This window comes from Rhinoraja longicauda, chromosome 3 (genome assembly GCF_053455715.1).
Source record: "Rhinoraja longicauda isolate Sanriku21f chromosome 3, sRhiLon1.1, whole genome shotgun sequence".
In the NCBI taxonomy this organism is placed as follows: domain Eukaryota; kingdom Metazoa; phylum Chordata; class Chondrichthyes; order Rajiformes; family Arhynchobatidae; genus Rhinoraja; species Rhinoraja longicauda.
Window position 1 is genome coordinate 62,105,722 of NC_135955.1, and position 106,299 is coordinate 62,212,020.

Consider the following 106,299-nt stretch of genomic DNA (forward strand, 5'->3'; position numbering starts at 1 on the left):
GACCAACAGTGAAATATATAAATGCCTAGCCTGGTGAATCCATGACACATAAAGAATACCCTCTGTATTCTACTTATGTCTCTTAAAGCCAACCCTTTAAAAATATGAAGATGTCAAGTTCCTAGTCACTGCCATGGTGGGCACTCCATCTATGGCTCTATGCCATATTGCTTTCCTTTGGTTTTCTTAGAGCACAACATAGGCTTGTTTTGAATAACCCTTCAGACAACTCCTCCCAGGTAAATGCTAGGCTTTCTTTAAATGTTTCATACCTTTATTCTCTAACTGTTAGGCTTTAGAACAGACAACAGGAAAACAAAGCAGCAGACCGCTCTGCCCATGATGACTGTGCTGATGATGATACCAATAAGTAAATTCCATCTGAATGCACATGGTCTATAATCCCTTCATCCCCTGCCTGTTCACGTTCCTGTCTAAATGCCTCTTAAACATTGCTTCCACCACCTCTCCTGACAGTGCATTCCAGGCACCTACTACTCTCTGCGTAAAACGCTTATCCACAAATCTCCTTAATTTTTTTCCCCTCTCTCACCTTAAAGCCATGCCCTCTGCTCTTTGACATTTCCTCCCAGATGGGTAGTTTGAAGTGGTGGCATTCCCACGCATTGTTGTCACTTCCTTCTACATGGTAGAGGGCGTGGGTTTGGGAAATCAGGTCAAAAAAAACCTAGCAAGTCACCGCAATACATCTTGTGAATGATACACACTGCAATTATTGTGTGCTCAAACTGGATGTGATGCCAACCATTTGTGTATCCAGGCACGCTAGATATTCTATCACACGGAAATGTCAAAGGCTGGAGGACATGGCTTTAAAGTGAGAGGGGCAAAGCTTGAAGGAGATGTGCAGGGCAAATTTTTTTTACACAGAGATTGGTGGGTGCCTGGAACACACTGGCCGGGATGGTGTCGGGCCAGGCATGATAGTTGCATTTAATTGGTTTTGGACAGGCACAATGGTATGCAGAAAATGGAGGCATATGGATTATGTGCAGACAGAGATTCGTTTAATTGGGCATCATGTTTGGCATGGTCATTGTGGGCTTTAGGGCCTGTTCACTGTTTAATATTGCATGTTGTATTCCCAGTTTTTGTTTTGTAGATGCTAAAAAAAAATGGAAAGGTGAGCCAGTTGTGACACAACCATTAGCAAAGCTACCGGAGAGATGGTCAACAGCTTCAGATTCCTAGATATCCACATTATTCTCAATGGTCAAAAGCAGAACATTTGCGATACCAGTCTGAGATGTATCCCATCAAAATACTTTCTATAGCGCACTTGTAGAAGTTTGAGAGAATGCTTCTGGACATGCTGAATCTTAATCCCTTAATGCAGGTATGGTGACCAAGAAAGTGTATCAGCATATTTACTTTGTGTAGAAAGAAGGGTCTCGACCCAAAACGTTACCTATTCCTTCTCTCCAGAAATGCTGCCTGTCCCGCTCAGTTACTCCAGCCTTTTGTGTCTATCTTCAGCATATTTCCTTTCTTACGTGTCAGAGAAGATTCAGTATGTCCACAAGGATCCTCTCAAACTTCTACAAATGCACTATAGAAAGTATTTGGATGCATCTCACACTAGTATAGCAAATGTTCTGCTCCTGACTGCCCGGTGTGAAGTGTGGGAACAGCCCAGTCCATCACAGGCTCATCATTTCCATCTTCATAGGGCATTGCAGCAGGAAAGCTGAAAGTATCATCAAGGATGACTGTCATCCTAGCCATTCCCTTTTCTCTCTTTACCTTCGAAGAGAAAATACAACAGCTTGAGAGCCTGGATTTGGGCAAGCTAAGACCTTTCCTCCTTGGAAAGTAAGAAGCTCATGGGTGATCTTAGAGAGGTGTATAAAATCATGAGGGGGAAGAGATTACGTGAATGCACAGAGACTGTCATCCATGGTAAGGGAAAATCAAAAACCAGAAGAGAGAGGCAAGATTTAATATGAACCAGAGGGGTCACTTTTCACTCAGAGGGTGGTGGGTATATGGAATGAGCTGCCAGTGGTGGCAGTTGAGGCAGGTACCAGAACAACATTTAAAATACACTTGTTCAGGTACCTGGATAGGAAAGGTTTAGAGGGATATGGGACAAACGTAGGCAAGTGGGAATAGCTGAGATGGGGCATCTTGGTCGGTATGGACATTTGGGCCGAAGGACCTGTTTCCCTGTCGTATGACTCTACGACTTATAACATAACATGGTTATGTTTTCCAATTGATAATTCACACTTCTGTCAAAATCAGTCAAAATTCTTTCTCTCCCCTCTCCCTGATCTTTTTGCATCCAAAATGGATTTTGTGGACTCAAGGAGTGAAGTTGTTATTACCTGTGAAGAAGGCCCACATCTGTTGATCATAGACAGGGTATCCAAGATGGGTAAGGTATGGTACATTCTGTCCAACATTGTGCTATAACGACCTGTGGACCAGCGAGAGGAACAAATAACAGAGCTCAGAATATTGTAGGTAATTCAGAGGAGGAAAAAGTAATGATGTTAAGCACCAACAGCAGTGAATATTGTAACCTGGATCCTCTTATTTCTGCAGCATTCATTTCAGTTTTATCAGTCCCAATCAAAGCCAATATTCTCTTGACCGTTCAACAAAACAAAGCATTCCTCCAAATATCCAAATCTTTTCACTGCCTCTGTTGCTCAATGTTGATTAATTTATTGAAATTTATCATGTGGCAAAGGAAATTTGCCAGCCACCTCCAAACAGAGGTAAAACAGGGATTAACGTCATACAGCAAACTTGAGAGACTAGAGTGGGGGAGTGGTGATGCTGCATGTACCAAACCACTGATCATTGTATTTACTTTGTATCATTGTATTTACTTTGTTTATTAAATGACCAAAACTCTCTGGCTTTGGATCTATGAACAAGGCACCAGGCTCCTGAATTGACTCTATTGGAAACCTCCAGCCAAATGCTGTTGTTTTTGCTGACAGACTTGCTCTTACCATCAGCAGATCATGCTGTAAAATCATACAAACTACCATATGATGTAGGTTATAACTATGAAACTGTTAAATTCAAACAAAATTACAATGATTTGCTTTTCCGAGAGCAAACAAAATTTGCATTTTATAAATAGAAATTCAGACTGATCTTTGACCAGATTCAAGAATCGAGAGTCATGAGTGTTTAATTGTTTTATGCACCAGGACCGGAACAATAAAATTCTTATATGCTGCAGCTTTGCAGGTATATTAATAACCATAAAAAGTACAAATACAAAGAAAGGCAGTAAATCATCATCATAACAATGTTAGCTGACTGGAAAAAAGTGTTTTAGATTACCCAAAAGCAGACATCTGCAACAGAAAATAACCATATTGCACCCATAAAATTGATCATTTTGTTCTTGGAATTGTTTTTGTTGGGAAAAGTTAGTTTTCAGAGATAAATAGAGTCCAAGTTCACATTAACTCCACTGCCTAACAACAAAGCAACTTCTATGCTTAAGATGAGGGCATCATATTAATTTCCAATGTTAAATAATTTATTCTGTTTGATTTAAGGTTTAGCACATAGAAAATACAGCACAGGAACTTTGGTCCACAATGTTTGTGCTGAATATGATGCCAAGCTAAATTGATCTCTGCTGCCTGCACATGATCCATATCCCTCTATTCCTTGAACTCCCATGTCCCTATCTAAAAGCTCCTTAAATGCCACTGTTGTATCTGCCTCCACCACCACCACCCCTGGCAATGCGTTCCGGGCCCCACCACACTCTGTGTAAAATCTTGCCCCACACATCTCCATTAAACTTTATATCTATTATCCTTATATCTATTTTCTCTAATGTTGAACATTTCCACGCTGGGAAAAATATTCTGACTGTCTGCCCTATCTATGCTTCTCATAATTTTATATACTTCGAGCAAGTCACCCCTCAACCTCCAATGCTCCAGAAGTGACAGTACCCAACTGAAATAAAAAATACATCTGAACCTAATGAGGTTTCATTAATTTACTGGAATGAAGAATATTAAGCTGCAGATGGTAAAAAATGAAGGGTCTTTGGAGATTATTTTAAATTAAAAGTATCTGGTTGAGAAGAATAATTTAAAAATTACACAAGAACTGTCCCTCTTGTGTAAAAACCTTCTTGTTTCCTTGTAACAAGGATGTCCCTGAATCTCCAATGGATCCCATAACTGATATACTGTCATTTTTAAAGAGGTGTACGATAACACTATTTCATTGCATTGTCATTTTGAATAACTTCTGCTACATGTGTGGATTAATGTCTTGCTCCCATTGTTTTTAGTGTGGGGACATGTTCACCTTACTTTGTGCGCTTTTCTTTCAATCAAGATGTGTTTGAGATCAAGTTGATCATGAAACCATTTTTAAATATTGAAAGGATACAAACAGTGCCACATTTAAATATGTTGGAACACTTCAAAAAGTTGGGATTTTTTGTTTTAATTTTCTATTATTGTTTACTGGACCCCTTCACATATGCCAGTATCTAGATCTTGCTTCAAACATTTTTCACACACTACACATATATATATAAAGAATTGTTATATATGTGTATGCCAATTCAATTAACCACAATATTCTTTGCGAAAAGGCAGTTATAAAACACAGGAATAGAGAGGTGCCAAATTGATGAAAGATTTTGCAGGGTCTGTTAAAAGATTTTTTTTAATCAATTAAAAGGAGCAAGTCCTAGACAGAGTTAAATAATATTGAGTTTGGGGAGACAGAGTGTCAGTGGGGCCTCCTTATCAAAGAATAACATCTTTACAATTACAACTTTCACCATCTTCATTGTGGAGTCAAACGCTGATTTTACCGCAAAACTCTGGTCCCTGCAATTACCGCAGGGCAAAAATGAATGAATTGAAGTGATGTGGAGGTGCTATCAGAAATGAAATGGTAGGCATGTCAAAATGACAATGTATATTACATGGTCAGAGGAATAAATGGTACGTGCGATAGCTGCGGGTGATTTCAATAGCTATCTGCAAGTTTTTTCTTAAAGTGAATCACGAGAATTGGTTCCAATTCAATGCAGATTAATTGTTTGCTCCAAGCAACCCTTTGCATGAGCCGTATGTGCATTGGGTTTTAAGGAAGGAAACGTCTATATATAGGATCTGTGTACATGTGCTGGCTTAAAACTTCACGCAGAAAGAGCGTCAAAAGTCAGCCGCAGAGGTTGAAACCAACAGATCTAGAAATGCAATGCTTGTTTGCAGTGGTAAGGACCTTTTGATTTCTTGCTGATTATTTTTAGCAACTTCGTTATTCTTTGGTTATTGTTCTTAGCATATACATTCCACTGGGTTCTCTCTAAATTTGATATGTAAGAAGTGTTTACTGATTTGTATACGCTGATATATGCTGAGCTACTAAATTAAACAATGATCTCTAACACAACCCTTGGTATTTGTTCACCGAATTGCAGATTACGTTGTGTTTTAAGCTTCCAAAATGCAAAGTTAAATTATTAAATCAAATTTATATCTTAACAGCTGCATAGGATCGAACACAGAATAGCTAAGTGGACTCATGACCGAAACATTTATATTCATGATTTGCAGTTAGAAACACTCACAAAGGCAAACAGTGAACATTTCTGCAGGAATTTACTTTTTTTTAAATAATCTATTAATTGTGATTTTGCACAACCACCCCTCCCTTGTCTAGGAACGCCTGGGCAATGGAGTGATATCGAGTCCAAATATTTAGGCTGAATCATTTTGTGAAGCTGGAGCCGAAATTAAACGTATGAAAAAAAATGAGAGCGGTTTGATCTCAATAGGCGAGGCAAAGGGAATGCAACAGGTTATATGAGTACGTTACAAATTCTTCACCAAACCCCATGTCTTAGAAGTGAATGGCCTACAATCTAATATCTAGGTTGTAAATGTATGAATATTTTCATTTACCGTGCTAGTTACCTTACAAACTAAGCTAAACCACATATTGTGTTCCTTAGATATACGCATTAATATTGTTTGATATTTGTAAATAGCAAGGTAATAAGGATCAGACAAGGGTCTCGACCAGAAACGTCTCCTATTCCTTCTCTCCAGAGATGCTGCCTGTCCCGCTGAGTTACTCCAGAGATAAGAATCAATCCTCCTGTTGTGTTATGCAGAAACGTGCAACTTTATATCAGCGATTGCGAAAGTGTAATCCAATAGATCAGTCCTCTTTGCTTTACGCTATTCCATCGTGTTCCTATTCCATGGTTTGCCTTTTCGTGACTTTTTTTCAAAGATCTCTATTTTCATTATGTTTTTAGGTGTGGACCGGGACTTAATATTATGCGTTTGACAGGATAGGCTGATTATTCCAGGCCCCGAGACCACTGAAAGAAAACGGTGTCAGTTAGGACTTTAAAAAAAGACACAATGTGCTGGAGTAACTCAGCGGGTCAGGCAGCATCCCAGGAGAACATGGATAGGTGACGTTTCGGGTCGGGATTGTGGGGTTTTTTTTGTAAACCAGCAACTACAGTTTCTTGTTTCTTCTTCTTAGTTTAGGATTGTGGGTGGAAAGATTATCTTTAAGAAAAACAATATTTTCATGTTAACAATAGGAAGGGCGTTTGAGCTTCTGTTGGTAACGTTGTCTTCGGTGTACTTGTACATACTTAGAAGAGTTGGCGAGGTTACAAAACAAATTATTACAATAGTGGGGAACCAACGTTGAAAACGCGTAAGGTCCAGCATCTGTGAATAAAAGAGTCAATGCTTCAGGACCTGAAGGTTAGACGACTATCATAGTAAGCTTGTCTGATGACGGGAGAGTCCTCTACTATCAAAGAGAGTATTCTACTCTCACACTCCTATTTACCACAGCCCAAAGTAAAATGCACGGAAACCATGGTGTGATGTGTAGCACCGCTGTATGGTTTTTAAGCTACACACACGATACTCATCGCTAACCTGAGGACATGAATCTGAAGAAGGGTTTCGACCCGAAGCGCCACCTATTCCTTTCCTCCAGAGATGCTGCTTGACCCACAGATTTCTCCAGCATTTTGTGTCTATCTTCGTTGGTAAACTATTGAATACAAAGACTAAAGCACCCATTTCTGTTAAAATTATTTGTTCCCTGTGATATTTAAATCGGCGTGAGGATCTGAACGAACTTAATTAATAAGCATATCCAGTATATACAGGGCGTTCACGCTAAAAATGGTTTGCTATTCCACTGAACTATTCAGAGGGAAAATATCCCTCTTTTTTATCGTACTATTGTACTGTGTCATCTTTATTATCGTACGATGTCATCTATTGTATAATCGTTGCTGCAATTTCGGATGAAATTTAGTTTTTGTATTCGAGTCTCCATGCCCAATAATCCAACACCTCGATCATTCAATGTACCGATTTTGAAATACGGACATAATAAATAGAGTTTTCTTATAGAACTACGGTTGACAGAACACAAACTGTAAAGACATTTCAATTCTTAAATATTCCTTCATTACTCTTGGGGTTTTTTTTCGATTCCAATAAAGTGGAAATGGAGCAACTTCTTCAGTGGAGCACCATAGGCTAATGATAGTAAATTATGCCTTCATGCTTCCATTCCTTTCAGTCGACTTTACTAAATGTACAGAATCCACATAAAATATGACCTGTAGAAGGACACAACGAAGGCTTACACTGATACTGAAATAAAAGATCACGCCTAAAATGAATGATTTGGGGCGTTTATTTTCCGTTCTACTATCTGAACCACCAAGTTTTGGAATCGCCTGAGGTCATTGGAAAAAAATCTTGTCCGCTTTAAAATTAGGCTTAATCAGTCTTGCAAGCGTAATAATGTTTTAACTGGGAAAGGTGATGTGCTATAATTAAACTACTTGAACCATGTTCAATACTTGCTCCAATTTAACGGCGAGTGTGTGCTCCCAGACGCATTAGATTATCCACACCTTGTAAGATTCCGCAACTTTGTGCGTTTTGGGGCCATTTTTAAAATGATCAATTTTACCCTAGTGAGTGCATTTGTAAATCCTCTCATTTTCTAATAAGGTGGAAAGTTATGACAAAGTTTTGTCATCAGATCTAAAAGTGTAGAGGTATCTGCAAGTGAAACCTTCGCTGTTAGATTCGGCGCAAAGGACGGATCACTTGCTTTTTACGCAGAACCATGTTGCTCAATATATTAATGTTTGCATACCAAGGCCAAATAGCTACCGAATATAAAATTGGGATATGATAAGAATTTTTTCATATTTTAACGAGATTGAAATAATATGTATTTTGTCATTGTGTGTTGATTATCAAATCTGATATTTAATGGGATTACTATTCCCTATTTTCACTGATGTCCACGAAGTAAATTTCGTCCTCTATAGGCTAATTGATGCAGCTTTATTCTACAGACTTTTCTGGTTAGATTGCCTGATATTAAAAGGCGAACAAAAGTGATATGGGTGTTATGTACCAGATCAAATGTCCACGTTGGCCTAACCCGGCTTGCCGTTTACCAACAGGACAGAATGGAGTGCTGATATTACATCAGATCCCTCAATAACGTTATCCTCCATTGACTTCAATGACGAGAAATATCAACTGGTGTATAATGACTGCAACCATCCCATCACACAAGAAACAATAGCAGCAATAGACGGGACCCTTTGTTCCTGCGCTGCTGTTTGATAAGATTATGGCTGGAATTTTACCCAGAGCCATTTCTCTGCACTAACCCTGCTTCCCTTAACATCTGAATATTTCCGTCTCAGAATTGAGCTTCTTTTGCCCTCTTAGGAGGGAACTTCACAGATTCATTACCTGCTGGCTGAGGAAATTTCCTCTCATCTTTCTCCTGTTTGGCTGACCTTTTTGTTTTGATATTGTGAATCTTGATTCTGGACAGCTCAGTCAAAAGGAACCTGATCCCTGTTCTATCCTATCAAGCCACTTAAAGAATTTTATACATTTTAAAGGAATCTTATAACCTTAAAAGCATTGGCCCAATCTACCTCACCACTCCTCACACTGTAAATTTGGCATCAATCAAGTGAAACTTCACTGCGCCACAAAGTAAAATGTTGGAGGAACTCAAGTCAGCAGCATCTGTGCAGGGAATGGGCAGATGGCATATCTACCTTTTCAGGAACTATTTTCCCTCTATCGTAAGTATAGCATCCCCTTGATAGTGAGATTAGACCAGTACACAATATTTGATAGTGCTCACCAGCACCTAAACAAATGCAGAAAGTTGTCATTACTCTTGTGCAAGTTGTCTTGCAAGAACAGTCCATATGCTACTTGCCTTCCTATTTGTTCAGTTCAGGTCAGTTCAGTTTAGTTTATTGTCACGTGTACCGGGGTACAGTGAAAAGCTTTTAGTTGCGTCCTAACCAGTCTGCAGAAAGACAATACATGATTACACTCAATCCATTTACAGTGCATAGATACATGATAAGGGAATAACATTTAGTGCAAGATAAAGCCAGTAAAGTCAAGTCAAGGATAGTCCGAGGGACATCAAAAAGGTAGATAGTAGTTCAGCACTGCTCTCTTCTTGTGGTAGGATGTTATTGTTATTGACTTCCTATCTCACTCACTCTAAACTCATCTCTGGAACACTTGGACACTAAAGATTCCTGCATTAGATGCCTATTTATTGACTATAGTTCTGCCTTTAACGCGACAATCTCATCTAAACTAATCTCCAAACTCTGGCTCCTAAGAGTCAACTCCCTTCTCTGCCACTGGATCCTCAACTTTCTGATCCACTGACCTTTATCAGTGAGGATAGGTGACAACACCTCCTCCAAGATAACTTTCAACATCAGTGTCCCACAAGGATGCATTCACAGTCCCCTACTATACTCCCTTTACACACACAACCGAATGGCCAGATTAGGCTCTAATTCCATCTACAAGTATGCAGACGATGCCAAATCACAAACAATGATGAGCTGAAGTATAGGAAGGAGGTAGAGAACTTAATGATATTTTGTCAAGACAATAACATTTCCCTCAATGTCAGCAAGATGAGGGATCTAGTTATTAACTTCAGAAAGCATGGTGGAGTACATGCCTCAATAAGCATCAATTATGCAGATATGGAAATGGTTGAGAAATTCAAGTTCCTTGGTGTTAATATTACCAATGATCTTTCGTGGATATCCATGCGATTCAACAACCAAAAAGCACACTAACATCTCTATTTCCACAAGAGACTGAAATTTAGCATGTTCAAGTGTCTCTTACAAATTTCTACAGATGCACCACAGAAAGCATACTGTCGCATTGCATCACAGCTTGGTTTGGCCACAGATCTGCCCAAGACATCAAGGATTGTAGATCAAGCTCAATCCATCACACAGACCCAAATTTCCACCATTGGTCCCAACTGCACTTCATTCTACCTTGGAAAATCAGCCAACATAATCTTGTTTTCTTCTATGTGCTCCCATCCGGCAGAAGATACAGAAGCTTCTGTCTAGATGTCCACCTGTAAATTTCGCCGGTGTGGGATGAATAAAGGAATATATTATTAAAATTGCATACCGCCAGAATCAGGAACAGCTTCTTCCCCTCTGTTATCAGGCTTCTGAATGGTTCCTGCATTGCTAGGGTACTGTTCGATTCACCTCTACCCAACTGGGGACATTGAGTTTGTTTAAGGAACTAATGTGCTGCAATGTGTTACAATGCTGAGAACTATATTCTGCACTCTGTATCGTCCCTAGCTCTATCTATTTTACTTGAGTTTAAACTAATTGTATCCACGGATGGTATATCCGATTTGTTTGGATAGCATGCAAAGCAAAGCTTTTCACTGCACCTTCGTACACATGACAATAGTAAACCTAAACCTAATTCCCAAACTTAGTTATTTTGCAAACCTATCTCTGTGATAGCTATTGGATCATAGCTTTTTTAACGTCCATCTGTGCTACTAATTCACCTATCTTGTTGCCAATACTTTTAAAGTTAGGAGATTCCTTTAAAATGCTGTCATAAAAAGCATTCAGTTTTGTCTTCTTACCATTTTCTAATGCTCTGACGCTAATTAGATATGCAGTCTTGTGCTTGACCCTTCGAGCCAGCACTGCCATTCATTGTGATCATGGCTGAATGATCCACAATCAGTAACCCGTGCCTGCCATCTCCCCATATCCCTTGATCCTGCAAGCCCCAAGAGCTTTATCAACTCTCTTTTCAATTTAATTGGCCTCTACTGCCTTTTGTGGCAGAGAATTCCACAAATCCACAACTCTCTGGATGAAAAAGATTTTTCTTATCTCAGTTTTAAATTGTCTACCCTTCATTCTTAGACTGTGGCCACTGGTTCTGGACTCCCCCAACATTGGGAACATTTTTCCTGCATCCAGTTCTTTGATAATTTTACACGTTTCTATAAGATCCTCTCTCATCCTTCTAATTTCTAGTGAATACCAGCCCAGTCTTTCCAATCTTTCCTCATATGACAGTCCCGCCATTCCGAGGATTAACCTTGTGAACTTACGCTGCACTGCCTCAAATTAGACCAAAACTGCACACAATACTCCAGATGTGGTCTCGCCAGGGCCCTGTACAACTGCAGAAGGACGTCTTTACTCCTGTACTCAAATCCTCTCATTATGAAGGCCAACATGCCATTACCTTGAAGAAGGGTCTCAACCTGAAACATCATCCATTCCTTCTGTCCCGATATGCTGCCTGGCCCGATGAGTTACTCTAGCATTTTGTGTCTACTTTTGATTTAAACCAGTATCCGCAGTTTTTTTCTAACACATGCCATTAGCTTTCTTCACTGCCTGCTGTACATGTATGTTTACTTTCAGTGACTGGTGTACAAGGACACCCAGGTCTTGTTGCACTTCCCTTTTTCCTAATATGACACCATTGAGATAATAATCTGCCTCCTTGTTCTTGCCGCCAAAGTGGATAATCTCACATTTATCTACATTACACTGCATCTGCCATAGTTGTATAGGGCCCTGGTAAGACCACATCTGGAGTATTCTGTACAGTTTTGGTCTCCTAATTTGAGGAAGGACATCCTTGTAATTGAGGCAGTGCAGCGTAGGTTCACGAGGTTGATCCCTGGGATGGCGGGACTGTCATATGAGGAAAGATTGAAAAGACTAGGCTTGTATTCACTGGAGTTTAGAAGGATGAGAGGGGATCTTATAGAAACATATAAAATGATAAAAGGACTGGACAAGCTACATGCAGGAAAAATGTTCCCAATGTTGGGCGAGTCCAGAACCAGGGGCCACAGTCTTAGAATAAAGGGGGAGGGGAAGAGAGGGACAGAGGAACTATCTAAAGTTAGAGAAGTCAATGTTCATACCACTGGGCTGCAAGCTGCCCAGGCGAAATATGAGGTGCTGTCCTCCAATTTCCGGTGGGACTCACTGTGGCACTGGAGGAGGCCCATGACAGAAAGTTCAGACTGGGAATGGGAGGGGGAGTTGAAGTGCTCAGCCACCGGGAGATCCGATTGGTTAATGCGGACTGAGCGCAGGTGTTGAGCGAAGCAATCGCCGAGCCTGCATTTGGTTTCGCCGATGTAAATAAGTTGACATCTGGAGCAGCGGATGCAATAGATGAGGTTGGAGGAGGTACAGGTGAACCCCTGTCTCACCTGGAAAGACTGTTTACGTCCTTGGATGGAGTTGAGGGGGGAGGTAAAGGGAGATAAGGAAAAACTTTTTCACCCAGAATTGTGAATCTGTGGAATTACTGACTCAGAAGGCAGTGGAGGACGATTCTCTGGATGCTTTCAGGAGAGAGTTAGATGGAGCTCTTAAAGATAGCAGAGTCAAGGGATATGGGGAGAAGGCAGGAACTGGGTACTGATTGTGGATGATCAGCCATGATCACAGTGAATGGCAGTGCTGGCTCGAAGGGCAGAATGGCCTACTCCTGCACCTCTTGTCTATTGTCTATTGCCTAATAAAGTCATGGCTGATCTTCTGCTTCAAGTCTATATTCTCACCTGACCTTCAAGCCTCTTGCCTCTCAAAGTCCAATAATATGCTGATCTTAACCCTAATTGTAATCCACTACTGGGCATTCGGAAATTTTCCAAGTTATGCAATGACTGAGTAAAGAAATGTCTCACCATCTAAATGGTTGACCTCTTAATCTGAAATCTCGAGCCTTAGGATATAGTTTTACAGTATCTCATCAATACCTCTGATTTAATGTACATTTTAATTAGTTCACCTCTCATTCGGTATTGCAAAGAAGATTCTCTTGAACTTCGACAGGTGTACAATAGAGAGCATATTGACTGGTTGCATCATGGCTTGGTTCGGCAACTTAAATGTCCAGGAGCGGAAAAGACTGCAAAAACTTGTGAACACTGCCCAGTCCATCACCAGCTCTGACCTCCCCACCATCGAAGGGATTTATCAGAGTCGCTGCCTCAAAAAGGCAGCCAGCATCATCAGAGACCCACACCATCCTGGCCACGCACTCATTTCACCACTGCCATCGGGAAGAAGTGGTGGAGCCTGAAAAATGTAACTTCCAGGTTCAGGAACAGCTTCTTCCCTACAGTCATCAGGCTATTAAACACTATAACCTCAAATAAGCTCTGAACTACAATAGACTATTATTATTATTATTATTGCACTACTATTGTTTGTTTTTTGAGTATATGTGTATGTGTGTGTGTATATATATATATACATATGTGTGTGTGTACGTGAGTATGTATATACATTGATTTATTTGTTTCTCTCTTGTTTATCATAATGTTTACAGTGTACTATGTTTACATATTCTGTTGTGCTGCAGCAAGGAAGGATTTCATTGTTCTATCTGAGACATATGACAATAAAACACTCTTGACTCTTGATTCTCCTAATCTCCCCTCATATGGCATCCAAGAATTCAATCCAATAAATCAACAAGGTAAAGATAGACACAAAATGCTGGAGTAACTCAATGGGACAGGCAGCATCTCTGGAGAGAAGGAATGTGCGATGCTTCCCCATTCCTTCCAAAATGCTACCAATTCCTTTTCTCCAGAGATGCTGCTTGTCCCACTGAATTATTCCAGCATTTTGTGTCTATCTTCAGTGTAAACCAGCATCTGCAGTTCCTTCCTATACAAATCGACAAGATGTCTCTTCTCAGCCAAATACCTGATATACAGAGTACAACAGTCCAGGTATTGTTTTGCAAAGTTTTATTGGCTGCAGTGAGGCAACCCTGTATTTTTCATAAAATGTTAACATACTCCTTTTTTATTTATAAATGTTGCACACGTTAATTTTGTGTGCTTCAAGAACTATGAAGTTCAAGAACATCTCATTATTCTGTTTTATTGACTTTCTCCGATTGCCCTTCTTAGACCATTGCAGTCTTTTTGGAGAAGATACCCTAACAATGTGTTTGGGGAGGCAATTCCAAAATGTAAGCTTTAAATGTACTTTCAATCAGAATAGCATGTGATTCACAGGGCAACATATGTACATTTGCTATGGGTATATTCATCATCTGGTGGTCTTCCCATGCTACTGCTATACTTGTCATTTGAGGTGGTAGAGGTTGGAAGCTTGGGAGATGCTGTCAGAGTAGTCTCAACAAGTAAAATCAGAGCATTTTGTAAACAGTAAAGAGAGCACCAATGCTACCTTTAATGGTGGAGGGGATACATTTCCAGGCTGGAGGATGGGGTGCATAGCTTCTTTTGTGTTGTTTGAATTGACATACCTGGACAAGTGTAGGGCATTCCATCGTGTTTGTACCTTGTTTGTGCCTTATTTTTGGCTTTTGGGTGTCAGGAGATGAGTCAGTCATCACAGAGGTAACCAATCTTTAGACTTCGAAGGTAGACACAAAATCCTGGAGTAACTCAGCGGGACAGGCAGCATCTTTCCTACACAATCTTTAGACTTGGTGCTGTAGCTGCTGTATTTATTTGGCTGGGTCTACTTGAGTTTCTTGCCAATGGTGACTCCAAGGATATTGATGGTGGGTGATACAGCATGAGTAATATCGGTGAGGCAACACAGCAAGTGTAATGTTGTTGCATATCTGGAGCGACTAGGTTTGTATACACTGGAATTTAGAAGGATGAGAGGGGATCTTATCGAAACGTATAAAATTATTAAGGGGTTGGACACGTTAGAGGCAGGAAACATGTTCCCAATGTTGGGGGAGTCCAGAACAAGGGGCCACAGTTTAAGAATAAGGGGTAGGCCATTTAGAACAGAGATGAGGAAAAACTTTTTTAGTCAGAGAGTTGTGAATCTGTGGAATTCTCTGCCTCAGAGGGCAGTGGAGGCCAATTCTCTGAATACATTCAAGAGAGAGCTAGATAGAGCTCTTAAGGATAGCGGAGTCAGGGGGTATGGGGAGAAGGCAGGAACGGGGTACTGATTGAGAATGATCAGCCATGATCACATTGAATGGCGGTGCTGGCTCGAAGGGCCGAATGGCCTTCTCCTGCACCTATTTTCTATTGTCTATATCAAGGGTAGTTAATTAGACGGTAGGCACAAAATGCCGGAATAACAGTGGGTCAGGCAGCATCTCTGGGGAGGAGGAATGGGTGACGTTTCGGGTCGAGACCTTTCTTCAGTTAATTAGATGCTTTCTAATTGGAGATGGCCACTATCTGGGAGTTCTGTAACAGGAATGTTATTTGGCTCTTATCAGCCCATGTCTGAATATTGTCTCAGTCGTGTGACACATCGGCACGGGCTTCAGCTGCTGATGAATAGCTCATGCAATTAACCATGAATATCCCTGTCTGACCAAACAGTGGAAAGAAAGTTGATAAAACAGCTGAAGACACGACATTTACTGTTTTCTCCGTTGACCCATTGGTTAAATCACAAAGGATAAAATGTGTCAATTGCCTCTTCAAAAAAACACACCGAATCTGCCTAATCATATCATATATATACAGCGCGGAAACAGGCCTTTTCGGCCCACCAAGTCCGCGCCGCCCAGCGATCCCCGCACATTAACACTATCCTACACACACTAGGGACAATTTTTTACATTTACCCAGTCAAATTAACCTACATACCCGTACGTCTTTGGAGTGTGGGAGGAAACCGAAGATCTCGGAGAAAACCCACGCAGGTCACGGGGAGAATGTACAAACTCCTTACAGTACAGCACCCGTAGTCAGGATCGAACCTGAGTCTCCGGCGCTGCATTCGTTGTAAAGCAGCAACTCTACCGCTGCGCTACCGTGCCGCCTGTCACAGTCACAGTCACATAATCACAGTCATTCAATCATACAGCATGGAAACAGGCCCTTTAGCCCCACTTGCCCATGCCAACCAAGATGCTCCTTCTACCCTAGTCCCATATGATCATAGAAATTTCTCAGCAATGCCAGCAGTAGAGGTAGGAAATACAAGACTAGGGTGACACAATGTCATCAGCAGCAGAGCAATAGATTGGACTGATGTATTGCACAGAAATTTACAATCAAAATAGTTGTCAACAGTTGTCAACAGTAAGTAGCCAGCAACAAAATGGTATGCATTTGTCCTGTAATCTATATTAGTTATGTTATTACAGCAACAGATACTTTGTACAGTGTATGCAAAAGTTTTTTTTGCTATCAGACGAAGGTAGCTTGTACATGGTTCAAAGTAGTTCATGAAGCTGACACTAAAGAACAAACTACAACTACCACCACAGTCACTCTACATGCACAGAGCAATTTGCAAGCAAAAGTCACAAACACCTCAATTGCAGAACAAGAACTTTAAGCATTTAAGGTTATAAGCTTAACTGGTTAATCATAACTAATGCATAAATAACCATAAATAATAGGAGTTACAGGAATCTGTCAGATTACTCAACCAATTCTGGGCACCATGTTATAGGAAAGATATTGTCAAGCTTGAAAGGTTTCAGAAAAGATATATGAGGATGTTGCCAGGACTAGAGGGTGTGAGCTATAGTGAGAGGTTGAGTAGGTTGGGTGTCTATTCCTTGAAGTGCAGGAGGATGAGAGTTGATCTTATAGAGTTGTACAAAATCATGAGGAATAGATTGGGTCTCTTGCCCAGAGTAGGGGAATTGAGGACCAGAGGACATAGTTTCAAGGTGAAGGGGGAAATATTTAATAGGAATCCGAGGGGTCATTTTTCACATAAAGGGTGGTGGGTGTATGGAACAAGCTGCCAGAGGAGGTAGTTGAGGCAGGAACTATCCAAACATTTAAGAAAAAGTTAGACAGGTTCATGGATAGGAAATTTTTGGAGGGATATGGACCAAACTTGGGCAGGTGGGATTAGCGTAGCTGGGACATGTTCGCCAGTGTGGGCAAGTTGGGCCGCAGGGACTTGTTTCCACACTGTATCACTCTATGACTATGTCCATAACCTTATTTCAAGATAATATTAATGCATGTGATTTTATCCACCATATTGTGAAGCTTAAAATAATGAAAACGATAATCCATGAATCCTTGGTAAATTGTAGGAATCCAAGAATACTGAAAAAGTCATTGCACAAATAAAAACACTGGGATTGGAACTCAGCACAGCCAAAAACAGAACATGTTCCCTGTTGCCAGTCCAACCACTCTCAGGTGTATCCACCTATCACTTGCTCGACTTTGTCCTGTGCCCACTACTCTTTTCCAGCTTTCTCTTCTCCTATTGCAATTAGTCTGAATAAGGGTCCCAACCATAAACATCATCTGTCGATTCCTTCTACAGATGTTGCCTAACACGCTAAGTTACTCTAACACTTTGTATTTTGCTCAAGATTTCAGCACCTGTAATTCCTTGTGTTGACATGTCATTTAATTAATGCACGAGATTGGATGTGAAATGCATCAAATTTCTAAGAATTCAAACTCAATAGAATTTGATGTAGAAAGCTGCAATGCCAATTAATTTGTACCGTAGTTAGAATTTACAAGAAGAACGTAAAATTTACAAAGATATAATGTGGATACGTCATCTGAACCAGATGTACTGCACCCCAGTGTTGTGAAAGAGGTGGCTTTAGAGATTGTGGAGACATTAGTAGTGATCTTTCAAGAATCATAATCATCATAATCATACTTTATTAGCCAAGTATGCTTTGCAACATATGAGGAATTTGATTTGCCATACAGTCATACCAATAAAAAGCAACAAGACACATAAAATACATTTTAACATAAACATCCACCACAGTGACTCCTCCACATTCCTCACTGTGATGCAAGGCGAAAAAAATGGTCAATCTCTTCCCTTCTTTGTTCTCCCGTGGTCGGGGGCCTCAAGCCTTCAGTTGGCTGTGAAAACGAAATTAATAATATGTGAAAAGATCAGGCAGTCAAGAATTTTCTGCTTCTCTACTACTGGATCTTATGACGGTCGCTACATTGGAATATGCAACATCTCATTCTTTGAAAAGTTCTTGTGGTCTCATTCCAAAGTTGCCAGTAGATTGGTTGTGAAGGTCACATGGAAAAGTGGACTGAGCTCAATTTCGTAATGTTTTTATTCTCTGTTTAACCTGTAGAAAATGTTGAATACAGCAATGAAATTTCTAGCTATGTGCAATTGTGGGAATTTCCAGCAATGCAAACATTTGAATTACACAAAATGCTCTACAATGAGATTATGGAAAGCTTTAACTACTCCTATTACATTATTATCTAAATCGGTAATCTAGTTAAGAAACGAAAGGGGACCCAGTGCTGAGTCCTGTGGTCACAGATTCCCAATCAGGAAAACGTTTGTATCCAATTGGCTTTGGATTCCACGTGTTCTAAACTTCCAGGCCAGCCTGCCATGCTGGAGTTTGTCAAAGGCCTTGCTGAAGTCCATATAGAAAACATCCACCACCCTGCCCTCGCCAATCATCTTGGGGACCACTTCAAAAAACTATATCTGATTTGTGAGACATGATTTCTCCACGCACCAAGCTATGCTGACTATCTCTAATCAGTCTGTGCCTATCCAAATGCTGGTAGATTCCATTTCTCAAAATCCCCTCCCAAAACTCTTCTCTCCACTGATGACAGGCTCACTGGCCTGTAGTTCGCTGGCTTGTCCTTGCCCTTCTTAAATAATGGTACAACATTTGCCACCTTCCAGTCTTCCAGGGTGGCATGGTGGTGCAGCGGTAGAGTTGCTGCCTTATAGCAAATGCAGCGCCAGAGACCCGGGTTCGAACCTGACTACGGGTGCTGTCTGGGCAGAGTTTGTACCTTTTCCCTGTGACCTACGTTGGTTTCCTCCAGGAGTTGCGGTTACCTTCTATACTCCAAAGATGTACAGGTTTGTAGGTTAATTGGCTTGGTAAATTGTAAATTATTCCTGGTGTTAATATGTGGGGATCGTTGGACGGCGTGGGCTCTGGAGGCCAATGCGCCTGTTTCCGTGCTGTATATCAAAACTAAACTGAACTCGCCAAGTAAGGCAGCATCTCTGGAGGACATGGAAAGATTGGGACTTTTTTCAGTTTGATTGTAGTTTTGGGTGGGGGGAAGTGCTGGAAAAGAGTGGGACATATATTCCACTTAGGTATCTTACATCCTTTTTTAAGTTCTCACCTTTGTCCGCCCATCTGTCAATCAAACTCCTCTCACCTGAATCCCTTACCAGACCATCCCATCCCACCTTCTTTTCCAGCTTCCTCAGAAATGTTGTGCTCACTTTACATTATCTCTCATTCTGTCTGCCATGATGTATCTGTTCCCACTTTCTCTGTATTAACGTTTATCTGCTGGTTTATGACCATCTTGCCCGCTTGAATGTTCTTGCAATCAACCACTATCCTCTTCACTGCATGCCACAGGTGTAAGCTTTGGGCTATGGTGAATTTGGAATGCTTTACTTTACATTCCTATGACTAATATATTGGTAAGTATTTTTTTAATGAAACAATAACGTCACCAATTACTCCGGATGCATGGCTATTGGTTCATTTGTTTTCCTACACAACAAGAGTGACTAGTTTTCTATGATATTAGAACAAGTGGACCCGTTAGACCCATTCCTCATCCGGTTTCCAATATGACTAGGGAAAATCGCGTTTCTTCTTTAAAATAAATTGCTTTAAAAAAATTTTTAAATAAAGAGGACAGGAAAGAGGAGAGGGTGCCACTCACCTCGGCCCCGTGGTCCCAGCGCTTCAGCCAGAGGAGGCGTGGACCCAAAGCCTCTCCTATATTGGTCTAACACCCTCACCCCCCCACTCAATCCCCTTATCCCCCCCCTCCACCTCCCCACTCACCCACTCCATCCCCCTACCCTACCCACACTCCTCCCTCCCCTCCCCCACCTATACTCCACCTTCCCCTCCCCCACTCCCACCCCCTCCCCCACCCCCACCTCCCCTCCGCCCACACCCCTCTCCCCTCCCCACCCCTATTCCCCCACCCCTCCACTCCCCCCCCACCCCTCCCCCCCCACCCCTCCACTCCCCCCCACCCCCACTCCCCCCCACCCCCACTCCCACCTCCTCCTCCCCCACTCCCACCTCCCCCTCCCCTTCCTCCTCCCCCCCACTCCCCCCTCCCCCTCCACTCCTCCCCTCCTCCCCCATCCCAACCCTCCCCCAGTCACCCACCCCATCCCCTCTCAACATAAACGGGCCCCAACTGCGGAGGCGCAGAGCAACAACTGCACGCACAACAACCCTAACGATCCGTGGACCCGTTGGTGCTGAAAGCCACTTACCTGTGCCCCGTGCTGGCAGGGCTGAGCGGCGGCAAACGGCGATTGGCGGCGACAGCGAACGGGAAGCACCGCCCATTTTTTTCATCCAACTCGACGCCCATTCCTCGTTGGGTTCCCATCGTGACATGGGAAAATTGTGCTTGTTCTTTGAAATAAATGGCGTTTTTTAAATTTAAAATAAAATAAATCCGATCTGGATTGTATTTCCTTTTAAATGGTAAAATCCTCTTTTTGTGATCCTCAAGACTGTGCCCTCATTAGGCAGCAGCGTCAGCTCGATTGCGACGGCAGTTGCTTTGAGCGGGAAGAAATTGCTCCTCCCACATGGAACCCGGACCAATCGGGCGTCGAGCAGGAAGTCGGAGCCAATCAATGGGCTTCACCTGGGGGTGAACAGCAGGAGCAAATCAGGACTTGCCGGCGACCAAACAGAGCGGGGAGCATCAGCGCTCCCCCCACATGGGCACCCCAGTCAAACGGGCGTCGAGCGTGAAGTCAGAGCTGAACACAAAATGGCAACCCTCCCCCAACTGTGCATGCGCCAGAGCTGAACACAAAATGGCAATCCTCCCCCAACCATGCACGCGCCGGAGCTGAACACAAAATGGCAACCCTCCCCCAACTGTGCATGCGCCAGAGCTGAAGCCAACATGGCAAACCACCCTCAATTGCACACGCGCCGGAGCTGAACACAAAATGGCAATCCTCCCCCAACCATGCACGCGCGGATGCGGCAGTCATACGTTGCTCTCCTGCATTGGTGAAGCACCCTCCTCTTCTCCACTCCTCCTTCCACCGCCCACCCCCTTACTCAATCCCCCACTCCCCCCTCACTCCATCCCCCCTCCTCCCTCACCCACACCATCCCACCTCCTTACCTCCCACACACCCACTCCACCCCCCTCCTTCTCCCCCACTCGCCCACTCCATCCCCTTCCCTCCCCCCCACTCACCCACTCCATCCCCACTCCCCCTCCCCTCCCACCACACTCCCCCCTCCCCCACTCCCCCCCACCCCCACTCCCCCCAACCCACACTCCCCTCCCCCCTCCCCTCCCCCATCCTCCACTCCCCCACCCCCACTCCCCCCACCCACACTCCCACTCCCCCCCACCCCCACTCCCCCCCACCCCCACTCCCCCCCACCCACACTCCCCTCCCCCCACTCACCCCTCCCCTCCCACCTCCTCCACTCCCCCACCCCCACCCTCACTACCCCCCACCCCCACTACCTCCCACCCCCCTCCCCTCCCTCAACCAGGTCATCAGTCAGGTCCCCCACATCCCACCTCCCCTACAAGATTAATATATATTGTCTATTGAAAGATATACGTATAACATTTTATATTCTTACATTATTATATTTTAAGTATTATTAACAGCCAGGTGTGGAATGGGGCGGAGCCCGCTGTCGCGTTTATTTGTATAATAAAGCTCGTACCACGACGTAAACGGAGTATACCTTTAATTAGCAACTCTGTACAGCAGCCGCCTGCTTGTCTGCATGCCCGGGCAACCCCCTCACTGCCACACCCCGGGTCCCCACGTCACCTCCGGCCACCGCATTCCTTACACTCTTATTCCCATAATACCACATCTCCCTTTCTTTGAGAACAAAGGGTGGACTACCTTTGTCTCTGCAGGTCTTAAGGGGTTTATTCTGCCCTTTTGCTGGAAGACCTGTCCCTTATTCAAGCATGCAAAATAGAAATAAAATAACTTCCGCGTTACCATACTGTGAACTATTACTTTAGCAGGCTGTGTTCTTCAAAACTTAAACTCTCAGGTTTCAGGTAAATGTACCAGGTTTACCAAACATTTTCACCCTCTCTTTTCCTTTATTATAGAAAACAGATCAATAAATCACAAATCAAGTCTCTTCGGCTTTCTAACCTCTCTCCCACACCTGGTCCGCACAGTCTCTGTGGTGGGGCCCTCTCTGCTGGGTGATGTTGTTACTGGTGGAGCTGGCTCTGGTGGAGCTGAATCTTCTCCCACCGGTGGCTCATCAGCGTCGACTACCCCACTGTTGGTCTGCAGCGGCACCAAGTGCTGCCGGTTCCTTCTCAGTGTGCCCTGAGGCACCTGGACGATATAAGAGCGAGGGGTATTGTGTGTAGATAGCACTTTGCCCTCGACTCATGCATCGGTGACCCACACCTCCTCCTCAGGTACTAGTGGCTCCAGATTTCTCGCTCCGTGCCTCTTGTTGAAGGATCTTGCGTCGTTCCACCTCTTCTCCCTTTCCTTGGCCCCCAGCGCGTTGTAGTCAGGCAAAACTGGATTCAGCAGGGTTGGAAGGGCAGGAACAGTAGTGCGGAGGCGGCGCCCCATCAACAGTTCGGCCGGGCTGTAGCCGTTCTGTAGAGGGGTTGCTCTGTAGGCCAGCAATGCAAGATATGGGTCTGACGCCTTTGTTAGCAGGTTTTTCACGGTTTGTACAGCGCGTTCCGCCTCACCATTGCTCTGAGGCCACCTGGGGCTGCTCGTGATGTGCACAAAGCCATACTCTGCTGCAAAGGCTTTAAAGTGGCTACCTGAGAACTGGGGCCCATTGTCACTTTTAAGAACTTCCCCAATTCCATGACGAGAAAACATGGATTTCAGGTGTACCACCACATCTGTGGACCTTGTGTGTGTCAGCAGCGCAACTTCCACATACCTTGAGAAATAATCAACTACTAGTAGATAAGTCTTGTCTTTCAGCGTGAATAGGTCAGCTCCCAAGGTTTGCCAAGGCCTGTCTGGCATCTCCGTTGGCATCAGCGGCTCTTTGACATTCCTTCTCTCTTGGATGCAGGTTCTACATTTCAGCACCATGTCATTCAGCTGGCTGCTGAGTCCTGGCCACCATACCGTCTGTTTGGCCCGGCCCCTGCACTTTGTCACCCCCAGGTGTCCCTCATGTAGTCTCTGCAGCACATCACCTTGTAAGGCTGATGGGATGACGAGCCTCGTGCCCCGCAGCAGCAGCCCATCGTGCACAATCAGCACTGCTCTTTCAGCCCAGTAATGTCTCAGCACTCCCTGCAGTTGGCTTTTGTCGGGCCAGCCGTTTGTGCAGTACTCCATCAGTGCAGAGCATGTGCTGTCTGCCCGCAGGTGCTCACGTAGGCTGCTCAGATAATCTCCTCTGACAGGAATGTTGCTGATGACAGAGTCTACATAGATGTTGGTGTCCTCTAATAGGCTTGTGTCTGCGTGTGTTTTTGCGGCTCTCAGAGGAGCACGCGATAGGGTGTCGGCTGTCCCCAGGCTTTTGCCAGGGACATGATTGACTGTATAGTTGTACCTCATGAGTCTCATCCTAAATCTTTGGACTCTTGGTGGGAGGTCATCCAAAGCTTTCCCTCCCAGCAGACTCACCAACGGCTTGTGGTCAGTTTCCAGCTCGAATGGTCTTCCCAGGATGAAACAGCTGAACCTTTCACATGCCCATGTCGCAGCCAATGCCTCCTTCTCTACTTGAGCATAACGCTGCTCTGTCGGTGTCATTGACCTGGACGCATATGCCACAGGTGACCACATGGCATCGCTTTTCTGCAGCAGGACTGCCCCCAGGCCAAAGGAAGAAGCATCAGCAGAGATCTTTAGAGCACTGTTTGGGTTGTATAATGTGAGCACTGGTGTGGATGACAGCTCTGTTTTTAACCGATCAAAGGCGGCCTGCTGCTCTGTCCCCCAGTACCAGTGGTTCTTCTTGGACAGCAGGTCTCGTAGCACTTTGTCTTTTTCGGCCAGGTTAGGCAAGAAGCGGCCCAGCTGATTGACCATGCCCAGAAAACTCCTGAGTTCGCTGACATTTTTGGGTGCATCCATTTCTTGTACTGCTCTCGTCTTCTCTGGATCTGGCTTCACTCCATCTGCTGAAATCACATGACCCAGGAATCTGACTGTGTGGCGTGTGAGCTCACATTTGCCCATGTTGAGCGTAATGCCGGCCTTATATGCCTTCTCTAGCACCGCATGCAGCCGCACATCATGCTCCTCCTGCGTCTGTCCCCAGACCAGGATGTCATCCATGTGACACAGTACCCCCTCCAGGCCACCGGTCACTTCTGTCATCATCATCCTTTGAAAGTGCTCGGGTGCTGATGCTATGCCAAAGGGTAGACGGTTAAAATAGTAGCGCCCAAAAGGCGTGATGAAGGTGGTGTATTTGGCAGACTCTTTTGTCAATGGTACTTGCCAAAAGCCCATGTTGGCATCTAATTTGCTGAATACTGTTGCGCCAGCTAGCATGCCCAGAGTGTGCTCGACAGAAGGCAGGATAAACTTTTCTCTGCATACTGATCCATTCATCATTGTGAAGTCCACACAAATGCGAACATCACCTGTTTTCTTCGGCACCACCACCATCCCGGCACACCAATCAGTCGGCTCCTCAATCTTGGTGATTACGCCCATCTTCTCCATACGGTCTATCTCCTTCCTCACTTTTCCCATAAGCGGCAGAGGGACTCTGCGTGGCGTGTGGAGAGAGAAGGGCACAGCCTCTGGCTTCAATTTAATTGAGTATGGCCTCCGAACAAGACCCAAGCCGCTACACAGCTTCGGATATTGTTGTTTCACTGATTCCACGGTGATGCCGTTAACCCTGCACACAAGCTGAAGTCGTTCTATGGCAGGCCTTCCCAACAGTGCAGTGTGCAGGTCTTTTACTATATAAATGTTCTCTATGGCTTTCTTTCTGCCTCTGCGCAGTGTTTCTCTGGCTACACCCAGGACAGAGAGTGCATCGCCCCCTGGCCCAAACAATGGGCGTGTCGACACTGCCAGGCGTTTCACATCATGCCCCCCTGTAATGTCATAGTACACCTCGGCTGGCATGGCGGTGACATCAGCACCAGTGTCTATTTTAAAGCACACTTTTTTTTGTCTCACTTCTAGCTGCACCGTCCACGGGTCTTTTCCAGCATCCACGGCTCCCAGGAAAAAGCTCTCTTCTTCCTCTGTAGTGACAGCATTGAGAGATTTTGCACTGTTTCTGCACACTCTACCATAATGTCCCTTTTTGCCACAGTTGTGACACACAGCATCTTTAGCAGGGCATTCCCATTTCCCATGCGAGGGCATTTTTCCACATCTATAACAGGCCTTTGAACCTGGCTGAGGCCGTGTATTAAGTCTATTTTTGCTTGGTGTTTGTGCTTGTGGCTGAGGCTTTGAGGGAAATTTGGGTTTTCTGTAGCTTTTAGCATATACTGCATCAACATTAGAGCACTTGCTAGCACCGCTATTTTCTCCTCTTAAGTCAGACCACTGTCGTCTAACTTGTTCAGACTGCCTTGTTTTTGTTATTGCAGTTGCAAGGGTTAGGTCTCTGTCTAGCTGTAGCTTTTCTGACAATGAGACGTTTCTCAGCCCGACCACTAACCTGTCGCGGATCAGCTCGTTCTGTAACTGTCCATAGTTGCAGTGTTCAGCTAATCCGTACAGAGCAGTGATGAAGGAATCCACCGTTTCACCTGGCAGTTGCACACGCTGATTGAACTTGGCTCTTTCATAGATTACATTCTTTTTAGGTACAAAAAATGCATCAAAGCCCGCCTTGACATCTGTGTACTCCCTCCTCTCATCTGCAGTTAGCGTTAGCCCCTTTAGCACATCTTCAGCTTCATCGCCCATGCAATACACTAACGTGTTCACCTGGTTTTCTGCTGACGTCGCGTTTAAATTGCTTGCAAGCCGGAAGCGGTCGAATCTCCTGATCCAACGCTCCCATTCTTGAGGCTTGGTGAAATCGAATGGCTCTGGAGGTTGTATTGTGAACGTAGCAGTTGGTGTGGGTTGCGCCATATCTGCAGGCTCGTCTCCCATCTCGCGCCAAACGATACCCCTTCCTCTTTTTTTTTTTTAATATATTTTTGCTTACAAGGATCCCACTTCTGACACCATGTCGCGTTTATTTGTATAATAAAGCTCGTACCACGACGTAAACGGAGTATACCTTTAATTAGCAACTCTGTACAGCAGCCGCCTGCTTGTCTGCATGCCCGGGCAACCCCCTCACTGCCACACCCCGGGTCCCCACGTCACCTCCGGCCACCGCATTCCTTACACTCTTATTCCCATAATACCACACCCGCGATGCTGTCAAAGGTGGGTGGACACTTGAACAAACCGACAGCAATGTCCGGCCAGTGACATTTTTAGGCATATTTTGTAATCGTTTGAAGTGGTTTTTTTAAAAAAAAGATTTTGGCATGTAGCTATCCATCTTTCATAGGAATATAGTTTGTTGTAATAAAGTTGATTTTGGTGATTTAAAAAAAATTTGAGTCTGAATTTATTATGTTTCTAAGTACTTTATCATAGCATCTCATTCAAAGATTCTAGTCTCATTCATTTTGACCACTGTAATAAAACGCTGACACAGGCACTGCACTATGAGAACTCTTTTCATTCATTTATTTATTTATTCACTGAAAATCCCTTGTCGCAGATGCATTTAGAAGCACGTAATATTAAATTAAGAAAAGGCATTTGAAGATACCAGAAGATAGTTTTGTTTAACCAATTTATTTACCGTCAGGACATTTGACAGGTAGATTGGAGGCGACAGTTTGACGGTCAGGTAAAGCGTGGGAATTTCGCGATGTTTCCGAAGACGGTGTAATCTCTTAGCCAGGCGCTAGTTTCACAAAAAAGGTAACTTGTATCGACCTGACTCGGCATTGTCGTGGTCATTGTCGTAGGGTAAAATAAAATTTCGGCGATCTGCTACGACTTTGACAGTCGCTGGCAGTCGCCTTAAAAATCGCGTAATTGGGACCCTACTGCTCGCAGACCAGTTGAGTGCTTTCAACATTATCTGGGTTTTTTTGTTTCAGATGTGCAGCATGTGCAAGGTTTTTGTGCGTGTGTTTCTAACCTTCAGGTTTTATAGGAAAACCTGCCTTTCATTCCCCACAGAATCCTGTTTTTAATTGACGTCTATCAAGTTGCCTATTGCAACAAAAAAAAACGCCATGTATACCATTTTCTAAGTACATTTAGGGAATTTAATTTAGATTTTGTCCAACTGCTAAAGTCGCTTTTAGCATTTAGCTCTCTATGTTCCTGTATAGATCTTACAGGATTACTTGGATCACAGGTTGTTGTAACAAATAAAACCTCACGTTCCAAGTACTGATTGGAAAGATCATGAATGTTGTTTCAAGCAGCCGTGACTTGGCTTGGTCGATGTGGCGCTGACGAGGGGTGTGGACTTGCACTTTGGACGCGCCATGTATTGTATCGCACTTTCAGCCAATCGCTTCCAACGAATGTTCCCAGTGTTTAATAACTCTGTTTCAACACCTTGCGACTGACAGCAGGGAAGTACTGTAAACATTTAGGGTTTTTTTTGGAGGCGGGGGGGGGGGAGGGGGGGGGGGGGGGTGGAGAGAAAATATTATTTGGAGAGCTTGATTGTGCCTGAACCTGAACTGTGCCACTCCAGGAACACAAGCAACCCAGCGCAACATGAATGCTCCCACAGCCGCCCGCGAAGCAACAGCGCCAGGTCTACTCAGTACGCCCGTGCCTTTGACTGAGTTGGAAATCAGACACACAAAGGTGAGTGCGGTCATTTCACTCCACACTCTCTATACTTCTACAACATCCCGGCCATGAGCAACCCCCGAACGCCGAGTTACCCCTCTCTTCCATTGTAACAATGAAATCCAACCCCATGCACTTTAAACCTGTTCTTAACGTGGAATAAGAGTCTCCCCACAAATTATATCGGGCTCGTAGGGTTTTTTTTCTTTTTGCATTGCATTGTCGTGATCCGGAGGGGGGGGGGGGGGGGGGGGGGCAGTGTGATTAATATTGAAGTTGTTTTCAATGACATTTTCTGATTGGAAAATAAAAGCACAAGGTGAAAGTCCTGAGTTGCGTCCGATCAGCCACCTCGCTGGGCGCGTTTAGTGGGAGCCACCTACCCAGACAGTAAAGGGCAGACAGTCGGTCTATCGGGGCACCAATTCTTCCCCACCCCTCCTCTCAAATTGATATTTTGGGATGACGAGGTCAAAGCCTCCTTCAACTTGCCTCGATCTTCAACACAAAATATACATTAGAAAGTAGAGCGACACAAGAAACTGGGCATGCTGGAAACTTGTGCAAAACACAAAGTGCTGGATGAACTCAGTGGGCCAGGCAGCAACGGTGGAGGGATGGATGGGCAGGGGACGTTTCGGGTCGGGACCCTTCTTTAGATTGGGCAGGCGGGTGTTTCGTGTCAGGACTCTTCCTCGCTTTCGCAACAGTCCGCAGCAGAGTCCCCAAGCTGAAAGGTCACCTGTCCATCCCCTCCCCAGTTGCTGCCCAACCCGCTGAATTACTCCAATACCGGCAGCTACTCGTGCCTTTTCAAGCTCTTTGTGCTTTCCTCAATTATTAAGAAGTACCTGTGTTAAATTTATGACGATCAGTAACCTTGAGACCTTGAAAATCAGGTCAATCTTCAAATGGAACCACTGACTGGTTGTTACTCATTTACTCCAAGTCATCAGTAACACTTGGTTGCCCGCATCCTCACGGCAGGGAGTTGTACCGTCATGTCTCGGGCTCTCAGCACGCCCGTCGTGCCTGTTCCAGCCGTTGCCCATTTGCAAAGTGTTTGCTTTTGTTTTGTCGCAGATCTTCATAAATAATGAATGGCATGACTCCAGCAGCGGCAACCAGTTCGCAACCCGTAACCCAGCCACGGGGGAGAAGATCTGCGACGTGGAGGAAGGCGATAAAGTGCGTGTACTTCATTGTTTCAATTACTCCCCCTTTTTTCCCCCAGGGTGGGAATGTCAAAGAGCAGAGGGCAGAGCTTTAAGGTGATAGGGGCAACATTTAAAGGAGATGTGCAGGGCATGTTATTTTGCATAGAAAGTGGAGGGGCCTGGAACAGGCTGCTAGGGGTGGTGGTGGAGGAAGATACGACAATGGCACTTGAGGCGAGTAGGCATATGAATATGCAGGGCATAGAGGGATATGGATCATGTGTGGGCCAAGAAGATTAATTTAATTTGACAGGTATTAAATGAACCGATATTGTAACACTACTGCAGATGTGGTCTCACCGGTGCTCTTTATAACTGAACCATTACTTAGAACAGTATAACAGAGAACAGAGGAATATTAATTTGGGACTGACATTGTGGGCTTAAGGGCTGTTCCTCTGTTATACTGTTCTAAGTAATGGTTCAGTTATAAAGAGCACCGGTGAGACCACATCTGGAGTAGTGTTACAATATCGGTCTCCTTAGATAGGGTAGAGCAGTGGATGTTGTCTACATGAATTGCAGCAAATCATTCAACAATGTCCCTGGATGATCAAATGATTAAGGCAAATGTGATCTACAGAGACTTGATAGAATGAATTGAAAATAGTTTTGTTTAGTTTAGAGATGCAGCGTGGAAGCAGGACCTTCAGCCCACTGTGTCCGCGCTGACCAACGATCCCCGCACACTAACACTATCCTACACACTTAGGCACAATAAAACAATATTACCAAGCCAATTGGCCTACAAACCTGTACATCTTAGGAGTGTGGGAGGAAACCGGAGCACCGGGAAAAAAAACACGCAGGTCACGGGGAGAACGTACAAACTTCACACAGACAGCACCGAGGGCCAAGATCGAACTCGGGTCTCTAGCGCTTTCAGGCAGGAACTCTACCTCTGCTCTACCATGCCACACAATTGTTTTGGACATAAAAGAATGAAGAGAGTGACGGAGAGACTGGAGGTCTGTGACTGGTGGTGTTCTGCAGGGATCAGTATATGAACCTCTTTTTTGTGACATATATGTTTTAGATGAAAATGTAGGTGAACTGATTAGTAAGTTTGCAGATTACACACTTGTGGATAGCGAAGAAAGTTGTCAAAGGATACAGTATGATTTTGATTAGTTGAAAATATGGGTGGAGAAATGGCAGATTGAATTTAATGCAAACAAGTGTGAGGTGTTGCACTTTTGGTGGTCAAATGTATGAACTATATAGTTAAAGGCAGGAACCTTTGGAGCATTGATGTGCAGAGGGATTTCGGGGCGCATTAACATAGTTCCCTGAAATTAGCAACACAAATAAATAGGACGATAAAGAAGGCATATGGTATACTTGCCTTTATCAATCAGGACCTGCGTGGGTTTTCTCCGAGATCTTCGGTTTCCTCCCACACTCCAAAGACGTACAGGTATGTAGGTTAATTGGCTGGGTAAATGTAAAAATTGTCCCTAGTGGGTGTAGGATAGTGTTAATGTACGGGGATCACTGGGCGGCACGGACTTGGAGGGCCGAAAAGGCCTGTTTCCGGCTGTAGATATATGATATGATATGATATGACGTTGAGTAGAAAAGTTGGGAAGTCATGCTGGAGCTGTATAAAACTTTGTTTAGGCCACATTGGACTATTGTGAGCATTTCTGGTCACCACACTCCAGGGAAGATTTGGAGGCTTTGGAGCGGGTGCAAAAGAGGTTAACCAGGATGTTGCTTGGTTTAGAGAGTATTAACTAAAAGGAGATGTTAGATAAATGTGTATAGTTTTCTCTGGAGCATTGTGGCTGAGAGGTGACCTGATAGAAGTATATTAAATTATGAGAAGCATAAATAGCGTAGTCAGAGTCTTTTTTCCCAGGGTGCAAAAGTCAAAAACTAAAGGGCATAGATTTAATTGAGAAGGGAATCATTTGACGAGATTTGCTTGGCAAGGTTTTTAAACAGAAAGGTAGGTGCTTGGAACTTACTGCTGGAGGAGGTGATAGAAGCAGATACGACAGCAACATTTACAGAGCACGGTTGGAGGGATATAGACCTTGTGCAGGCAGATAGGATTACTTTAAATTGACATCACTGTCGGCACAAACATTGTGGGCCAAACGACCTGTTTCTATGTTGCACTGTACTATGTTCTACTTAAAGAAGAATGAAAATGCAATGGAAGCAGTTCAAAGAAGGTTCACCAGACAGATACCAGGAATGAACAGTTTATCTTATGAGAAAACCTGGGACAGTATTTTTCTAAAACCACAGGACTTAGAGGAATGAGCGAAAACTCAATTGAAGCATATAAATAGAATCTTGAAGGGTTCTGACAAGATGTGAAATGGATGTTTTCTCTTGTGGGAGAATTTGGAACTAGATTAAAGATAAGGGATTACTCATTTAAGACAGAGTGAAGATGTTTTTGTTTTATTCTCAGAGGTCTTTGCATCTTTGGAACTCTTAGTCATGGAGCCTTACACCATGGAAGCAGGCCCTCTGGCCCATCTTGAACATGTTGACCAAGATACTCCATTTCAGCTAGTCCTATTTGCCTGTGCTTGATCCATATCCCACTAACCTTTCAAGGAAATTGTAGGTAAAGTTCTTGAACATTTTTTAAAGCAAAGATAGATAAGTTCTTGATTAGCAAGGAGGTGAAAGCTGCTGGGGATAGTCTGGAGTGTGAAGTTAAGGTTACAGCCAGCCCAACCATGACATTGAATGGCAGAGAAGGCTTAAATGACAGCTTTAAAAGCTGCTACTTTTGCATGTTGATTTAGAGTGAGATTTCAGGTTGCGGAACTGGCACATGTGTTTGAAGCTCGTTTCGATCTGGGAGACATTGACTGAAGAAAATAGAATCAGGTTTTTTAGCACTATACTGGATGTCGGTGCAGGAATAGGAAAGGAGATAAGTTGTATTCTTCCATAAAGAGAGGGTGTCATAGAGTTATACAGCATGGAAACAGACACTTCGGCCCAACTTGCCCACACTGACGAACATGCCCCATCTATACTAGTCCAACCTGCCTGCGTTTGGCCCAAATCCCTCTAAACCTATTGTATCCATGCACCAGTTTAAATGCTGAGTCCTCTAGAAACACACATAGAGGACAGTGGCAGAAATAAGCTGTGCTGGTCGGTGGCAGGAGTTAAATCCCAGGGTTGCAGAATGTGTCACCAGTTGGCATGTGTACCAACTGGACCACTAGCCACAGACACAGTTTAATTCATTCATCTGGCATTCACATTCTCTGACTCACATATTTAACATCGAAGCAAGACTCAGAGACAGATTCCACAGCTTTTACACACTGACAGCTCTTCAATCCAGATCTTGAAAATATTGCACAAAGCTTAGCAACTTCCATCATAGGAGGAAGCCACAGGGAACCAGAGGTAAGAGCAGTTTACAGACAGTAGCTTTATCAGAGCAACCATGACAGATGGATGTTTAGTGGGGTATGGGTTAAATGTAGGAACATACGACTAACATAAATGGGTATCCTGGTCTGCAGGGATGAGTTGGGCTAAAGGGTCTGTTTCCATGCTCTATGACTCTATGTTCATTCTTACTTTCATTCCCACATCACCTTCCCACTCTTTCCACTCTCACTTTTGATTCACAAGCTGCAGATAACATAATCATGTTCAACAAACTCTTCCCTCCACTTCTTCGGCCATAACCCAGCTCTTAGATTATTATGAATTGCAAGACGTAAAGGAGATGGCAGAAAAACATGAAGAATGCAAGTGAAGACTCAGTCGATTAGTTTGAAACCAACTTGGATACATTTAATTTAGAGATTAAGTTGGGAGTCTTTGTGAATTAATGGCCTGCAGATAGTGCAAGTGAAAAGATAACTCAGGTGGCAGTTTACCAGAAGATAAGGTCACACATGTTCTTCTCCTGGGATTCGGATGAAGACTACAAGTGGCGACCTTCAGAAAGAGTTAGAATATGTATTCTGAAATTGCCAGAAAGACCATATCTGATAAACAAGTGCGGAAAAGTGCCCCCCCCAGCCTCTATAAGGGCAATGCCCAATAGATAGTGGTGACCCACTATGCAAGTGGGGGTGGGCACTCCATTAACACGCGTATGAAGAATTAGCCCAAATAGCTAATCCTCATTGCACTCCACAATGAACCATATTTGGAGCACTGAATGTGGGTAGGCAGAGTGTCGCAGACTGATTATTTTTATATTTACATAAGCATGCACAGAAATCCACAAGTTGCAGAATTTCACAGATTAAGGTCAATGCTTTTGAATACCAATACTTTTGTTGCCATTGATTCACAACATGCAGGCCATTAAGCTTAGCAGTCAAGAAAATAAGAACGTTTATTTTATAAAGAACAACTAGTGCAGCATGGTGGCGTAGCGGTAGAGTTGCTGCCGTACAGCGCTAGAGACCTGGGTTTGATCTTGGCTAAGGGTGCTTATCTGTATGAAGTTTGTACGTTCTCCCTGTGACCTGCGTGGGATTTCTCCAAGAACTTTGGTTTCCTCCCACACTCCAAAGACGTACAGGTTTGTAGGTTAATTGGCTTGGTATGAATATAAAAAATGTTCCTCGTGTAGGATAGTGTTAACATGCGGGGATCACTGGTCGGTGCAGACTCGGTAGGCATTTTCTTCATCTTTTAAGACACCAAAGTACCTCAAGGATCATAAATTCATTGAATTCTGTGTACTTAACTATATTGAAAATCATTTTTCCTTATATACGAATCTCATTTATCCAACTTTTACTACAACCTTCTTTTCCAAGATTGGCAAGATATCAGGTAAACCTTGGATGTGTATTACACTACAAGGTCATCTATTGTTTTTGGTTAATCACTAGAGCCACTTGATTGATATTTGAAGATTGGGGTGCATGCTTGCTAGATTACAATTATACCACAAAGTGCAGGGATCATTGAAGGTCACATGAGATTAGATAAAATAAAGTGTCACTCCTGTGTGGTCTATCAGTCTGATGGCTAATTTTAAAGATAGGATAATGAAGAGGAGTTTTCTGCTTCAACTACAAAATTGTAAGGTGATTTATGAAGTGCTACGAGATTCAATAAAGTGCCTGAATATTTTCAACATGTAACTGTATCGTAAATCATAGTTAAATGTATTTAGTGTAAATTCAATACCCGGAAAAAACTTGCACTTCACATTTTCGTATACTCAGATGACTGTCCACGAGTATTTAGTAATCCTGCCACTCTGGTTCATTTAGTCACACTCTTGTCCATAAATCAAAAGGCTGCAGTTAAAATCCAACCCAAAAGATTGGAATATAAAAATTCTGGGCTGACATCCCAATGCAAAACTGAAGGACTGCTTGAGTGTTGGATTTGATGTATTTTAGATGAAAGATAAGTGAGGCTCTCTCTGCTCTGAGACAATGGTAAAAGGTTTTATGGCTCTACTTCACATTGCTATTATGCTTGAAACTTATTGTTTCTCAATCAACATTACTAAAAATAACTATATTATTAAATGCTGTTTGTGGGAGATTGTGCACAAAATGGCTACATTGAATTTCCTATGTTACTAGCTGTCACGACCCTTCTAAACTACATAATCGAATGTGAATAGCACCATGAAAAGAAGAATGGAGAATAAGCTTTCTTTTATAAGAAAATAACTGCAGATGCTGGTACAAATCGATTTATTCACAAAATGCTGGAGTAACTCAGCAGGTCAGGCAGCATCTCGGGAGAGAAGGAATGGGTGACGTTTCGGGTCGAGACTCTTCTTCAACAGCCCATTCCTTCTCTCCCGAGATGCTGCCTGACCTGCTGAGTTACTCCAGCATTTTGTGAAAAAAGCTTTCTTTTATTTTGCTTGGAGCTATGTTGTATAATGGAAAACTGACTACAAACTGCATTATAATGTTCTTTGCCAGTATATTAAAAATTATAAGCAGCTGTATCATGGATATTGAAGATGTACTTGACTTCTATTGTATTTTTATGGATAGACATCTTGGATTCTCCAGTTGAAAAAAGCTGCACTGTCTTTCCTTATCTTAATCAACCAGAAATTAGCGTTATTAATTTGGGTTGCAAGAGCACAGCAAAACACAAAGTGCTGGAGGAACTCAGTGGGTCAGGCAGCATCTGTGGAGGAAATGGACAGGCAGCATTTTGGGTTGGAACCCTTCTTCAGCCTCAACTATACAATAATCTTAATCTTACTATAGCACAGTACTGGCATCTGGATACATGATGTGATGATCCAAATAGCCATTTACTTGATAACTAGTTATACTTTACATTCAAGTTTATGCTGTTGTGCATGTCTAGACCTTCCCAATTGGATTTTGTGTCAACTAATGACTTTAGAATGTGAGAAATACAGAGCTGATTTATGCACCACAAGCTCCCATAAACAGCAGTCTAATAATAATGAGATAATGTTGAATGCAGCGGAAATATTAGCCAGATAATATGGCCAACTACACTGTTCTGCTTTAAATTAGTAACATGGGATCTTTTACATTCCATTAAGATCACAGTTGGGCTTTAGTGCAATGCCTTATCTGAAAAAGGGCATCTTCAACCATGTAACACTAAAACAGTATTGAATCGGAGTGTCAGCCTAGATGTTTGCACTCGGGTCTCTAGAATGGAACCTGAATCCAGAACATTCTGAATATGGAAAGACTCTCAACATTGGAAGCACACCCCTGCAGCTCCAGGGATAGTTTCTTACAAACTGTTATCTGGCAACTGAACCATCCTATCAACAACCAGAGAGCGGTCCTGAGCTACCATTTACCTCACTGGAGACCCTCGGACTATTTTTTAATCGGACTTTACTGGACTTTGCCTTGCACTAAACATTATTCCCTTTATCGTGTATCTATACACTGTGGATGGCTCGATTGTAATCATAAGCTTTTCACTGTGCCTCAGTACACGTGACAATGAACTAAACTAAAACTAAATTAAACATTATTAAGAATATAACAACAGAATTAGGCCACTCCACCCTTCAAACCTGCCCCAACATTCAATATGATCATAGCGAATCTTTACTTTGGTGTCAGTTCCCCATAGCCCTCCATTCCCTGATCTTTCAAAAATGTATCTGCTTCCTCTTTAAATACCCCAATAATTTAGGCTCCACAATCATATGGAGTAAAAAAAATCCAGAGTTTCACCATTCGCTGCAAGAAGTTAAAGGCACCTCAGTTTTAAATGATCACCCCTAATCGTGTAACCATGTTTCCTGCTCAAAATTCTTCCACTCGTAAAAACATCCTAATATGTGAAGACAGCTATTTTATTGCAGTTATCATCTTTGATATGGAATATAAAGGAAAACCACCAAATAAGGTTTGATAATAATGAAACCATTCCTGTTCTATTACTATAAAGTAATTCCAAAGAACTTTGTTGAGGTAACACAGAAATATTTATTTAAAGAGCCTCATTAAGTAAGATGCAAAAATCAATAATTTGTTCAACAATGCAGTTTGTACAGAATTTAAAATTTCCTAGCTTCCTAACAGCTTTGATCCGGTCATGGGACACAGAGTCTAAATAGAGGATGAGCGCAATTGGTTTTAATATTAGGTCTGCATTTGACAATTTATGCAGGAAGAAACTTCATAAATCATTCTCCACCCTTCCTTGGCCATCTGTTGCTGGCCCTACCTTTTTCTGGCTTTTTCTTACCTCCAGTTCCCTCCCCTCTACTTTCAGTCTGAAGAAGGGTCCTGACCCAAAACATCACCCGTCCTTTTTCTCCGGAGATGCTGCCTGGCCCGCTGAGACACTTTGTGTCTATCTTTGGTTTAAACCAGTATCTGCAGTTCCTTTCTACACACTTCATAAATCTGAAATCTCTAGAATGAATGGTAAAATTCTCTGTTGATTGGCACAAAGATTCTTAAAGGTGGCAATGTATATTGATAAGGTGGTTATCATTTGGGATACTGCCTTCAAAGTCAGGACACCGAATACAACAACAGAGAGATTTTGCTCCAACTTTATAAAACATTGGTCAAACAACTGGAGTACTGTATGCATTTCTGATCATCACAGTATGGGAAAGATGTGATAGCACTGGAGATATAGCAGAGAAGATCCATCAGGCTCTTGCCTGAGATGTGGAGAATCAGTTATAAGGAGAGACTGGAGAGGCTAGGTCTGTTTTCCCTCGAACGGAGGACATAAAAGAGTATATGAATTGAGGTATACAAAATTACGATAAGGTAGACTGCAAGAACTATCAGAGGTAGATAAAACTAGAAGACATCAACTTAAGGTAAGGGATAGAGGGGGACCTTTCTCACACAGAGAATGGTGAATACCTAGAATATACGGCAGAAGGGATTGGTATGAGAGTCGCTGACAGCATTTAAGAAGTGTAGGAAAGAACTGCAGATAATGGTTCATATCGAAGATAGACACAAAAAGCAGGAATAACACAGCGGTTAGGCAGCATCTCTGGAGAAAAGGAATAGATTATGTTTCGGGTAGAGACCCTTCTTCAGACTGAGAGTCAGTAAAATGAGAGATACAGAAGGTACACAGAAAAAAGTATTCATTTCCCACGCCATTACTTCTACTATTTAACTGGCTCCTGTAAACCCATCACAGTCATTTTCCAAATCACTGCCATGCAGTGGACACAGCTTGAATCAGATTATTCCTTACACAATCAATCCCTGACTTCAATCGTTTCAGATTTCTCATTAAGGTGAAGAATAAAATAATCTAATGAAATGATTTAGAGCACTTCCTATTCTTCACTACCAGAAAGTGAGGAATGGTATCTGTAAGAATAAATTGTAAATGTCATGTGGAAATTCAATGAGATGGGCAGATATCAAGTTAATCATGAGAGGAATAGACCGGGTAGATGCACAGAGTCTCTTGCCAAGAGTAGGTGAATCGAGGACCAGGGGACATAGGTTTAAGGTGAAGGGGAAAAGATTTAATAGGAATCTGAGGGGTATCTTTTTCACACAAAGGGTGGTAGGTGATGGAACAAGCTTCTAGAGGAGGTAGTTGAGGCTGGGACTATCCCAAAATTTAAGAAACAATTAGACAGGTACATGGATAGGACAGGTTTGGAGGGATATGGATCAAACGCAGCCAGGTGGGACTAGTGTAGCTGGGCCATGTTGGGTGGCGTGGGCAAGTTGGGCCGAAGGGCCTGTTTCCACACTGTACCACTCTATGACTATGACTAAAATACCCCAAACATACTTATGTTTTAAAGAAAACTCAACTTTATTCTTTAAAGATATAAACAAAGCACTGCATGAATGAATCTTTTTTTTGGACCTTGCTTTTGTTAGTTTACTGAACTTTTGTTCTGAATTCTAACGACCAAATTGTGAGGGGAAAAAAGTACTAACATAATGATATGTATAAGTTGGAGCTGCAAATTAAGTTATTCTATTTAAAAGGGAGAATTCTGTTGATGGTGAATGAAAAGGTGGAAATTGATTTAAGATTAAATTACCACCACATTGAGTTTATTTGATATTTGACCATACAGGAAGCAAAGATGAAATGCAATTTAATTACCTCAGACCATTTTTTTGGCTGATTACTCAAAACTCCGTTTTAAGTGCATTTATTCTCCACATAAAGGTGGCAGAGTGGATAATGTCTGGGGTATGCTGTTCACAATAGTGAAAAAACAGCCTCATAAATTAAAGACGCAAATCAAAGCCAATAATTTTACAGCAAATTTTTGTAAATCAAACATTGAGGAATCACTGCACACCATACTACTTTTTAAAATTTTCTGATGCTATTGGAAGCAAACTGGCCAAATCACTGGATGAATTTAAGAGAGAGTTAGATAGAGCTCTGGGGGCCAGTGGAATCAAGGGATATGGGGAGAAGTTGGGCACAGGTTACTAATTGTGGATGATCAGCCATGATCACAATGAATGGCAATGCTGGCTCGAAGGGCCGAATGGCCTCTACTTGCACCTATTTTCTATGTTTCTATCATACTGAATCTACTCCTTTTGCCTATTGTATCAAAGGAATAGGTGGTAAGTAATCACTAAAAACTGGTGCTGAAGTTCTAGCCATATTTACTTTAGCCTTAATTCTTTGTGTTTATCAGATCCCTATTCTTTTAATATGTCTTTTGATTTGTCTGAATCTTTACTCCTCATAGTGCACAACTATATTTAGACAATAGCAAACTGAATATGTATGGTGAAGTGGGTAAATATATAGCCATTATGTCAAGTGGTCAGGCAGTATCTGTGGAGACATTGCTGGGTCCACATAAACTGCCTGACCTCCTGAGCTAATTCTGCATTTATTTCAGATGCCCAGCATTTGCAGGTTTTGCTTTTAGAAAATGCTTTTTATAATGAAGCGTCGCAGAAGATCATCGGCTGCTCACTGCCCTCCCTGGAGCACCTGTTCAGCCTACGCTGCCTCAGTAGAGCAGGCAAAATAATAAAAGATCCATCCCACCTCGGCCACCGTCTGTTTGTTCATCTGCCCTCTGGTCGACGTTTCAGGTCGATCAAATCCCGAACAAACAGACTTAAGAACAGTTTTTACCCCAGGGCCATACGAGAACTGAACACTACCTTTGCACTAGGCAACACCGTTAAAAAATCTTGTACTTAATATAATTGTATTTAATTGTATTTATGTATTTATTTGTTTTTGCATTTATTGCATATATGTTTGTACGCACCGTCAGGATTGGCTATTTTTTAATTTCGTTGTACTCGTTGCAATGACAATAAATATATATTATTATTATTATTATTATAAATTATTAAAATGTTTAAACAGTGTCTTTCCCTCATTGTACAATTGTAAAATTCCAGAGTAACAGCTCAGGTTATGAACTATTTCCCTCAAGGTGGATGTTGATAAGGCAGTGATCGCAGCCAGGGAAGCATTCCAGATTGGATCGGCATGGCGTAGGATGGACGCTTCTGCAAGAGGAAGGCTTTTAAATAAACTTGCCGATTTGCTGGAAAGGGATCGTGTTCTACTAAGTGTAAGTTCAATATTCCACTTTTACATTGGTATATATGAAGATTCCAGCATTATTTTACTTCTACACCATTATACTGATATCACATTTAACAAATAGTCTTGTGATTTGGAAATTATTTGCAAAGGTGTGAATTAACTTTTCTTTTCCTACTGTTTCCATAAAGTTACATTGATGCATTAGACAAACTGTTGCTGGTTAAAATCAGTGGTCAGTAAGATTTGATGTCAGCGATTTGATGTGACTCCAATTAAGACCAAAGATAGACACAGAGTGCTGGAGTAACTCAGCGGGCCAGCCAGCATCTCTGGAGAAAAAGATGGGTGACGTTTCGGGTCTGAAGTCTGACAGAGTATGAAGAAGGGTCCCCAACCCGAAATGTCACCAATCCTTTTTCTCTAGAGATGCTACCTGACCTACTGAGTTACTCCAGGACTTTGTGTCTACCTTTGGTATAAACCAGCATCTCCAGTTCTTTGTTTCTGTCAATTAAGACAGGTACAATATAATTGCCTGCATGATATCAATGTACATAAATATGAACATGATAATTATGAGCATGTTATCCAACATGGCATATGCATGAAACAATCCATAATCTTTTTTAGGTCAAATAACTGAGCACTCCATAAGTTCAAATTACACACCGTTTCTTTCTGAAAGATTTGATTATGTTGGTGTTTCAATGCAGAGAACTATCAAGAAGACTTTGATGGAAGATGTGCATGAAAATGCCTGCTAAAGTCATCTCAAGTAGCTGAAGTTGACAGAGATTTCGCAATCCCATGTTATGCCATTACAGGTGCCCTCCTGAAGAAGGATGTCCTGACTCGAACCTGAATATGTCTTCTCCAACCAGAACATTTTTAAGGCAGAGATAGATAGATTCTTGATTAGCACATGTGTCAGAGGTTATGGGGAAAAGACAGGAGAATGGGGTTAGGAGGGATAGATAGATCAGCCATGATTGAATGGTGCAGTAGATGTGATGGGCCGAATAGCCTAATTCTACTCCTATCACTTACGATCTTATGACCTTCTACTTCTGCTCAGCTTTCTGGACTAAACCTCTTGAGCCAAAGCCTCAACACATACCCTCAAACAGAGTACATGCTTCACAACACAAAACCTCTCCCAAAACAGTCTTTCCTGAATGGCCACTCCACTAGTTCCGGCCTTCCTTTTATACATCTCGGCCTGACACTAACAGCTGCTTTGTAAATATCCCGCACTGCTCCTCCTCTTAGCTCCTCGCTCATTGCTGAAGTTCACCGGACCTCGCACCAAAGGATGATGTTTCCGTAGTAGATGGCACACAGAGCAGCCACCGGGTGTTGTTGGTGAAGGGAGTGAATGTTTATGGCAAATTAGGCAGGATGCTTTTGTTTTGGATGATGTCGAGCTTTTTTTGCATAGTTGTTGGTGCACCATTCCAGGCAACTGGAGAGTACTCCCTCACCATCCGAACTATGTGTCCTATAGGTGGCAGAAAGGCTCTGGTGCGCTAGTAAGTGTGCCACGTGCCGTAAGATACCCAGTGTCTCACCTACTATTGTACGCACAGTATTGGTGGTGATTGATATACCTGAGTTTCTGGTCAATTGTGACCACCAGGATATTCATACAAGCTCCAGAAAATGTATTCATTATCACAACACCACTATTTGAAATGGCTTTGTCTGCTCTCTTGTCAATACTATTAAATACCACTACTAACACACACACACAGGCAAACATTTCCCAATTACAGCCCCAAGTGAGACTTGAGCTATTTGTCTGTAAATAATTAATGAGGGAGAATTCAAACATCAGTGATAGAGAGACTGATTGAAACTAGTTTCATTGCTGTATTTTTTAATGTTACCATAATTAATGGGAATATTCAACTATTTCAATTTGACAAGAGAAAGGATTAGGTCTTACTTTGTGATTACCGTTCAATTAATGGTTAAAATTATATTGAACGGCATCCCAGCAGACAACTTCAAGAAAAATATTTTTTTATACCTGCTTTGTAATTCTGAAAGTATGATTTTTTTTTCCCCAGTTGTTTCAGTTTCAGTTTTTCAGAAGATTTTACTGATCAATCTTGCAAAAATGTTCAAGCTGAACAAAGTGTACATCAAGAAATTTAAAGTTTTGTTTCTTTGTATTTAAGACAATTGAATCTATTGATGCTGGAAAGCTCTTCCTCCAGGCATACTTTGTTGACTTAGATGGTGCAATTAAAACATTACGTTACTATGCTGGATGGTCTGACAAAATCCAAGGACGCACCATTCCTGTTGGTAAGTATTTATGGCCAATAATTAATTTTCTGATCTGCCCTTGAAATAGACATTGTGGGAATTTTCTAATAATGTAAGAATGTTTGCAGAAGAATGTTTATTTTTGGCCAAATTATTTTAATCTCCCTTTCCAGAATCAGAAACACGTTATCTTGGTATATTACTCCCAGTACATTTTTAACCTATCCTTGAACTGTTTTGTTAGAAAGTCAATTTATGTAAAATATTCAATTCTTTCCCTATAACTGAATTCAAAACAAGTAATATGTTTGACTCTTCAGTTCAGGATCAGCTAAAGATAGACAAACACAGGGAATTGTGTGAAAAACATAGGCAATGAAACTGGCTCAGTTATAATACCTGGTCGATATGACCAAGTTGGGCCGAGGGGGCTATTTCTGTGCTATATGGCTTTATAACTCCTTGATTCTAATAAATACTGGCATTACCAGTAACATCCACAACCAACAAACTGGGGGGGGAAAAAGGTACACTCCTTATAATTAGTTTATTAATGTATTCCCAAAAACCTAAAAGTACATCATTATTGTACATCATTATTTATGGCTAATTTACTCCCTAATCTGCTGTAAGCATTAACATCTTACGAATATACATTTGATTAAGCTTAGTGGAATAGTCATTCTTTGTGAGCATAAATAATAAACTGTAAAATTGAAAGACATCACCGTAGAATAATTTGCTAGGGTTACCATATATCCATACCAATGCACTTTACAGTCGAGATTACTAGGAATACCATTCTGCTCCCTTGTTCAGAAATGCTTGTCACCACCAATTACTTTGTCAGCTGAGATTATTTAGTGTAGTTGAAACCATACATCAGGACCTGGAACTCCAAAAGATATCAGTCAATGGTATCCTATAGAAACATCGATTTTAAACTTGTTTTTATTTTTAGCTGGCAAAAATATATATAGGAGCAGTTAGTTTAAAATGGCAAGGTTCCCATGCCAGAAATCAATATTTAATTAACAAGATACATGGATTTGCATTCATTTGAAATGGATTTTGTCCATTGACAAGAGTGTTTTATTGTCATATGTACCAAATAGAACAATGACATTCTTACTTGCAGCAGCACAACAGGTTGTAAAGACAGTAGCAAATAGATAATATAATAACATTAAAAAAAGGAAGTTCAATAAATAAAAAAATAATGCAAAACAAAATGAAAGAAAGCCCAAAGTACCTAGTGACATTGTCCAACTTATCTGTCTTTATGGAATTTTTAATATTTCTGCTATTTAAAACCTCCAGATGGCACACACTTCTTAGTTTTTGTCCTCATTGCTGCATGATGCTCAAAAGTAAAGTAAGATGGATTAAATTCTGGCAATGATATGGTGCTACAGCCTATGAAAATCATATTGTAACTACAGTTGAGAAAAAGTTTTAATAGCTCCACAGGAAACTTGATAAGTATCTGGATAAAGTTAAAACTTTAGTCATTTCATGGTTATGGTAGACCATGTTTGTTCTAATCCAGTGTTTCTCAGAGTGTAACAGCATCATTAAGGAAGGCTGTTGGTGCAGCAAATTCTTGAATTAAATGTTCTCTTCTATTTTCTGATCTCTTGATATGTTTTTAAATGATCTGCTTAGAGTAAATTATGTCAAACGGAAGCATACCTAAATTAAACATCAATTATCAAATCCATGTCTTTCAATTTTTCAAATAACTTGGTCACTGACATGAAACCATTTCCAGTATTTATTACAGTCACAAATAAATCAACTCAGACAGATCAGCAAAGTCAATCTTTGAATGTGGCTTTTTTAACATTAACAAGCTTTATTGTTTATTTTTAAGGGCAAATTGCCAACCCGAGGTATTAATTTAATAGTAAATTATCATTTGAGCTATCAAATACACGTGAATATCATGAATTAAAATTGCAGTAAAGATTTGCAGTAATCCTTTCTACCATGCAGGATTCATATGTTTTGTGCTTTGATTCTGTGCTTTGAGGTATATACAATATTTCCCAGAGTAAAGATAAATTGGCGGTGTTCTTCCATATTGTGAAAAATCTACAAAGTTGCTGAAGATCTATCATAAAACAGAACATCCTACTTTTGTCAAAGCAAATAAAAACTGCATATGCTGGAAATTTGAAATACTAATGGAAATTGCTGAAAATACCCAGGCATCTTCCAGGATGAATGAAACAGTATCAGCTCTTCAGGTCATGAATTCTGATGAAGAGCTTTGGAACAGAATCATTAACTGTTTCTCTCTCCACAGATGCTGTTTGACCTGCTGAATGTTTCCATTCATTATTTTCTGTTTTTTTCTTAATCACATATTCAGTTCAGTGTTGCTGAAAGCAATCACTCAGATGTTGAGATATACATTACGCTGTGCAGCTTAAAAGGAATTTAGAATTTAAATTCCAAAAAGAATGATTTATTTTAGGATCTAAATTCTGAACAATGTTGAAATGATTAAACGTGTACGTGGAGTATTGTGATTGGGTTAATAATATTATTAACATGGTAAGTGGATGCATTTTATTGTGCATATAATTTTACAATTTAATACTTGTCACCATCAATAATTTCCAAACCATATTACAAATGCAAACCAGTCTGTTACACATAAATATGTTTTTATGTACATTATTTAAATAAAATATACAAGGACCAAGCAAATATTTGCTCATGTTATCTCATGAATTTGTCATTGAGTTAAATTAATCTTTTCTATTAGATGGTGATTATCTCACATTTACAAGGCATGAACCAATTGGCGTGTGTGGACAAATTATACCTGTGAGTAATAACTGTAATCTTTACTTTGTAATGATTTCCGTACGGAGCTTGACGTTCGATTGTTATGTGCAAAGTAACAAAATAATCACCAGTATGTAAACAAGAGGACTAGTTAGTGGTCCTTTTTGGAAAATTGTTCTTTCATATTTGGGAGTCGCCTACAGGTTTGTTTCAAATCAATGTCAAGATTCCAAACCATTGACACCTGGCAAAATCTTGTATCTCTCTATCTGAACAAAACCCTCTAACCTTATCTGTTTAATCTAGCCATTCACCACTTGTCCCTTCTTTGGTTTAATGTGTGATTATGCACGAGTAAAGCAACTTGGAATATTTCCTACATTGCCAGAGCTACATAAATATCAATTGTTATTGTTGTTGAAGCCCTTTTTTCCCTTTTTTCCTCCCGTTTGTAGATTTGTCATGCCCACTTGATAACCCCAATGATATACTTGCATCTACACGATCAGTTTTTTGTAATGTGCTTGTTAGCATGTAGGTTAAATAGTACTTTGGCATTGGGCTTGGTTTTCTTGATTGAGCGCTTATCCTGGTGTTTGGCAGCACAAGTACTTGATGTTTTAATTGTCATTTGTAATGGCTCCGAATACACTAAACTTGGATAGTTTAATTACATATGTTCATAAGCAAAATGTACTAGTACTTTTCATCTTTGGTTGTTTAGTTCGCATGCACAGTAATCCAGTGTTACAGATTACAGGTGTACAACCATTTTTCTATTCATCAAATTACCCATCTGTGCTCAGAATGCAGCATTTTTCTATGACACACTCCTGAAGTACACTGACAACTTTGGGTACCATGTTGAAAATTAACTCCAGGGCATCTTGCTAAGTTATTATATTGTGAATGATGTGAATAATGGAGTTAGAAAATAATCCTTTTAATTTGCCTTTGCATAATGATCATATCCATTTTTATTAGTTCCTTTCCAATGAATTACTCCCAAGAAATCACCCAAAATAATGCTTTAAATTATAGGTGTCATATTTATCAAGCACAAAGATCATTTATTGCTTTATAAAGTTCAGCCAAATGACCAGCCATTTAATTAGATTTCATTATTAATAGTTTGGCAGGCAACCAAATTAAAAGACATGAGTTTGACTGAGGACTAAATATAAATAATGAATGCTTGCTACTTCAAAGATTTCAAGGAATTGTATGTGCATTTGTGCATGTACATAATTAATTTCTGGTGAATATGCTGGTTAATTTGCAATGGTTGCATGGGAGGTTAATTTTGAGTCATTACTAACTTACTGATATATATCACTGCCAAGTGGAAGGTTGGCTGGAAGCTCATTGGCATTTTAACAATCTTTTATTTGCAGTTTTAATCACATTAGGATAAGAATTTTACTGTCTGTTCTGTGCATCAATGTTGAAATTTATTTTGTGGGTTTCCTTTGAACACATACTGAGCAATATCTTCTCTTGCAACCTACTCGTTGATGCCACATTCACAACGGGAAGCTGTCATTGTAGGGAGTATGGGCCAGAGAATGTTGTTACAGCCTTTAATATGACCTACTGCCCATACTCCAAAGCTAGACCATGCAGGAACATAGACACAGAAACTCAGAAAAATAAAAGAGGAATGGGCCATTTGGCCCATTTGAGACTGCTCTGATATTCAATACAATAATGGCTGATCCTCTTTTTCATACGATATTGCCACCCCCTCTCTGATTGATTTCTTTGTTATCCTGATATTTTTAATCCTTCTCAAATATATGCAACAACGACCTTTACAGCCTTTTGCAGTAGCAAATTACACAGGCTTTCTGCCTTCTGAAAGAATCAATTTGTCCTCATCTGCCACATCCGTCTTACCTCATATCTTGTGAGGATGACCCTTGCACACAAACTCTCATCCTTTCTGCATCCAGCTTGATACGCCATGTCAGAATTTTGTACATTTCCATGAGATCACCTTGCATTCTTCAAAGTTTCTGAACATTCTTTCAATGCAGGCCGATTTATCTAATCTCTCTTTATACAGCAATCCTGAGCCTTTCTTGCACTCTCTCTATGGCAAATAAATCTCTCTTAGATCAGGGGACCAAATCCGCTGCCAATATTCCAGGTCCGTATAATTATAGTCACATCCAGGCCCTGTATAATTGTAAAGAGACTGTATGTAATTGTAAAGAGATAGCCTTGCTCCATGGATCAATATTTGCAGTGAAACCCAACAAATAATTTCCCTCCAAATTCACTGAAAGGCCAATCAAACCAACACCTGGGATCGCTCCCAGAACAACAACCCTGTACTAATTATACTTAACTGGTGCATTGGGCAGGTTTATTTGATTTGTATTCTCAGACACTCCATTTAAAGCTCTATCATGGGAAGAAATTACCAGATGGTTGGGAAAAGGTACCCAAGGATGTGCTCAAAGCTTTCCTCAAGAAAGAAAAAATCTCCATCAACTCCTAGAAACCTCTAACCCATGCCTACTCAAAGTGGAGGAGAAACATTCAGGATTCAGGGTGGTGAATCTATGGAATTCATATATCACAGAAGGCTGTAGAGGCCAAGTCAATGGATATTTTTAAGGCAGATATAGACAGATTCTTGATTAGTACGGGTGTCAGGAGTTATGGGGAGAAGCCAGGAGAATGGGGCTAGGAGGGAGAGATGGATCAGCCATGATTGAATGGTGAATGGCTGTATTCTGCTCCTTTCACATCTCTATAAGAACCTCAAGGTCCTACATCGAGAACACACAGAAGCCCAGCATTAGTGGTGGAATGAGTGCACCATCTGTCACCACCTGCTCGAACAGCAGAAGTGTAATACGGGTCTACATTGGCCTCCTTATTCACCTCAGAAACAGGAAAACTAGGGTAAAAGCTACTCATCCTCAATCCCAAAGGACTGCATGAGAAGAAGATTACAACCATTTTGCAGTACCCCATGGGTCACTGCCTGCCACATTGAAAAAGACTCATTTATTCCCATGCTCTGTTTTCCGTGTCAAAAAATATTGAGAAGCATAGATGGGTAGACAAATGGAATCTTTTTCCTAGGTTGAAAATGTGAAGGACTAGAGGGCATACTTTTAATTGAAAAGGGCAAAGTTTAAAAGAGATGTGCAGGTGCAAGATTTTTACATAGAGAGTAGTGGGTGCCTGGAATGCGCTGCCAGGGATGGTGGTGGGGGCAAATTTGATAGTGGCGTTTAAGAGGCTTTTAGATAGGCATGTGGATATGCAAGAAATGGAGGAATATGGATCACGTGCAAACAAAGGAGATTAGTTTAACTTGACATCATTTTCGGCACAGACAATGTGGACGGATGGGTTTCTGTGCGGTGCTGTTCTTTGACCTATGTTCTCTTTCCCTCTTTTAAAAAAATATATTTTGCCATAATCCAATCTGTAGTAAAATTTATAATGTAAAACCAATGCATCGAATCTTTTATGACCACCACTTTCAGTACTCCTGCAGACTATCAGGCCCTTGAGGATTATTTGCTTTTAGTCTCGTGAATTTCTCCAGCAGTACATTGTCACAAATACCATTTTCCTTTCATTCCCTCTTTTCCTCAGACTCTTAGTTCCTTAGCATTTCTGAACATTTACTAGTATCTTTGAAAGTGAACTTGACCAAAGTTTTTAAATAATCACTTTATCTTTTCTTTTTTCCCTTTATCAATTCTCCCGCCACTTCTGAGTGCAAAAGATTCACACATTTGCACTAATCATTTTCTTTTTACACAATTCCATTACTGAACTATGTTCACTTTGCAACTTCAGTGGAGGAGATAAGCAAAGGAAATGTGCTAAATCATAGAGTCATAGGGTGATACAGTGTGGAAACAGGCCTGCGGCCCAACTTGCACACTCTGGCCAACATGTCCCAGCTACACTTGTCCCACCTGCCCAAATTTAGGACATATTCCCTCCACAACTGTCCTATCCATGTACCTGTCTAACTTTTTCTTAAATGTTGGGATAGTTCCTGCCTGCCTCCTCTGGCAGCTTGTTCCATATACCCACCACCCTTTGTGTGGAAAAAGGTTACCCCTCAGATTCCTAATAAATCTTTTCCCCTTCACCTTAAACCTTTCACCAACAAATGTATTTGTCAATATAAAAAATGTTTTACCCCATTATAATATATTATTCTAGCCTACAATTTAAAAAAAATGTTCATAGTATTAGCATTCAATCTTGAATCAAAATTAATATTATTAATAAGTACATATTTTTGTCACTTTAGTGGAACTTCCCACTGCTGATGTTTACTTGGAAGCTTGCTCCTGCCCTTTGCTGTGGCAATACAATAGTTATCAAACCAGCCGAACAAACTCCACTGACTGCACTCTACATGGGAGCATTAATCAAAGAGGTATTTGGTTAAAATTTACTGATGTTCTGTAGCGATTCAATCATAAAATTGCAGGAAGTGTGGAGTGGTGATGGGAGAAGCTATATATTAACAACTTTTCTGTGAATGTTGACACCAGCCAAAGGAAAATGGTACAGAAATGATACTGACCTTGGGTGAGAATATACAGGGGCAACCAGCAAATAAAAATGAAGCTCCTCCTGTAGATTTTGGCAAATGTCAGCTAGGTTTTAAGACTCTTGAATGTACCGAAAAGATGAAGTTTTACAATAACAATCAGTAAGCTATTTGCCAAGATCAAAACAAGAAGCTTAATGTTAAAACTGGAGTTGCTGCCAGTCACTGCACGTACATATTCCCCAGCCCTTTTGCTGAAATTTCAGGCAGTTAGTTTTGTGACTCAAATTGCCACTGGGTTACAACTGGCACATATAATATTGACAGTTATGGTCAATTTGCCATGTTCCTGCCTTATTACTCATGTCAGCCCTGTTCAGAATCCAGATCAGTTCTTAATTCAGGCATGATCACATATCTATGCTAGATTTCTAGGTTCGTGATTAATAAGAGTGTCAAAGGTTATGGGGTGAAGGCAGGAGAATGGGGTTGAGTGGGAAAGATAGATCAGCAACGAATGAATGGCGGAGCAGACTCGATAGGTCAAATGGCCTAATTCTGTTCCAATGTCTTCTGAACTTATTTTTCAATCTTCTGCAACACCAGCAGTGACTCGAGATTTGAATCATAATTCCTCATATCATTCTTTCCATTATCCTTGCGTTATGATTCTTTACATCCTTCGATGGCTCATTTGGGATCAGCTATTCACTTTGGTTTCAAATTGGTTTGATTGCAAATGGTTAAATTCAGTAGCGAGATTGTTATTCATAAGTCCAGCAGGTAAATTATTTACCAGAACTGTAGACATCGAACTGGAATTAGTTGATCATTTTTCTTTCACTTCATACTAAAGGTCTAGGTCAAGTCAAGCTTGAGTTGTTATCCTCAGTCACCTTACCCAACAATTGCCATTAAAGGATGCAAAACTTACTGGTTTACTGATTTTTTAAATTAACTGTTAATCCGAGGTAAACATTTTTCAGAACAAAATTTCAAAGCTATTGTGTTGCATAATATCTGTAAAATTAAAATACTTAACATTGTTACCAAAATGTTCTGAGTTTTCTATTAACATGGATAAAAGAAACATTCAATTTCTCATCGTCAACTCTACAGACAGACTTTGACATTGTTCCCATTCGTTAAAATACAGGGCGGTTCGTAATTTTTGCTAGTGTATTAAAAATTAACTTTCATGGGAAAAGTGCTTTGATTTTTTTTGAAGACAGGCTCAGACAAATGTCCAGAGCAACAGTGTTCTTTGTATTTCTACTCTGTCTAAAAGTAACGTTGAATTTAAAACTCTACAGATCATTAATTGTATTTCAAATAGCCTCATAAATCTGCCCTTTTTGTTGAGAAATCTAAGTAAAGGACTGAGGCCTTGAGAGCAAACATAATAAACTGGTTTTACAAACTAGGTAACTCAAGAGATACTCATGAGTTACACCAAGCCAGAATTTTAAAAGCCTATTGTGCATTGTTTAAAAATATTGCTTTGCATTTTGCAGTTTATAAAAGCCACTATGCATGATCCAAATAATTGGCCAGACTCACTCAACAATATAGGATCAGTTGTATTCCATTTTCTCAAGAGTCTGAAATCATCATAATGGAATTTTAAAGGATGTAATATTTTTAAACAAAATTTATGACAGGATCATATTTCAATATTGTAGAGGATTATGTTTCACTTTCATGGGAAAATTCAGAGTTTTGTTGCATTAAGCATTCAGCTTCTTTTTCCTGTTGGATTTTACTCTGCATTAAGCAAAAATTGTAGCAATCTGCTTCTTGTAACTAGCACAAGCTGATTGTTTGCTAAATCCTATTTCAGATCACAATCAAATCACAATTAGCATAGACAGGCCCTTCAAAGCTAAGTTTAGAGCCAGAACTTTTCCTTCCCTCCTCAACAAGGCCAAAGAGCATTAGTTTGGCACACAAACTAATAAGTGGATTCAATGAGGCCCAAGCTTGAAAACATTTTCAGATTTCGTAACTATGGCTGAATAATGGATGCATTCTGCCGACCAACTTCCCATTGTGCTTATGTTATTAATATTCAAAACAAACAAACTACACAACTAATGAACTAGATTTTAATGGTTCAATGGTATTTTACTGTCAAATGTACCTAGGTACAGCAAAATTCCTTTTTTGCATCCTGTTCAGTAACAATCTTACTATACTTAGGCACAATCATACTTAAGTACAAGAGTGAAGGATTAGGAGACTATACTAAGATAGTGCACAGGAGTTGCCATGTTTCCTGTGACAACTTGTACCCTTCAAGTTCAATGTTTTTTATAACTGTAGTGTCTTAACTTGGCAATAAAGGCATGTTGTCGTGGCGGCGGCACTGGGTTGGAGTTACAAAGGTCGGCCTGGCCAGGTGATGGTGTCGATGTCTTCCACCACTGCTCCATCACTCCATACTGCCGCAGGCCATGTCTGATCTGCACAATCAGCCCAATGGAGCAGGCTGCTGCTGCGGCCCACTCCACCAACACAGCGATCTGGACATGTTAACCCATTGACAACCTGCACCTTGCCTCACACGGCCACCACTCAGCCTCCATGCCCCTTTTACATCTTGATGAGCAGAAGCAACTTTTTAACCTTAAGGGCAGCACAGTGGCACAGTGGTAATGTTGCTGCCTTACAGCACCAGAGACCCAGGTTCCATCCTCACCATGGTGCTGTCTGTTACTGACTTTGTATGTTCTCCCTGTGACTGCGTGGATTTTCTCCCATACTCCAAAGACATACAGATTTGTAGGTTAATTGACATGTAAATTGTCCCTAGTGTGTAGGATAGTGCCAGTGTATGGGGTGATCGCTGGTCAGCACGGACACGCTAGGTTGATGGCTCTGTTTCCATGTTGTATCTCTAAAGTCCAAAGTAAAGTTTAAACTAAATAGTAGCATTTAAGCGGTTTATGGATAGGCACATGGATATGTAGGGAATTGAGAGATATGGATCACATGTAGACAGGGCAGATAGTCTAATCTGCTATCATGTTTGCGCAGACAATGTGGGCTGAAGGGCCCATTCCTGTGCTGTACAGTTCCATGTTCTACTTGCATCTGGCAGATTCTAGAGAATGGTGCAATGCATAATATTGCAATAATAATAATACCACAAATATTTGTCAGATTTCAACAAACTGGAGTGGCACAGAGGCGTAGAGTTGCTGCCTTAAAGTGCCAGAGACCCGGGTTCGATCCTCACTCTGGTTTCCTCCCACATTCCAAGGATGTACAGGTTGGTAGGTTAATTGGCTTTCACAAATTGTCCCTAGACTGTAGGGTGGAACTAATGTACGGGGATCACTGGTCTGCATGCACTCGGTGAGCCGAAGAGCCAGTTTCTAAGCTGTTTCTCTAACTAAACTGAACTGATCATGTGTCATTCTGAGTACCACTTACTGTGATTTAAATTAATAATCTCTTTTGATGTGTTGAAAACTAAATTGATAAACACTGCTCCATAAATGTAAGTGTGATCTTCTGCAGTTTCATTTCTGTGAATGTATTCTTAATATTCTATCAATGTTGGTAATCTAAGACAAATGGATAACAATTATTGAGTATATTATTACGCTTTATAAAACAAACTACACAATTATTCTTACTTAATTCATTGTAAATTCATATGACTATTAACTCACTGTGCAGGCAGGATTTCCTCCTGGGGTGGTGAATATTGTACCAGGATTTGGAAGAACTGCCGGAGCAGTTTTAGCCAGCCATTTGGACATAGATAAAGTCGCCTTCACTGGTTCCACTGAGGTACACGGAATGAAGCATTTAAAACTATGCATCATCTCAAAGTGATTTAGATGTCTGTTTTAGATAATGTTGTTCATTATTGATCTTTCGAAATAAGAACCCAATGAATACAGAGCATATGCAGAAACTTGTTATACACAAATTAGCTGCACATTTTCTCCATTACATTGTGATGACCGTTTAAGTATAACTTCATTGATAAATGAAAATCCTCCCTTTTCATTGGAAGGGATGGGCTTTCATTACTAAATAGTACATGTTCACCCAAGGCAAGGTGTTGGACCTCTTCTGTTTTGTTTATTCACTAACTCTTTTGCTTTCGTTCACTCTGTACAATATCTACACAATGTTGCCATTTATCACCTTGTCATACCATTATATGCTAATATGGCCTTTGTATTTCTACCTTTTCCACAGGTCTCTACATAAATAGAGGTCAGTAGAAACAAAATAGAGAAGGGAATCACTCCTGAATATCCATTACTATTCACTGTTAGCCTTCCAACCATCAGTGCAGAAAATACACACCTTATGATGGAGGTATTAGATTAGCGAGATCTTCACCGACAGATTCACAGAGGACTAATGAACAGGAACAGGTTCAGATTGAAAGGGTAACTCAGGAAATTATTCACTGGTTGATCAGTTTATATGTTAGTTTTGTTTGGATGAATGCAGACTTTAGAAGAGCCTAACTTTGAAAACAGTGCTTTGTAGATGTATTGCTCAATATATCAGACTGTATTATGCACCTCTGCATTACATCGAAGTGTGCATCAGTCTGATGTTTTGATGCTAACTCCATTTGTCCAATCCTGTAGGAATTAGTAAGAGAAGCCAATGAAAATCAATGAAAAACAAATATCCCATCAAACTATTTTTGGCTTGTCCACATTTTCCCTCTAATGTCATCCTAAATGCACGCACACTGTCGGGTTGCATCACGGTTTGGTTTGGTTTGGGAACATCTCTGCCAAAGACTGCAAAAAAATTGTAGAGAGTTGTGGATATAGCCCAGTCTGAAACACAGAACAGACCTCCCACCATTGACCCCATCTACACCACGCTGCCTCGGGAAAACAGCCAACATAATCAAATGCCTTTCCTATCATTCCTTCTTCTCCCTGCGCCTGTCAGGCACAAGATACAGAAACTTGAAAGCACGCACTGCCAGACTATCTTCCCCGCTGTTATCAGGCCTCTAAAGGGATCTTCCATAAGCAAGGATATGATCCAATTCTCCTACAAGACCATTGTGGCTCTGGAACTATTATGCCTCAATGCTGAGGCATTGTTCAATTCTGCAATCCGTATGATTTCCTTCACTCTCTCTTTTGCACTTGAGCTTGACCTGATTGCATTCATGGTTAGTCTTATCTGATTTGATTGGATAACAAAGCTTTTCACTGTCCCTCAGTATATGTGACAATAATAAACCTCCACCTAATCCTAAAGTATTGAGATCAGCAAAACTGAAATTAAAGCTGAGACCTTCTAGTTTGACAGGTACAAACAAATTCTGCTTCTACATGCAGATAATTAGGGAGATTTTTTTTAAGACTGTCGTCTACTTATGGCTAGGAGTTTTGCCAAAAATCTGACCCATACAAAAAGAAATTTTGAGGAAAAATATTTTCTAATCATTGCCAACTTTCCACTTGTGCCAATGAAATATCATTCAGTAAATGTCAATGTTATTAATTGTATATGAAACATTTTAGTGCATTGCATGGGTAGTTCTTTTATTTGGTCACATTCGCAAGTATATTTGTTATTTCTACCCAGATTGGTAAAATAATACAGGAGGCTGCAGGCAAGAGTAATCTAAAGAGAGTAACGCTGGAACTTGGAGCGAAGAATCCAAACATTATATTTGCCGATGCAGACTGTTAGTATTTAAAATTATTTATTACCTAATATTTCATGCCTATCAGATGACTTTCCTGTTTTTCTTATGTGTTCACAAATTTAGGGGATATTAGCAATATTGCATTTATTCCCCATGCATTTATTTGTCAATAAGACCTCAATAGTGCTTTTGCACATTTTGATTAACGAATAGTGAATTATCTGAGACATATGTTCAAGTCTGGATGTCGTGTGGCTTGTACAATTACTCAAGTGGATGGCGTTTCCATGTCTTTGGTACCTATGTCTTTCCTGGTGATAGATGTCAGGAGTGGGGGGACAAACGAGCGAAGCACTTACAATGTTGCCGCACCTCTCCTGGATAATACACACTGTAGCTACAGTGTGCTGGGGCAGAGTGACAAAATCAATATCAGTGGCAAGAACACCAATCATGTGGAATGCTCTGGTCCTTGGTGGTGTTACGTTAATGCTGTTCAAGGTGAAAGAGGATTGTGTAAACTTTGCTTTGATACAATTGTTCATTACCTAGCATTATGAAATGTGGAGGAAAATAACTGCAGATGCTGGTACAAATCGAAGGTATCACAAAATGCTGGAGTAACTCAGCAGGTCAGGCAGCATCTCAGGAGAGAAGGAATGGGTGACGTTTCGGGTCGAGACCCTTCTTCTGAGTACTTTTAGTACTTTATTGGAACAGAGGAGTCTGAAGAAGGGTCTCGACCCGAAACGTCACCCATTCCTTCTCTCCTGAGATACTGCCTGACCTGCTGAGTTTCTCCAGCATTTTGTGACACCTTCGATTTGTACCAGCATCTGCAGTTATTTTCCTACATTATGAAATGTGGGTGTCAGTCCAGGTGAATGTTGTGCAATTTCTTCATGGTCTTACTAGGTGGAATGTGTTTTATTTGTCCTTGTGTGTACTTAGGCTTTTTTTTTCAAAGTAAGATCACTGAGATTATAATTTTAATTTAGTTTAGTTTAGAGATATAGCGCGGAAACAGGCCCTACGGCCCACTAAGTCCACACCGACCAGTGATCTCCGCACATTAACACTACCCTACACACACTAAGGACAATTTACACATACACCAAGCCAATTAACCTACATCTTTTGAGTGTGGGAGGAAACCGAGAATCTCGGAGAAAACCCATGCGGTCATGGGGAGAACGTACAAACTCCGTACAGACACCATCCGAAGTCGAGATCGAATCCGGGTCTCCGGTGCTGAAAGCGCTGTAAGGCAGCAATTCTACCACTGCACCACTGTGGCCGCCCATGAATTAATTTTGCAATTAATTTTGTTTTTAAATTGACAAGCAATGGGATGGAATTGAATGGTCAGCATGCAGAATATTCAGCTTATATATTAACCACCTTTTCCACTCTGAACAATTATTAGTTGCATGTATAGTCAGACATCATGTATGTATGTTGCATATATAATCTGCCGGTAACCAAATACTAAACGCAAATTGGAGGAGCGGCATCTCATATTGCTCTTGGGCAGCTTACAGTCTAGTGGTATGAATGATGATTTCTCTAACTTCAAGTAACCCCAGCATTCCCTCTCTCTCTATCCCTCCCCCACCCAAGTCGCCTCAGCTTCTCGTTTTGACCCAACAAACAGCTTGCCATGGCCTGTTTCCTTTATCATTATTACTTTTTTGCATATCTTTCATTCATTGTTCTTTATCTCTCTCTACATTATCATCTATATCTCTCATTTCCCTTATCCCTAACTTGTCTGAATAATGGTCTCCACCCGAAACATCGCTCATTCCTTCTCTCCAGTGATGCTGCCTGTCCCGCTGAGTTACTCCAGCTTTATGTGTCTATCTTCGGTTTTAATCCAGCATCTACAGTTTCTGCCTACCCTGCTGAGTTTATCCTTTTTACCTAAAAGGGAAAGTCTACAGTGTAGTGGCATTATAATCAAATTGCAGCAAAATTTAACCAAGTATTTCTACTACTTCAATGGACATTTGGAGATAATTGTTGCTACAGAGACAGACAGAGCTTCAGCAGAAATTACTAGGGAGTTAGTTACAGAATAATACATTTTCTTTTTTCACCATTTATAAACTTAAAGTGATAGACTAATTTAGGGTTCTGACTGACTGCAATGCAGAAGTTGTTCATTTAGAAGTCCATTTGTAATTTATTAACAGTGACCAAAATTCAATCGGTGATTCATTAACCAGGAAGCAACTGCGATATATTATTTGCTGAATCTTTTGTTCCCCATTTTGCTGTCACGTTAGCTGTGAAGTATAATAGTCTCACATGATACCAATATTTCACTTGTGGAATAACATCAAGTTAAATCTTGTAATTCCAAATCTGTCTTTGAAATAACACCATTAGAGAAGTTAATTGTGATAACCTCAGGCAACATAGTACACCGATTAAAGTGCCACAATGTACCTTACATCTTGCTAAATTAACTATTTAAACTACTTAGCTATGAAATATAACTAATGAAGTAACCATAGTTTATCACATTTAGTTGCAATCATAGAGTAATACAGTACGGAAACAGATCCTTTGGCCCAAATTACTATGTCAACCACGATGCCCATTTAAGCTAGTCCCACTTGCCCACATTTGGCCCTTATCATCCAAACCTTTCCTATCCATGTACCTGTCCAAATGTTTTTTAAATGTTGTTATTGCACCTGCCTCAACCACTTTCTCTGGCAGCTCATTCCATATACAGACTACCCTCTGGGTGAAAAAGATGCCCCTCCAATCCCTTTTAAATCTTTCCCCTCTCACCTTAAACCAATGCCTTCTAATTTCTTATTCCCATTCCCTGGGAAAAGGATAGTATGCATTCACCTTTATCCATGCCCCTCAGGATTATACATCTCTATGAGATCACCCTTAGTTTCCTTTTTTCCAGGGAATAAAGTCCTAGCCCTTCCAACCTGTCCATAGATGCAACATGGAAAAATAGCACCTCGGATTCCAATTTGGCAGTTTACAATCCATGGTATGAACATTGAACATAGAACATAGAAGAGTACAACACAGGAACAGACCACTCGGCCCATATGGCCATACTGAACATATGCCAAACTAAACTTGTCCCCTCTACCTGCACATGATCTATATCCCTCCATTCCCTCCATATCCATGCATTCCTATTTGAAAGCCTCCTAAATGCCACTGTCGTATCTGTCTCCACCACTATCCCCGAAAGCACGTTCCAGCCACACACCACTTTCTGTGTAAAAAATCTTGCCCCACACATCTTCTTTGAACTTTGCCCCTCTCAACTTAAACCTAAGCCCTTTAGTCCTTGACATTTCCACCCTGAAAGAAATATCCTATCCATATTTCTCATAATATTATATACCTATCAGATCTCCACTGAACCTCCTATAGCTTATACCTTCTAATCATGCAGCAATCTAGTATGCCTCTTCTACACCCTCTCTAAAGCCTCCACATCCTTTCCAGAAGGGTGAGCAGAATTGCATACAATAATCCAGAAGTGCATACAATACTCCATTTTCAGGTGTGTGTGTGTGTGTCCCCCCTTCACTCCCCCCCATACAACCTGTCACATTCTCTTGCAAAACAACCCATTTGCACTCGTTTCTTCCATAATTTCCCACCACCCCAGTAACCCTTCTCCTTTCCTCTGCTTCATCCTCTCATCTCCCATCCTCAAGTATTATATTTCCTTTTTATCACCTTATTTCTCCTCTCCCCTATTCCATATCCCTCCCTCCGGCAATATATTTCACTATTTCACTCCTTGTCTTTCCTTATCTGATACCCATTTGTCTTCTTTTCACCTCTGGGCTTTGTTACTCACTCCACCATGTGTCAATTCCCTCTAAACTGCATCCACCTATCACTCACTGGGCTTTGCCCCACCCTCACCTTTTCCACCTTTCTCCCTCCTCCAATAAGTCTCAAGAAGGGTCCCGATATTCCCTCCACAGATGCTGCCTGGGCCACCAAATTTCTCCAGCAGTTTGATTTATGCTCAATATTACAGCATTTGCAGTTTCTTGTATTTCTCCCTATGTCCCGTGTGCTTGTGTCCTGGCAACATACTCATAAATCTTATTTGCATTCTGTCTTATAGCATGGTAAGCAAAACTGTACAGAATACTCCGTGCTATCTCACCAACATCCTGGACAACTGTGACATAATGTTCCATCTTTTGTACTCAATGCCCTGACTGATGAAAACCAACATGTCAAACTCCTTCTTCACCATCTTGTCCACCTGTGATGCCACTTTTAAGGAACTAAGTACTTGTACTCCAACGTCCTTCTGTTCTACAACTTTCCCAGAGCCCTACTGTTCATTGTGAAAGTCCTAACCTGATTTCAGGTTCCAAAATCCAATACTCTGCACTTATCTGAATTGAATGCCATTAGCCATTCCTTGCCCCATTTGCCCACCTGGTCAAGATCCTGCTGTAAGTTTTGACAATCTTCTTCACTGTCGATGATAGCTCCTATTTTTGTGGCATCTGCAAACTTACTAACTATGCCGTGCATTCTGATATAAATTGTTTAAATAAATGAACTCAAAGGATCTTGTGGAACTCCAGCAGTCGCAAGGCAATAGTCCAAAAAATCAAACTTCCTCCATCATTCTCTACTTCCTACCATCAAGACAATTATGTATCCAATTAGCTAGCTCTCCAATCGATCCATGCAGTCCAACCATCCAGACTTCATGACCTTCCATCATGAGGGACTTGTGGGACCTTGACATAAACATCGACTGATGAACCTCATAAACATCACCTTTTTTTAGGTGAGGGGGGAAAGATTTAATAGGAACCTGAGGGGCAACCTTTTTACACAAAGGTTGGTAGGTGTATGGAATGAGCTGCCAGAAAAGGTAGTTGACACAGGCACTTTCACAATGTTAAAGAAACATTTAAACAGGCACATGGATATGACAGGTTTAGAGGGATATGGGTCAAAGGCAGGCAGGTGGGACTGGTGTAGCTGGGGCATGTTGGTATGTTGGTCGCTGTGGGCAAGTAGGCTGAAGGGCCTGTTTCCATGGTGTATGACTCTAATTAGCTTGATCTGAGGCCTCTGAATTTGCTGTGAAATGTTTAGCTGCCTGTACAAAAGCCTGACTATGAACAACACCTCCTTTGAAGGACACTATACTGTCCACAATACTCATGTCACTGAGAAAATATCATAAAGTAATTAGGGATCTGTTATTCTAATGATGGATTATGGATTTTCTTCCAGAATTTCAATTTTCTGTACGTAAAATTTCAAATAGGAATTGTTAAATGTTATTTCATAGAACTTTTAATATTTAGCTGGGGTAAAGGACAAATGTAAATGTTTTACTGTATTCCATAATCTATTATCTATGACTTATATATGACTAGAAAGGTAACTATGGCTATTTGCTTTCAAAGGTTATGTAAACTTTTGTTTAATGGATTCTAGTTAACTTGAATAATAATTTCACCTGACTAGTCAATAGGACTTTAATGATTATTCGAATTACCACACAAAAGAACTGTTTGAGGTTTCTACGAAAAATCCCTCAGAGTTAGATTTCCTTTGAAGTTTGGTTTTGAACACTGACAAACAAACTACATTTTACAAAAATTTCCAAAAATGATGATGCACATTTTCAAATATGAATGACTTTGCCAACCTGACTTGTATTTTGCAGTGGACTTTGCCGTAGAGCAAGCTCATCATGGTCTGTTCTTCAATCAGGGACAGTGCTGTTTGGCAGGATCCAGAATATTTGTGGAGGAATCTGTCTACAAAGAATTTATCTGCAAGAGCATCACCCGAGCACAAAAGCATGTTATCGGAAATCCTCTAAATGGAACTGTCACCCATGGTCCACAGGTATTCAAGAAAAAATAATGCACACAGTAAAGTGAGTGGTGGACCAGTTATGCTCACCTTGTTCTGGTAAGAGTTGGACTGATAACCTGAATCATTTCTGAAGCCGACTCTTATAAAAGAGAAATGAGGGTTGGCAGATTATCCCTTTCATTGACTCGATTTACACTTCACACTGCCTAGTGGTAGCTCAAAATTAATGTTAAATATAAAAATGGAATCTGAGCTAAAAAAAAAAATTTCTCTAAAAACAAAGCAGGTGTTTGTAGTCTGAAATCAGTCTGAAGAAGGGTCTCGACCCGAAACAGCACCCATTCCTTCTCTCCTGAGATGCTGCTTGACCTGCTGAGTTACTCCAGCATTTAGTGAAATAAATACCTTCGATTTGTACCAGCATCTGCAGTTATTTTCTTACACTGTTTGTATCAGCAATCAGAATTTGAAATAATTGGGTTTCGTCAAGCAAAACAATTGTTATTCTTTTCATTGTAATCCAGCCTTCAAGTCCTTTTTACTATACTAAGGTTTTTTGTATGGAACAATTTCTCTACAAAAACTGTCCGAGATAGAAGGCACTCAACATTAAACTGGTTTGCACGGTGTATTAATTCATTTTCTCTGATAACACTTTGACAGATTGATAAAAAACAGTATGATAAAATCCTCGGTTTAATTGAGAGTGGGAAGAAGGAAGGAGCCAAGCTGGAATGTGGAGGATTGCCCTGGGGAGATAAAGGCTTCTTCATTCAGCCTACAGTTTTCTCAGAAGTTACAGATGAAATGCGCATTGCCAAGGAAGAGGTAATTTAGCTATACACGTCAACTTGTAAAACAGATACATCTTTCAGATTTGCGATCCTAAACAATTCATTATTTCAGAGAGGCATTTTGGCGTATTGTTTAGTGGAGTAGTATTCTCATTCTGGTTTCTTTAGTGCCTGGTGTCCAAAGTGAATAAGAATGTTGACCTTGAGTTATGTTTGATTGTAGTCTACTTTCAATCAGTGAGGTTCTCCAATCTTGCTGATTAAAAGTCAAAGTTTCTAGATGGTGGAGTGCTTCATGTTAATGGAGGAGCAGCTGGCAAGCTCCTATCTAACAAAGGAGAAACACAGCTCCTGGTACCAGCCACAGAATATCACTTAAAGCAGCCATGAACTCTACAGCTCAGATCATTCAGATCGTGGGGGAAAAAAGTCAGAAAAACCTTTTAAAGATGGGAGTATTAAGGGAAGCATTTTTTTTTAAAGCAAAGATCTATAATTTATACAATTGCACTGTGTTTTAGACCATAATAACCTTGATCTAATGTTTGCTTATGACTCAAAGGGCACTGCAAGGTTCTGTGTTTGTCCAAGTCAACCAAGCATACACTAGAAGAGCGAAAGTTGGCAACTGTTTTAACTTGAGAAATTTATGTTGCCTCACATGATATCCACAGAAATCCAGGCAAAAGAAAAAAAGGGCTGAGTGTCAACACATGTTAGGAAACATAGTTTGCCAGCTTATGAAGTGTCATAGAACATAGAACATATGAAGGCACAGCACAGGAACCAGCCCTCCAGCCCACAATGCCTGTGCCCAACATGATGCCAAGATAAAACTAGTCCCTGCCTGCACACATTGCATATGCGTCCATTCCCCGCATATCCATCTTCCTATGAAACTGTTTCTTAAATGCCACTATCATATCTGCCTCCACCACTACCTTCTACCTTTGGCAGCACTTTCCAGGCACCCACCACTTTCGGTGTAAAAAACATGCCCTGCACATCTCCTTTAAACTTTGCCCTTTTCACATTAAAGCTATGCCCTCTAATCTTTGACCTTTCCATCCTGGGCAAAGAGTTCTGACTGGGTACCCTGTCTATGCCTCTCATAATTTTATATACTTCTATCAGGTTTCCCCTCAACCTCCAGCGTTCCAGAGAAAACAATCCACGTTTGTCCAACCTCTTCTTGTAGCTAATATACCTAATTTAGTCATGTCCACAGTAGGTTCAATGACCTATTGATTGGGTGTATTAATAATAATAATAATAATAATAATATTCATTTATTGTCATTGCAACGAGTACAACGAAATTAAAAAATAGCCAATCCTGACGGTGCGTACAAACATATATGCAATAAATGCAAAAACAAATAAATACATAAATACAATTAAATACAATTATATGACCGATTTTTTAACGGTGTTGCCTAGTGCAAGGTAGTGTTCAGTTCTCGTATGGCCCTGGGGTAAAAACTGTTCTTAAGTCTGTTTGTTCGGGATTTGATCGACCTGAAACGTCGACCAGAGGGCAGATGAACAAACAGACGGTGGCCGGGGTGGGATGGATCTTTTATTATTTTGCCTGCTCTACTGAGGCAGCGTAGGCTGAACAGGTGCTCCAGGGAGGGCAGTGAGCAGCCGATGATTTTCTGGGCCGTCGTGATGACCCTCTGAAGGGCCTTCCTGTCCTTTTCTGAGCAGCTGGCATACCATGTGGTTATACAGTATGCCAGCACACTCTCGATGGAGCAGCGATAGAAGGACAACATGAGCTTCTCCTGCATGTTGGTTTTTCTGAGGATCCTCAGGAAGTGGAGTCTCTGCTGTGCCTTCTTTACTGTGGTGATGGTGTTGGTAGACCAGGTGAGATCCTCTGCGATGTGCGTACCCAGGAACCTGAAAGCTGGTACCCTTTCCACACAGACCCCATTGATGTAGAGTGGGTCGTAATCTCCACTGGTTTTTCTAAAGTCAATTATAAGTTCCTTTGTTTTGGAGGAGTTCAGGACCAGATTGTTCACTGAACACCATGCTGCCAGCCTTTGGATTTCATCCCTATAGGCTGTCTCATCTCCTTCTGAGATGAGTCCAACCACAGTCGTGTCATCCGCGAACTTGATGATGGTGTTGGTGGGATGGGTGGGGGCGCAGTCGTGAGTGTAGAGGGAGTAAAGGATGGGGCTCAACACACAGCCCTGTGGTGAGCCGGTGCTCAGTGTAATGGTGGAGGAGAGGTGAGGGCCTATTTTGACTGTCTGGGGGCGGTTGGTCAGGAAGTCCTTGATCCATTGGCAGATGGTTTGGGAAAATCCAAGGTCGGAAAGTTTGGTGACCAGTCTGCTCGGGATGACCGTGTTAAAGGCAGAGCTGAAGTCGAGGAAGAGCATCCTCACATAGCTCCCCTGGTGTTCAAGGTGGGTCAGTGCAGTGTGAAGAGCAGTGTCGATGGCATCCCCTGTAGACCTATTTGCTCTGTAGGCAAACTGGTGTGGGTCGAAGGTGGGTGGGAGGCTGGCTTTGATGTGCTGCAGGACCAGTCTCTCGAAGCACTTTGTGATGACCGGTGTGAGTGCTACCGGACGGTAGTCGTTAAGACCGCTGATGACAGACTTTTTCGGCAGTGGGATGATTATGGCGGACTTCAGGCAGGGAGGGATGGTGGATTTTAAAAGGGACAGGTTGAAGATTTTTGTGAAGACCTCAGATAATTGGTCTGCACATTCCCTCAGCACTCTGCCCGTCACACCATCGGGGCCTGCAGCTTTCCTGGGATTCACTGCTCTGAGCACGCGCTTAACATCATACTCCTGCACAGTGAAGGTGTTGCTGTCAGGTGCTGGAGAGGGTGTAATGTCTGCCACTGTAGCTTTCACCTCGAAACGAGCAAAGAAACAGTTAAGTTCCTCAGCCAGCGAGGCGTCGCCGTCGGCAGTCGTGCGGTTGCTGGTCTTGTAGTTGGTGATGTGCTGGATGCCTTGCCATACCCGCCGTGGGTCATTGTTGGAAAAGTGGTCCTCAATCTTCCTCTTGTAGGACGCTTTGGCATCCTTGATGCCTCTCTTCAGGTTGGTTCTAGCAGCACTGTATAGAGCTCTATCACTAGACCTGAAGGCGGTGTTACGGTCCTTGAGGAGAGACCTGACTTCCTTTGTCATCCACGGTTTTTGATTGGGGTACAACCGGATGCGTTTGTCGACGGTGACATTGTCAACACAGTTTTGGATGTAGCAAAGTACAGTTGATGTGTACTCCTCCAAGTCCTGATCCTCAAAAATATCCCAGTTGGTCCTTTCGAAGCAATCCTGCAGCTGCGAGGAAGCTCCTTCAGGCCATGTCTTAACAGTCTTTATGGTGACTGGAGCTTTCCTCCTGAGTGGGGTGTATGCTGGAGTTAGGAATATGGACAGGTGATCTGACTGCCCCAGGTGTGGTAGTGGTGCTGACCTGAAACCCTTCTTAATATTTGAGTAAACCTTGTCTAGTGTGTTTTTCCCCCTGGTAGCACATCTTATGTGTTGTTCAAGTTTCGGGAGAACTGACTTTAGGTCTGCATGGTTGAAGTCCCCGGCTATGATGTGGGCTGCTTCTGGATATGTGCTCTGTTGTGAGTTTATTGCACCGAGCAGGTAGCCTAAAGCTGTGCTAGGGTTAGCATTCGGTGGGATGTAGACTGCTGTTACTATAACCCCTGTAAATTCGCGAGGAAGGTAAAAAGGCCTGCATTTAACTGTTAGGGACTCCAGATCAGGAGAACAGTGGCTATCTATGATTTGGATGTTAGTGCACCAGCTGTTGTGCACATAAATGCATAACCCCCCCCCCTTGCTCTTACCGGAGTCGATGTTTCTGTCCCAACGAAACGCTGTACGCCCGGCTAGCTCGATGGCTCCGTCTGGGATAAGTGGATGAAGCCATGTCTCTGTTACTAAGAGAATGCAACAGTCCTCCACGAGTTTGTTTGCTGATATCTGTAGTTTTAGTTCGTCCATTTTGTTGATGATGGATCTGGCGTTGGTGAGGAACATGCTGGGTAGCGGTGGTTTGTGTGGCTGTCTCTTTAGCTTGGCAAGTATACCGGACCGGCATCCTCGCTTTTGCTTCCTGTTTCTCCTCCGCCTGCGACGCCTGTTCGCGCCGACAACTATCCACGGAGCGCCCGGTGTCCTGGCTATCTCTTCCGGTATATTTCGCGGGTGTGGAAATTCGCGCAGTATAAAATTATTAACTACATTATTGATGTTACTGCTAATATTGAAGGCATGTTAAAATAATCATGTATGTATGTTCTTTCCTGAACAACTTATTAACAACTTTAAAATAATACAGATCTTTGGACCAGTGCAGCAGATAATCAAGTTTAAAACAGTTGACGAAGTTATTAGAAGAGCCAACAACACTCATTATGGTTTAGTTGCTGCAGTTTTCACCAAAGACATCAATAAAGCATTTACCGTGGCAACAGCTCTTCAAGCTGGGACTGTGTGGTAAGCAATTATTTTAAAGTAAATTACAGAATATGTTATAAACAAATTTGGAGTTATGTATGAATTGTGTATGCTATTGCATTGAATTTTACTGTTGAGCATGTTAATCTTTCTACAGGGTTAATTGTTACAATGCCATGCATGTTCAAAGTCCTTTCGGAGGATTTAAAATGTCCGGAAATGGCAGAGAAATGTAAGTATTTAAACAGTACTTTCATTGATATTTAACTGTTGATGCTTTTATTTCAATTTATTTTTCACCTTGAAATGTATATGCAATATTATAAGAAAGAAAAAAGCATTAGTTATGCAGTAGCATTAGGAGGGATGTGAATTAGGCATATGTAAATAAAAAGAGGAACGAGGCTCTGCAAAGAGAATTTAGGGAGTTAGAAAGAAAGTTGAAAACCAGGAACTCAAGGGTCATAATCCCACATGTTAGTGAGTATAGGAAAAAGAAGCTGGAACTATTAATTACGTGGCTAAGGAGCTAGTGCAGTATGGAGGAGGGTGATCTTCAGGTATTTGTGTCAGAGAATTGTTTCTGGTGCAAGGCAATCTGTACAAGAAGGGATGTTTTCTTATTCTATTCAAGAGGGTTTGAACTAATGGGGTGTGGGGGGGGGGGGGGGAGTGGGAATCAAAATGATAGTGCAGAAGATGGGGAGTCAAAATCATATGAAGAAAATAGAGCAGGCACGTCACGTAGTCAGAGTAGACAAAGACAGGTGAGGCAGTGTGAGAGGGCTGAGAGACTTAGTGCATTTACTATTCAAGAAGACTCGTAATGAGCTGCGACCATTGATCAGCTCCAGGCATTATGATGCCATTGCAGTCACAGAAACAAGGTGGAAGGAATGGCAGGACTGGTAAATCGATGCTCCAGGGTATAGATGCTTGTGGCTGAAAGGGTTGGGTTCAAATTGGGAGGCAGTATTACACTACTGATGAGGAGAGCATTAAGGCAGTATTGGGTGGAGGAATGGCAAATGGAGTTTAATCTGAGCGAGTGTGAGGTGTTGCACTTTGGGAAGTTGAGTCTGAAAGGAAAGTATATGGCAAACCCTTAATGGCATTGATGTACTGATGGATTTTGGAGTCCAGGTCCGCAGCTCTATGTAAGTGGCAACACAAGTAAATAGAGTGGTAAAGAAGCCATATGGTCTGCTTAACTTCATGTCGGGCATTAGGTATGAGTCAGGAAGTCATGTTGCAGTTTTAAAGGACTTTGGTTAGGCTGCATTTGGAGTATTGCATGCAGTTCTGGTTGCCCCAGTACAGGTAGGATGTGGAGGCTTTGGAGAGGGAGAGGTTGTTTATTAGAATGAGGCATGGATTAGAGCTATCAGGTAAAGGTTTAACGTGAGATGCAAAATATTTAAAAGAAACATCCTGGGTAATTTCTTCATGCAGGGAATGGTGCATATTTGGAATGAGTTGCCAGAGGAAACTGGGAAGGAGGGTACAATGTTAACATTTAAAACAACATTTAGATGGGCACATGCATAAGAAATGTTTAGAGGGATACAGGGCAAATATAGGCAACTATCCACTCCATATTCTTTGGGATTAGTTCAGCTATAAAACCTGATCGGCAGGGAAGAATTGAACCGAAGAGTCAATTTCTATATTACTTTAGACCTTAGTGAGCTTCATGGTCCACAAACAGAAGGGAGACTGGAACCAACACATGATAAAAACAAGTAGTATAAGAAAATAACTGCAGATGCTGGTACAAATCGATTTATTCACAAAATGCTGGAGTAACTCAGCAGGTCAGGCAGCATCTCGGGAGAGAAGGAATGGGTGACGTTTCGGGTCGAGACCCTTCTTCAGTTGAGTTTATGGTTAAAATTCAAATAATTTTGCAGTATAAAATATTATTCTTTAAAAATAGCAGAAACCACCATTGGCTAACGGAATAGCCTTGCCCTTCTTTGGAAGTCGTAGGAGCACATTAAATTATGTGCCAGGAAGGGAGCCCATTGTGCTATGCTGAATATTTCAAAGTGTGATATTTTTTACAGGTATAAAAACCCATACAATCACAGGGAGAACGTACAAACTACGGTACAGACAACATCCGTAGTCAGGATCAAAGCCAGGTCTCTGGTGCTGTGTGGCAGCAACTCTACCGCTGCGCCACTGTGCAGCTCCAGTGACCAAAATTCAATCCTGACCTCCAATGCAGTTGGTAGTGTTTGAGCACACTTCCTCCCATTGCGTGGGTTTCCTCCGTGTGCTCTGGTGTCTTCCACTTCCCAAAGATGTGTGGGTTTGTAATTTAATTGGTCGTTTTAAATTGTCCCTTAAGTGGTAGAATTTAGTGTTGTGGGTGGTGGTGCTGGGGGAGTTGATGGGAATATGGGGAGAATAAAATAGGTGTTAGGGTAGGAATTATGTACAAACATGTGCCTGATAGGTGGCCTGATTCTGCGCTCTATCTCTCGATGACACTGCTAACATTGAAAAATACCTAAAACAGCTAGGATGAATCAAATTAATTGAATATGCAAACATTTGAAATCCATTGAAGCAATGAAATAATTTGAATTAACAATTACACACAAAACTTTAAAAAATGTAAATTTCCTGAAACATAACTCCCTTCCTTGTAGCAACTCCTTCTAGTGAGAGGGCGGGAAATGCTAGAGTTGTTCTAGGTCCGACACATTTCAGGTTTAATGTCTGAAGATGGGTCTCGACCCGAAAAGTCACCCATTCCTTCTCTCCTGAGATGCTGCCTGACCTGCTGAATTACTCCAGCATTTGTGAAATAAATACCTTCGATTTGTACCAGCATCCGCAGTTATTTTCTTACACAGGTTTAATGCTCAGGTTATCCAACTTACCTTGGAGGGAAATTTATGATACTGATGTTCTCTCAATTCCTCTGGATTCCAGCATCAGAGTGTGGCCACTCAGGTCATTCAGGACCTCTGTGGTTTGCTCAGCTGGGCCTCGGATGTAATTTAGATTGTCAGTTTGGGCCCTCCTTGTGCATCACCAGCAAAGAAACAACCTCCGGGAATCGTGACAAAATATCAGAGGTGAAGAAATTAGTGAATGCAGCCTCATCGATGAGATTGGTTTTGGTTGTTCCCATAAAGATAATTGAATTAAATGTCAAGAACAAAATTAAGGCATCATAGAATTTCCAAAAGACATGCTAGGATATTCCATTCCAGTCAAAACTTAAGGATTTATGTTTTCAATCGTTAAATAGAAAGATTTGTGTTTAAACTATCCCTTCCAAATTATTTTAAGAACATCTCAAATTGCCTCACGCTGCTGCAACATAGAAATTGTGACTGCTCCTTTAAAGCAGTAAGTTTCCACAAATGTGGATTTAGTGTGTCGAGTGAATATTGATCAGGCCACCATGCTTTAATGCTCTTCATTGAAATGTTGCTGTGTGATTTCTTTTTTTGTCTGAGGGATCCAGGGGGGTCTCATTGTGATGTCTCATTAAAAAGGCATCAGATGTACTAAAGCATCAGCCTAGATTTATGGCCTGGTCCCAGGGATGACACCTGAACCTTAAAACATCTGACTTGGAAGTGAAGGCACTGCCAACTAAGTCACTCAGATTCAGGTGTGCCCAGCTATTTCTTTCAAAGAAGTTTGAGAACAAATGACTGTCCAGACTTGAAGCCAGAACAATAAAAACGGTTGAAAGAACAATACCCTTGTGTCAAAACAACACCCTTGTGTCAAAACAACTTCTTTCCTGGGCCAACACACTGTCAGTGGGTTACTGTGATTGTTCTAGACTAGGCAAGTGGAACTTTGATCCTTCATGTGCAAAATATCATTGTACTTGTCTATAAATGTATCCTCCACTTTATATAATATGAAGGAACAGATGAGAATCATTTTCAAACACAATTGAAAAACCAGTGCTTGAGTCTTTCCTTAGATTTGGAGAGCTCCTTTCCTTATTAATTTGGGATTCAACAGATTTCAGAGGCCATATCCGCTGTCTCTCCCGCCTCCCTCACATATCTTGAACCATCTCCTTTTCAACAGGGTAACTTGCTTCAAGAGGGGATTCAGACATTTTGGATTTGATATTCCATCTGTACAAGGGGCATTTTTAACAACAATATTAGTTGCAGGGGTAATTCTATCTCGCATCAAAAATGGTCTCTTCTTTAAAGGCCAGCCGCCATCCATTCAAATCAACTAACTGAATGGTTTTTGCAACTGGCTGTCAATTCCACTGGTGGTCTGACTCTCTGCAGAGATGGTCCATGTGTGAGCTAAAGAAGGTTTAGGCAAGTCAGTCCTCCCCACAGTGGACCTGGATGTGAATGTAGTCTTTGTTTTGCTCAACGAAGGGAGTTTGGCCAAGATGGTCAAATATGTAAATATCTACAAATAACTATAAAACATTATCTTTTTTGTATTAATTACAAAAGCAGAATTACCAAATATAATTATTTCTTTCTAGGGGAGAATATGGTCTTCAGGAGTACACTGAAATTAAGACCATCACCATCAAAATTCCACAGAAGAATTCCTAAAATATTTAAAATTAAAGTGGTTGAAGAATTAGAAAGAGACTGCGATCTGAGACTTTTAAAGTCTAAAGTTAAACATCACATTTCATCTGTGTAGTTTCACAATAAACACAGCCCAGTATCTGACAGCTGTCCTGTACCGTGAAGTATGAATAATATATCGAAGTAGAACTTACCTGTTAGTATTTACGCAGCACAAAAGTGATTAAAAATTATAGTTCTACCAGTTTATAGTTTGGAAATTTTGTTTTGTGTATTTTGGGTATTTGCCATTTAATAAAAGATTGATCCTATCCAACTTTTCTCATCAAAATTCTGAGGCCCATTTTCCTGACTGCAGAAATGTTTATTGATGTTGTAATATTTGTTTCAATTCACAAATCTATCAAAATAGTTTTGAAATTCATTTACTTGCCCACTTACTTGAAGTGTACATGTTTATCCTGCAGATTATTCCTTCCATTATTTTTTCCGATGGACAGAATAGAAGATGGCAGTTGTGATACCAGAACAGAATCAATAATATTAAATTATATTGGTATCAGAACATTTAAAACGAGGGCGGTATAAGTGGAGCAGCTGGTAGAGCCACTGCCTCGCAGCTCCAGAGACCAGAGCTCAGTCCTGATCTCGGGAACTGTCTGTGTAAAGTTTGCACCTTGTGACCATGTGGGTTTCCACCAGGTGCACCGGTTTCCTCCCACTACCCAAAGACCTGCGGGTTTAGAAGTGAATTGGCCTCTGTAAATTGTCTTAGTGTATCAGGAGTGGATGAAAAATTGGGGTAACATAGAACTAGTGTGAACGGGTGATCAATGGATGGCATGGACTCAGTGGGCCTGTTTCCATGTTGTATCTCTGTCTCTAAACTGAAATTGCAGGACAAATCTCTAACAATCAAGGTAAAATCATTTAACTGGATCACGGGGGAACAAGTCACATTGTAGGTATTGGTTTATTATTGTCACATGTACTGAGATACAATGAAAAACATGAATATGGCTAAAGGCTGGGTATACCACCGCAAGTAATAGATCTTCTGTCTATCCAAAGCCTTTCCCTCATCTACAAAGCACGTGAAGGAATACACTCGGCTTGTGAAAAATATATCATGAACAACTAAAGAGGGAATGGACAGCATGATTTTGTTTTAAAAGAGAGAAAAAGGTAAAAACAATAGACAATAGACAATAGGTGTAGGAGGAGGCCATTCGGCCCTTTGATCCATCACCGCCATTCAATGTGATCATGGCTGATCATTCTCAATCAGAACCCCGTTCCTGCCTTCTCCCCATACCCCCTGACTCCGCTATCCTTAAGAGCTCTATCTAGCTCTCTCTTGAATGCATTCAGAGAATTGGCCTCCACTGCCCTCTGAGGCAGAGAATTCTACAGATTCACAACTCTCTGACTGAAAAAGTTTTTCCTCATCTCAGTACTAAATGGCCTACCCCTTATTCTTAAACTGTGGCCCCTTGTTCTGGACTCCCCCAACATTGGGAACATGTTTCCTGCCTCTAACGTGTCCAACCCCTTAATAATCTTATACGTTTCGATAAGATCTCCTCTCATCCTTCTAAATTCCAGTGTATACAAGCCTAGTCGCCCCAGTCTTTCAACATATGACAGTCCCGCCATTCCGGGAATTAACCTAGTAAACCTATGCTGCACGCCCTCAATAGCAAGAATATCCTTCCTCAAACTTGGAGACCAAAATTGCACACAGTACTCCAGGTGCGGTCTCACTAGGGCCCTGTACAACTGCAGAAGGACCTCTTTGCTCCTATACTCAACTCCTCTTGTTATGAAGGCCAACATTCCATTGGCTTTCTTCACTGCCTGCTGTACCTGCATGCTTCCTTTCAGTGATTGATGCACTAGGACACCCAGATCTTGTTGTACGTCCCCTTTTCCTAACTTGACACCATTCAAATAATACTCTGCCTTCCTATTCTTACCACCAAAGTGGATAACCTCACACTTATCCACATTAAACTGCATCTGGCATGCATCCGCCCACTCACACAACCTGTCCAAGTCACCCTGCAACCTCATAGCATCTTCCTCACAGTGCACACTACCATCCAGCTTTGTATCATTACCACCCAGCTTTGTATCAAGGACAGATCCCGGTAACTGGAAATTATGCATTGAACAAAGGAGAGGAAAAACATATAAAATTAACAGGATGACAGCAGTAGTTTGTGATTCCCCAACCCACAATCCTACTGCAACCCTGAATCCTCTGCATTGCCTCATCTGGTCTCTTATACAATAGGATTCTGAGATGTGAGGTGACTGCCCCATGAAGCCTAGTCGGTGGGATGCACACCCCCAGCTAATGAACAATCTCTAAACAGCATCACCCCCCATTTATCAGTTTAAAATACAAATTTCTGCAGATGCGGCATAGAAAGCATACTGAGGGGTTGCATCAAAGCTTGGTATGGGATCAGCTCTGCCCAAGACCACAAGAAATTGCAGAGAATTGTAGATGTACTCCAGTCCACCAAGCAGACCAGACTTCCCTCCATTGACTCCATCAACACTCCAGGAAAACAGCCAACATAATCAAAGACTTGTCCCACTCCAGTCATTCCTTCTTCTCCTTGCTCCAGTCTAGCAGAAGATTCAGAAGCATGAAAGCGCGCACCGCCAGACTCAAGAACAGCGTCTTCCCTTCTGTTATCAGGCTACTGTTTGGTCCTTTCATATTGTGCTTGATTTGTGTTGGCCCAATTAATCTGTAGAACATTTTACCTTTACTACCTCCACTAAAATAACATTGTTATATCTGTTACTACAGTGTGGGAGGATCAGTGCTCAGCAGGTTTTACATGAAACGTTTCACTGATTTCATAATTCAAAATTTTACTTATTCCTGCAAATTTTGCATTAAACCAAACAATATCTATTTGGATCCAAACTTCCAGTGAAGATTGGTTTTTTTTTTAACAAAGTTTATTTCTGATTTTTTATTAATACAGCTTTGACAATTCAATGCAAGAACACAATAGTGCTGATAGATATCCCCCTACCCACCACCCACCACCCACAATACCATTCAGAGGGTATACAACTTAAGATATGCAAGGAAAATAAGTAAATAAGTAAACATAAACATAAGCATAAAAAAAGACAGCCGCACTGACTTCCCCCCTTACGGTTCCCAGAGGCCCACAGATCATTGTGAATAGAACGGCCTTGCCAGATATGGGAGAGGTTAGGGCAATGCTGAGGCAATCTGTACACATTAACTCTTAAACCCCCATCCTCTTCTACAGCTCGGCATGGGCAAATTGGGCCGAAGGGCCTCTTTCCATGCTGCTTGACTCTCTGACTCCATATGAATTAAAAATCTACTTGAAAAAAATTTTAATTCACATTTATATATTACAGTTATTGTACAAGTAACATTTCAACCAAATAACACAATGCACGCATTTGGTATAATTCCAGATTAAAGTGTTAAATATCAGTGATTTTTAAGCTATATCTTTTATCAAAATAATGTCACACATTAAACAATGTCTCTCAGTTCCCACCTGTTTCAGGTTTGCTAGAATTTGTTTTCTTTGGTAAAAGTTCTTCTAAATCTTGAAGCATTGGATTGACAGTGTTTTTATTGTTCCTTTTATTCTTTTGCTCTTCACATTGCTTTTATAATAAAAAGAAATTGTGCCATATTTTTAACACACCTAAATATATTTAAAGATTGTAACGCAACACTTAGATGTCAGCACAGGGGCAATGCTTAGCTTACAAGTTTTAGATATTTTTCTAGCAAAGTATATTAACTAAACATGCATGCACAAATGGAAATTGGATTGCTTTGCACTTTTTTTTCAGTGCTGTGCAAACCAGAATTATTGTAAACCATAGTAAATCATTCTGCAGAGAAGACATACCACTCACAAAACTGAGCCAGGCACTTTCTCCAGGCAGTATGTAGAAACAAGGAACTGCAGATGTTGGTTTATACCAAAGATAGACACAAAGTGCTGGAGTAACTCAGCAGACAATAGACAATAGACAATAGACAATAGGTGCAGGAGTAGGCCATTCAGCCCTTCGAGCCAGCACCGCCATTCAATGCGATCATGGCTGATCCCTCTCAATCAGTACCCCGTTCCTGCCTTCTCCCCATACCCCCTCTGTAATATAGATCAGGCAGCATCTCTTGAGAAAAAAGATAGGTAATGTTTTGACGACCAGGGTGGAGTAAGGGGGAAAGAGGGGAGGGAGAAGGGGAAGGGAGTAAGTAGGTGACTTAAAATGAGAGAATCCTGGCATCCATACCACTGCATCTAATGTCGTGCCAGTTGAAGACTTTTTGGTCTGAAATGGATCTCCCAGGTCCAGAAAATGACTGTCATGTGGCAATCTCAATGAAACATGGTGTAAAAAAGGCATTGATTCTGAATACTGTACAAAGAAGTTGAAGTAGCTGAGATAAACTGGGAACATTCCACCAGGACACAAGCAGATTACAATCATGCACCTTTTTCATGGAAGAATAAACCAACATACTCTGCCTATACAGAACAGTTGATGTCCAAACTTTAGAAGTACAATATTTAATGGATACACTGCATAGCTGGTGTGTACTAGGGGAAGACAAATGTCTTCCCTGAAGAATTTCAATACTTTAAATAAGGGTTCTTTCTATAAATCATAAATACAGAAAAACATGCATTCCTTGTTTGCATACTAACTGTACATTCAGTGAGACTGGTTTTCAAGGTGAACTTACCATTTGCACCTTCTTTTTAAATTCTATATTTGCCTCCTTATGTTTTTGAGGTAGCATTAAGGTAGTATATGCCTAAACTGCAATTGAAACACAAGTTGAAAGGCAATCAGATGTTTTAGTGCTGAATGAATATCGAACGCATATTACAAGTTCATCTTTAAACATAATATACATATAAGCAGATTGCTCTTTGTTCAAAATTACAGTTAAGATATGACTACGCTGATTTTTGTCATATTGAGTGATCAGTCAATAACCGAAAGCAACTGAGGCTGGGAAAAGGATTATTTAAAATTATGTTTCTAAACATTTTACTGAGAGCAAAATAAAGATTAGAATATTCAGTTGTGCTTGAATTTGAAATGCAAACAAACTTATTTAATTTTTTTTTAAATATATATATACGTTGAAATGCTTATCTGAAGAATTTAAAATTCTTACACTTACAATTAGTTTTGTGAAAATACTAACCAGTAAAAGCACACCATTAAAAACTCACTCATACCTCATGCAACAATCTGTGATTCAGTTTTATCGCATAGGAATAGTTCATAAATACCAGATATTTTCACCCACTTTATTGATTTCTCTTGACCATGACGAGGAAATCTTCAATGAGGAAATCACTCATTTCTTTAGCTAGAGGATGGTCAATCTATGGACTTCATTGCCACAGATGCTGTGGAGGCTGTTATTGCGTATTTTTATGGTGGAGATTGATAGGTTCTTAATTAGTAAGGATGTCAAAATGGAGAAGACAAGAGAATGGGATTGAAAGTGATAAAATAGATCAACCATGATCGAATGGTGGAGCATACTCAATTGGCCAAATGGCCTAATGGTGCTCCTGTCTCTTATGAACTTATGAAAAGGTCATGGTTCCAAATTTCACCAATGGATCTTGCCTGTTCCATATTTCTTGTTGCTTCATAATTTACTCCTCTTATAACCTATTAAAGCTTTAAAAAAAAGAATGATGCTCCTTTTATGGCGAGTACACATTACAATTTTCATTGGGCTAAATTAGATTAAATTTTAATCTCTGTGTCCACAATCAGGTCACTCGTTTAAGGAATGAAAGAAAATGTTTGCCGCGGATCCATTTTCCTCTCCCAAATATTCCTGTTCATTCCAATTATGGAATCTAAAAAGTGCATGCTATGGAACATTAAATATGGTTTGAATTGGGCTCGTTGTGGAGTGCTCTCACTCAAGTAGTTTATCACTTTCCGAGGTTGCAAAAAATTGTCCGTTGATTGTTTACTGTAAACAAGACTGCAGTACCTAAAGGGCCTGTCCCACTGCCGCCGACTGTCAAAGGCGTAGCAGATCGCCAAACTTTTCTTTTACCCGACGACCATGACCACGACAATGCCGAGTCAGGTCGAGATTACAGCGTCTTCGGAAACATCGCAAAATTCCCACGCTGTCAATGCTTCTCCGGCGTCCTAATTTTCGCTGAAATTACTGACGTCGGTAAGTACTTAAGAATTTTGAACTATAACATCTTGTATGGGTTACTTAAAAATCAAGCATCACTGTAAGAAGGCATAAACTGGATTTACTTCCAGTGTATAAACACAGCTGTAATTTCTGCATGGTGAAACCAAAATGGATAAAAATGGCCTTTAATAAAATCTGACAATGTGCACTTGAACCACATGTGATTTTTTCTATTACAAATCTCAAATTGTGGAGTACAGAGGCAAATAAATAAAGATGGGTCTTTGTCCTAAACATTATGGAAGGCACTGTATATTATCATATATATACAGCCGGAAACAGGCCTTTTCGGCCCACCAAGTCCGTGCCGCCCAGTGATCCCCGTACATTAACACTATCCTACACCCACTAGGGACAATTTTTACATTTACCCAGCCAATTAACCTACATACCTGTACGCCTTTGGAGTGTGGGAGGAAACCGAAGATCTCGGAGAAAACCCACGCAGGTCACGGGGAGAACGTACAAACTCCTTACAGTGCAGCACCCGTAGTCAGGATCGAACCTGAGTCTCCGGCGCTGCATTCGCTGTAAAGCAGCAACTCTACCGCTGTGCTACCGTGCCGCCGTACCGTACTATTAATGTTTCTTAATGCATTCTCTTATAATTCTCTCCTGCAATTATTAGATGTTATATGGGCACATGTTCACCTATGTAAATCCAAATATATTGAAAGCAGCTAATTGAGGGAAATCCAGTAATGTTATTGTTTAGACAAAAGCTTTGTGCTGATCACTTTGGCTTGAGAGCATATTTTCTTAAGTACCATTTAATAGCATCTTTTTTTTTGCTGCAGGTAATTAGCTGTCATAATTTTACTCCTTGGACAGGTACCATTAGGCAATGTAATAGCAGTAGCATAAAAAAGTACTGATAATCATTCATTTGTGGACACTGCTATATTTATTTATAAACCATTTTCTTTCTAGTCTTCTACCCTGCAATCCTCATTTGAAGGATGGTCATTGTTCGTGTTTAATTTATGTGTAGTGGATACCTTCCAATGCCTCACCCAAATGGACATAACTCAAGTGTAGGCTTTGCCCTTGAATGTTGGCAGAGCAGTCAATCACATGAATGTATTTGATCAGCCCAATACTGCCTTCAGCCAGTACTCATGAATACGCACAAAATATTTTCAGTAGGACTCGAGATCAGCAATTAAAAGCTTACTTTCTCGTACTTAAGGGAAGGTCCCAATTTGGGGCTACATATTACGACTGAAATAAGAGCAGGTTGTTTACTTCTGCAAAAGATCAAACCCAGAAGATCATGGCTCTGCTGCTCTTTGCATTAATTCAGGGACAAGGAACTGCAGATACTGGAATCTTGAGGAAAACACAAAGTGCTGGAGGAACTCGGCGGGTCAGGCAGCATCTGCAGAGGGAATGAACAGGCGTCATTTTGGATCAGGGCTTTTCCTCAATCTGAGGAAGGGACCCAATCCAAAACATCGCCTCTACATTCACTTATCGGATGTTGACTGACCCGTTGAGTTCCTCTAGCAATTTGTGTTTTGCTTTGGATTAATTCACTGGGCCAAATCTAGCAGATCTCAGCTTTCACCCCTACCTCCCTCCCTCATAATCATTGCCTGTGGTTTTTCCGTATCTACCTGGTTTTGAGGGTGGGGGCCTCTCTCGCTGGTCTGAGGCATCCTGACTCTGGCCTCATGACCTAAGTGACAGCAGGGCCTTAAATGGTGTAGTGAGGAAGTCCTACCCTGAAACATCACTGAAAATTGACATCAGGCAAAGTCCCACACTAACATTGAAGTAAAAGGAGAAGGATTTTTAATTCTGTTTTTCCTTAATTGCATTAATGTCAATTTGGGCGGCACAGTAGCTCAGCTATGGATGCTGTAAGACGTTTGTTCGTACTCCCTGTGACTAGGTAGGATTTCTCCAGGTGCTCTGTTTTCCTCCCATATTCCAAAGGCGTACACTTTTGTTGGGTCATTGGGTTCTGTAAATTGTCCCTAGTGTGTAGGATTGTGCTAGTGGTGATCATTAGTCAGCGCTGACTTGGTGGGCCGAAGGGCCTGTGTCCATACTGTATCTCTAAAATCTCTAAAGATTAAAGTCAAGCAACATTTAATATTATTAAGAATTAAATAAAAAACGTAAAAGTTTAAATTATTTTTAATTATTCAATTTTAAAAAACGGAAGATAAAATGCATAAATAAATTCGACCCATCAAGTCTACTCCGCCATTCAATCATGGCTGATCTATCTCTCCCTCTCAACATTCTCCTGCCTTCTCCCCATTACCCCTGATGCCCGTACTAATCAAAGATCTATCTATCTCTGCTTTAAAAATATCCATTGAAGTTATGGGTGACTGTAAAACTGTGACTGTAAAACTGTAAGACAGGTGGTTTAGGAGAATTCTGAGGATATCTTAATGTCTTAAGCTGGAGTGCAGAGAAGAATTGGGTTTAGGATTTTTTGTAAGTGTCATGTGTACTGAGGTACAGTGAAAAAACATTTTTTTGCATGCTTTCCAATCAGATCAGATAATGTTGTTGTTGTTGTTAGTCCTTCGGGTTCGAAGATGACCATGACTTCACTTTCAATCTTATTATTTCGACCGCTGATTGGGATCCCCGCCAGCCGCGGTATGCTGGCCGAGGTTGAAGTCATGACTTGCGCTTGACTTGGATTTAAGTGAGGGGGAGTTGCGCAGATTGTCGACCTCACTCTCTCGTCCTGGCCTATCGGGCCCCAGCAGCAAGATATAGTCGAGACGGCTGGGGACAGGTCAGGATGCAGTGGATGGTCAGAAGTGTTCTACGTATCTCACTCTGCCCTGTTTGCGCTCCACGGCGCTTTGCTGGGATCGTCTTTCTGCCCGTTGAACCTTCTGGTGGTTTCCTCCGCGAAATCCGCCGAACCCAATAGACATGCTAGGTAGACAAGCCCCAAGCCGCTGGAACCAACGACTTGCCGCATGCACACAATAATAATAATAATAATAATAATAAGCATTTATTTTATATAGCGCCTTTCCAGAAGCTCAAAGCGCTTTACATAAACAATCATAACATAAAAACAAACAGACAAACTATCCTAACGGAGAAGCGGCGAAGAAACAGCGCCAGCGTCCTCTCACGTCAGGGTCCGGCAGTAGACAACAAAAAGCACAGGACACACAGATACAATTTTTACACAAACAGCCATCACAGTGATTGCTCTAAGCACACCCTCACTGTGATGGAAGGCAAAGTGGAGACATCGTGGGGGCGGGAGTAGTCCTGCGGCTGATCCCACGACTTGGGGGGACAGTCGAGACCGAGGCGGTTCTCTCCTGGCGGTGGTCCGCAGCCCCACGGGCCAGAAGCGCCATCCGCCGGCTGTGGCTGCTGCTGCTCCTCAGGCCCCGGGTACAGGCCCCAGGCCCCAGGCCACTGATAATACTATACATAAATACTATCAAGTCAAACTCAAGTACAAGAGATAAAGCAAAGGGGAAGATGCAGAGTGCAGAATTAGTTCTCAGCATTGTAGTGCATCAGTTCCATAGACAAAGTCTGATTTCTGTAGTGGAGTAGATGTGAATCGGACAATATCCTCGTGCATGGAAGTACCATTCAGAAGCTTGATAATAGAGGGGAAGAGAATGTCAGGACCTGAGGGCCTCAGCTACAGGGAGAGATTGGGCAGACAGTAACTTTATTCCCTGGAATGCAGGAGGCTGCAGGGAGAGATTGGGCAGGCTATGGCTTTTTCACTGGAATGCAGGAGGCTGCAGCTTCTCTCAATGTGTATAAAATCACGAGGGAATAAATACAGTAGGTTGAATTAATAAATTATTTTATACAAAGAAGGGGACTCAAGAGCCAGAGGACCTAGGTTAAAGGTGAGAGGGGAAAGGCTTAGTAAGAAACTGAAGGGCATTTTTTTCTTACCGAGGTTGGTGGTTATATAGAACATACTGCCAGAGGAAGTAGGTGAGGCAGGTTCTATTACAACATTTAAAAGACACTGGATATGTACATGGATAGGAAGGATTTAAAGGAATAGGGGCCAAATGTGGAGAAATGGGACTTGCTTAGATGGGGCATCTTGGTCCGCATGGACCTGTTGTGCTGATGGGCCTGTTTCCGTGCTCTATGACTCTATGACTCCATCTAAAGAGTATTCACTTGAGATTACTGATGGGCGAGAGATTTTTCCCAAGGGAGTGCTAAAAGCAGAATGTGTCCAAGAACCCTGAGGAGAGACAAGAACAGAAGTGAACTCATCAGGGATAGAGAAGCAGTCAATACCTACCAGAGCCTATGTGAAACTTTTTGAACTACAACTATACACTCCAGAACAAAGGTCATCCAACCACAGTAGTAAAGGTGCAGTTTGCAGATGACACTTACATTTGCACATGCTTAAAGGCTGAGCTCTAAGACATCATCAATTTGCTCATTTAATGAAGCACTTGAGATGATGGACCTTGCACAACCTCTGCAAGACAGTCCTTTACCAATCTGCCCCTGCTGAGCCACACTGCCTTCTGGCAATAAATGGTCACAACAAGACCCTGGAAAATGTCAAACACTACCCAGGGAAACACTCACTGTGAATGCAGGCATTGATGATAGAATTGGATGGATATTATACTTGTGTAAAGATCCAAGGAAATAAATCACTCCCTCTGGGTTGCGTTGATCATTGAAAATGTTCAGTAGTTCCTAGAAATGTCAGAAGGAGTAACAGAAGTGTGGAATTGACTATTAAGGACTTTGTACTCATGGCCTAAGTCAGTTTCCCATCAAGGGAGTGGCTGACTTTCCTGTTCATATAAGCATTCGGGTTAGTAAAGACTAGAGTTGATGGCTGACTGGTTTGATGGAAGCCAGTGATGTCAGCAGAAGCCTATGCTCAAGGTATCATTCGTTCCTGACTGAAATTAAATTAGATGAAAGGGTTTATTCACAAATTCTGTGATGCAGCTGTGAGCAGAAGATTGTGAGATATCACAGGGATCTGCTGCATTGACTTAGAAAGATCATGTACATCAGGAGTCGGCAGCCTAATCCAGCCCGTCGCCTGTTTTTGTACGGCCTGTGAGTTAATAATGATTTTTGCAGTTTTAAAAGGTTAAAAAAAAATCAAAAGAAGAATATTATTGGAACACAGCCATGCGTGAAGTGGGGGTGAGCTGCCAGCGATCCAGCCACTCATGGGGGAAGCGGTCGCCCACTGGGCTGTGATACACCACCGACATTCACTGTAACCCTCCCACCCCTGACTGCCTCCAACATGTGGACTGGAGTCTGGGCAAATGCGGACGGGATGGACATTGCCTCTGATCACTCAGCCTCAGAGTTGAGAGGGAACGATGTTGACTGCTCACAATAGCAAGGAATAAAATGTGCTCTCGTTTTTAATTTTACATTCACGAGATCAGAGTTGCGCCTTCACTTGTCTAGCTAGTCAATATCGTTTTGCAGAACACAGAATGTAGAAATGAGGGACTACCAATTCTGGTTTCAAAAAAAGACACAAAGTGCTGGAGTAACTCAGCGGGTCAGGCAGCATCTGTGGAGAACATGAGTAGGTGACGTTTTGGGTCAGGAACAACACATTTGCAGTGACACTATAGCTGTGCTAAAAGAATACAATATACGTCGACATTACCAGTCTATTTGAGAATCAGATTAACTAATGCTTATTTAATTAGTGTATTGCTTTTGGCATCAACAAATGTGAACCCCCAATATTGATAAGCTTTTAAACAGCAAAAAACATTAGGTTTCTCAATGATTTATTGAAACAGACTATTCCCTTTTTATGTGGACTTTCCACTTTTCAATAATAAATGTTTAAAATGTTTACATTGTTAAGTTTCCTTGTATTTTTACAAATTAAAAAGATTTTTAATAGAAATAAATTATGAATTAAATATGTTTTTAATTACAAATGGTGAACCTTGGTTAAGGATAAATTGTTTTAGAAGTTTTAGCCTTTAATTTTTTTATGCAAAATATAATAAGTTGAGTTTTAATAAAATAAGTATATATTTTTCTTTTTAATGTAAACTGCTTGTTCATTAATTCATGACGATGCCCGCAGTAACAAAAAGGTTGCCCACCCCTGATGTTCAACAAAGTAGAGAGTCAATATGAGCTTGACCTCTACCGAGAGGGCAGTAAAGCAAAAGAACATGGTGGTCTGCCATCCTGCAGAATGTCATGCACCTCGATGACAAAAGTCTTGAAAACATGACCCTACGCACACATTATTCATCAGAGGGATCATGGTGTCACCGAAAACAATGCCAATACGCTATTTTTATTGATGGGCTTGTCTTTACCCCGACCTAAAGGTCTCCAATCCATCCAACCATGATCCAGCTATGTAGGAAAATAACTGCAGATGCTTAAGCGTCTGTTGAGGGCGTGGATCCGGCATTGGATAAAGTATTGTTGGGGCTCGTTGCAGGTGTGGGTGAGTGAGGCCTGGAGATGAGGGAGAGTCAGAGCAAAGGGCCTGCTGGTGCCGGTGCATCGCAGCCAGCATACAACGCAGGGCACGGAAGGAATTGTTGGGAAAAGCGGCAGATAGACTGTCGGAGCCTGTAGTCCGCGTTGGGTCCCAACTGGGAGGTCTGGAACTGGAGCTGGAAACCACTACGTAGAAGATGGAGGCGCAGGCAAGTCCCGAGAAAACAGACGTGGCTGTGGTAGAGCGTCTGGGTCAAAATGTGGTCGTAGAGTAGGAGGGCAGGAGGAATCACAGAGGGGGAGCAGCGAGAGAGCAATGGGCAATCCAGCTATGGAATGTTGCAAGCAGTGTCACGACTGAGGAATGGGTATCGCAATGGTTGAAAGCTGAGGACGGGTTCCAACCCGAAACATCACCTATCCAAGTTCGCCAGAGATGCAGCCTGACCCGCTGGGTTACTCTAGTTTTTTTGTTTCTTTTCTTGGTAAACCATCATCTGCAGTTCCTTGTTTCTGCAAGAACACTTCCTGCTTTTGGAATTAGAAAGGAGCTGCCATGGACGGACGGGCCCGTGCACTTCCCTTCTATCTTTTCTCATTGGGCAACGCATCATAAGGCTGTCAACTAAACTGGCCGTCACTGGAAGTGGAATTCTGTGGGAGTTTCTTTCAGCAGGATTACTGCAGTCAGTGAAGGCAGCTGATCATGTCTTCACAAAAGTAATAAGAATGGGCAATAAATGCTAGGCATGCCAGTAATATATGCATCCAATAAATTAATAAAAACTGATATGTAGCATAGGTAATCAAGAATCTGAGCATCAAATGCATTCTTATCTCAGGCCAACCATCAGAGATTACCAGCTCCATTTTTAAATCAACAATTCTGACTGTTAATTGTTCTTTCATTGCTCAGGGTCATAAACAGTTAACACAGGAGGTGTTAAGCATTAACTTATGTAAGCATGATCTCCGGACATTATTGAAAGCATAAAACACAGCAGATCATTCAGTGCATCATGTCCAAAGCAGATAAATAAGATCCAACCTAATCCCATATTACAGCACCAGGTCACAGTTTTCAAGCACACGTCCAAGTATCCATCTATTATGTGATGATGTGGCGTTATATGGAGTACCCAAACTGCAGCCTAACTGGTGTTGCCTTGTAGATCTAGGAAATTCTTCCTGTTCCTAAAGCTTCATCTAATGTAGGGAAATGTCCTGTATGTATTTTTAACAATCTTATTCACTTTTCTAATATGTATAAAGATCTCTGGACATCCCCCCAAAAGTCACTTTGCTGGTCCACAACGCTCAATATTTTGCCATTTATTGCATATTCTTTTGCTGGGATGTACCACCTCACTGATTTTTGGGGTAAATTTAATTCCCCAGTTTTCAACCCAGCTGACCAGACCATCTATATCTTCTTAAAGTTTAAAGCTTTCTTCCTCATATCCAACCATTGTCATTTTATTTCATCTGCAAACGTATTTTCTCCGCCCCTTCTATATCAGCCTAAATCATTGTCACATTAGCCTAGAGTACTGAGCTGGTATGGAAGCCCACAGGTGAAAGCCTTCCTGACTCCAATATTCTATATTTTCATAATAGCCGAGGATATGATTTTTGTTTTTGCTGCATGGGTGGTCATGTGGCAGAGTAGATCGCTCCCTTGTTGGAACACCTGTTTTGTTTACCTTTTGATCGGCCATGCTGTAATTATATCCGACTCCCAGTGAAGCAAACATAGAATCCAATTGCAGTCTGATAAGTTCACAATATGAATATAGGTTCTAGCAATTATAGTTGAAAGGAAAGCGTAGGCAAAAGCAAGATTTTTCTTTTGATATATTGCTCTTGAGCTATTGTGACTTTGATCTTGGCAGGTCAAATATGAATCAGAGTTTTGAACTTTCGAGATAAATATTAACTGTGCAAGTATACCCGATGTCTGTGGATGTGAAAGTACAGTTCATTCTGTGTTATTGGAGGAGGAAGTTAATTGGGTCAGGCAGAGGGGCGTGGGAAAGTGACAGTCCTTACAATGGTATGATTTTATATTTCCGTGAGATAGATCAATGAAATATTCAGTAACCCGTCCAACTCACCTTGTGCAATATCATGGGAAACTCAGTTGTGAAATTTCATGGTAGAATCAATATTCAAAGTCTTGCATGGAGCACATTTGTGAATGTTCATAACATAAAACTCAACACCCTTATCGTTACAAAATGGACATCTTTCAATTTGTTGCAAACGGCACCACAGAGGTTGATGACGAACAAATCAAGATGTTTGCCTTTTAAACTATATATCAAATGCCTGGAAGGTTTGCCTAATAAATGGTTATATTAAATAAATATGTTTTGCTACTGTCTAAGGCTTTTCATTATTGGTTCTTCACGATGTAGATGGGGAAAAAGATCACACAGTGGATTATTATATTTAAATGGAGACTACAACAATTTATAGAAAAATTGGATATCTTTTTTCAAAACAAGTAATGTAAAATGCTATGGGAAAGAGCTGAACATGGAATTAAATACTATTTGAAAGGGTTAATAGAAAATTAACATTTGTGCTATCATAGTCATAGCTTACTTGATAAAATGATCCAAATTGAAACTATAACACCATGTTAATGTGATGCTGCAATTGCTTCCCCTTATTAAGTTATAAATTCTTGGGTAAAAGTAGGTATCAACAAAAATAATAGAGGCAGATGATATAAAGAAGTCTAATCCATCATTATTTCATTGTGTAGGAGAGAAGACATTGTCTTAAAACAGGACTAGATTGATTAAAACTGATTACCTGAATGGTCCACAATCAAATGAGGGGGTAAATGTCATTATGGTGTAGACAACTGGCAATAAACTTAGGAACAAAATCAACAATAATAAAGACATGTAAAAATTATTGGATCCGGATGCCTTGAAAACTCTTGACTGAGGGACATTACAACACATAACAGCCCAGCATTGGAAGTACATGGATGTCAACAGCCGTAGAATATTGATGCCAATTAATCCGGGTGAATAGAAGGTGCCCATCCTGAAAAGAAAGAAAAATACTTTTCAAATCAATATAAAGCTGATGGATGCTAGAACCAGCACAACAGGAAAACTAGCTTGGTCCTATTTTTTGTCTTCCACTGCCTTTGGGATTTTAATAATTGAATTTATTTGAACATTATCACATGGTTGGTTTGTGGTAATTTGTAATGATGTTTCTAATGATGTTTGTTTCCTTACATTTACAAGGACAACATTGATGTACTTAATTGACTGTAAAGTAATATGATACATTCTGAGGACGTGGAAGTTACTACATTTGATTTCTTCTCTATAGTAATCAGGAGAAAGGTTTCCATAGGAGCTGCTGGTTCTACCACCATCTCCATCTGCTGGTAGAGTTCCAGTTCTGCAGGAACTTCTTCAATGTTAACCACAAAGGACTGAAATATTCACTAAACACACAGCCATTCCACAGAGATCACAATCATTTAGTATTGTGAATGCAAGGCGGTTTAAGGCTAGTGCACATGAATGCAAAACACCAAAGTCACAGATTTTTACACAGCTGATTGCTGTCATTACTCTGACAGTGCTCCAATATTGTGTCTGGGAACTCACCAGAAGACTAATCGGTCGGCGGGGCCGGTAACCCGCCTGAAGTCTCGTATGTCAGCAGGACCAGTATCTCACCCGATGGTTCATCGGATGGCGTAACTGGGAGGGAGCTGGAGATGTCGAATGAGAGGAGCTAGCACCACTAGGATGGTGACCCAGGATAATAATAATAATAATAATAATAATAATAATAATAATAATAATAATAATAATAATAATAATAATAATAATAATAATAATAATAATAATAATAATAATAATAATAATAATAATAATAATAATAATAATAATAATAATAATAATAATAATAATAATTAATAATAATAATAATAATAATAATAATAATAATAATAATAATATTCATTTATTGTCATTGCAACGAGTACAACAAAATTAAAAAATAGCCAATCCTGACGGTGTGTAAAAACATATATGCAATAAATGCAAAAACAAATAAATACAATTATATTAAGTACAAAAGTTTTAACAGTGTTGCCTAGTGCAGAAGGTAGTGTTCAGTTTTCGTATGGCCCTGGGGTAAAAACTGTTCTTAAGTCTGTTTGTTCGGGATTTGATCGACCTGAAACGTCGACCAGAGGGCAGATGAACAAACAGACGGTGGCCGGGGTGGGATGGATCTTTTATTATTTTGCCTGCTCTACTGAGTCTCCAGCACCTTAAAGGTAGGCTGCTGGAGATGTCCCCAGGATACAAAGATGGCCGGGCAAGGAGAGAAGAGGGACATTGGTTTGTGGGAACTCCTCCAGTACAATGAGCTCGCAGGCCGACCAGGATTTGGATTTGGTATAATGGCACCAGAAATGGCTATGACCACTTATGTAATTTATGCAACAAAAAAAATCACTGTGCAGTTGCATATGTGACAACTAAAGCATTGTTGATTACTGGACCTCATTGGTGGAGATTAACCCTAAAAAATATTCCAGCTGTTACCATGGGGAAAGTTAGCAACGGAATCATGTGCCTGGCTAGGACTGGCACATTTCCAGTCATTCCATTCATTTCTATGGAGAGGGGTTGGAAAGTTGCACATAATTTACATTTTTGACTTAATTAAATCAATGTAGTATTACTATATCATTCAATGGTTCAATGCTTCCTTTATTATCACGAGCACCAAGGCACAATGAGATTTTTTTGGCACACATCGGTAAATTTATTGCCATATAAAGTCAAGAGTCAAGAGTGTTTTATTGTCATATGTCCAGATAGAACAGTGAAATTCTTACTTGCAGCAGCACAACAGAACATGTAAACATAGTACACTGTAAACAATATAATAAACAAAAGAGAGAAAAAAGTCCAGTGTGTGTATACAAATACTCACAAATACACATATACATAGATCATATATATAGATCATATAAATATATGCACGTACATACATGTGCACCAAAAAAAACAATAATAGTGCAATAATAATGCAATAATAATAATAATAATAATAATAATAATAATAATAACATACCAATATTTAACTGTGTCCATAGAATCACACAGCATTGAAACAAGCCTCATCGCCCAACTCGCCCATGCCAACTAAAATGCCGCATCTAAGGGAGTGCCATTTACCCGCGTTTGGCCCAATTCCCGAAAACCTTTCCTATCCATGTACTTGTTCAGGTGTCTTTTAAATGATGCTGTTGTACCCACCTCAAATACATCCTCTGGCAGCTTAAACCATATATCCACCACCCTCTGTGTGCAAAATTTCCCCTGAAGTTGCTATTAAAGATTTCCCCTCTCACATTAAAACAATGCCTTCTACTTCTTGATTCCTCTTCCCTGAGAAAAAAAAGACTGTGAATTGACCCTTTCTATTGCTCTGATGATTTTATACACCTCTGTCAGATCACCCCTCTCTGTAGCACAGCCCATTGGGTCTGAGCAACATCAGAAATATTCTCTGCATTTTTTCCACCTCAATGGCAAATTTCCTGTCATGTGGTGAGCAAAACTGAACACATAAATCTAAGTGTGGTCTCATCAACATCTTACATAACTGTAACATAGCACCCCGACTGCTATAATCAATGCCCTGAATGATGAAGTCCAAAGTGCCAAAAGACTATTTCATCATACTACCTACCTGCGATGCTATTTCCAGAAAGTATGTACTTATATTTCCAGATCCCTCTGCTCTACAACACTCCCAAGGGCCCGATCATTCACTGTGAACATCCTGCCCCTAGCTCGATTTCCCAAAATGCAACACCTCACACTTATCTATATTAAACTCCATTTGCCATTCCTCAGATGACTGATCAAGATCCCACTATAATTCCTCATAAACATCTTCACTGTCTATGATACCACAAACCTATTAACCATGTCTAGTACATTCTCATCGAAATTGTTGATATAGATGGTAAAGAGCAATGGGCCCAGCACCGATCCCTCTGGGACATCACTAGTCACAGCCTCCACTCTGAAAAACAACCTTCCACAGCTACCCTTTACTTCCTATCATGAAATCAACTCCATATCCAGTTAGCCAGCTCTCCCTGGATCCCAAATGATCTTCATTTTAAATATTTAAATATTTAATTTTTTTATAGTACTTTTAAATTTACAAAATCACAGATTGGTCACAACATGAAAGGGGGGTGTTAAACCTGTCCATAAAAGTGTCATGCAGGTACAATTCAGCCAGTTCCACTCCTTGTTCTTCCCAGAATTTATCAAATCCTTTACATTCAGATATTTGTGGTTTATTTTTGAATTCTACTTCAGATTATGCCTCCAATACAAATGCCTCCAATACAAACCCAGCATTCCAGACATGATGCGTAAATATTAGTTCAAGTCACCTTACATTTTTTGGCTGCCTATACTATTTGATCCTTTCACAAGTAAGAACAACCTTTCTCTGCCTACTCTCTCTATATCCTTCCCAGTTTAAAATATCTCCAAAACATCCCCTCAATACTTCTGTTCCATGGAGAAAAACCTTAAACTTTCCATTCGGAACAAAAGTTTCTCATTCCTGGAATAAGTTTGGTGAATTGCTTCTGCACAATCTGCAATCCTAAAGTGTGGCACAATGTAAACAATGCTTCACCTGTGGCCAAACCAGTATTTAAACCATGTGTAGGAAAGAACTGCAGATGCTGGTTTATACTGATGATGGAAACAAAGTGCTGAAGTAACTCAGTATGTCAGGCAGCATCTATCGAGAAAAGGGATGGGTGATTATTTCAGTCGGAACCCTTTCTCAGACTGCAAGGTCACCCATTCCTTTTTCTCCAGAGATGCTGCCTTACCCGCTGAGTTATTCCAGCATATTTGTGTCCATCTTCAAAATTTAAATCAGGTTAATCTCAACTTCCATACTCTTATCCAATGTTGAAAGCCCAGGATTGAATAAGTTTTTTAAACCATGTTCTCAACTCCCCTGCCACTTACAAAGTAATATGCACAAATCCCCTCAAATCTCCCTTTTCTGAAACCATTTTAGAATTGTGCCCTCTAGTTTAAACTGCCTCTTCTCATTCTCCTGATAAAATTACAAGATTTCTCACTTTATGGTATTAAGTTTTGTCTGCCACGCAACTGGGCATTTCATTATGTTGTCAAAATCCCCTTGAAGACATATTATTTTCCTCAAAGCTCCAGGTTCGACCAGGCCATTGACATGAGCTTTGACCCACTGTATCATCACAGACCAATTTACACTTATCCTATTCAAATCACATTATGTTCTCGCCACATTCCCCTCAATACTCTCACACTGACACTCACTTTCCCTTCTTACATTCTCTTTCTTTCCTAAATATCTTTTATCTGGAATATTTAGAATCAATTGCTGCTTTTATTAAATATTTGCAATTGACAGAGACGATGTTTGAGCAGCGTTAATGATTGATTAAGACTGGGGTTTAGTTTCACTTCCTTGCAAAGTATGTGAGTGAAATTGCTGATGGGAAAAGTACCGCACTGCTCAGGGCAACATCAATCAGAACAGAGATGACATCTTTACCAAACTTATCACAGGGACTTGGTCAAAGTAAGATAAGGATAGTAGATAATCAACTTACTACACAGCAGGCTTCATCAAATATTGGGCTGCTCTCATATTTTCTGTGAAAGACCTAAGATACTTCTGGGTGAAAGCAATTTCGGCTTTTATCTGAAATATTTAGAATATATTGTTTCATTTATTTATCCAAATAATGAAACAACCTAAAATTACTGTAGGTAAATTATTTTGGCATTAACTGAAATATATTCTGACAAAATTAGGTATAATCTTTTAATTAGCAGATTTACATTCATCTTATTTGATATGGATATATTTTTTCCATCAATAAATATAAACATCACAAGTCCATTTTACCCTTATATTTCCTCAACTTTCACATTTCCAAATAGCCTTAACACAATCTGTGCAACATATATCATGGACCATTTCCATCAAAACCCCCAGCCCTTCTCTACTGTGTTACTTAATGACACTGGCCAAATAAATAATATTAAATGATCCAAATAATGATCCATATTGTTACTCAGAAATGTTTCTAATAATCTGACCCACCTGTAGTTGCTCAATCTATCCCTTTCACCCTTTTAAAATAATGGTGCAATGTTCACTATCCACCAGCATCTTCTGGCATCACATCTCCAACTGGACTAGATGGCAAAATGATCATCTAATATTTCAACAGAGCTTCTCCTAACAGCTGGTGAAGCATTTCATCCACTGATTGATCAAGGAAATTAGCAAATATTCCAACTTCCTTATATCCTCTCATTATATCTACTGTGCCAACAATTTACATATCTCTAATAATGTTTGCGCCATCAGTTTTAGACAAAGTATTTTTTAAAGTATTTTTTTAAGAAACAAACACATTCTGACTACAATATTTTTCTCGAAGATCCCTTTTCTTTCATTCCTTTTGATCTTTATATTTTCATTAAACTCAACTCCGTTGATTTTTCCTTGATTATTTGCAAGCTTGGTTCTGACCATCTCTCACTTATGGCACGTCCTACTACTCTCCGGCTCTATGATCATGTTTTAACCCTGACTTGCGTCTACTGCTCTCTCACTTATTTACAGGTCACAGGCTGACATGCTTGGTTAGCCCATTGGGAAAAGATTAGGCAAATGTAGGCTATAAGGCCTCATATGGCTATAAGGAAAGGCTTCATTACCATATCATTCCTTGATTGAAGATAAGTCCCAGAACATTTCCACTGATATCTTCTTTTTTACAACAAACTGTTAACAAAGGAGCCATTTGTCCAATGGGTCCATTAAAAGTATACTAGCCATTGTTCATTATGAAATTAGTTTTAAACTTTGTTACTAATCAAAGTGCAGATAATATACTGTGAAGCACTGTGAGCAAGTTTATCTTTACATATTTAATTGTGATTAGATGAGAACAAATTAAACTTAATTTTTAATCAAGTATCAAATATAATATACATAGAATGTTAGTCATTATTAATTTACTCAACATATTTATTTTGATAAATAATACTTAACAAATCCATACTCCAGATCCCAGCACCAACAGTAGTTAACAAATCTGACAAATAAGGCTCGTAGGAAATCTCCAACAAATATACTACCGTAAGTCATGTATACACAGTAAGCTTTATGAATTCCTATAAATTGTAAATAACAAAAATTATTCAGTAAATAGTACAATCTTTCAAGACATGGTTAAATCTATAAAAACATAATCTCCCCATTTACACTGCTATAATTTAACATAAATTTGAACTAAATATATTAATCCATGTTGGAATTTAATACAGATTATGTGACACCGCATTGTGCAATGTGCTACTGACATGTAAAACACAAATAAGAAACAAAACATTCTGAAGTCCACATCTGCAGTATAGATTCAATTGACGTACCAGTCCAACGCCAGTCTCCCAGCAAGGCCCTCGGGGAAAATCCGCAGGATCTATTTGTGGGATACCAGGGGTCGAACTATTAGATGTTAAATTGAAGGCGTTCATCATGGCTAAAGTTTTGTTTTTTATACTTTCTTCCTCTGCCAACTGAACAAGAGAAGGAAAACATCTTGTTTAAAAATACATTTGTACACCAAATATATTTTAAAGGTATAGTTTAGATAGGGATCTGTCAAAGTCCGCATTTTTTTCAAAATCATCGAACATAGAACAGTACAGCACAGGAACAGGCCCTTCGGCCCACAATAACTGTGCTGAGAATGATGCCAAATAAACTAATGTCACCTGCCTGCACATAATCCATATCCTTCCATTACTTGCATATCTACAGGCCTATTGAAAAGCCTCCTAAATGTCATTGTGGTATCTGCCTCCACCGCCGACCATCCTGTGTGTAAAGAACTTGACTCACACATCTCATTTAAAATTTTCCCCTTTCAAATTACAGCTACAGCCTCTGGTCTGATATTTTCACCCTGGGAAAAGGATCTAATCGTCCACCCTATCTGTCTCCCATAATTTTATATACTTTTCTCAAGCCTCCCCTCAACCTCTGGTGGTCCAGAGAAAGTAATCCAAGTCTGTCCTATCTCTCCCTGTAGCTATTACCCACAAATGCAGCCAATCCTCCCATGGAAGACTGAAGATGTGCTCCCTCATGTATGCTTGACACTCTCAAGGGAAAATTGATAGGGTTCATTAAAATGGGATGACTATTCCTTGCTCCAGACTGATTTATTTCCTTTCTCTCAGGAAATACCTCCTCTCTCCAAAGCCAATAAAAATCCTGGAAACCAAACATGCAAAGGCCTGTGTTCCTATTCTGTTTAATGTACCAATAAACATGTATACATAGTATGATATACTCACACGAATAACAGTAAATTAAAAAAAAATTATATTTAGGAGTAAAAAACAAAGTGCAGGAAGAATTCAGCAGGTCAGGCAGCATCTGTGGAGGGAATGGATAGTCGATGTTTCAAAGTCTGAAGAAGGATCCTGGCCTGAGATGTAGCCTATCCATTCCTTCCACATATGCTGCCTGACCCAATGAGATTCTCCACCACTTTCTGTTGTACCCAAGATTTCAGCATCTGCAGTTCCTTGTGTCTTCCTCTTTATATTTAGGAGGTTGCAATTAACAGCCAACAGTTGCTCTAGGAAGATATGAGACAGCAATTATGGAGGTCAAAAGGTGGCTTCTGAATTTAGCTTTTCAAATCTTCATTACAAGGTAGCTTTCAAATTGTTGCTGTCACAAGAAGTATTACAACTAAAGTGTTTTTCTTCCCTGTGTTAATTTGCATCCACGAGCCCTTGTATGGTATTCATTTCTTGTTTTGCTAATAAGATTGATTAGCGAACAAAGCTCCTGTGGTTGATTAATTCCCATCTTTTTTCTCTTTATTCTGGTCAGATCCAAATAATTCATGTTCAGTACTAACATGGACCCCTTGTTGAATTTTAAAAAAAGGTGTAACCATAGCCTGGGTGGGAACAGCTCCATCCAATACCACAAGAACTTGTGGAGAGTTGTGGTCGTAGCCTAGTCCATCACACAATACAACCTCCCCTCCATTGTCTCCATCCACACTTCAGGCTGCCTCGGCAAGGCCATCAGCATAACCAAGAACCAGTCTCACCCCAGTCCCTCTTCTCCCCTCTCCCTTCAAGCAAGAGGTACAGAAGTGTGAAAATGCATACTCAAGATTCAGGCACATTAGTCCAACTGCCATCAGTCAACTGAACAGTCCTCTCATCAGCGAGAGTGTGGACCTGACATTTTATGTACCTCATTGGAGTCCTTTGAACTATATTGAATCGTACTTTATTGGGACTTCAATATTATATATTGCATTAAATGCTGTACATCTACCCTTTATCTGTGCACTGTGGATGGTTTGATTGTGGGGGGTTTTCTTTGACAATAGCACGCACATAAAAGCTTTTCACTGTACCTCAGTACACATGACAATAATAAGAAGCTAAACTAAACTAGGCTCCAGATTTCCTCAGCGCAGATGTGAAATATCATAGAAAAGTTTGTAATGTTACGTAAAGAACAGCATGTTGCAATTCAAGTGCTGACTTCTGGAATATGAAATGTGAAAATTGCCGTTCTATCAATATGTAAATGGCCGTGCTAGAGAAGGAAGAGACTTAAGCTCTTCTTGGGAAATACGGCAGGACTTGTGACTGAAGTGTTAGTGGGGAAACACTTTAAACCAGTGACTATCATTCTATTAGTTATGCAATAGTTATAGAAAAGGATAGGACTGTTCCTAAAGTTGAAGTCCTAAATTCACATCCAAATCATTACTAGAAAGAACGGACCACATAGTAGGAAGGTTTGGAAGGTTAGATCACAGAGGATCCAGAGCAAACTAGCCAAATGGACATAAAATTGACTTGAAGAGGGTAAAGGGTTGTTTTTCAGACTGGAGGCCTGTAATAAGTGGTGTGCCATAGGGATTAGTGCTGGATCCACTGTCGTTTGTATTTATATTAACGGTTTGGATGTGAATGTAGTTGGCATGGTTGGTAAATTTGTATATGACACTAAAATCCGTAGTAAAGTGGACAGTGAAGAAGGTTATCTAGTCAAGTCAAGTCAAGTCAATTTTATTTGTATAGCACATTTAAAAACAACCCACGTTGACCAAAGTGCTGTACATCTGATTAGGTACTAAGGAAAAAAAATGAAACATACAGTAGCACGCAAACAGTTCACAGTTCTAGGCTTACAACAGAATGTTGATCAGCTGGACTAATTGTCCAACAAATGGCAGTTAGAGTTTAGTTCAGATAAATGCAAGGTGTTGCATTTTGGTAAGAAAAATCCAGGTAGACTTACACAATAACAGTTTAGGTTTAGGTTTATTATTGTCACATGTACCGAGAGAAAGGGTTTGTTTTGCATGCAACCTAATCAGTTCAGATATTCCATACATAGATACATTCAGTGTAAATAGAGCCCTGAGAACTGTTGTAGAACAGAGTGATTTCTAGGGGTTCAGAGTTTCATGAAAGTGGCAACAGGGGTGGGCAAGGTGGTGAAGAAGTCATTTGACATGCTTGTCTTCATCAGTCAGTGTATTGAGTAAAGTACTTGTCATGTTTCAGGTGTTCGTAAGACCACATTTGGAGTAGTACTGTGTACAGTTCTGGTCACCTTGCTTGAGGAATGATGCCATTAGACTGGAAAAGGTGCAAAAAAAGTTTTACAAGGATATTAATGGGTCTGGGGAATTTGTGTTATAAGGAGAGGCTGGATCTTTTTTCTGTCAGGGATGAGGGGTGAATTTTTAATAAATTTATAAAATCATTAGGTGGATATGTAAAGTGATCAGCCAGAATCTTTCCCCGCTGAAAGAAACTCCAAATCTAGGTGATGTAGGCTGAGGGTGAGAGGAGAATGATTTAAAAGAGACCTGAGGATTACATTTTTCACACAGAGGGTAGGGCGAACATGGAATGAGCTGTCAGAGGAAGTGGCACAGGCAGGTACAATTATATATTAAAGACTTAGGCAGGTACATGGATAGGAAAGCTTTAGAGGGATATGGGCCAGGCATGGGCAAGTCAGGCTAGCTTGGTTTGGCTACCAGGACAGCATGGGCAAGTAGGGCTGAAGGGCCTATTTCTGTGCTGTATGACTCTATGATTCTATTCATTTTATGTTAGTAGTAGTAAAGGAAAACTTACCTCATTTTTCTGATACCAGGTTAAGTTAGCCACTGCTGAATAAGTCTGGGATTTTCTCACAACGTAAAAAATGAGGTACCCACATCCAGCAAGACAACAAACTATAAGAAAATTGGCCAGAACAATTAAAAATCTCTTTAGGTGGACATCTCCTTAGGTGGACATTTTCATCTTTTTTTTTCTTCATCCACAATGGATTCCTGACAGAATAATGTCAGTGAGCAGCCTGTCAGGGCGAGGCCTGTCAGGGAGCGGCCTTGTCGAGGGAAGTGCCTTGTTGTGAGGAAAGTGCGAGTCTTTGGTTCGCGAGTCTTTGGCTCGCGAGTCTTTGGCTCGCGAGTCTTTGGCTCGCGAGTCTTTGGCTCGCGAGTCTTCGGCGAGGAGGCTGAGGGGAGGAGACTACGCCAAAAGTTGAAGAGGGTGAGATGCTGTAAAGAAATGACAGGTAAGCTGATTCAGTGTGGTGCTTGGAGGATGTGGGAGGTCAGGGACACTGCTGGCGCCTCTGGCTGCTACAACTGTGGAAAGTGTTTCCAGATTCGGCTCCCGAAGGACTGCGTCGGGGCATTGGAGAGGCGACTAGATGACCTTGGGATCATCTGGGAAAATAAGAGTTACCTGGACAGGACCTACAGTGAGACCATTACACCAAAGATACCAGAAGAGGGAAGGTGGGTGATGTCACATCTTCGCCTCTGATGTGGAATAATGATACTGACACAATATTTACAGGTTACATTCCTTAGTCTCTGTTTATTATCTCTGCCGACCGTGGCCTCACCCATTCCTTCTCTCCCGAGATGCTGCCTGACCTGCTGAGTTACTCCAGCATTTTGTGAATAAATTGATTTGTACCAGCATCTGCAGTTATTTTCTTATATATATATATATATATACAGCGCACACACCATCTGACTTCCAAGTCAGCTGATACAAAGGGCAAGATATTTGCATATCATTATCATGACTCATCATCATGACATCCCTCCTTTACCAGAATTAAAGTTTAAATTAATATGTGTTCTTTCTAATATACTTTCCAATTAAATTCTTACGAAGCATATTTGTGCTTCTTTGTGTTTTCATTTGTGTTCCAATAACTCACAAAACAAATGCATTATAACTGTCTTTTTTTTCCACAATTAAACAATTCTTGACCCTTAAAAATTATTATGTTGGCTTTATTAGCCAAATACACCATGGCCTATGAAATACTAACTAAATACGTACAAATACAACACAAATTTTTTTTTTCCCCTTAATACAAATAATAACTTGTAAGCTTCCTTTGCCTCTAAACAGATGTCATATGCATCTGTATAATTACTAGGTAAAACTATAATCTATAACACAAATCATTGTATCGTTTGCGGACTCTCATTTCACGTTTTGGTCGACCAGCTGGGGCAGGAGCATCAGAGCCTGTTGAATCTGCCAAGGTGTTGTCATCCAGATGCCGTCTCTGCTCACCACCTGTATTGCAGCATGCTGCCTCTGGAACTCTGGTCACCACCTCGGAAATGCTGGTTGTCTCATGAACACCGGTCACCACCTCAGAGATGTCGTCTGGCCCCTCTGAATCGGTAGCTCTCGGAGGACTTTGGGCCACCTCGATTCGAATGTCTCTCGACATGTACTTTTTTGACATTCGATACATTCCTCTTGTAGATAACACCTTCTGGAGACTTGACTGTCACCCTGTTGCTGCTCCTCGATACAACATTGTCTGGCTGGCAATGGTAAGGAGTGTCTATCTTACCGCCATCCTCTCGCCTCACAAGCACGTCATCACCAGGCATTATTTCTGAGTGCCTGGCTCCTTGTTTCAAGTCGGCATATATATATATATATATATATATATATATATATATATATATATATCCTGATCCTCCCACACTCCAAAGACGTACAGGTATGTAGGTTAATTGACTGGGTAAATGTAAAAAATTGTCCCTAGTGGGTGTAGGATAGTGTTAATGTGCGGGGATCGCTGGGCGGCGCGGACTTGGTGGGCCGAAAAGGCCTGTTTCCGCGCTGTATATATGTATATATATGATATATGATCTCTCGCACTTCTGGCATTTTAGTGCAAATATTCCTTCCAAACAAGGCTTCTGCTAGGCTTTTCCCTGTCGTTGAGTGAGTGTCGCCCAATATACAGCTACGTATGCTAGCAGTGCCTCCCAGTTTTTCCCTTCATCTTGGCCGATTCGTATGCTCATCCCCATCTCTTTGTCTCTCTACTTCTCCATTAGCTTGTGGCCATTTAGGAGTCACCTTGTAATGATGGATGCCTGTGATTCTCATGTACTCAGCAAATGCATCGGAAACAAACTCTGGCCCATTGACGGAGTACAATGTAACAGGCAACCCGTGTCTGGCGAAAATCTCTGCTAATGCCTGTACAGTCTTTTCTGCCGTAGTTAACTTCATCATTGCATAGTATCTTCTGTAGTAGTCTACCACTACCATAATTGATTCACCTGTTGGAAGTGGTCCAAGAAACTCAACAGCTACATCAACCCATGGTCCTGTTGGCAAATTTGTACTTCTAATTGGTTCTGGTGGGTTGTTCCTGCTTGTGATTTGGCATCCGTGGCAGGTCTTGCCGGATTTTTCGGCATCTCTCTCACAACCTGGCCACCACACTTTGCTCCGCAAATTCTATTTGGTACCGACGATGCCTAAATGTCCTTCATGAGCCAATGACACGATCCTTGGTCATAGTGCCTGTGGGATCACCAATCTGCTGCCTCTCATCACACACTGACCAATTACACAAAATTAATCTTTTATGGGAACACATGCTTTGTAAGGGCATTGATCCCATTGCCCACTGTGAATACGCTCTCTGATATCTTTGAGTTCAGGATCATGTTCTGATTCCCTTTCGACTTCCTTCGTTGTCACAGCTCTTGGCGTTGACTGAATTGTGACAATGCTCACAAAGTTCTCTGCTTCCATCTCTAGCGTGGATGTTGTTCTCAGCTGTTCATCCTTCAACAGTCTCGACAGAGAGTCCGCGATGTTTGCTTTCCCAGCAATGTGGACTACTTTGTACTTGTACTGTTGGAGTCTCAGCACCCAGCGTTCTATTCTGGCACATGGCTTAAACCTTGTTGAGTAGATCACTTCCAGCAGCTTGTGATCTGTAACAAGTTCAAATTCAATGCCGTACAAGTAAGCATGGAACCTTTCACAGGCCCACACTAGTCCCAGTGCTTCTTTCTCTGTTTGACAATACCTTCTCTCCACGCTGGTTAAAGATCGACTGGCATAACTTTCTCGAGATGGCTATCATTCAATGCAAACTGATAATTCCATTCTTCACTGCCTGCTGCACCTGCATGCCTACTTACCAGTCATTGAAAGTAAGCATGCAGGTGCAGCAGGCAGTGAAGAAAGCGAATGGTATGTTGGCATTCATAGCGAGGGGATTTGAGTATAGGAGCAGGGAGGTTCTGCTGCAGTTGTACAGGGCATTGGTGAGACCACACCTGGAGTATTGCGTTCAGTTTTGGTCTCCTAATCTGAGGAAAGACATTCTTGCCATAGAGGGAGTACAGAGAAGGTTCACCAGATTGATTCCTGGGATGGCAGGACTTTCATATGAAGAAAGACTGGATAGACTCGGCTTGTACTCGCTGGAATTTAGAAGATTGAGGGGGATCTTATAGAAACTTACAAAATTCTTAAGGGGTTGGACAGGCTAGATGCAGGAGGATTGTTCCCGATGTTGGGGAAGTCCAGAACAAGGGGTCACAGTTTAAGGATAAGGGGGAAGTCTTTTAGGACCGAGATGAGAAAGTTTTTTTTCACACAGAGAGTGGTGAATCTGTGGAATTCTCTGCCACAGAAGGTAGTTGAGGCCAGATCATTGGCTATATTTAAGAGGGAGTTAGATGTGGCCCTTGTGGCTAAAGGGATTAGGGGGTATGGAGAGAAGGCAGGTACAGGATACTGAGTTGGATGATCAGCCATGATCATATTGAATGGCGGTGCTGGCTCGAAGGGCCGAATGGCCTACTCCTGCACCTATTTTCTATGTTTCTATGTTTCTATGTTTAACAGCATGCTCACCAGGTTCATCACTGTCCTCATCACTTCCGAAATCACCTTCTACATGACGGACATGCCCCTTCTTTTTCTGCCAAGGTCTGTCTATCTTGTCACTGGACTCCCCTTCCTCCCTTGCCTTGGAAGATTCACTCTTGTTGCAATCACGTGTCTTGTGTCCCTGGCCTTACTTTTACATTTCTTTGCAAAATGATCTTTGTCTCCACACTTGCTACATGTTCTACCTTTTGCATCTTTCCCGATGTGACCCTTGTTGCCACACCTGTAACACTCAATCTCACATAGGACAGCCAGTTAACTTGCCCAGTCTTGGAATCGTTCAATTTCATGCTGTGAAATTCCACATCTATTTACATCCTACAGACACCTGACTGAGTCTTCAAGTCAAGTCAAGTCAAGTCTATTTGTCACATACACATTCAAGATGTGCAGTGAAATTAAAAGTCACCCACGGTCACAAATTGAGCAACAATCTCGCCCTCCTCCTGTTTTGTTTTGCAGAATAAATGGCATTGAAACGTAGCATCCGGCACCACCACAAAATGACTGTTCAATGCATCAACGGCTTTCTTATAGTTTTCCTTCACTCCGGTGTCAGGGAATGTTTTCAACATTTCACGAACTGCTGGCCCCGCGGTGAAGAGAAGCTCCGCTCTCCACTGCGCCTTCTGCCCCCGGCGTTCTCTCATCAAGAAAGATCCCGCGGCTGTCGGTGTAGGCCCCAAATTCCTCCAGCCACGCTTTCCACTTCACACTGACGGTACTCGCATCACCCGTCGGCTCGAAGTGTGGAACTCCGCGAAGTGCTAAGAAATCAGCTCCATCAACTGCCATTATGACCTTTTTCTAACCTTTTTCTAGCTCGTAGCCACGGATTCAGAATCCAAAATGTCCAAAATATTCAAAATCCAAAATACCCTCGTTGCCAATGTTACATCTTCACCTCTGATGTGGAATAATGATACTGACACAATATTTACAGCTTATATTCCTTAGTCTCTATTGCTGTTTCTGCTGACCATGGCCTCCTGCCTTGGCTTGCACAGCGCACACACCATCTGACCTCCAAGTCAGCTGATACAAAGTGCTAGATATTTGCATATCATTATCACGACTCATCGTCATGACAGGTGACGGTGAAGAAGGGAAGAAAGCTTTGAGAACAGAAGACTTGAAGCAAGATCAACCTTTAGAATATAATTATTCTTGCATATCAGAAGGCATAAAACTGAATTATTCAAAATCATACTTATTTCTCCGTGCTGAAGCTGGATTTATTTATTATTTAGTGTAATTAATTTTTTGAGAAAGTGAGAGCAGTGGAAGAGAAATAAGCGACCTGTGGAGTATTATGTCATTGACATCAAGCCACGTTTAAAGGAGCACGTATGGCGAGTCCGAAACTTGTTGGTTGTAGACGAAGTTTATTGCAGCCGCAATACACGAATACAGAGTTAAACAACAAGGTACAGGACAACCAATACAAACTTACTGTCTTCCTTGAAGACTTCGCCGAACTGACTAAATCGGGCGCCAAACGCGCACATGACATCGCTGGCCAATCAGCGATGTCGTTCCATGGACCAATCCCCATGGTCGCGTTCCCACGTGACCTCGCTGGCCAATCCGAGGGTTCGACGACCTGGACCATTCTCTATGGTCGCTACATGACCCCCCCCAGAACCCGAGGTGCGGAACCTAGCTGGGAGCCGGATTTCGCGACCATAACGAGTACGGAGAGGGACAGCCTGAACCACAGGAGCCAGAGGTTCCGGACTTGGTGGAACAGCCGGAACGAGAGGTTCTGGAGGAACTACCGGCACGGGGGGTCCTGGGGGAACTGCCGAAACGGGGGGTCCTGGAGGAACTGTCGGAACGGGGGTTTCTGGACTGGGCGGAACTAACGGAGGTCGGCCTCTCCTAGGGGTTTGCCCGACCAGGACTGGTTGATCCGGGTCCAAATGGGCAGGTTTGAGCCGGGACACCGAGACTAGTTCACTCTTGCCGCCCATGTCTAAGGTGAAAGTAGCCGTTCCCTTACGTAAAACCCGGAACGGCCCTTGATAGACCCTCTGCAACGGGGCGCGATAGGCATCTTTACGCAGAAAAACAAACTCACAGTCCTTCAGGGAAGATGGTTCATGTACCATGGGACACCCATGACGTGAAGTCGGCACTGGAGCCAGGGAGCCCACCCGTTCCCGGAGAGATGCTAACGCTGATGGGACTGTAGGGAGCAGGGCTGAAGGGTCCGGAAACAGATCTCCGGGTACTCGAAGTGTCGAGCCATATACTAGCTCTGCGGACGACGCACCGAGATCTGGCTTAGGAGCAGTCCGGATGCCCAAAAGAACCCAAGGGAGTTGGTCTACCCAGTCCGGGCCTTCAAGCCTTGCACTGAGGGACGCCTTAAGTTGGCGGTGGAACCTTTCTACGAGTCCATTTGCCTGGGGGTGATATGCAGTTGTGGGTTGTAACTTGGACCCGTACAGTTCCGCCAGCGCGGCCCAGAGGGACGAAGTGAACTGTGGCCCTCTGTCAGTTGTAATAACTGCCGGGACCCCGAAACGAGCTACCCAATGAAGGGCCAAAGTCCTAGCACAAGACGCTGACGAGATATCAAACAATGGGAAAGCCTCTGGCCACCGGGTGAACCGATCCACCACCGTGAGGAGGTGGGTGTAGCCCCGGGAGGAAGGCAAAGGCCCGACCAAATCCACGTGGATGTGGAAAAAACGAAAAGCCGGGACCTCGAAATCCTGTACGGGGGGCTGGACGTGGCGCTGGACTTTAGCGGTCTGACAGGGCACGCAGGAACGTGCCCACCCCGCTACCTGTTTCCGCAGGCCATGCCAGACAAACCTCGCTGCTACCAAGGCAGAGGTGGAGCGGATGGACGGGTGCGCCAGCCCATGAATGGCATCGAAAACCCGGCGCTGAAGGGAGGGCGGTACTACCGGCCTGGGACGAGGAAGAGAAACATCGCACCAGACTTTCGTGCCCTCCGACCCACAAGCTACCTGGGCCAACTTCAATCCCGAAGTGGTGGACTGGTAAGCCGAAACGGTATCCGCTAGGAGCTGTGCCTCCGCGAGCTCCTGGGGATCCACTTCGCAGTCCACCGCCGAAATAGGGGGAAAAGCAGGTCTAGACAGGGCGTCAGCAACGGCATTAAGCTTACCTGCGATATGACGGACATCTGTGGTAAATTCGGAGATAGCAGTCAGGTGCCGCTGCTGGCGGGCCGACCATGGGTCAGACAATTTCAAAAAAGCAAATGTTAATGGCTTGTGGTCTGTAAATGCCACGAATGGGCGGCCCTCGAGGAAATACCTGAAATGACGGACAGCTAAATAGAGAGCTAGAAGCTCTCGGTCAAATGCGCTATATTTCAGCTCGGCCGAATTTAGTTGCCGGCTGAAAAACGCTAAAGGCTGCCAACGCTAAAGGCTGCTACAGAACCCCACCCACCGCTACGTCAGAGGCGTCAACCGTCAGGGCCGTGGGGGCGGAGGGGCTCGGATGGACCAACATGGTGGCGTCTGCCAAGGCTGCCTTAGCTGCCGTAAAAGCCGACTCTGCGGTCGGGGACCACAACAACTCTACCGGATTCCCTGCAAGGCATTGGAAAAGCGGGCGCAGGACTCGCGCCGCTGCCGGAACGAATCTATGGTAGAAATTAACCATGCCTACGAACTCCTGCAGCCCTTTTACTGTGGTGGGCCTGGGAAAAGCCCGGATAGCTTCCACCTTCTCGGGCAAAGGGGCGGCGCCGGCAGGAGTAATTCTGTGCCCTAGAAAATCGAGGGCAGGCAGGCCGAATTGACATTTGGAGGGTTGGATAATGAGCCCGTGGTCTTGGAGCCGCTGGAACACGGTCCGCAAATGGGCCTGGTGTTCCTGCACTGAGGGGCTGGCTACCAGGATGTCGTCTAAATAAATAAACAAAAAGGGTAAACCCCGGCCCACGCGGTCCATCAGTCGCTGGAAAGCCTGTGCCGCGTTCTTTAAACCGAAAGGCATACGCAACCATTCAAACAACCCGAACGGAGTAATAGTTGCAGTTTTTTGTATGTCCTCCGGTCGCACCGGAATCTGATGGTATCCTCACACCAAATCGATTTTGGAAAACACCACCGCTCCTTCCAGCCCAGATGAAAAGTCCTGTAGGTGCGGTATGGGGTAGCGATCAGCCGTGGTGACAGCATTGAGACGCCAATAATCGCCACATGGCTGATCGCTACCCCATACCGCACCTACAGGACTTTTCATGTTTTAAAATGTATGTTTACGTCTCATTTTGCCTTTCTCAAACAGGATATGCTGGGACTTGCAAAGCCACCAGCAGGAGTTCAAGGAAATGCCCCTCAACCACAAGAGCACCCTGGTTTACTGAGCAAGTATTATATCTGCATTTGGCAATGGTTTAGAGGAAAATATCTATAATATAAAAGAAGTTAGATTTCCAGATGTACTTTATGTAAATTCTTTACAATGTACCGTTCTCTTAAACAAATGCAACAATAAGTCTCCTATTGCAAACTGCAACAAGGAAAAAGCTTTTGGAAAAACCAATTGGAATAAAGGTGGACAAGTCACCAAGACCCAATGGTCTGCATTTAAACATTTTATGGGTAGTGGCGAACCGGTTGGAGAACTGTAAATGTGATTCTGTTGTCCAAGCATGGAGGGAGATCATAGCAGACTAGGCCAGTAAGGTTATCATCTGTGGTTGTTATTAAGAAAGAAGTACCTTGGCATTTAGAGGTGTTAAATGCAATCAAACCAAGTCAACGTGAATTATGAAAAGAGAATCATGTTTGACTAATTTGCTGGAGCCCTTCATGTAGCAAGTAGAGCTGACAGAGAGGGGAGGGGGTGGGGGGGGCTACAGATGTGGTGTCGATGTTTTAGAAGTCTACATAAAAGTCTGTTATGCA

General features: G+C 41.5%; 1 protein-coding gene across 1 annotated transcript; it reads left to right on the plus strand.

The window, feature by feature from the left end:
- Positions 1-5,097: 5,097 nt before the first annotated feature.
- On the plus strand, positions 5,098-71,515 carry LOC144592042 (aldehyde dehydrogenase 1A1-like). Its single transcript, XM_078396263.1, has 14 exons — positions 5,098-5,242; positions 28,080-28,195; positions 29,264-29,368; positions 40,253-40,393; positions 42,549-42,678; positions 45,413-45,474; positions 49,727-49,855; positions 53,657-53,770; positions 55,556-55,658; positions 61,324-61,508; positions 62,142-62,306; positions 66,607-66,764; positions 66,883-66,957; positions 71,218-71,515. The coding sequence occupies exons 1-14, from the start codon at positions 5,227-5,229 to the stop codon at positions 71,288-71,290; spliced, it is 1,572 nt and encodes a 523-aa protein (XP_078252389.1). The 5' UTR covers positions 5,098-5,226; the 3' UTR covers positions 71,291-71,515.
- Positions 71,516-106,299: the final 34,784 nt, after the last annotated feature.

Excerpts from the sequence above, each read along its gene's own strand:
- LOC144592042 (XM_078396263.1), top strand. Across the intron at positions 29,369-40,252 it reads ACGTGGAGGAAGGCGATAAA|GTGGATGTTGATAAGGCAGT; the intron begins GTGCGTGTACTT and ends ATTTCCCTCAAG. Across the intron at positions 61,509-62,141 it reads CTGTCACCCATGGTCCACAG|ATTGATAAAAAACAGTATGA; the intron begins GTATTCAAGAAA and ends ACACTTTGACAG.